This window comes from Furipterus horrens, unplaced genomic scaffold (assembly GCF_987537825.1).
Source record: "Furipterus horrens unplaced genomic scaffold, mFurHor1.1.pri manual_scaffold_4, whole genome shotgun sequence".
Classification (NCBI taxonomy): domain Eukaryota; kingdom Metazoa; phylum Chordata; class Mammalia; order Chiroptera; family Furipteridae; genus Furipterus; species Furipterus horrens.
In genome coordinates, this window is record NW_028327174.1 from 174,009,801 (window position 1) to 174,153,979 (window position 144,179).

The 144,179-nt window shown below is 38.8% G+C and overlaps 1 protein-coding gene and 1 pseudogene across 2 annotated transcripts; both read right to left on the reverse strand.

The window, feature by feature from the left end:
* Positions 1-2,537: 2,537 nt before the first annotated feature.
* On the reverse strand, positions 2,538-53,812 carry RNF38 (ring finger protein 38). 2 transcript variants are annotated; one of them, XM_090274424.1, is made up of 12 exons: positions 53,695-53,812; positions 46,506-46,655; positions 37,549-37,742; positions 30,358-30,571; positions 19,945-20,112; positions 18,460-18,630; positions 16,010-16,171; positions 15,607-15,713; positions 11,529-11,613; positions 7,240-7,361; positions 4,444-4,543; positions 2,538-2,673 (listed from the first exon to the last, which is right to left on the reverse strand). In XM_090274424.1, the coding sequence occupies exons 3-12, from the start codon at positions 37,653-37,655 to the stop codon at positions 2,611-2,613; spliced, it is 1,299 nt and encodes a 432-aa protein (XP_090130550.1). In that variant the 5' UTR covers positions 37,656-37,742; positions 46,506-46,655; positions 53,695-53,812; the 3' UTR covers positions 2,538-2,610. The 2 variants fall into 2 exon arrangements, with proteins under 2 accessions (XP_090130550.1, XP_090130551.1); XM_090274425.1 differs by lacking the exon at positions 46,506-46,655.
* A 36,964-nt stretch (positions 53,813-90,776) lies between these two features.
* On the reverse strand, positions 90,777-97,681 carry LOC150013395 (LYR motif-containing protein 4-like; annotated as a pseudogene).
* Positions 97,682-144,179: the final 46,498 nt, after the last annotated feature.

Below are 144,179 nucleotides of genomic sequence, written 5' to 3' on the forward strand. Positions count from 1 at the left end.
ATCAACTGTTCTGTCTCTTTTGCAGCCAGAAAGCTGCTCACTGTGGCTAGTCTGAGCTGGTTCAGGACACGTGCATGTATACTCTCAATATGTACTAACTACTTAATAAGCAAGTCTGCACACATCTCTTAAGAGCCCCATGCAAAGAAAGACATTTCCAAAGAGATAAGCCACAAGAGTGCAACAATTCTGGATTTTATCAAAACAGACCCTGCTGCCTCCTAAAATTGCCAACTGCCTCTCAAAATTTTACTGGAAAAGGGATATTATGACAAGACTTCATTGTCAGAGGGAAAGAAGAGCTACTTTTCCTAGTCATTAGTACAATGTGCCTTGTTAACTAGGTATCTATATAAATTAGAAAAAGTGCTTTACTTGCATGCTTCAATAAAATGAATACTGAGTGTAGTAGTGTTATGTTAGATCTGTACAGATATAAATTTTTTTGCAGCTATATAAAAGTCTATGTATAAGATGGGCTTCTGCCATTTTTAACATGATTTTTTAATAAAAAAAATAAAGATTAAACTATATGTGATTTGTAATGTAGCTGATTATTATGCCAATAATTTTGGTCTTTAACAAACTTTTTATTCATCAGGAATAGGTGGGGGATATCCTAATGATTTAAAAGTAACATGTGCATTTTACCACTGCCTAGATGTATTTCTGATGCACTGACAAATACAGGGGCAAACAGAAAGCATACAAAATCCTATTTGTATGACTAGATAGAGGCAACAGTGTCTGGAAAAGGGCAAAATTGTGCTTCTGTGTAAATTGACTTTACTGAACTCTAAGCTGTGATGAGCTTATAAGGACTTCAAGGGAAGGCAAGCAGCACGGCAGTATCAAGTAGCTAACACTGTCTGAGTAGGAAACCAACACGGAGCCAACTGTAAGTTGAGTGAGGCGGGCAGCAAGTCATCCCAGTCCCAACTGGGATCGCACAGCTTGTGCTCCTGCAAAGCAATGACATCAACTGCAGGGAAGAGGCAGACAATATTGAACACACAAAAAATGAGAGAGGAATCTAAACACTGCTGGAAAATTGAATATAACAATCTGCATTATACTCAATGAATCTATTTAAAAAATCCCACACAGCTATGTATTGAAATATTTCAGATAATCTAAATGAAGGTCAATTCCTGTATTACAGCATAATTTTTTATACAAAAATCAAATCTTCATTTATACTGCAAGTATTCTGGACACCTGTTATTATATTAAATTTTTCTCAAACGAAATAAAAAGAAAAGCAAAAAAACATCAAAGCACAACAGGGCTAAGGAACTTGAGCCGTCACAGCACTTGATCCATCCTGGAAATGAGGGTTTGGATGAGAAGCACATTTACTGAGAGAACAAGACAACTTTCAGAATTGCAGCTGGAAGATGAACTAACACTAACAGAACACAGTTTTCTTAAAAACAATTTAGTTGCCTACGGGAGCTTAAACAAAGAACACATATCAGAAATCAAGCTGAGTTAGCGAACAGATTTTGTTCTGGTGGAAGTCAAGGAAGTGAGACTTCATGGGACCAGTGGTATTCTTAGAAATATATTACTCAAATATCTTCAGAATAGACTACAAATCTAAACATCAAAAAAAAAAAAAATCACAAGTACTTCCTGTAAAAAGCTTACTGGAAATGTAAAGGAAAAAACAAGAAAGTATCAACATTCAAATCATTGATTGAAATGCTAATATTGCTAACTGATGATGTATGATATTGCACCTTTTTTTTGGAAACAGCAAGTTGGAGATTTAAAAACTTTTCACAACAGAATAAAAATCAGGTTCATGGAGTGAGAAATCTGTTACACTTTTTTTCTTAAGTGACCCACTTGGGACTACCAGCAAAGAGAAGGTGATGACAGCTGCCTGAAGCACAGGAAAAAGGCTTTTCTCATTCCATTCACTGGGAGCAAAGGGGATGGAGTATTCAATGCTTTTAATTGATGCACCCTTAGCAATCAGTGTGCAACAGCAAACACAAGGGGAAAAAACCAGTGTACAGTACTAGTGCTGTTTAAATAACACACCAGATTATACATTGCAGCATAATTAAAACTACACACACATTCTTGGTACATGCTGGTATATAGGATCTCATACACACATTAGCTACCATGCCCTCACACAAGTAGTTACACACTCTCTCACACAGACACATTTATCACCAACGATCATACGTTGCATTCATTTCCACTCACAGTTTCTGAAGGCTCTATATAAGGTAGATTGCTATATCATCTGTAGCTACCACTTTTTATAAAAGCACATGCTAAAAGATCACGTCCACTGTAATCTTGCAGCAACACTCGGAATGATCACACAAAAACCAGGGAATGTTAGTGCACACACAAAATTAAGCTAAAGAAAAAGTCTTTGGAGTTCCAATCACACGGTTAGTATAACAATCCCATAATTTTATGAAGACTAATTGTAAGCTTTTATAGTTGATTAAGTCACACAGTGCAAAGAAGGTCCATTGACCCTTTTGGTAAAGGGAGGGCTGGAAGCCACACAGATTAAGTTCCATGGGTAGTCCGTATATACATGTGATGAGGAACACCCAAACTAAATTTGTGCTCTTAGGTTGGTCATTCTGAATCCCGATGCACTTCTGAAGCATCAGCTCGGCAAATTGGGCAAGTACGATTTGCCTAAAACACAAAAGAGAATAACTGTCTGAATTGTGACTCACACAATGAAACAGTAAAAGCAATGGAACTCTTTTTACTTCCCATATAGTTTTTACATTCTCTATTCTTTTAAGAGGACACAAAGCAATCATTTAATGTCTTTTAAAAAACACCATTAAACACCCCAAACTTAATCGCCTATGATTGATTTCCTGGTTCTATTTATTTATTTGTGTATTTATAAAATTAAGCTGTGTTGTAAATGTAGCCATTTCCACAACACTGAACATTTTATTTTATTTTTTAAAGACTCATTTATTTTTAGAGAGAGGGAAAGGGAGGAAGAAAGAGGGAGAGAAACATCAGTTGGTTGCCTCTTGTACGCCCCCAACTGAGGACCTGGCCCACAACCCAGGCATGTGCTCTGAGTGGGAATCCAACCTGTGACCTTTTGTTTTGCAGGATGATGTCCAACCCACTGAGCCATCCTAGTCAGGGCTATCTTAAAATTTTGGATATATATTTTTTTAAAGGACCAGTTTCACCATACAGATAACATTATCCATCATCAGCTGATACAAATTTAACAACTGGCTTAAAAACTTCATTTCAACAAATGACACCACCATTTGCTGAGTTGCTAAAGCTAGCAACATAGGTATCACCTGCTCTTCCTTTCTACAACCCATTATTCATCAAATACTCTCATTTCTTTATTATGATAGCTTTCACATCAGTCCTTTTCTTTTCATTTAATTGCCACTATTCATTCTCCATGTGGCTCAGAACATCCTTATCCCATCTCCCTGTCTCTCAGAAATTATTTCATGTAGTTCATTCTCCAAATAGCGACAAGTGATCTTTCGAAAACACGACCTCAATCATATCCTTCCATATCACTTTCAAGATCAAGTCCAAACTTCCTCACACTTCATAGTGACTTCAAAATAAGCTGGTCACTGGTTATATCTCTGAACATCTGTCTCTTCTCTTGTCACTCTCTCTCATACTCTAGCTATCATCCATATGGAACCTGGGGTTTCTAACCATTCTCTCTTCTCAATGTCAGAGCTGAGCATATTTAATGCTTTCTTTTCCTAAAAAGTTCAGACTCTTCGCTTTCAGGATTCAGTTTGGGCTAAGCTGTACCCTTAATTTCGCTCACCTGTCTTCCTCACCCAACTGTAAAGTTATCTAACCCAGTACATTATCTCCTAATCAGAATACTTAAAAAAAAAAAAAAAACCCACACAACATAAAGTTGGCTATTTATTTTATTGCATTACATTTTTTTCTATTATTATAAAAAAAGGAAAATTAGAAGTGCCTGAAATCATTTCACCCTGGCATAAGAACTATTTGAACTTTTGTACTATGGGCTCCCCCTCCCCCATAACTATAAAAGGGAAAAGGGCCAGAACTAAATAAAAGCACTAGAGGTTAATTTCCCATGTAAATCTCTGACAAAGGAGCTCCAGTGAGGTCCCCTTCTAAACTTTTAGAGAAACCGGCTTAACAAGTCCAGGTCTTGCCCATGACAAAGTTAGGACATTCTGATTATTAAGGATAAATAACCAATTTTCAGGTTTTAAAAAATCACTCCCATGTTGATGACTACACTTAAATTTTGCTGCCCTTCTCTCTTCATTTTCGGAAATCATACTAAAAGCTGTGTTTCAAATTTACCTCCTTATCCATCCCCTCCACCAACTATGGACTTACTCTATGTAAACTATGTTCAATAAAAAAGAAAATTCAATGTTATTCTCTTCACAGATGCCATCACTTTACCTTAAGCCATTTGTCGACACACTTGGCATGGAACTCGTGGTTACAGGGTAAAACTCTAAGTAGCTGCCTTGACTCAAAATCACACATGCATACTACACACCTAAAAAAAGCAAAAAGACCATTTAACCAAAAATCCAAGTGGTTTTCTATTCTGTTATGACTGCTGAAGCCCACAAAACCACTTACCATTTCCCTTATCAAAATGTCATTTAAATTTTAAGCAAAATAATTTAAAAAATCATGATGCTAATTAAGACATTTAGTAAAAGTGCTTTTCTTTACTGAGATCATCAAGGAATTCCCTGGTTTAACATCCACACCAGTCTTAATACTGAAGGTACTAAAATATTCAATAGATGGTGCTAGAACGACTGGATAGTCTTAAAAAAAAGAAAAGTTGGACCCCTACCTCACAATATACAAAAATGAACTAAAATAATGGAAGAAAAGCCTAAATGTAAAAGCTAAAAACTATTAAATTCTTAGGAGTAAATATTTATGACCCCAAAATAGGCAATGATGTCTCTGAGATGATAATGAAAGCACAACAAACAACAAAAACAGGTAGATAAATGGCACTTCATCAAAATAAAAAACTGCTTCAAAAGACACCATCAAGAAAGTGAAAAAACAACTCACAGAATGGGAGTTATTTTTGAAAATTAGTAAGTGACTTGTATGTTTAATACATAAATAACTTCTACAACTCAAAAAAAAAAATTAAAAATGGACAAAGGATGTGAGCATTTTTCCAAAGAAGATATATAAACAGCCAATAAAGTACAGTAAAAGAGCTCAAAATCATTAGCCATCTGGAAAATGGAAATCAAAACAAGATACTACTTTATTCCACTAGGATGGCTAGAATCAAAGACAGACAATAATAAGCGTTGATGAGGATGTGGATAAATTAAAACTCTGTACACTGCTGGTGGGCATGCAAGATGGTGTAGCCACTTTAGAAACACTGGAAGTTCTCAAAAACATAGTTACCATATGATCCAGTACACCTAGACACCCAAGAGAAATGAGAAGATACCCAGAGAGAACTCTACACAGGTAGGCCCCACTTTCTGAAGGGTGGTTATGCAGCTTCACTTTATTTAATCGAGACCTACGTTAGTACCTGTTTTTGCTAATCGAAAGAATTCTGGGAATTTTTGCTTTTATGAAAGTGAAAAGCAAAATTAGCATTCAACATTTGTTTTACAGCAAACACCCAAAGGGCAAGAGTGGTCCTACCAATCTCTGCTCCCAGCATCTCAGCATCAAGCCATGGCTTTGAAATGTATCTGGGAGCATCTACACTTTATCTTAATTTATTTTGTACATCTGTTAGCAAGATGTGTCTTAAGTATCTAAAAAGCCTATGAGAGCTTATAAGGACGCTTTATTATAAAACTAGATGTAATTAAGCATTTAAATCAGGTGAACAAAATAAAGACATTGTATGTGCGTTAAACATATCAGTCAGCCACAGCACATGACAAACCTTGACCTCAACATTGAGGCAGGTGACATAGAGGGTGTAGTTGGTGACCTGCCTCCTATGATGAAATCAGAAAACAATGACATGTTAACAGATGACCCTCTGCCCCTCTCCTACACCCCAGTCTCCTGTACCTCCCTTTTTCCCTCCCTCTGATGACTCAGCCCAACACACTATCAGCACCACCTCTAAGCCAGTTCCAGTGTGCTCCCAGGCTTCCCAAGTTAAATTACATTGTACACTCATCATTTCTACTTTTACTGTATGTTAGTGCTATTTTAGGTTTTATGTTTTTTGATGTGATTTGGTAGGTTATTTTTTTGGAGCTGTGAACACACAATTTTTTTCATATAAATTAATAGTAGTTGCTTCTTCACTTTATGCCATTTGGACTTATGAAAGGTTTAACAGGAACACTCTATTTTCAGAGCAAAGGAAATCTGCATGTGAATGTTCACAACAGTATTATTAATACTAGTCAAAATGTGGAAACAACCCAAATGTCCATCAACTAAGGAAAAGATAAACAGTATCTAGTGTATCCATACAACTGAATATTATTTGGCAATAAAAAGGAAGTACTAATACAAGTTATAATATGATGAACCTTTAACACAAGCAAAGTGAAGGAAGCCAGACTCAAAAAAGCATATATTATATGATTCCATTCCTGTGAAATGTCCAGAATAGGCAAATCTATAGAGATAAAAGAAAATCAGTGTGGTTTTGTGACACAGTGAAGAGGGCTGGAGAGAAATGGGGGGTGGCTGCTAATGGGTAAGGAGTTTCTTTTTGGAGAGATGAAAACGATATAAATTTGCTTGTGAAGAAGGTTGCGAAACTCTGAATATACTAAGAACCACTATAAATATGAATTATATCTCAGTAGAGTTGCTATAAAGAAGATACTAAAATGAGCAGAATCTTTAGGTAAAAACCTCAAATTTTACATGTATGAGACTTTTTAATCATATATAATATACTGTAATTTGAATTAGAAACCATAAAACTTCTAGGCAACCTAAAAATGCAGAATAGCAGTGTCCAACAGAACTTTCTGAAGTGATAGAAATGTTCTATGTCTTCCAATATAGCATCAGTAGCTAGTGTTACTAAGAAATTTAACTTTTAATTTTATTTAATTTAAACAGCCGCATGTGACTAGCTGCTACCTAACTAGACAACAGATCTGGAGTATGAAACAGAGGTTACTTATCTTTTATCAAGTTACCTTTGACTCTCAAGTGTTTATTTCATAAAGGTAGCAAAGGAAATTTAACAGAGTGATGTAAGAAAAAGGTACTTACAAAGTCTGTTCTGACTGGTGGTTGTTAGGATTGAACCGATAAGAAGGAAGTTGTTCAATATCTGCTTTAGTCAGTCCTCGTGGCTTAGCCTCTCCAAGTCTCTCTGCCAGGTTTAAAAGGGCCTGTTGATGAAAAAGGAGACATATGAGCCCTGGCTGCTGTGGCTCAGTGGATTGAGCATCGGCCTGCGAGCCAAGTGTCACTGGTTCGATTCCCAGTCAGGGCACATGACTAGGTTGCACGTCAGGTCCCCCGTTAGGGGCATGAGTGAGAGGCAACCACACAGTGATGTTTCTCTCCCTCTCTTTCTCCTTTCTCCTCTCTCTAAAAAAAAAAAAAAAGTAAAATAAAAAAAACAAATAAATTATAAAAAGAAAAAAAGAAAAAGGAGACATATTTTAATTGTTCTTTACATTTTTCTATTATAATTTCTTAAAACACTTTTATTGTGGAACATTTTGAATATATACAAAAGAGGTGATACAGCATAATGAACTTCCAGATGTCCATTACCCAGGCTCAACAATTCATGATTAATTTTATTTCACTTAATACTATCTACTTCTAAGCAAAACTAAAACATGGTACTTCACTGGTAAATAGTTCTGTATGTACCTTTAAAACACTGTCAACTTCAGCATTTTTGACATTTTGGGTTGGATGAAATTTTATTATGGGGGGAGGGGCTTGCTGTGCCATGTAAAATGTTTAGCATTATCTCTGGTCCTTACCTGCTAAACCCAGTAACCAACCCCACCACCAGTTGTAATAAAAATGTCTCCAGATGTTGCTAAATATCCCCTTGGGGATAAAACTGTCCCCAGGTTGAGAACCACCAATCTAAAAAATGAAAGACTTTTAAAGGAATAAAACCATAACATCACCACACCTAAAATGTCTGACTGTTTCAATTACTTTCAAAACACAGTGGATTTGACCATTTCCACCACAGCTCATCACACCTAGTTGTTATGTTAGCCGTCACCCATGAAACACTGCCTAGAGCCATGAATTCATTAAAGATGGCAACATGATAATATTCTCATTCTTTCTTCATTTATTAGATGAAATACTTCTATACTGAGCAACTGCCCCACACCAAATTATACTCAGTAGTATAATTTACATACAAATTGCAGGATGAATAAGACCACTGAGGTTTTTGACTTTTTGACATATCACTATGAACTCACAAATTTTATCACAGATGTTTAAATATATTGCAGCTATTGTACTTATTGATTTCTTCCATTTTCAATGGCTCTAATTATACATTTGCTTTATTCTAATATCAGACAGCCCTTTGTGTGCTACTTCCCCCTTTACGGGCTGCCACAGGGTTAAGGGAATGGGTAACAAAGAAATAATGTGACAATGAGAGGAACAATTAATTTCTCAAAAAAATCTTGATAACTAATTCTGTTATTAGCTATGTTTTAACATGATGATGCCACAACACTGTTTTTGGTACAGCTTCATTTGGAGAACTGGGTCACCTAAAATACACTGTTCCTCCTCTGTGAACATGTATGGCCCTACATCCTTCCAAATGCTAAGACAGCACATTGTTAAATGTAATTGGTGCTGATTACAATTAGCACATAAAATTTAGATAAAATTTATGACATAGCTGATCCATACCTATTATATATCTATTATATATATACTATAGGACACTTAGGTCAACTAACGAAAGTAGTACAATTATATTCAATGAAATATGCTCATTAAGCCCGTACTGAATGGAAAATGTAATGGTAATCAAGCCCTCAATAAATTATATGATCCAGCAGGTGCGAAAATGAAGGCAGGACATGATTATTATGTGTGGTTTTATACGAAAAGAAGAGAGACACTCATTTAGATCTGATAACAAATTAGAAATGCCTTTCATAGAGATAGTTTGATGGCTATGTTTGAAAATGTGGAAGAAGCAGGGAAAGAAATTAGGCAGAAGGAACAAAGGGAGTAAAAGCACTTAGGCAAGAGTGTATAGGGTAGATTCAAAAAATGGTGAGTACTCTGGACTAGGGAGTGTTTTAGATGTGCACACTATGAGATAAAACCAGAAAAGCAAGTACCTTTCTTGATCGAATTAAAGTATGACTTTGCAGAAGATCAAACATATTCAACCCAAAATACAGTTTAGAAAGGAATTCCAATGCCAAAAACAAAATCTTTTTCTTACACTGGGATAGTATCACTGTTTTTTTTTCCATTGGTATGTATATAATCCATTTAACGAAGAGCTGTCCTTTCAACAACACAATTTAAGACTTAATTTTTGTACAGAATACCTAAAGGATAGAAAACCAACTCCTTTTCTAACTGCTCTGTACAAAAGTAACATAACAGTGTTCTAGAAGCAAAACCCGGAAATAATCACAGCCCCTTTTTCTCCAGAAATATGGAAATAGAAGCCAAACACAGGACATGGTAGTGTGATTATATTTGCAGGAAAAAAGTGACGTAAGAGCATTTTGAAAACTATAGAAGAATACAGTAGTCCCTCACTATATCACGGGATTAAAAAAAATTTTATATTTAATTACTTATTGTGGATTTTTCGCTATATCGCAGGATTTTGCAGTACTGTATACGTACGTTGTTAAAGTTATGTAGGTTTAAGAGTGTAGAATAAATGTAAGGTTCCTACTTCGCAGGGGGTTCTGGAACGTAATACCCGTGATAAATGAGAGAATACTGTATAGTATTTGTTCTGATCTCTTCCACATGCATTAAAAAACAAAAACAACCCTAGCTGGGTGTGGCTCTATGGATTGAGGACCGCAACCCAAAGGGTCATCAGTTTGATTCTCAGTCAGGGCCCATACCTGGGTTGTGGGCCAGGTCCTCAGTTGGGGGTGCTGGACAGACACCACACATTGATGATTCTCTCCCTCTTTCTCCCTCCCTTCCCCTCTTTCTAAAAATAAACAAACAACAAAACAAACAACAAACAAAAATAAATAAATAAAAGGTGCTTTTAAAAGTGTGTTTTGTGTGTATGGATCTCTCCTCCATGTCCCCAGATTCGATTAACCTAAAAAAAGTGTTCCAGCACAGATGTCCTGACTAATGATGGGTTGGTTTACGATTTTTCCACTGTACAATGATGTGAAAGTGACACACGTTCAGTAGAAATCAGGTAAGCTATGATGTTCAGTAGCTTAAATGCACGTCAATTTATAGTATTTTCAACTTGACGGATTTATCATGACATAACCTCACCATAAGCCAAGGAGCACCTGTATTCATACTGTATAAAGAAAGTCTAAATGAGGCTGGGATGAGAAAGACAGCAGATGGCATCCAAACCAAGTCATGTAGTCATTCATGTCCAACACATCCAAATTTGCCTTGTAGCCCCTAAACTGCACCTCTTATTCTAACTTCAAATAATATAACATCAACACTGTCTAAGTTAGATGATGTCATCTCCTGCCTTCTTTGTGGGATATGGGAATCTTTTCTTGTAGAGCGTTTTCTTTTGCACCCCTCCCACCCACACCCTTGACACTACCTTAAACAATTCAGTAACCAAATCCCGTTGATTCAAATATTCAAAATGTCTTTGAATGTACTCTTTTCTATTTGCAGTTCCCATAGTTCAGAACCTGGATGATTTTATAATACATTGCCTGACCTATATAGGTCTCCCCACCACCAACTTCTTAACCTCTCCCATCTATTTCCTTTATGCTACCAGCAGAACTTTGACTTAAAGGTAGAGATCTGATATCATTAGCACCAAAAAATTTAGTGGCTCCTTCACCTCATAGTTCAAAATTATGTCCATTCTCTAGCATGACACTCAAGAACAACCAGTAAAGCTGTCCTGTTAAATCTGAATTTTGTCCCTCACCTTAGCCATTGCCTGCATACCCTCAAGAATCTCCAGCACTTTCCTGCCTCAACCTTATGCATGAGAAAGTTTTCCCATCCTTCAAGAACTGGCTCAAATACTTCTGGGTTCCACAAAATATTTGAGAACATCTATTCATAATTCCCTGTTGTCTCCTTTACATTCTCTCACAAGAGATTTACATTCTCTTACAGGAGCTGTATGTAATTCTAATATTCAAGCACCAAAAGTCTGTCCTGTTATTGGAGCCATGTGGTACATGACAAAATATTCTTCAGGATGCTAAACACTTTAAAAAACATTTGTATCTTGAAATGTACAAAGAATTCACCTAATAATGTTTAATTAGATGAATGAATGGAGTAGAACAATACTATCTATGCACACGATACTCCCCAAATTAATTCAAAGTTTGCCTACTAACCTCGTAATTTTCTACTTCTCCATCTTCCACATCCAATTCAAAGCTGAAAGTTGGGCCTACTGCAGGTGGCACTGGAAGCATTGATCTGCAATGAAAATAACTAACACTAGCATTGACACATAATTACATTGCTTCAATGAACAGGAGGAAAGGTCAGCGCTACAGGGACAAAAAATGGTCAGGGTTAATCAGTGGCAACCTTGTAAAATAACTGCTTTCACTAACAATAAAACTGATACAAAAATGTTCATTCACAATAGCATAAAAACCACATAAAATATTAGGAATAAATTTAACAAAACATATACAAGACCTACGTAATAAAAATGGTAAAAATACTGCCAGGATAAACTTAAAAAGATGAGCAAGGGACTTCCAGCCAAGATGGTGGTATAGGTAAACAGGCTGCATCTCCCTCCACAACTAAGAAGGAATACAACTACCTCAAAACTGGAGACAACCAGAAGTTCCAGAAAATTGAACTGCATGGAAGTCCAACAAAGATATAAGGAAGAAATACTCATCCAGACAGGTAGGAGGGGTGGAGTGGAGAGGAGTCAGTGTGGTGGCAGCGGCAGGCCAGCGGAAAGCACAGTCATACATTAAAAAAGTAGGGAGGGACACTGGGGAGCGATCCCAGCATGAAACCAGACCACACAACTCACGGTTCTAGCACTGGGGAAAATAAAGCCTCATTGCTTCTGACTGTGAAAACCAGTGGGGAGTTGGGGCAGAGGAAGAAACTGCCAGTCTCTCAGCAGAGTCCGCTTGTTTAGAGGGCCCCCACGGTCCTAGATCATCTGCAAACCCACCCACACTGGGAAACACAGCCAGGGCAATAGCTAGAAAGGGTGCCAGTCCCATATGGGAAGTGGGAGAAGTGCCTGGAAAAGGGGTGAGTGCTGAACAAGCGGCATATTGCCTCTCAGACTCCTCTCCCACACACAGCGCCACAACGTGGTGACACAGTTCAATCTGTACTGACAAATACCTAAGGCTCCATTCCTTACAGTGTAACAGGTTTGCAGCTCTACCTAAGAAACAGAGGCAAACACAGGAGGCTGTCAAGTTGAGACAGAGAAGTATGGCCCAAAAGAGGGAACGGATCAAGGTTCCACTGGGAGAACTAAGCAACGAGGAGATAGCCAACCTAACAGACACAGAGTTCAAAATACTGGTGATAAAGATGCACATAGGCTTGACACATATGCTTATGTAAGGCAAACGCAGAAGGGAAGAAGTGAAGGTTATGCTAAATGAAACGAGGGAAAATCCATACAAAACCAATGGTGAAGGGAAGGAAACCCGGGTTCAAATCAGTGATTTGGAACATAAGGAAGAAAAAAAGTCAACCAGTACAGAATGAGGAAACAAGAATTTAAAAAAATGAGGAGAGGCTTAGGAACCTCTGGGACAACATCCGAATCATAGGGGTGCCAGAAGGAGAAGAGGAAGAGCAAGAAATTGAAAACTTTTGTGGAAAAAATAATGAAGGAAAACTTCCCAAATTTGGTGAAGGAAATAGACACAGAGAGTTCCACACAAGCTAGACCCAAAGAGGACCACACCAAGACATCATAATTAAAATGCCCAAGGTTCAAGATAAAGAGAATCTTTAAAGCAGCAAGAGAAAAGCAGAGGGTTACCTACAAAGGGGTGCCTATAAGACTATCAGCTGATTTCTCAAAAGAAATTTTGCAGGCAAGAAGGGACTGACAAGAAGTATTCAAAGTGGTGAAGACCAAGGACCTACAACCAAGATTACTCTATCCAGAAAAACTATCATTTAGAATGGAAAGGCAAATAAAGTGCTTCCCAGACAAGATAAAGCTAAAGGAGTTCATCATCACCAAGCCATTATTATATGAAATGTTAAAGGGACTTATTTAAGAAAAAGGGGATCAAAACTATGAACGGTAAAACGGCAACAAACTCACAACTATCAACAACTGAATCTAAAAAATAAAAACAAAAACAAACTAAGCAAATAACCAGAATAGGAACAGAATTATAGATATGGAGATCATTTAGAGGGTTATCAGCTGGGAGGTGGGTAAGGGGAAGGGGGAAAAATGAGGAAACGGTGCAGGGACTAAGAAGCATAATTGGTAGGCACAAAATAGACAGGGGGATGTTAAGAATAATATAGGAAAGGGTGGAGTCAAAGAACTTATATGCATGACCCATGGATATGAACCAAGGGGGACAGGACTGCTGGAAGGAAGGGGGGTACTGGGAAGAGGGAAGCAAAGGGAAAAGAAATTGGGACAACTGTAACAGCATAATCAATAAAATATACTTAAAAAAAAAGAACAGAGATATATACTGTGTAAGTTGACTAGAACAGTCAATATTAAGATGTTAATTTTCTTCTAACTGTGATCTACAGATTTCAAGCAATCCCTACCTAAACCTCAGCAAGCCTTTTTTAAAGTAGAAACTGAGCCCTGACTAGAGTGGCTAACTTGGTTGGGTGTCACCCTGCAAAGCGAAGTATCGCTGGTTTAATTCCTAGTTGGGCCACATGCCTGGGGTGCAGGTTCTGTCCCAGATGGGGTGTGTAGGAGAGGAAACTGATCGATGTTTCCCTCCTTCCCTCTCCCTCTCACTAAAAATAAATAAAATCTTTAAAGTAGAAATGGACTTGCTCATTTTAAAATTTATATGGCTCATGCAAAAGACATTAAAACCACTTTAAAAACTAAGTCAGGCCCTGGCTGGCGTGCCTTGGTGGATTGAGCACCAGCCTGCGAACCAAAGGGTCGCTGGTTTGGTTCCCAGTCAGGACACATGCCTGGGTTGCAGGCCGGGTCCCAAGTTGGGGGTGTGAGAGAGGCAACCACGCATTGATGTTTCTCTCCTTCTCTTTCTCTCTCCTTTCCCCTCTCTCTAAAAATAAGTAAAATAAAATCCTAAAAAATGTATTTAAAAAACATTTAAAAATTAAAAAAAAAAAATACTAAGTCAGGAGACTTATCCTATCTGATTATAAGGCTTACAGTAGAGCCACAATAACCAAAATAGATGTGCGTGTATTTTAATTTTTTAATTATTGATTTTTTAATAATTAAGGGGGTGGGGAGAGAGAGAAACATCAATTTGTTATTCCACTTACTTATGCATTCACTGGTTGCTTCTTGTATGTGCTCTATCTTGCATGAGATAGAACCCACAATCTTGGTGTAATGGGGACAATGCTCTAACCAACTGAGCTACCTGGCCAGGGCTATGCACACGACCTTACAAAGACAACATTTCCTAGCTTTCCTAACAGGTAGTTAAGAGACATGAGACTAAATTCTGGTCAACAGGATTTGGCAGGAGTAATACACACAACACCTAGGAAGTATCTCTGAGAGGAGGCAGGTAGGCAGGAAGATCCACTTTCATTTTTATTGGCTGTAATGCAGACATGATGGCTAGAACTTGAGGAGCCATTTTAGATCATGTAGAGCTGGGGGTGAGTGGAGGGCTAGTAAGTAAAGCTTCACTTACATTGCCACCTGAGCTCCGCCACCCTGGTCTGTGGAAAAAGTGTCTTCCACGGAACCAGTCCCTGGTGCCGAAAAGGTTGGGGATCACTGATGCTGAGGAAGCCATAGGATGGTAGAACCATTTCTCAGAATTATGGGCTAATCAAACTACACTTGAATTACCTACTTCTCGACTTTATTACATGAGAAAGAAATAAAGAACTATCATGTTTAACTCATGGGTGCTTCTGTCATAAATTTAATCCTAACATAGTATTTTTAAGGCACAGAAATTTCTTTCTTTGAGAGAAGCTGGATAATAGAAGAAAGTAGCAAGTGATGCCAGTTGTAAAAGTAGCAAAATTTTAAACTTTTCTACCTTTAGATTTGATAAACCTATTTTCTACCTCACAAATTTCTTCTTCCCGCACTTCTACCCTGTCCTTGGCTCTTTCTTTCACCCTTAAATGGTCTCATACTCCATCCCTTAACATTAAATAAAAATAACTAACACAGTCTAAATTATATACCACATAAAAGATAGTCATAAACGAAAGAGCAAGGATATCAAAATTCAGAACTTATTAAAATAAGAAATAACTTACAACACATATGGTAGTAAGCTGGGATGATAAGGGGGAGGTGGTATTGGCTGCTGGGATCGATATCTACTACGTCCTGCAAGCCTCCGAGGCATAAATGGAGGATAAGGCTGTAGGAGAAAAAAATGTGGAACAATTTAAAAATATTCTACCTATATAAATATTTAACCTGTCTCTTAAAAAAGACAAACCTGGAAAGTTCTTTACTGTTCAAGTGGTATTTAATATTTCTAAAATATTCACATAGATGTAATGACTAGTTTAAAACATAGATAATATTTTAAATACAATTTTCCAACCCAATGATTTCAATAATACATTTAAAATTCTAAATATGCAGTTACACTGAAACAGAAAAAAAAAGTTATGAAGGCAAATAAATTAATAAAAATGAATGAAAACTTACTACTCCAAAGGACACCTCTTGATGCAAAGGATCATGAGTTAAGAACTGCAGAGGAGCTGACGGAGGTAATGTTGGGGGATGGGCTGATGGAGGGTAAGTAAAACCTCCTACTGGAAGATGTTCTCCTAAAAGTTCCACTTCATTTTCTATCCTTTGCAGAGGCTGAGGAGGGGGGAAAAAGCAAACTAATGTATTTCCAGTGTTTTGACAGATTGTGCTATAATGATAAAAATCATACCTTTCCTCAAATATTTTTAAGGTCATGCATTTCTTGATGTTCACATCAACCTGAATTTATACATGTGGACATATAGACATAGTAAAATCTTCCTGCCTTTAATTGAATTTCAATAAGAAAGTCTCTGAAATATGTCATTAAACATTTCTTAAGATGAGAGGAGAGACAAAAAGTCATGTAGTAAGCCAATTATATGACTCAAATTACTTGTTAGTTGTGGCACACTGACCTACTCACAGGATTTTCAGACACTTAACCCTTACATTAAATTTAACATGGTGTATATTTATTTAGAAATCAAAACCAGGGCTTAATGGGATAAGATACAATAGACATTATGCTGTAGTAGAAAGCTTATGGGCTTTGGCATTAGACAGACTCTTTCTTGGTGCTGTTACTAATCAGCCATGTGATTTTATATAAATTATGTAATCTGAACCTCAACATTATCATCTATGAGACTGCCATGCTCACAGCCTATTTCAAAAGTGTGTTTTAAACACTGAGACAATGTACAAAGTAGCACATAGTACTATGTAAAGCACACAGTATGTGGAATTTTTAAAAAATAGCTTATTGAGCTATAATTCACATACTAGAAAATTCACCATTAAGGGGTTCAATTCATTTTTGTATATCAACAACAATCTAACTCTAGAACATGCCTCCATTCTCCCCTCTCAAAACTCCAAGCCCATTACTAGTCACGTCCACTACTCATTAACCTCAGTCCTCCCCAAGCCCTGGACAACCACTAATCTACCTGCCATTTCTACAGATTTGCCTATTCTGGACATTTCATATATTCAGAACCATGTAATATTGTGGCCCTTGTATCTAGCTTCTTTCAATTAGCATAATGTTTTCAAGGTTTATCCATCTTGTAGTCTGTGTATCAATACTTCATTCCTTTTTATGGTTGAATAATAATCCACTGTATAGATACACCATGCTTTCTTTATCTATTCATTAGCTGATAGACGTATGTACTGTTTCTACATTTTGGCTCTTAGGAATAATGCTCCTATGAATATCTGTGTACACATTTGTGTTGATGTTTTTGACATTTATTCTTAAATGTTAGCCCGACTTCCTCCTGCAGTTAAAGAATAGCAACACAGTATTCAAATATAAGTAATTACTAACACTTTAATTTGGAAGCTTATGTATGCCTGAGGGAAATCACAAGTGCTGACACTATGCAACGCAAGTGAACCTAAGTTCTCATTTGGCTATATGACTGGACCTTTTAAATAATTTCCAAACGATGGTCAAATTTTGTTGTAACTTTGAATTCCTAGATATGGAAACTAACATAACCTGACATAAATCCTATCCCAAATTTTAATGAAGATTCTCTTGTGTAAGCAGTCTTAGTTTTTTGGATTAGTTAACTTCTGTAATAATTGGCTTCTATAGTTTCAGGAGAGCAGCCAGGTAGGCTCACTCCTGCCTGTGGGCCAGCATGGTACAGAAACCCTTAGTCAAGGATGGTTTGTCTCTGCTAGAATAGACTGTCAAATTCCCTTCACAGGGATGAAATTTTCCACTCTAACCATTTCCATATATTCTCCTATTCTCTCTTAATGCCTAATGGTTCAGATGTTCAACTTGGCCTGTCCAAAAAGACTGAATTGTGCTCTTCCTTCCGCTTATCCAGTACTTACCTACTCCTGCCCCCTAAAATAACATGCTTATCAGCTATATTCCAGGCCCAGGACAGAATTAACAACTATGTTAACAGACTATCTCATATACCTTTCATGAGAATATAGTGAAAAAAAAAAAAAAGGCCTTCAAAAAAAGACAACTGAGGCTCAGAGGATTACTTTACTTGCCTAAATAAGTATAAGTATTATTCTAACAAGTATAAACAATATTTTCATTTGTATATTTTATATTATTTTCATTTTCCATTTTAGAAATACATAAAAGGAAAAAACAGAAAAATGACTTTTTCTTCACATTTACTTCCCAAAGGAGTAAATCAGACAAATGATGTAAAATAGCTAGAAAAATTTAAGAAATCAAGATAATTTTAGATAAATTTATCTATATTAATTTGTATGTCTGTGGATTCCTTCTATTAAGAACCAGAAGTATGTCCAAATTACAGTTTTGAAATGGTAACAACTTACATCTACTAAGTTAATCTGCCTTTTAGGTCTAAACAATCTGTGAAAATTAAAGATGTAAGAGTAGAAATACCTACCGATCGTGATTGCTGTGTTTGAAAAGGGACGAATTGGCCTGGTGGTGGCAAATGAGGAGGATGATGGGGAGAAAGGTGAGGAGGATGTAAAAGAAATGGATCACTAGAAATAAGGGGTGGGAACGCAGCATAGGGTACTGGTAAGTGCTGAACTGAACATGCTTGTAACATCTGTAAGAGAAATTGTTATTTTTTGTTAAAAGTATCAGAATATATAATTAATCTAAAAAAATTATACAGTGAGATAGAAATGTCATTGCCATATTCCCCCCAAATCAAGTCAAAATGTTTTAATAACCTATATTAACAATAAAATACTAGTGTATGTTTACATCTATTAGTAAAATACTGGTAACTAGTACTTATTCTGTATTTTATATAGCTCTTACAAATCAGTCAAAACACTTAACTTTTACTTTAACCTTATTAACACCTATGAAATGGGGAGGAAAGTAGAGGAATCTCTCTCTACTTGGTTTAACATGTTGCGTACTGGGGAATTTAAAAATGCCTTTTAGAAATGACGAGAATTCTCGCCACCCGTACGCAATGTGTTAAGATGTAGCAGATAAACTGCTTTCCAAGAAGCTCTCTTTTTCAATCTTGTAAACATTTTTTTTATTTCTAGCATTTTTTTTTTTTATAGGAACCCAATTCACAATTAAGTGCTTTATGATCTCTAGTATTTTAAGTCTGCAGATTTAGCACACTGGTTCCATAATCTAGTGCTGAGAAACTAAGTTAGGGCAAATTAATCTGATAAATTGGGTTGGTATTTGTATGTGTTGTGTTCATTTTAATCTCACATTCAAACAAAGGTGTTAAGGTTATACTAATAGACTTACTGAAGTGCTTTACTTTGAAAACATTATTGACCTTAGACAAATCTTTTAAATCTCTTGGATTTGTGAAATAAGGAGGCTGGACAGGAGGTTGATAGATTAAAAGGTATAACTTAAGTTTAAGAGGCAGAAGAAAGTAGGTGTGAATCCATGTTCTATCATACTGTCTGTATGACATTAAGCAAGTAATTTTCATTTCATGATTTAGAAAATGGGGAATACCATTTTCATCACAGGCTTCTTATTATGAGGAATACACAGACCAAGCACTCAAAGTGCCTGTTCAAACACAGGAAGTGCTGAAACTACTACCGCTGATCACTAACTAGACTTTACTACTAACTAGTCCAATAACCTGTGTTAAATACTCCAAGGCCAATCTAAATTAAGATTAATTATAAAGCATGCAGATATATGAGGGAACATGCTTTGACCTTCAGGATATTCAAATATGTATAATTTAATTAATGTAAAAATAAATCAAAGTATAAAGATAATTTTCTTAAACTGTTACTATAAGGACACTATTGAGAGAGCTGTTACAATATAATAGCCTTCTTTAGTGGGAAGTGAAAAGCTACAGAAGGCAATCGCTTAAGTTTTTATAACATAGATCTTCTAAATACGGGATGCACAGACTTACAGGAGGAGGCACACTACAGACAGGGAGGTGCTGCCCACTGAAAACCACAGAGCATCCTGGGACCTGTTGTGCACTGCATGCAGGGATGTGCTGGCCTGTGCAGAGTGGAATCCCATGTGGTGCCACTGTTGTTACTGTGTAAGAAACAGGGACGGTGCCTTGATGGAGCTATTAGGAAAGAAAAACAGAATGTCAGAATTTTAGCAATTTGGATAAAATATCAACAATTAAAAAATCAAAATCTGATCATTTATTGATTTTCCTCAGGTAAACAGATTTTCACAATGTACTACTCCAAGTTTCAACTAAATGCTGTCATTGGATAGAAAAGCTGTCTGTTTTAAGAGTAATATATGATGCCCACAGAACTGGGACTAAACTCTTTCCCCAAAAAGATTTCTTGAAAAGTCCAGGAAAATAATGAATTGCTATATTAACTCTTCTAGCCTGCTGAAAAGTTTTCTAACGAGAATAATTAGAAAAATGACAGCTTACATCTTTTAATACCTAACCACATCCAAAAGGAAAAAGTTTTCAATTGCAACTATAATATAGAGTAGTATTTTTAAAGTTAAATAGAAAATAAAAACAACAACGGAGAGACGTCTAGTTAAGATGGAGGCATAGGTAAACACGGCTCGCCTCCTCACACAACCATGTCAAAATTACAACTATAATATAGAATAGCTATCACTCAGAACTGTCAGAAATCAAGTTGAACAGAATTCTGACAACTATGGGATGAAGGAAACCACACCCATCCTGACCGGAAGGGGGAATGGATATGGGGAACAGGCTGGTCCCATATCCACATGCAGTGGATAAAAACTTGGGAGAGATATCTCAGAAGCGAGGAGTCCCAGTGCCAGGAAGGTATGTTCTCACAACTTCTGTCTGAAAAAACCAGGGGAAAAAACTGCTGGAGTTCTAAGCGTTTCTCCTTAAAGAACCCACACATGGACTTACTCAGACTCTCTCCCTCTGAGCTCCAGCACTGGAGTGGCAGCCTGAAAGGCACCAGTGGCATACAGGGAGGAAGTGAAGTGTCTGGCATCAAGGTGAGAGCTGGGGAATAGCTTTCTCCTGGACATAAAGACAAGCAGAGGCCACTGTCCCTCTTCTGAACCCTCCTACCACAGAGCCACAGAACCAGGAGGTGGGTGCCATATCTGTGACTCCATCAACCTGGCTAACACTGTTTTGCCCCACCCTGGAGATCCCCTCAGCTTCTGTCCCACTCAACTTATGAACCCACACCAGCTGTTAAGTGATTTTTCCATATGAATTGCTGGTCTTGGCTCATGCTTCACAACTTCCTAAATCCTCTCAAAAAAGCAACTGCTGGTCTCAGTGAGGCCCAAGCCCAGAATCTCTTGCTAATGACCCTAGGACCTGCAACTAGCAGCAGCCAGTCTGGATTCACAGCTTGGCTTCACCTGGGAACCTCCAAGCCCAGCACAAGTAGCAGCTACCTCAGGCTGCTTTATAGCTCATGCAGGGTGGCCCTGGGCATAACACAGGTCGGGGTTTATGGTGACCTGCACCACTGGGGAAACCTCAGAGCCTGCGCACCCAGTGGACAGCTACAAACCACATCAGAGCACCACCACCCTGCTCCCCGCACAGCTGATCCTCCATGAACAGTGAAGGCTGGTTGTCAGTGGTCACATCCAATCCATGAAGTTGACTGGCCTGGGTAAATCCCTCTCACTAACTTGCTAATAGCAATCAAGGCTCAACTACAAGAGGAGGGTGTACTTAGCTCACACAAAGGGTACCTAGCTTGGGTGATAAGGGAGGCTGTGCCACTGGAACCTACAGGACACCTACCAAGAGAGAGTACAGCAGCGCTACCTAATACATAGAAACAAATACAGTGAGGCTGCCAAAATGAGGAAATAAACATGGCCCAAATGAAAGAAGTCCAGACTACAGAAAAAGAACCAAAAAAAAAAAAAAAAAAAAAAAAGGAGATAAGCAATCTATCAGGTGCAGAGTTCAAAACACTGGTTATAAGGATGCTCAAAGATCTTAGTGAGGACCTCAACAGCATAAAAAAGACCCAGTTAGAAATGAAGGGTATGCTAACTGAAATGAAGAACAATTTACAGGGAAACAACCTAAGGAAGCAAAAAGCAAAAACAAAAACAAAAAAACAAAACAAAACCACCAATCAGGACAGGAAGAAAAAAGATTTAAAGAAAAAAATGATGATAATATAAACAGTCTCTGGAACAACTTCAAGAGGTTCAACATTTGCATCACAGGGGTGCCAGAAGGAGAAGAGCAAGAGCAAGAAATTGGAGTTCTATTTGAAAAAATAATAAAGGAAAACTTCCCTAATTTGGTAAAGGAAATAAGACAGGTAAGTCCAGGAAGCACAGAGAATCCAATAAGATGGATGCAAGAAGCCCACTCCAAGACACATCATAATTAAAATGCCAAAGGTTAATGATAAAGAGAGAATCTTAAAAGCAGCCAGAGAAAAGAAGTTAGTTACCTACAGGAGAGTTCACATAAGACTGTCTGCTGAAAACTCACAACTATGAACAACTGAATCTAAAAAATAAAAACAAAATCCAACTAAGCAAACCAGAACAGGAACAGAATCATAGGTATGGGGACCATTTGGAGGGTTATCAGCTGAGAGCAAGAAGGGGGAAGAAATGGGGAAATGGTTCAGGGATTAAGAAGTATAATTGGTAGGTACAAAATAGAGAGGGGGGTGTTAATGATAGTATAGGAAAGGGTGAAGCCAAAGAACTTATTTATATGCATGACATGAACTAAGTGGGGTGGAATTGCTGGAGGGAAGGGGGGTACTGGGTGGAGGGGAGCAAAAGGAAAAGAATTGGGACAACTCTAACAACATAAGCAATAAAACATACTTAAAAAATAAAATCTTAAGAAAAAAAAGAGAAGTAAAAAAAAAAAAAGCTGAGGGAGGAGCGGCGCAAGCGGAAAAAAAAAAAAAGCTGATTTCTCAAAAGAAACTTTGCAGGCTAGAAGGGACTGGCAAGAAATGTTCAAAGTCATGAAAAGCAGGGACCTATAGCCAAGAATGCCTGCTCTACCCAGTAAAGCTATCATTTAGCATCCAAGGACAGATAAAGAGCTTTCCAGACAAAAACAAAACAAAACACAAAGAAATCTAAAGGAGTTAATCACCATCAAACCATTATTATATGAAATGTTAATAGGATTTATTTAAGAAAAAGATCAAAACTGTGAATAAAATGGCAATAAATACATATCTATCAACAACTGAATCTAAAAAATAAATTAAGCAACAAGAAAACAGATGGAATCATGGCTATGGAGAGCATTTTGATGGTTGTCAGATGGGGAGGGTGGGAGAATGAGTGTAGAGGTAAGGAGTTTAAGAAGTACAAATAAGTAGTTACAGAACAGCCATGGGGATGTAAAGTACAGGATAGAAATGGGATAGCCAAGGAACTAACAGGTATGACCCATGACATGAACATGAACAATGGTGAGGGGGTAGGGGAAGCTGGGTGGAGTGGGGCCAAGAGGAAAAAATTAGGACACCTGTAATAGCATAATCAATAAAATATAATTAAAAAAATAAGAAGATAAAAAGTTAAATAATTTCCTTCTCTTTTGGTAAGTCTTATTCTCACCCATACCTATCCAAACAACGTTAATAACATCCTTCCACATCTTTCTCTATGAGCATACAACTAGGAGGATTACCCACAAATTGTAGTCATATTTATTTTTGTTTTATTAATAGAAATTAGATATTACCCTGCAACTTATTTTTCAATTAATATTATAGATAGCTCTTCAAGTGAGTTAAAGACAATCATTCTTTCTTCTTTTTCTTTTTTTCTCCTGTCACACATCTGCCTTTATTTTGAGTAGCAGTTGGGACCCTTCCAACAATAGTAAAAAAAATTAATTTATAAAAGCAAGGATTCAGTAAGCCTGGTTGGAACCCCTGGGAGATTATACACATGCAGAGCAGCAGGAAGAGGACCTGAAGCCCATGAAGAGTGAGGACACCAAGAAGATGAGGAGCTCTATGTATAGATGTCCTGAGTGTACTTGGTGGAGGTGACCCCATAAATGAAGAACCAGGTGGTGAAGAACATGCCAATGGCTAACACGGTACCATGGTCACATGGGAGGAAAGACAGCTGGGTTCACTGGGCTGGTGTATCTGTTCATGGCCTCAAGCCCCCTTTTGCCAGACACAGGGTAATGCACCACTCTGCCACTGGCAAAGCAATCATTCTTTTTGATACTAGCCAGATATTTCAAGTAAATGCACTTAACACAGTCCTATCATTTGCTTACTAATGGATGTTAGTTGTTTTCACTCTTATTTCAATACAAATACAACTGTAAAAAGTATTGTTGAATCTATGACTTTACATATGAGTAGTTTCATTTATTTCAGAGGTATTACTGGGTAAAATGATAAATGTATTTTAAACTTTTGCAAAAGGCTGGATGGAGTAAGTTACAATACCAATAGTAACAACAGGACTCATTTCACAGCACTTGCACTCAAGGTCGATACAACTGGGTTACAAGCGTGCTTACCTACCTGAAGAATGAAAAAACCAGTGTCAGCATGTTTGCTTTAAATTTGCATTTCTGACTAGAGAAGTTAAAACAATTTAAAATTTTTATTAACCATTTAGATTTTGTGGCAATATGGATGGAACTGGAAAGTATGATGCTTAGTGAAATAAGCCAGGCGGTGAAAGAAAAATACCATATGATCTCACCTAATACAGGTACCTGATGAACAAAACAAATGAGCAAAACAGACGCCCCCAGAGACATGGAAACAAGGAACAGACTGACATTGACCAGAGAGGTGGGGAGAGGGAGAAAAGGGGGGCAAAGAAGGGGAAGGGTCTGGTCAAGGAACGAATGTAAGTGACCCATGGACATGGACAACAGGGTGGGGACTGACTGTGGGAGAGCGGGAGGTGGGCAGGGCAGGGTAGAGCAAAGGGAAAGATGGTACAACTATAATAGAATAATAAATAAATAAATAACCAATCTATATGAGCGGTCCCCAACCTTTTTGGCACCAGGGACCAGTTTTATGGAAGATGGGGGCAGGGTGGCAGAGATGGTGGTGGATAGGAAGCAGAGCAAAGGCAAGCTTTGTTTGTGGCCCGGGTCTATGGCCCTAGCATTAGGGACCCCTGATCTATAGCCTTTGCTCACTGCCCATTTTCTATTATATTGTCTATATACTCGTTTAGTTTTAATTTGAAATAAGCACCTATTGCTTGTCATCTGTAAAAAAAAAAAAATGTTCCCAGTCTTTTACAAAAGCAAGTATTTATATTTTGACACTTTAATGAAAATTTTTCTTCCATGATCTTCTATTTATTGAATGTAGTCAAAAGTGTAGCTTTTATAGTTTCTTTTGTGAAGTTATACAAGATGGGGCAAAAGAAGGTTTACAGCTCTAAGTACAGAAAAGAGTTTATTCTTGTATTATTTTCCATATGAACTATAAACCATCTTTGCCCCACCCTGTACATGTATGCTCTTAAACTTTCTAATACTTTTATTTTTTTATTTTTTGTTTATGGTGTGAAGCTTTTCCTTGCAATTACACCTGTTCCATTTACTATTCTTTTCACTCTAAACTGAAATATCATTTTTCCATTCAATAATGTCCCATAAACACATGTATTTATTTCATGCCAAATTTGTGCTGTTTCAATTACTGTATAGCTTCTTACTAGAAAAATTAATATCTAGTAAGACAAATTCTTCTTGTTACCATCATTTCTTTTCATTTTATTTTTTGGCCATCTTCACACATTTATCCTTATGTAAATAAACTCAAATAATTTTCTTCAGTTTCAAAACCCACTAATATCCTAATCTGTATTAATTGAATTGTTAAGGGTCATGCTATTTTACAAAGAACACAATTTTATACAAAGGCTTTTTTCATTGAAACATTATGCCACCACATGCTTAATACTATGGTACTAGCCTTCAAGAAATTAAGTTTTCTTTATATTCCTCAAAGATTTCTTATAAGTCTGAGGGTTTTGTTATATTATCAACAGAGATTACTTTTCTCTATTTCAATTTCATTTAAGATCTTTTATTAGAAATGATGGCTGCCCTGGCTGTGTGGCTCAGTTGTTTAGAGCATCATCCCAATACATCAGGGTTGCAGGTTTGATCCCTGTCAGGGCACATAACAAGAATCAACTAATGAATGCATAAATAAGTGAAACAACAAGTAGATTTTTTTTTTAATCTCTCTCTAAAATCAATAAATACATTTTTAGGCTATCCTAATGTTAAACTTATCCTGCATTTCTAGAATAAACTTTAACAATAATTCTTTCAATAATTCTAATAGATTCTTTTACTACATCACTAGCAATGATTCACTATTTAAAACATATGCATCTGTATTTAGAATGGAAACTAGTTGACGGTTTTGTTGTATTGTCTATGAGATTTTATTATTAAGGTTATGCAAGCTTCATAAAATATATTTGAAAGCTTTCTTTTACTATGATCTGAAATACTTTAAATTGGAATAATTGGTTCTTTAGAGATTAGACAATTCAGATGTAATTTCTCAAGTTAGGTATTTTATTAGGCCTTAATTTCAGTCTGTTCAGGTTTTCTACATTTTGGGTTGTTCCGATATTTTCATATGTAATTGTTTCATTTCTCAATATACACGTATTCACCCAACACATAATTTATCTTAAATGGGATCTTACCCCTTCTGAAATGTAGTCTTTTCCTTTCCTTTCTTTGATTCCATCCTTAACCACCTTCCCATTCCCTTCACTTTAGGACACATACACACACCCCCAAGTCAAGTATATGTTTCTCCATATTTTCCTCCATGTTCATATAGTCTGCAATATACACATATTGGATTGGCCAAAAAGTCCATTTTGCTCGACAAAATGAGATATAACAGTCCTCAATTTTGCTTCTCTTGCACCATATCTTGCAGATATTGCTCACATTCCTGGCATAATTCTAATTTCTTGTAACATTATATTCTATGGTATGAAGAAATTATTTATCCTACTTTTTGACTAATAATAAGCAATCACTGTTTATTCTTACTTTCTATTTCTATAGGTTTGCCTATTATAGACATTTCATACAATGGAATCTATAATCTGTGGCCTTTCGTGACTGGCTTCTTTTACTTAGCATGTTTTCAACATTAACCCATAGTGTAGCATGAAGTAGTACTTTATTATTTTTTGAGTAATACTCCATAGTATAGATATAAAATATTGTATCTACTCATCAGTTGACAGTTGATCAAAGTAGTTTCTTCTTTCTGTACATTTCATTTGTATTTAGGCACCATATCAAATTATTTCCAACTAGAATCTGTGTTTTCTTCTACAATTATATAGTGAGGGTAAGAAAGATAAAATCATTTATTTCAATGTTTTCTTTTAATCCTCACCCAAGGACATATTTTCATTGCTTTTAGGGAAAGAAGAAGGCAGAAGGGAAACATTGATGTGAGGGGGGAAGCATCCATTAGTTGCCTCCTGTACATGCCTGGACTGGGGATGGAACCTGCAACCTAGGTACGTGTGCCAGCTGGGAATCAAACCCACAGCCTTTCGGTTACAGGATTATGCTCCAACCAACTGAGCCACACTCACCAGGGCTCTTTCAATTTTTCATATCCATTATTACATCATCATATTGCATTTGGTAGAACTTCTAACATAACATTAAATTAAAATGGACAGAGTAAACATCTCTGTAGTTGCTGATTTTGTCTTTCATCAATTAGAATACCAGCTGTTAGCTTTATTTATTATATCTAAGTAATTTCCTTCTTCTATTTTATTCAAGCTTTTATTAAATTTTAACTGACTTTTCAACATCTTTTGATATAATCATATGTGGTTTTCTTTCTATTATTTGATGTTATGAATACTTTCATATTAAACTATCCTCACTTGGGAATAAATCTAATTCGGACATGGTTTATTATTCTCTTGATACATTGCAAGACTTTTTTAATCTGTTGAGAAAATATTCCTATGTACTTGAGAGTTTTTCCTGGTTTGGGGGGATACTATCTTTATTTGCATTTAGTATTAAAATTATACTGGCTTCATAAAATAATTACAAAAACTAATTTAGTATTTTTTAAAGAGCCTGGAAACATAGAATGTTATTAAAATGAGCATTCCTTGAAGATTAGAAATAACAGCTGTGAAGCCACCTGGTCATTGTACCTTTTTAATGGTAATCTCTAATTAGCTTTCAGGCTTCTGTGGTAATTCCAATTTTCCTACTATCTTGGGTCAATTTTTGAACTTCAAGTTTTCTTTTTGTCCCCACAGGCTTATATATAGAATTTCATTATAACAGTTAATAATGAAGTAATATACTTCAGCACTTACTACTTGTACTAGTTGAAGTGCTCAAAATGGATTAACCCTTAATTCTCACAACATTTCTTATGGAACAGGTGCTCTAATTTAAAAACATATTCTATTCAATTTGGAAGTTTTTATAGCTGATGGGAAACTATAGCAATTAATACTCAAGCTTACCTTAGCATGAACTACTGATGGATGTAAAGAGACAATATAGAATCCTGATGCACCATAGCAATAAACATTATAATAACCTTCAAATTCTTTGAATGTTTTCATGTGTAGATATATATGTACCTTTTAATCACTCCTATTCTTTACATTTGTCATTTTCTCCTTAACCAAGCCTCACAAAAGGTTTGCCATTCTTTTCAATTTTTTAAAGCACTAGGATTGGGTTTTCTTAGAACTACTTCTCTTAAAAATAGATTTCCATATTATTAATTTTAGTTGATTTTCCTGGTAACTTATTCTTCTCAATTCCTTTTGGTTTACTCTATATTCCCCCCTAATTACTCAAGCAATCAGTTGAAATTTAAAATTTTCAATTTTTAAAATAAATAATGAATGGTTTATGAAATTTTCTCAAGAGAACAGCATTAGGCATATTCCACTGATTCTGCTATGAACATTTTTCCTTTTATTTATAAGCTTGCCTCAAATATTTCAGTGTCATTATTTTTAAAACAATTTTTTCAACTTATGATTTATAATGTTTCAGATTTTGACCATAAAGAATCCATGGTTGCGTGGGGGGAGAGGTTAGGGGTGGAGGGATTGAGCAAAAAGGAAAACAAAGGCTCATGGACATGGACAACAGTGTGGGGATTGCTGGGAGGAGGAGGGTACAGTGAACTAAATGGTAATGGAAAAAAATACAATAAAGAAAAAATAAAAAAAATAAATCTGCAAAAAGAAAGAATGTGGTGTGAAAAATCTTTCCTTTTTAGAACTTACTATTACGTGATCGATTGTTTAAGGTGTTTCATGAATATAAGGGGAGAACATGACAGAAAAATGGCATCTGGGAGAGATATTTTCTTTCAGCTGTCAGTACACAGTATTTTCATTGCTTTTATAATCCAGTGCAGTAGATGAAAAATTGGATGCTAGTCTGTTTTCTTCTTTGGTAATCTTTTCTGTCTATAAATTTGCAAGATTTTTTCCTTGTCCTTAAAATTTAGCAACTTTGTAAGAATACATCTAAATTTGTGTCTCTTCTTGACCTCAGAAACTCCATAGAAAGAAAATCCTACAATTTGGTCTTCACCTTCAGGCTCTGAAGACTGGCAAGCCCTCTATTCAGGTAGTTCTTCTCAAGTCCCAAAGAAATTAAGCCTTGTGCCTGTCATGTCTTTGAAGACCCATGGAAACTTGTAAGTAAAGGTGCACCCAACTGTCTTGCCTATTGAATCGCTCCAGAAGAAACTGGAAGGGAGAGGGAAATAAGGGTATGTATTCAAACCACCAGATGACTATGTCCTATTAATCCTCTGTCAGTCATTTGAAACCATCTACTATACAGTCACTTCAAGTTTTCATAACTTTGATCCTAATTTTTTAAAATTGATATATTTATTTATTTTTAAAATATTTTATTTATTTTTAGAGAGACAGGAAGGGTGGGAGAAAGAGAGAAACATTGATGTGCAAGATACATTGATCAGTTGCCTCTCACACAGCCCCAACTGGGGACCTGGCCTGAAACCCAGGCATGTGCCCTGACTGGGAATTGAACCGGTGACCTTATAGTTTGCAGGCTGGTGTTTAAGCTACTGAGCCACACCAGCCAGGGCTGATTCTAATTTTTTAAAAAGTTCAACTTTCTTCTAAGGAAACTGTATAAAATTTATATTTCAATCCTTATATAAAATGATGAACTTACTTAAAATTGCTTCATATTAGGTAAAATTGTTCCCTTTTAGGTAAAATTAAAAGAAATTTACAACAGAAACAAACAACCTCAATAAACTGCCACAACTTTTAGCATTTTTGTATCTTGCACATTCTGTTACTATACCTGATCATGTATGTCAACCATTACTGCATTCTGCTGGGGTGGATGAGCAGCGGGGTGTAACAGACGGGGGGATACATTCGGAGGGTGGAAGGCTCGAGGTTCCTCTATTGCTTGCTGCTGTGCATAAGGGAGATGGTGATAATTTTCATCTTGACTAATGGAATTATGTCGAGACAGACGATCCCTTCTTCCTCTCTGGCGTCTGACAGGAGGACTGTAACACAGCAAATGTCAAAAAGGTCATTATAATGTTTACTGCTGTGGTGTATCAGGATTCTATATTGTCTCTCTTTACAATCCATCAGTAGTTTATGTTAAGGTAAGCTTGAGTATTAAATAATTGCTGTAGTTCCCCATCAGCCATAAAAATTTACAAATTTGAATATATGTTTTTAAATTAAAATACAGCTAATATATAATATTATCTCAGTTTCAGGTGTACAACAGTTATTCAACATTTAAATACCCAAAGAAGTGATTACTGGAAGTCTAGTAACCATCTGACAATGTACAAGGGTATCACAATACTCTTGACTATATTTCCCATTGCTGCTATCTATACATCATGTCCCTGTGACTTACATAATTTGTATCTCTTATTCTCCTTACCTCTTTTGCTCTTCATCCTATTCCCTTTACCTCTGGTAAATATCAGCTTGTTACATTATATTACACATATGTTACAATGTGTGTGTATATAAATATTTTAATAACAAAACTAGTATTCAGCTCTGAGAGTATTTAGAAATCAATAGACAACCTCTGTCATCTTTTTTGGTTTAACTGTATGAAATTGCTCTGTCTATAAGACAAAAATGTCAAATGTCATCAAATTTATAGTTTAACCTATAATTTTTCTCCCTTTATTCTATAAACATTATATAACAAAATTTAATATCTCTTCCCATTATTCATACCACATATGCTAATGGGAATTTTATATTTGTCTATTTGGCTAAAACAGTAAGACATAGTTCCTATAAGCCCCAAATGACAATTTTAAAAAAGGAGTAGAAAAATAATGAAATAAAGAACATTTGTTGACAACTGCAAATAGTAACTGAATAAAAGCTGAGAATGGAAATGACTGCGAGATAGTGTCAGCATAAATATTCCATTAATATACAGAATTTTTAGTTAGAATCTGGTTACTGAAGCCCTTTTACTCTCTACACACTAGTTACCAACGTAGTATATCACAAATTTAACATTATTTTGAGTAAACTTCCATTTTGTATTTTCCTACAATTCCACAATTCATCTCCATTGCTTTTTACAAATGGCTCACCAATACAATTAGAAAAAGCAGCGCAGGCCTCATTAAAATGCACTCCACATTGGTAAAAGAAGCTAAATATCTCCTTTTTAGAAACAGCTGCACACAGCCACCTCAGCAATCTTTAGTGAGGTTAGGTCACCCTTCTCTCTACTTTTTACCCCTATATCTGTTTCTTCTCACTCCAAACTGCTCAATCTGAAATGGTACAAGAAACACTCCTTTGTGACATTAACTCCTCATTAATACCCTTGATACCATCCCCCAGCTTCTTGCTCCACTTACTACTTCTTCCATCTTTATTTTTAGCATAGCTTTTTGTATTTTTCCTTCAAAACCTACATATTGTATTGAGAGAGAGACACACACACACACACACACACACACACATTGATCAGCTGGCTTCCACATGTGCCCTGACTAGGGATCGAACCCGCAAACTAGGCATGTTCCCTGACCATGAATCAACTGGCCACCTATGGGATGACACTCCAACCAACTGAGCTACACTGGCCAGGGCTTAAACTCACTTTTAAAATGTTTTATTCTGAGACAATTTCAGTAGTTTTTGCAAACCCCTCAACCAGCTTTCCTTCCTTCATACTAATATATCTTCCATTAGCATAGAAAAATTATCAAAATTAGAAAATAAACCTCAGTATCACACTATCTATTAAACAACAGGATGTATTGAGATTTTACCAGCTTTCCACCAAAGGCTCCTCACTGTCTCAAAATTCAATGCAGATTTCATTATTCTTAGTCATCATGTCTCCTTAATCTGATTTCTCTAATCTGTGACATTTCCCCAGTCTTTCCTTGTCTTTCATGACCTTGAAACCTCTGAAAACACATACATTTACTCTTTAGAATGTCCCTCAACCTGGGCTTGTCATGATCTACCTCAGATTATGCATTACTGAACAGGATACAGAGGTGGTGACATGCCCTTTCATTGCATCAAGCACAACACATCAATATGCATCGCTGATCACCTGGCTCACCTGGTGTCTGCCAACACCCCCTACTACAAAACCATTCTTCCCTAATTACTAATCTGCTTCTACAGAAAGTTTGCCAATCATTTTAACATGCATGAATGGATTGTTAGCAATCATTACAATATTCTAATAGTGATTTTCTATTCCCTTCATTTCTTCTACATGTATTAATTGGAATTCTCTAAGGAACAGTTGTTGCTTCTATCACATTGATTTGTTTACTCAGTTATTCATAATCAGTATGTGCTCATGACAGATACCGTGTCACTCCCGAGTTGGACTGCACAGCCATTTTCGGCGGTGCAGATAAGACTCTTAAGAAGCTACACCATCGTCTCTCGAGACGGACGGCTGCCGACGGACGGATGTGCTCATGGATATTTATTGTTCTTTGGGTTATGATATACACCATTATTTTATTTCGTTGTTCAAATTATTTCAACTTTGCCAATGGGAGCACTTTCAATTTGGCTCCTGTGCACTTTCACTATGTGCCTATCCTTTTGAGTACTTCCTTAATATCTGAAATCACAATATGCTGTGATTTTACCTTATATTTTTCCTATACCAGTTCTGAAATTATCCAGTTCTCTTGCATTTTAGAACCTTTAATTGAAGAGTGGCTAATATTTTGAAGCCAAGTATGCTCATTGCTACACAGAAGCCATGTCACTGTTTCTAGTCTCTTTAAGGGAACAGAATAAGAAATTGTATCTATGCATACTAACTCATAATTGCCATGTTCTTATAACCATATGAATATTTTGTTTTACTTATTTGAGGAGCTAATTGGCTTTAATTAACTAATTCATGAAGCCAACAGCAAGCATCCCATGTAGTTAACTAGAAGACCACTACCTATAAAACTACTTTAAAGGACTTTTATGTATCACTAAAAAGGGAAAAAACTGCCAATTAAACTATGATATACCATCAATTTTAAGTCTTTACTTGATGTTAAGATATGAAATCATTTTTTAAAAATAATTTATTCATTTGTTTGTTTATTTATTTTTAGAGAGAGGAAAAAGGAGAAAGAGAGGGAGAGAAACATCACTCTGTGGTTGCTTCTCACTCGCGCCCCCAACTGGGGACCTGACATGCAACCTAGTCATGTGCCCTGACTGGGAATCGAACCAGCAACACTTGGCTCGCAGGCCAACGCTCAATCCACTGAGCCACAGCAGCCAGGGCTTAAGATATGAAATCTTAAAACCAAAATAGAATATATATGCTTACATTGCTCATCTCCTAAAAAAGCTCAACCTACCCACAAACTTTAAAGATCCCTTTTAAAATTGTTTTATTCTGTTGTTGACACTTGCTCTCACTTCCCTACTCAAAAATAATTTCAATAGCTCTCAAAACAAATATAAACTAAGATCCAAGTCCTCGTGTTGACATTAAGTCCCTTTATAATGTTGGTTGCTATCTTCCCTATATTGCTTCTCATAAAATCTGTTACGTATGCCTTCCAGGTAGAACATTTATGAAGAATTATCAGAAAATCTAGAAATAAGAAATAGTGATAAAAGATGGACAAATGTTTCTTTCAGTTGACTTTACACTGGTGGTACTTACTTCATCATTCTGTTTCACATGTATCAGTTGTAAATAGCACAAACCTGTTTCTTCCTGCCTTTTCATGGATTGAATTTTCCGTGCATGTTGTTTCACTGTGTGAAAGTTATACATTATAGCTCTATTCTTCCAGTGATTTACCCTTATATTTTTTTTCTAAAATTATTTTGCTGTCAATTTTATTTTATGTTTATTTAAAGATTTTATTTATTTAGAGAGAGGGGAAGGGAAGGAGAAAGAGAGGGAGAGAAACACCAATGTTGTGGCTGCCTCTGTGCACCCCCGACTGGGGACCTGGTCCACAACCCAGGCATATGCCCCGACTAGGAATCGAACTGGTGACCCTTCGGTTCACAGGCCGTTGCTCAATCCACTGAGCCACACCAGCCAAGGCTACCCTTAAAATTTTAAACACATACTTCCTTCTACTGTTCCAAAAAAATCTAGATTTACTCAGCATCAATGGGGGGGGGGGATTAAAATATACTTTTACTTCTCTCTGCTCTGCCTAATCCCCACTTTGTGTTATCATGAACGTAGAGCATGATGCTTCTCTTCAATTTGAAAACCCATAGCTAGCTACTACCATGTGGGAACAGTCACTTCTGACACCCCTTCTTTCTAATCCAGAGCATTTCCTATGACCTAGCAATTGTACTCCTAGGCTTATATCCTAATGAAATGTTTATGCATATACACCCAGAGATGTGTATATAAAGGTTCCCAACAGCACTCTTTATAATAAATGGTTACATAAATCATAGTATGTTAATAAAACAAAAGATTATATTACGATAAGAATAAATGGACTACTGCTACCCACATTAAAAACAGAATGTGTAGGTAGTTGTGGGAGGGAAGGAGGTATAAGGGGAATAGATGGTAATGGAAAAAAATACAATTAAAAAATAAATTAAACAAACAAACCAGAATGTTTAGTAAAGTCAAAGACTACATTTAACTAAAACTAAAACAGGCAAAACCCCAAATTCTATTATTTTAGAATATACTCATAGGTATTAATAAGTATAACAAGGATAGGACGACAAATCAGAGAAAGGGTTTATTCTCTAAGAAGGAAGGTGAGCTTTTTGAGGTATTACCAATATTCTATGAAAGCCTAGGTACTGGGTATACTTATGTGTGATGCTTTTAAGCGTACACTTGTTGCCACATGTTCTTTTGAATGTATGACACATTTCGCCATAAAATAGGGAAGATTACAGCAGGTGCCCAAGGCTGCAATCTTGAAACAAACAACCATATTTCCTCACACTTACCATATTAACAGCTATAAAATATTTTACCTGGTTTATATAACATTATTTTACTTAAACGTTCCCATAGAATTAGGTAATAACGCACTAGGTAATGTAAAAGTCTTAGTGTTTCAACAGAATATAGCTCAGAAACAGGTTTATTCTGTCTCATTTGGAACAAAGAATAGTGGTTGTTTTTTTTTTTTTTTTATTTAAGCATATTTTATTGATTATATTGTTACAATAGTTCCAATCTTTTCCCCCTTGATCCCCTCTGTCCAGCACCACCCCTTCCCCAGCAATCCCCCTCTCCAGTCCATGCCCATGGGTCGTAACTACACGCTCTCCAGCTTCACCCTTTCCTATATTATTCTTTTTAAAAAATAATTATTTAATTAATTTTTAAAGAAAATAAAAAATAACAATCCCTCCCTCTCAGACTTAAGACCCTTTATAATCTCATAAAGGACAATCGACAAAGGTCTTGAGCTCCTCTAGTTGCTTCAAGCTGGACATGGTCATCGTCCTACCTACCCTTGGGTCCAGAAATCCCTAATAAGAGTGGGGGTGTGGAGGGGAGGGTGCCCTTCACACATGGGGAAAGATCGTACAGACTCCTGGTCAGTTGGCTGTCTCCGGACATCAGTGTGCAATAATAGTGGTTTTAAGACCTTCAGTGTTGTTTCCTACAGCTGTCTTAACAAAATAGCACAGTGTGAGGTATAAACAACAGAAATTTATTTTTTCACAGTTCTGAAGACTAAAAGCTCAAGATCAAGGTGCCAGCATGGTTGGTTTCTGGCAAGAGTTCTCTTCTTGACTTGCAAGTGGCTACCTTCTTGCTGCATCCTTACATGCCAGAGAAGAATGAGTTCTCTGCTATCTCTTCTTATAAGCACACTGATCCTCTTGGTTGAAGGCCCCATACTTACAACCTTAATTAAACTTTAATTACTTCCTTAGAAGCTCTATCTCCAAATACAGCCACACTGGGAGTTAAGGCTTCAATGTATACATTTTGAGGAGACGCAAACATTCCATCCATAAATCCTAACTCAAGATTAACAATATTTCTTACACCCCCACTCTTACCAGGAATTTCTGGACCCAAGGGTAGGTAGGATGACGACCATGTTCAGCTTGAAGCAGTGAGAGGAGCATGAGACCTTCGCCCATTCTCCTTTATAAGATTATAAAGGGTCGTAAGTCTGAGAGGGGGGAATTGTTATAAAAAATTAGTTAAAAATAATATATAGGAAAGGGTGAAGCCAAGGAACTTATATGCATGACTCATGGGCATGAACTAAGGGGGGGTGGGATTGCTGATGGAAGGGGGGGTACTGGGCGGAGGAGAGCAAAAGGAAAAAAAATTGGAACTATTGTAACAACATAATTAATAAAATATACTTAAGATTATCAACAACCAGGACATGCACACAGTTGTCTCATCCCAAAGATGCAGTATTTCCCTGGAAGAAGAAATGTATAACCTCACACAACAACCAAAGAGGAAGAAACTCAGGAAGAAATATATTCCCCTAGGAAGGAAAAGCTAAAGCCAAGTTCCATGAAAGAGAAGAATGAGAGTTAAACTAAACCTCAATCACTCTTCATACCACAAAACCCACACTTTTATAAGAAACCTGATTATACTCCCAATTGCATTAGAAGACACAGAAGAAATAGGAACAGAGTGAAGAAGAGGTATGTCACTTCTAGGATCTCCTTATCTCTTTACTGTTGTGAATGATAAAATGCATTTTTCCATAATCAGTATTGCAGGCTAGCCTGTAAAACGTCTTACTCCATAAGGTAGTTGAATTCATATACAATGGTATGGATTGCTTTTAGGCAAGTCACCACTTTGAATTTCTTCATCTGTTAACCACAAGCTGAATGAACTCTCAGGATCTTATGCAGAACTCTAAACTTTTAATGCCATTGTGTGTGTGTGTGTGTGTGTGTGTGTGTTTGAGTATACATATACATAATGTTGATGTGTTTATAAAATGCCTACAGAAAAAAGACTCACAAATCTTTATAAGATTTAAGAAATAAATTGTAATCAACTAACCTTCTTCTGTTGCGTGCAGGTGTGTTGCATCGTTCCCCTGAGAAGTGATGTTGACTTGGTCGAACTGAAGGGGGCTGCCTATTTGATGTCATCTCCCATGGTCGCATTGGTGGTGAGGGAGCTGGTGATGCTGATGTATAATCAAAGACTGAATGAGAGAGGCGCTGTCTCTTGGGACTTGGACTATCTTCACTCTGCCAATGCAACAAAAATCAATAAACTGAATAAGATATTTTAAGGATTTCACATTACTGATTATGCATGGTGTTTAAATATATTTTACCCTGAAGTGTAAAGGAGGGAAAAAATATGCTATTAACCTAAATTAAATACCTTTAAAGAAAAAGACAGTGGAGGCAGAGAAGAAAGGGAGATGTCCAGTAATATCAAATGAAAAGTAAACTGTTTCTTAAAAATCATCATAAAATTCATCAGGTAACAACACACAAGGTACACAATATGGCAATAAGTAACTGTATGGTATTTGACCATCTCTTTTAAATCCCCATTCAACTGAGAAATTCCACTATGCTCTCCAATCAGTCAACGGTTACTCTTTTAGGAATCAATTCTTAGCTGAGAGAGCAATTTAGGAGGGAGCTATAATTTAAGTAGGCCCTTGACTTGATTCTAAACCACACTCCTCTGCATCCTTATTTCTATTGTTTAAGGCCACTGCATTTATTTTCTTTAATAAAAGTTACTTGAATAAAATAAATAAAATAAAATAAATAAAACAGATAAAAAGATACAGTCAACTGATCCGTCAGATCAGTGATCGTCAACCAGTGTGCTATAAGAGGCACACTGGTGTGCAACAAGAATTTTTAAAACATGCAATACCCGACTATTTAGTCAGGGGCACTGGCCTATTTTGACAACAGCCAACATAACAACAGCTGTCCAGTGTGAACGAACCAAAATTATACTTATTTTTTTTATACTAGCAAAAAATATATTTTTTTGGTGTGCCACAGAATTTTAGTAATTAGTTTATGTGTGCCATGAGATTAAAAAGGTAGAAAATCACTGATCTATATCATCACTTACTAACTAGAATGTCACAGCATGTTGGAAAAGACATGGAATTTCAGGTAGATCACCAGAATAATGGATACTTCAAAACTTACATATGTTACATGCTGGCACACAGTCTCAAGTTTTCAAGGGTCACAGCATTGCTTGCTAGCTATAAAATTGGTATGAATCACTTAATTGAACTATCAACTCTCCAGGAGTCCACACACAACTCATTTCCCAACTGAGCCTCACCAAAACTGTCAAAATCACAAATAAACTCAAAATCTGATGAGGGCTATGTGTTTCCTAAGAGAACCTCTCCTAGCTCCAATCTACTCCCAGCAAGTTCTTGTTATTTTGGGCATCACAGCACTTTTGATTGTAAAATAAGTAGTACCTGCTGCTAGTACAAAAATCATGTGAGAAGATTAGCTGAAGAGTACACGGTGCTACACACTACAATGATAGATTTTAAGAGATAACATAAAACAGAACAACTAATTAAACTGATAGGAAAGAAGCAAACTGCTAAATGGTTATTTTTGATTATTCCAAATTATTTTAACAGAAGTATTCCAAAACCCACATCATTTTCCTTCTATATTTAAGAATATTATTTCAATTTGTCATTATAACTAAAATAAAGGTTTTCAGAACCACATATAAATGATTTTGTAACTTCACCAAACTATCCTTTTCTTCCTAGATTTAATAGTGCCATTAAAAGTATAAACTTGTTTTGTCCTTGCCAGGTAGCTCAGTTGGTTAGAGATTCACCACCATATACCAAGGTTACACTTCCATCCCTGGTAAGGACATATATAAGAAGCAACCAATGAATGCATAAATAAGTGGAACAACAAATCAATCTTTCTCTCTCTAAAACCAATAAATATTTTTTTAAATGTTAAAAAACTATACTGGTCTTTACCTCTTGATTTTAGTAAGAAAATATGATGTCCTGATAATCTTAAAAAAAATGAAAAATAACCAATGAAATTTAGATATTATAATTAAAATGGCAGAATGACCAATATTTGACAAACTCACATATAAACGACACAAAGCACTAGAAAATAAGTGATCTCCAATTATTAAAACAGAATTCATTAACATGACTTTTAAAAGTACAAAACACTAGTAACCAATCATAAACATTAGCTTTCATATGCATGTACTATACTCTAAAGCTTAATACAAGCTAAGATATGGACCTCTGAATTCTAAAATTTCTCTGCCTAAAATGTAGGATGAAATGCTACAAATCCAAAAAAATGACCTGGAAAAAACACTTTACAACAAATGCACTGTTTTTAAGAGCAGAGGTAAGGAAAAGTGACCCAGAAAGCTCCCAATCTGTCCTCTTTGTGCTGTTATATGTTCATATTAGTTTCTTTTCTCAAAGTAACAGGAAACCACATTGGATACTTAAAGACAGTAAAGTATTAAAAAGTTAAGTTTTAGCATATGCAACATGGTTTCATCACATTCCTCATCAATTTTAGCACCCAAGGGAACTCCAAAAAAATAAAATAAAATAAAATAATCCTCAGTTTCCGACAAAGGGAAGAGGGAGTAACCTACAAAGAAACAAGAATTAGATTAGCATTAGACTTCCAACAGAAAACAAATGTGCTCTGGAAAAAAAAAAGTTCAATTTAGAATTTTATGCTCCAACTAAACTATTAATCTATTATGAGGGCAAAAACAAAGACCTTGCCAGATTCAAAGTTGCTCCTCATGTATTAGTTCAGAGGAATTGATTGATTTAATAAGTGTGTGAGTGAGCTCTTTCTCTTTCACGTGAAGAAATATATATAAATACAGGATCCAATAAACAGTAGAAGTGAAAAGAAATCATAGGATAATGGCAGGTCCAAGAAGTAATCATTACAAATTAGAACAAGAAGGACTCTGAGAAAAATACACTAATGTGGATTCAAAAACAGTATGATTAAGAACTTGGAAGTTCTTAATAAAGTATAAACATATGGCTCTCTTCTCAGAAGAAACATAAAAGGCAATCAGTCTAGAAAAAAACTAGTCCATATCATTTTGTAACCTAAAAGCATTCCTTGAGTTGAACCGTCAGAAGGTTACATCTCCGTCTCCATGGGTCAAACATGCTACTTGGTTCTGCAATGACTATACAGATATTCCTAATATTACAAAGGATGTTTAATGGTTTTCAATTATTATAAGTAACCAAGGACAAGGCAATAAAAGATCATTCTTGTAGTTATAGAATAGAACATAAGTATTATGAACTTTGATGATATAAAGACTTTTGTTGTGAAAATATGGACTAAATGTGAAAATTCTAATATAAACATCTAGAAATAATGGTTTAAATAACAAAAATACTTTTTAAATGTATTGAACTGAAAACAAAAACAAAAACAAAAAACCAAAAAGAAAAACGAATTTACCAAGGACCTGAAAGAGGATAACTAACAACCAGGTTTGTTTGTTTGTTTTGTTTTAAATGCTCCCAGAGGGGAGAGAAGACAAAATGTCCAAAGCAGTATACTTTCAATAAAAGGGAAGTCTAGGCCCTGGCTGGTGTGGCTCAGTGGATTGAGTGCTAGCCTACGAATCAGGTTTGATTCCCAGTCAGGGCACATGCCGAGGCTGCAGGCCAGGTTCCGGTTCAGGGTGTGTGAGAGGCAACCACATATTGATGTTTCTCTCTCTTTCTCTCCCCTTCCCCTCTCTCTAAAAACAAACAAACAAACAAATAAATAAATAAAATGTTTAAAAATTTTTTAAAATAAATAAAAAGGAAGTCTAGAAAAAGTCAGTCCACTGATACAGAGTCAACAAGGAGAGATATGTCTTCTCTGACTGCATTGGGAATTGGAAAAGTATTATTCCTCTAAGAATTCAAACCAGAATTAGCTCCTCACACCAAGTTTGGGGTTCTCATTTTTCACTGCCCATGATGTCTATGAACTTCTAAACTTAGAAATCAATATAAAACTGGTCCAAAACTATGCTATCACAAAGACTGTTGAAAAAATAAAAGCAAAACAGAATCTAAATGTATATTTCCACTTACCCAAGCTAGCAATTTTCAACAGGTGTCCCACAAGAGGCATTATTCTGCAAGAATTTTTAAAACATGCAATACCTATTTAATCAGCACTGACCTGTTTTCCCTTAAGACTGTCAAATCAAAAAATGACAACAGCCAACACAACAACAGATGTTCGGTATGAATGAGTCAAAATTATACATATACATATATATTGTGTGTGTCAGATTGGCAAAAAATGTTTTGGTGTGTCACAGAATATTAGTAATTAGTTTATGTGTGCCATAAGATGAAAAAGGCTGAAAATCGCTGACCTAAGCCAGTGGTTCTCAAACTTCTGCATGCATCAAAATACCATTTGTTGGGCCCATTCCCCAGTCTGATTCAGAAAGTTTGAACCGGGGACCAAGAAATTGCATTCCTAACATGACTGAGGTGATGCTTGCTACTGCTGGTGAGACTGCACTTTGAGAACCACTAATCTAAGAGATAAGGGGCTCTGTTGGGAAAAGTTCCTAAGAATAAACTCACCATGACAGAAAAATTTGTTTTGAATTCTCAGGAGTTCCTGCCTCTCCTTGTTGACTCTGTGCCAGTGGGCTGATTTTTAAAGAACCAGATGTTGACAACCTAAATCCCTAAGATGTTGATTTGAACCAGGAACAAGTACTGTCTCTACTGGTAGAGTACTGTAGACATATTACAATACAGAATTCTAGTGCAAGTTTAGGAATCAAGGGAGGGAAGAGAGGGATGAAGGACAGGAGAAAACTAGCTAGCTAGTTTTTAAACTTAGCATTTAGCACCTGATAAAATGAGTATAGGATTATACTTATTAATAAGAAATCATCAGTATTAAAAGTGAAAACCTTGGAGACACAGAATTCATCCCATGATTCCAAAAAAGCTATTCAGAAATCATTAAATACTAAATGCTATGGAGAAATATTTAAGCACATGTGTGAGTGCGCGCACGCACACACACACACACCTCTGAACCTTGAAGGAGGGGAACAGGGACACTGACCCACTGCAGTAAAAAAGCTACATATAACTTCCTCAGGCCCTCCACATACATAGATTCCCAGCTGCAGATGAAAAGGCACTTGACCTTTGAACAATATGGGTTTCACGTGTCTGACTGCATTTATACTAGGCTTTTTTTTTTTTTTTTTTTTTTTAATCCTCACCTAAGGACATTTTTTTTTCATTGCTTTTAGACAGGGAGGGAGAGAGAAACAATGATTGGCTAGTCTTATCCAGCTCACACCTGGACCAGAGATCAAACCCGCAACTCAGGTATGTTCCCTGACTGGAAATCAAACCTTTCAGTTATGGTACAGCTCTCCAACCAAGTCACATCAGCTGGGCTACTAGGCCTTTTTTTTTTTTTTTCTTTATTTTTCTTTTTAAAAAAACAAATACCTGTACTGCTTTTAAGAAGATTTTATTTATTTATTTTTAGAGAGAGGGGAAGGGAGGAGAAAGAGAGGAAGAGAAACAGCAATGTTCAAGGGAAGATCAGTTGCCTCACATACACCCCAAATGGGGACCTGGACTGCAACCCAGGCATGTGCCCTGACTTGGAATAGAACTGGTGACCTTTTAGTTCACAGGCCAGCACTCAACCCACTGAGCCACACCAGCCAGGGCTCCTGTACTGCTTTTGACCCATGGCTGGAAATCTGCAGATGCAAAGGGCTGACTGTGTGCACTGATCTATGACATTTTATACAGGAGCCATTAGCATCTGTTGAGAGTTTCAGAACCAATTCACTATGGACACTGAAGGAAAACTTAAGTTTTGGGGGAGTCAAAAGCTACACAAGAACTTTTGACTGTGATATTAGGTACCCCTAAACTGCCATGTTGTTCAAGGTTAAACTGTACATAGTTCTACTGAAACACTAGATTTTATGCATCCTAAATCTGTAACTATAATTTTGTTTTTAATATTTTATTTATTTATTTTTATTGAGAGGAGAAGAGAGAAAGAAAGGGAGGGAGATAGAGAGGGAGAGAAACATCACTGTGTGGTTGCCTTTTGTGTACCCACAACTGGGGATCCGGTCAGCAACTCAGGCATGTGCCCTGACTGGGAATTGAACCAACAACCCTTTGGTTTGCAGGCTGGCACTCAATCCACTGAGCCACACCAGCCAGGGCTGTAACTATAATTTTAAGCTGTAAGCATAGATCAATAAAATAAAAAACGTGAAGCACAAACATAAACCAATGAAAACAGAAAAGATATTAAGAACAACCTAAAATCAAGGGATTCCTCTGAGATAACTATGTGGAGTTATTCTGCCAACAGCTGGAAGCTTAGAGATTAGAAATATAAATTTAGGAGTTTTTGGTAAATAGTTGGTAGGTTAATGAAGCTGCAGGCATGGACGAGCAGGGACAAAGCTGTCCAAAACAGTTTATACAGTGACAAAGGCCCAATACTGAACACTTAAAGACTCCAACATTTTATGAAAGGAGAGTGCAATGTGGTGGTGGAAGCCAGTCAAATGGAGTTTCAAAGATTCAACTGAGGTGTCATATAAAATGAGGGCTGAAAAGCATCCTCTGTATTTAACAACAGTTAAAATTTCACCAACACGAAGCTACTTCTTTATATGCTTTAGTATCTCTATGGCACAGATCACCTTAAATAATTTTCAGAAAGCTTTCCCCCCTCTTTTATTTGAAAATTTTATGAATTTAAGGATAACTCCGTAAGTTCTAAAATAAAAAAAAAATTCTAATGTTTTGGCTAGAATTTTTATAAAGTCTATAAATTTACTGGTCAACAAATATTTTTAAAACAGTCTTCTCTTTCAGAAACTAGTATATTTCTGTGTATAAATCATCAAAATTCCAATCACCAAATAACTTTAGTAAATTTACAAAAAAATTATCACATAGCTGTCACAAACACCTGAAATCGAGGATTGTGCCAGATATAAAATTCAAGTTTCTCACAATGTATCTGACTATTTAATGGAAACATCCTATTTTTAATCATAATCACTAAATAGAATAGTAGTACAGAAACTACTAATTTTTACAACTATAAGGGGTTCATAGCAAAGAAACGAGGGAATTTTGGGGGATGTGATGAAAATGTCCTGTATCTTGATTGTAAGTGATTCCACAATCTGTATGCATTTGTTATAATCCATAGACCTCTACACTAAAAGGGTGGATTTTACTATATATCAATTATACTTCATTTTAAATTTTAAAAAAATTATAGAAGGCACTTTTATTCTAATTCTAAGTATGGCTTATTTTTATAGTATGGCTTTATTTTTATTTTACAAATGCACTACTTTTATAAGAACACTGAGCAATAAGGATAAAGCTATCGCTTTTAGAGAAATATTAAAATACCAACTAAATGTACATCAAGAAACATAACAAGCATATTATTCATGGCAGCATTGCTTGTAGTAACAGTGAAAAACTGGAAACGACCACATGTCCATCTAGTTGAAAGGGAATAAACTACAGTATGGAATACTAAAAGAAGGAAACTGATTCATCCACATGCATCATTATAAATGAATCTCAAAATGACAAAAATACACAAAGTATGATACCACTTATATTAAGTTCAGAAACTAAACAGTATAGTGTTGAGTGATCGTCGGCAGCCGTCCGTCTCGAGAGACGATGGTGTAGCTTCTTAAGAGTCTATCTGCACCGCCGAGAATGGCTGTGCAGTCCGATTCGGGAGTGACACTGTATCTGTCTCCTCCCGTGTTGAATCGACATCTTGCGATGACGCTGGAGTGTCCTCTCCAGTGAAGCTGAAACTACAGAGCCTGGGCAGGGTGATATGGAGGGTCTGCTGTTGCCCATGCAGCAGACCCCCCCTCTCTTCGCAGCTGAAGGATCCAAGGGAAAGACGGAGTCAATACAGCTTGGCTTCAGGTGCGCCGCAGGAGTTGCCGGTGTTGACTACAACGTCAAACCGCCTTAGGGACTCCGGCTCCGGATTTTCTGTCGGGGTTTACTCCCTTAGCCTTTCCCCTGAAGAGGTATGCCGCAAGGCAGCGGAGGTTTTTTGGAGTCAGAGTTTTCCTTCTCTGATGTGCCCTGACTGGAAGATCGAACCAGCGACACTTAGCTCGCAGGCCGACGCTCAATCCACTGAGCCAAACCAGCCAGGGCGTCTCAGGTTTATATACACATGTACAAATACATAAAGTGGGCAAAGCATCCAAGAAGCAATTCTGTAATTTAGTTTCTTTTGTGGTAACTGGATTAAGGGAGTAAAAGTTTAGTAATGATTTATGTGAGCATATCCTAGTAATCTTAACTGTTAATAATATAATGATATTTCAATCCATTCACATCTCATTTTCAATTAATATGTAACAAAAATTTTAATCACCCTTACCCAGATATCAAAAGTCATTAAAGGCAAGTAAGCTTGTTTTCTCTCTGAAATATGCATTACTATATAAATCTGGGCTCTAAGCAAATAAATAGTGATAACTTTAAAAAATATCTTACATGCTTCATGCTTCCCTTTTTCCTTTCCTACACAATTTACCATAATCTGTAATACTTTTTACTTTCCTACACAATTTACCATAATCTGTAATACATTTTACTTTCCTACAGAACTTGGCCTATTAGGACAAGCGATTAAGACCAAAAGATCAAAACAAGAATATTAAGTGGTCAACAACTAAATAGCAGCTCAAGAGAAGACAAACATTCTTCAGAAAAGCAGGCTGAAAAAGTTTTACTAAAGAAGTTCTCTAAGAAGAATACTTATTCCCACATACAACAGAAAAGAAGAAGGAAGATATTGAGAATTTTGTTTCAAGCCTTCCTAGAAACAACCAAGAATGTTATCTGTGACTTTCAGCCCTGTGTAGGGAAAGGGTAAATATATAAGAACCTGGAAGAAAGCTTTGAAGTGAGCATCCTCTTGAATGGTAGTGTTCTTATCACTTGGGAGGAGAGGGAACAGGCTCTGAAGTCTCACCCTTTCACAAATCACCTTGTTAGGATGGCCAGGTAGAGGTGCTGAATTGGCCCCGGGAGATATCTGGGAAAAAGAGGGAGAAGAAAAGGATAGTTCATGGCTAGCTGCACCAAAGTGGAGAATCATGCCTATGAAGGACAGTCTGGATTTTCTAGGTATTTGATTTAGCAGACTGGAAAGAAATTAAAAATTAATCTTAAACATCAAAACAAAGGTAAGGATGGCAAAGGCTGCCCCTGGCAATGGATCTCACAAAAACTTTTACGGCAAAATAGCACTGCTCAAGAACACAAACTCTTTCCTATTTTTCCCATATAATTTCTAAACTTCTATAGAGATCATAGGCATAAAAAAAAAAAACAAAAAACAAAAAACAAGACCATGGTGATCTCACCTCTATTCAACACAAAACCTAGAAACTTTCCTAAAGAATAAAAGACCAGATCATAAGCTCTGAAGTACATAAATGACTGCCTGTTTTGAATGCATGACTTGGTTGCAGGTTAATCTCCTTGAACTCTTATGTAAATATACTTAATCTGTAGCATTTTAAATCATGGACATCATAAGCATCACTGTTCCACTGTGCTGTGTCGTGAACTGCCTTTGAGGGTGAGGGTTCTTGCCTTCCTGTCCCTGCACTGAAGGCCATGTACTTTACGGCTGTCTTGTCTCTAGGGCTTCATTCCCTTACATAAGTATTAACTCTGTGACAGGTACTACACCAAAAAAAGTCATGGCTTCCTACCTTCAAGAAGTGTATGCTATAAAAAAGAAATAAAAGCACATCACTGTACAATAGAGAGCATCATCTTTCTTTGTTAATGATAAGGTACCGGATGCTATGGAGTGATAACTGGCAAGAGAGAGCAGTCTAGTCAGGAAACTAAAAGCGTTCAGTATGGCTGGTCAGTAAGGAAGTAGCCAGAGAGCAAGGCAGAAACAGATTATGAAGTGGCATGCTATATAATAATAATCCTGCTATTTATAAATTTGTTTCTGGTTTGCTCTAAGCCTGGTAAACAGACAACCATGTCGGTTGGGAAGAATGCAACTATTTCCAAAGATCTTTCGAGAAGTAAAAGCGAAACACTCAAGGGCAGTACCTTTAGAATTAGTTCTGCTACACAAAATGTTTTGAACATGAACTTAAAAGCTTATCTCTGCACTACAAACATGAATGTGCTAATATCCTTTACCACTATGATGAAGTATGAATTGCTGAATCAAAGAATATTTACGGACTCCCTCCTATAAGCGAAGAGTTATGTTAAGAAGGAAAACAAAACAAATCCCGCCCGCAAAAAGCTTATTCTAGTGTGTGTGTGGGATGATGCAAGCAGCCAACTATAGGGTAATGTCTTAAACGTCATAATATAGAAAAAAATTAGATAGAGGTAGGAGCTTTGAGTTTATTTGAGGATAAGAGTAAGAAAAAATTTCATAGGAAAATGTTTACTTCACATTCCTGACTCCTCAATCTAAAGATTACTTTTTTAAAACCACTTAAGCAATTCTCTCCTCTCTCAAAACTATTTGTTCCTTTACGTTGGTTTCATATTCTTTTTGCAATCTTCTTAAGCTTATAATTTGCACAGTAAGTACTTGAAGAGTTTTTTAAATATGGCCATTTGCCTTCAACTATCATACCTATAAGCAGTCTGTTTGAGTAGCACTCTTACAAACTGCTCGTTCAAGTAGCTGGCTGGGAAAACAGAATCAGAAGGTCAGTTTTCCTCTCCTTAATTCTGTTCTTTTGAAAATTTAAGGAACTGGCAAACTCTGGCCACTATGGCCACAGTTAATTAATTTTGAAGCATATTCCTCTCCTACCCATAATTTCCTTTGGCCATTTGTCTATAAAAAGGAAGGACAAACAATACAATGGAGAAAAGCTATATTCAATTCCTGTAGTTAATACAGATCTGGGACAAAAATGATAGATGGGTTTCATCAAAACCAGATGCCCCCACTGGATAAGATAAAATCATATACAATCATTGTGTGTGGGCGCGGGTGACAGAATTCTAAGACGACCACCAAGATTCCCATCGCTGGTATAACATCTGTATAATCCATCCCTCCCTGGTATATGTATGGGTAGGACTAGAAATACAGTCAATTTTATTTCCATGAGTCGGTTAATCACAGGACCTAAATTATATAAATCCTTTCACTTCTGTAAAGGGATTTTCAGATGTAATTAAAATTCCAAGTTGGTATGAGTTAATCACAAAGGGGAGATTATCCTGGGTAGGCCTGACTTAATCAAAGAAAGCTCTCAAGAGGAAGAGAACCCTTCCCAAAGAAATTCTGTCAAACCTGCTTGCTGCTATGCTGTGAGAAGATACATTAAGGGGCCATGTGGGAGAGACCTGATGGCACTTGCTAAGAGCTGAGAGCGGTCAACAGACAGCTTAAGAAAACGGGGGACCCTCAGTCCTACAATCACAAGAATCATATTATACCAACAACCTCTGATGAAATCACAGCCCCCGCCAGGTAAGACCTTAAACTGAGCCCTCCAGCCATACCAGGACTCCTGATGCATGGAAACCGTGAGATAACAGATTGTGTTTTAAGCTACTAAATTTGTGGCAAGTTTAACATAATAGAAAACTAACACACTATATGTGTATGTATAATAAAAATTGTTGTACCATACTCAAAGGAAAGTCTCTTCTCCAGAATTTTAGCTATACTAATTTGATTATGAGAGATAAATTAAGACATCTTTACGCAATGCAGCAGCTTTTAAAATATCAATTTCCAAATAGCTAACTTCACACCAGGAACTGAACTGGGCTCTCTGATCTTTACCCACTGCAACTCAGGACTGACTGACTTAAAACCACACATCTCAAACACCAGAGCCATTACTTCAAGCCAAGCCTAGGCCTCTAAGGTTTATCCTGAGCCCACTAAAGAAATCACTTTGTAGCTTAAGAATTTTAAAAGTAACATTCTTCTTTATAATGTAGTTGGATTAGTAACTAACAACTATTCCACACGCCTACTTAAAAGCTATATTAAGTATATTAAAACATATTTGTTTCTTTTTCAATTGTTTGACATAAATTTCCACTACTGCCCTAATTTTCCCTCAGTTAAAATTAGAGGTTACACTATGTCTGAAAATTGAAACAATTATATTTTTCTTTAACATGGCAACTGTTGAACATTACACAGACATGGCAACTTCAGTCTTCTCTCAGAATGCAAATATTAAAGAATTCATGCCAAAGGAACATCCCTGATAGGATTAAACATGCAATTCACACACTTCTCATTTTTTAATATTTATTTATATATAATTGTATGACTAATCTACCAGCATAACTAAGAAAAGCAATGTTTCACAAAACTAAAGTTATATAAAACAATTTAACCTTTTGAGCACAACACAGTACTATTTTAGGATACCTTTTGTTTAATGTGGCCTTTCCCTGTCTTGGTAACCATAACATAACCAAGAATTTAACCTTTTGTTTTGGAGAGTGTAGTAATTATTATCAGTTATTGTGCTAAAAATAACATAGGACTTAGGTCGAGATATTGTGCCAGAACTTGTTTCCTCCAAAAATAGCTTCTGATCACAGATTCCTTCTTCATTCATTTACATTTTTTCTCACAGAGGTGAGGCACAGGATGAGCAGGTGTATGCCATCTAGGCCAGTATTAAATAATGTGCTTTCTACAAAATAAACTGCTTAAAGTCCTGAACAGCCTTCTCCAAAATAGCCACATTACTCTCCAGAAAAAGAAAAAAAATGTAAACCGTTACTTGCTATAACACCAACTGGTCAGCAGCACTCAAACCATAGCCTAATAGAAGGGAAAGACAAAAGATGGGTCAGATGCTTAGGGTTGACTCCAAGTCCCTTACACTTGTAGGTCTAAGTCAGGATACCTAAAAATGAAGAGGTCAAATCCAAATTATCTAAAATTCCAAATAGCCTCACTGCTTTTGTGATGGCAAATATTAATCACCTAGAAAGTAATCAGGTAGGTTTAATTAACGATTTAAAATTTTGAAATCAGTAATCTTTTCTCTGATAAATTCTCAGGTTATACTCCAAAATATTGGAAAAATTGTTTGTCAAATGTGTCCATCATAGCACATTAATAGCAACAATTTAGAACTAGAAGTAACCTAAATGTTTAACAAACAAGTATTTACTAAGTAAGATTATGGTAACTGTGCTTGGTGAACTATTATGCATCATTAAATTATTCAAGGACTGATCCCACCTACCGGGGGAAGATCGTTACTGTCCAGCACTGGGACAATCATTTTAAAAAACAAACTACTATTGCCATTCTTGAGTTAAGGGCCCATGACTTTCTGGAAGCAAATAAGAGCCAGGCTTGGTGAAAGCAGCCAAAAGGCTCCACTCTAGCCCCTCCCCCACACTACAGTACCGAAATAAATGAGGTGAGAAAGGAAGCACATGCAACTAAGGTCTCTAACCACTACTTGTATTGAGAAGGTGGACATAAAGATTAAGAAAATAAATTACACATTCTTTTAATAAATTGTTTCTTTCCTCCCACAAGCCAGATTTGCCTTCACAAAGATTATCACACACACCCCCCCCCCCAAGCAACTGTATCTAAAATCATTTTATGTAGGCTGGTAACTTCTTAGTAAACTGTTCTAAAATATCTCTCTTCTAGATTTAGCTCTAAGAATTATATAGGTCTGGAAAACATCCAGTCCGAATGGATACAAAAATTAGTTGCGTGTGTATTTGAAAAGATAAAGTGTGACTGAGCTCTCTCTGATTCTTACTAAATAAAAATCATAATTAATCCAAATATTTATTCATGTCTACCACATGCTACATGCTGTGAATACAGTGGGAAAAAAGAAATAGCCATTGCCCTCAGAGATTCAGTATAGTGAGGAAATTTGACAAGAACTAATAATGAAGACAACAGGGTCCCCTAACAAAGGGAATTAGGTGTAATATGTTCAAACAGGAGGGAGAAGGTAAAGTGTTTAAATACTTAAAAGAAGAACAAGAAAGGATATTGAGGGGGAATGAAGAGCTACAGTCTTCATCTATCTATTTGCTCAAATTTCTCACCAGTTAATTTACTATATAGAGTTCAAACAGTTGCTTGATCTCCTCCAGATAGACAATGTCACATTAGGAATTTAACATTTGCTGAATAAACTAGAACTACAGGGTTCAAATGTGTTTACAATCTGTACACTCTCAAATAAAGCAAGCCATGAATTAATCAAAGTAGAACAAGTGAAAATGCACAAAGGTGATTAATAGGAAAACAACCAGAAAATCAGTAACTCTCTATATAAAAGCAGACACTATAGAACAATCATGGGACTAATCAAGAACTACCTTTCCAACAAAACGAATTACAGAATGGTGGCAGCCTAAACAAAACTGGGCAGCACAGAGAGAAACAGATGGAACAGACTGGAAGTAGAAGATAATCTTGACCAATAACCTTTCCATGTTGATCAATAATTTCAGATTTTTATCTAAGGATATTTTTATACTCATGCTTCCCACCCACAGCCTGGGGGGAAAAGTAAAAAATGAGCACAAATAAAATGTGAATAAAAGCCTGACCCCCAGCTGTTGGCAGAGGGACAATAGAATTACACTCTACATTATGATGCTAACAGACTCAGTTATATCTAACTATGCCATCCTCTGTCCACCCTTCATCAAAAATCAGGCTGCTTTAGTAAATTCCCAGTATTTAATCAGATTAGATTAACACTTGCCAACTTAATTTAGCTTTAAAAAACAGGTGGGTAAATTTCAACAAGTACAGAAAACACAAACTACTTTCTAGAATCACAAAAGATGTCAAAAGTGGAGAAACCACAAAAGTCATTTAAATCCAACTCTCATATTTTACAGATGAGGACCTGAGGCCCACATAGTTAGGCCTGTGGCAAAATTGATTCAATAAAGCTTCTAAAAGGCCACAAATTCTTAGAAAAAAGTATTCCAGAAAATAATAGAAATCAATTTAAAACTGAACCCCTGTAACAGATTTAAGTTTTAATAGGTTTTCAAAAAGTGAAATATATTATGCCATTAAATTTATTAAGCCAGCAAACACTGGAGAAAAGGGTAGATGAAGTAATAAAATTCCCACTTGAAAATCCAGTAACAAATTGCATCTTTGGATTGCAGGTACACTCTAGCTTCACTGCAACTGATCTGATACTTATATTTGTTTTTGTATTGTTATTTCCATAAGTCCAATTTCTATTAGACCATGTTCTCCAAAAACTGGAACAATTTTTACCTTGACTCCAACTGTCGCTAGATCTCTATTGTTTTGATTTCTTAAAAACTGTGTGAATGGATTTTTTTAAAAAATTTAAGCCGTTATCAGCTGCTTGCTATGTAAAGGAATTCTGTGATAAATGTATTAACCATACTGCAATCAAGGCCAGATAGAACCTTTAAAAGAACATACTTAAATTTTCGTCCACTGAATGCACCTCGTTAAGGGAAAAACGCAAATCATATGCTGTAACTATTTGTGTTTCTATTTATGATAGAAGAACCAGCATATCCAACTTTTACTTAATAACAGTATACATCATTTTTGAAGCACAAAGAAAAAGCGAAGTCCCTTCTAAGTCCTACAAAGGGAAATGAAACTTTAGCACTCAATAATTTTAAACTCCCGGTTCAAAACCAACCTCTCTCATTCTTCAGCCCAGAGAGGAAGAACTTTCATTCCCTGTGAATAAAACTCAGCCTGTCCAGAAACCCGCGGCGGCAGAAGGAGACGAGAGAGGACCCTTTCGACTGGTTCCGCGTTCTCCCGGGTGACATCATTTCACCTGCGCCTTGGCAAAAGGGGAGGGAGCCAGAGAGCGAGGCCATCTGCCAGGCGGCAGTCCGCCGGCACTCCTGCTGGCTCTGCCTGCTCCTCCTTGCCACCGCCTGGGAAACAAAGACCGCCTGGTGATCCGGCCGCACCCCGCTGAACACAGGACAATCACACCTCCGCCTGCTGCAGGGTGAGGCCCCGCAGCCTCCCAGAGGCCTGGGGGCTCGGCCCATCCCGCCCTAGCGCGGGAACCAACGGCTGCTGCTTCCAGTACCTGCGAGGAAAGGCTCCGCCCTGCGGGGCTGCTCCCGCAGCTTCTTGCTGGCACGTCGCCTGCTATTGTGACCGCTTGCCCAGCCAGCGGCCAGCTCGCCAGCTCCCTCGTCCCTGGGCCTCCTCACCCCCGGAACCAGGGATCCGACCGAGGCGCTGTCAAGACGCTTCCTTCCTCCCGGTACCATCACACGGGCCGCGCCAGGAAACGACAGCTACACGCCCAGAACAGATACAGTGGCTAGCGCCTTGGGGGCTCCATACTCTGCGCCCCTGCGCCCTAACTGCCCGGGCCACCGCCCCGCCCCGCACCACTGCACGAGGGACCCCGCCCCGGTGCACCCAGCCACGGTGCTGGGGTACCCGGCTCACTGCGCGCCGGCGCACTCCTCTGTGCTGCGTGCGCAGGCGACGCCCCTAGACCGTGTGATGCGCGAGCACACGGCCCTCCCACTTCTTGGTTCTGGTCCGCCCTGGTCCCGCCCCCTTGCCGGCACAAACCTAGCACGCTCAACGCTCGGCCTCTTTACCCCTCCACGCCCAGTACCCTTTGTTTCCTCCCCGCAGTGGGCAGGGGAGGGGGCGGGCCGGAGCGGGGCGGGGCTGCGAACGGCTAGGTAGTTCCGTCAACAGAGCCAGGTCTCTGCGAACGCCCTGGCTCAGCCCCGCCCTTGCCTGCCTCTTGAGCCCCCACGCGGGACAGCCGGAGGACTGCGCTTCTCAATTCTCTTTCCCTAAATCGTTGCTGCTGGTCTGTGCCTCCCAGTTAACTGACCTCACTCAGATGCACAATACGAATTCATGTGGCCTGAGCGATTTTTACTGATGTAGAGGCAAAGTGTCCCACAACAGAGGCAAGCAGGTTCAAACCCAACTTGTCCAACTGTAAGGCTTGATTTTAAGAAGTGACAGTTAATCAGACCGTGATGAAGATGGGAAATGAGATAAGTACGAAGACAGAAGCCGACTTGGTGATCTGATCATGTTCAAGATCTAAAAAACAGGAAGACCTTCCATAAAAAGCACAATACAAGGAAAAGATAGTTAAGTGGTATTGGAGGAAAGGAGGGCAGTCAAGGGGACATTATGGAAGAAGTACGCTTTAAGCAGACAGGAATTTCATGATGTCTTTAAGATGGTGATCATATTTTACAATGGTCCAATGAGGGAAGAGGGAACAGGTTCTAGTTCTTTTGGCCTTACTAAAACCAATCTCGTGTTCGCTTTAGGCCTCAGCTGTTTCTGGTACAAAATTAGGGAATCAGACTAAAATGATGTTCCGGACAGGAGCCTCTGAACCTCTAAGTATGAATAACACTACACAGTAATTATTTCTATACATTTGTCTCCCATATTAGACTCAGCACTAAGATGTTTTGACTCTGTAACCCAAAGTCCAAACCTACGGCCTGAAACACAACAGCAGGTACTTAGCAACTGATGCATCAAAGTTCCAGGAGTAATATTACAGGCTTTTACAATTCCTGGACAAAGAAAAGCTAAAATGAGACAACGGCCCTGATGAACACAACCCCTCCCCTGGCCCCAACCACCATTATGCAGTCCAGTTACATAGCTGATTCTTTCCCCAAAGCTCTTTCTGCCAGTCTACAAAGCAGCCAATTTGGGGATGATTACATCCAATTTTTTACGTTTTTATTTTCCATTTCATGGTACAGAGTCACAAGTCCCAACCACACCTTTAGATGCAGCTAATGTAATCTATTTCTAACATCTGAATTCCTCACAACTCCCCCTCTACTGCTGTGGATTGACCTAGAATTATAGATCTTCCACCAGAATCTCAGCCACACAAGCTTCCTTACACAATACCACCCTGAGACAGTTTTTCTTGTATATTTGGATACAGGCTATGTGATGAGAGGGAAAGTGGGGGGGAAAATTAGCAAAGGGGAAAGAAATGACCATTTAGGAGTTGTTCAATCATAAGAATCAGATTTCTTAAGTGTTGAATTTCAGCAGCAAAAATCTATTACAGTCCTCCAGGGTTCCTAACCCTTCAGGTTATCTGAATTCCACTTTGTGAGGCAAACTGCTTCTCAAATGGTTAAGATATCAGCTATGTGGGCACTAAGGGCTTAACCCAAGAAGTGTGCCTAGATGTAAACAATGCTCTCTCCCCTCAAGGTTGGATAGTTTGAAAGTTGTACTTCAATTTCTTCTCTAATTGACTTTAACCAAAAAATCTGGTACCCTGCTAATAAACACCCAATGACAAGCTTTAAGGTGGGCCAATTATATCAGAGCAGTTGCTCAACTCCACCTATAATTTTATTTGGTGTCTGACCAAAAAAATGGGAAACCTTGTTAGAGGTGTCAAATAAAACTTTCTGCGATGATAGAAATGTTTGATATCTGCACCATCCAAAAGTGACCACAAGCTATATATGGCTACTGAGCATTTGAAACAGGGCTAGTGCAAGTAATGAACTGACCAGGATCAGTTTAAATTGCCACATGTGCTAGGGGACAGCACAATACTTGTAGAATAGTTGCTTGTGAAAAGAACTTCTTGAGAATTCTGACTCTAAGACTGCCCTTTAAAATTGGTTTTCACAACAGAAGTGAAAACTGTGAATGGAGTATTTGAGATCTTGCTCCTTTGCATATGTTGTCAGTTTGGCTCAAATAAACTCTTATAAAAAGTTCAAAAACAAAACAAAACTGTGAACGACTACTAAAAATACTTCTTCCTAGGGCCCTGGCTGGGTAGCTCAGTTGGTTAGAGCAACGTCCGGATGTGCCAAGGCTGCAGGTTCGATCCCTGGTCAGGCACATATGAGACCCAACCAATGAATGAGTAAATAAGTGGAACAACAACAAAAAACTTCTTCCTGAAGTATCCCAAGTCCTCTCCTAAAATAAAAATACAGGTATCCCCCACTTTCAAAAAAGCCTGCTTTATATCACTTCGCTTTCACAATAGACCTACATTAGGGTCTGTTTCACTAACTACAAGGGATCTGAAGAGGATTTAGTAAAAACAGGGTTCATCATTTGTTTTGCTGTAAGCTGTTATGGAAGCAGCGTGCACCTGAGCAGCAAGAGTGGCACCAGTGAGCGCATTCCCCGGCAGCTATGCTCAGGATCTCAGCCACAAGCTGTCTTTGCTCTGAACTGTATCTGTGCACATCGGTGTTTCATCTCAATTTATTTTGTGCATCCATTAGCAAGATGTGTGCTAAGGTAACTGCTTCTTCACTTTACTCTATTTTGACTTACAAAAGGTTTCATAGCAATGCTCTACTTTAAGATAGTGGAAGAACCCTGTATACCAATACACTGCTTACCAAAAAGGAAAATACTAAAGTTCTTTCAAATGTGTCTGGTCACTGAGGTGGTCTACCCTGCTGTCCTACCATTCATATACGTGTCAATAACAGCTGAAATCTTCATTGGGCTGCACTCAATCTAGAGATGAATTAAAGGGTGCTGATATCTTTACGATATTGAATCTTCAATCTATGAGCAGATGCATCCTTATATTGTCTCAGTCACTAATATTTTCCATAATGCTTCACAGTTTCCTGTAGAGGTCTTGCAGATATCTGTTCTTAGGTTTATTCTAGGTTTTATATATAATTATTAATTATAATAGTTTATCTTAATTCTTCTGAATTTCCTATGCCTATAATCCTGTTAGCAGAAAATAATGACTGTTCATTTCTTTCTTTCCAACACATTTTCCTTTTTTAATTTGGTCTTGATTTACTGCCATCTGGTACAGTGCTAAATAGATAGAACAGACATTTCTTTCTTATTTCAAAACTGGAAAACTTTCAGTGGCACACCCCCGCCCCTCTCCCTTTCCCGCACCTCTCTCCTCTCCTTCCCCTAGGCATGTATATCCTTGCTTTCTTCTAAGTTTCAAGGGCCCTTCTTTTGCCTCTGCAGCTTGTTTCCTGAGCCCATGTAGCCCAGCTGGCTCACTTCTATCTCTGTGACTTTGTAAATAAACTTTTGTTTGTATTTGGAAAAAAAAAAAGGAGAAGGGGGACTTTCAAGATTTCACATTTAAGTATGTTTGCAGTAGTTTTTTTTTTTTTGTAGACTTCTCTAGCAAATAAAAGTAGTTCTCTTTTATTTCTACTTTGTTAAAAGTTTATCATAAATGGATGTTTAATTTTACCATTGTTTTGGTATCTGTGAGCTAATGATGATTTTTCTGTTATGTGTGAATTACAGTGGTTGGTTTGGGGACGTTTTAACTTCACATTTCTAATAAAACCATGTCTTATTGTATTACCCTTTTTATATACTGTTGGATTTGGTTTGCCAATATTTTGTTTAGAATTTTTCCATCTGTATTCTTGAGTGAGATGAGCTGTTATTTTATATTTTGTAATGTCCTTCTTAAGTTTTGTTACAAAGATTTTGCTAGCCTCAGAAAATGAAATCAAGGAGTGTTCTCTCTTTTTCTATTCTCTAGAGAAGTTTCCAGAAGATGGGTGTTATGCTTTCTTGAAATGTTTGATAGAATTCGCTGGTTAGTCAACTGAACTTGGAATTAAATTTCCTTAGCAATTATGGATTTCTTGTTAAGATTTTTTCTTCATTCTCAAACTCACAATCAACTTCTAGTAAACTAACTCACATTCTGTCAATCTGAAGGGCACTACTGCTGGAAGTCCATTGTCACATACACTTCCCCACGCCCTCACCCAAGGACATTTTTTCATTGCTTTTAGAGAGAAAGGAAGGAAGAAAAAGAAACATCCATTTGAGAGCGTAACATCGATTGGTTGCCTTCCTTACATGCCTAGACCAGGGAACAAACACACAACCTTCGGTTACGGGACGATGCTCCAACCAACTGAGCCACACTGGCCAGAGCTCAAATACACTTTATAAACAGTAATTACAAACAAATTTTATGTAATAGTAGTCTGCAAAATATTAAATATAAAATTCAGTTTTGTGCTCCATTTTGCATTTGTAGACATCGAGGAATATCTAATAGTTTTCTGAAGGACCTTATACAAGATATGATTATGAGACTATAGGCTTTCTTGGCCCTCTACACACTTCTATCACAACATCTTACAGTATTTACTAAATGTCTATTTCTCCCAATTAAACTGTAACAAGCTCCTCTGGGGCAGGTCCCATTTCTCCTTGTTTGTATATTACTGAAGTCCACATTGGGAGAATCTTTGCTGACAGAGAAAAACAAAAAAGGAAGGAGGGATATCTAGTTTAACAGACTGAAAGACATGGTTGAACAGCTACAGATAAAGACTCACTTGTCCAGATACTGAAGAACCATGCATATCAAGGAAAAATATCAGGAAAAGAAAAGCTCACACTTTGGGGCCCTGCTCTGTCAAAGGAAGGTGCTGGGTAGGGAATGGCCTTCCTGCCAGAAGGCTGCAACCTCTGTAATGAGGAGGCAGCTTCCCACTGTTAACAGTGTCAGTAACAGACACTGTGCTGCCATAATATTCACTGCCAAGTCTCCTGACTATAACCTCATTCCGACCCAAACCACTACTGCTGAGTTAGTGGCCTCTGCTCTGTGTTCTAAAATAGCATTAATCCCCTACCTTGCAAATACGTATTTGCTTAACTCTCTTGTTCATTAGACAGTAAACTTCTTCAAGCTATAGACTCAATCTCACTGATTCTGGCAAGGGGTCTAACATATGGCAAGATCTCAAGAAATAGTTTAATTAATGATATGTAAATACTTCACATCAGTGTTATGCCTAATGTTTTTCTCAATAGGTAAATTCACAAGAAATGGGGTACAGAAACAGAGTGGGCAGTAAAAGAGAGGAACAAGGAAACACAAAAAAAATTTCAAAATTTCCTCAAGAGAGTTCTGCTCACCCTCCTCCCCTAAAATTTCCTCTTCTTCCACCAAAGCCAGCTGAAAGAACCTAATAAGATGAAACTGCTCAGAAGAAAGGTGTATTGGCCTAGCACTGAGCAGTCAGTCTATGCCTGACCTACAAGCATGACAAGACTTGATCTAATGCAAAAAAGCAGCATAAATACTTTCACCCATGTTATCCTGTCAGAATGAAATGGTTAATTATCAGCAGCTACCAGTTATAGTTGCAAAAGTGCACCCAAACCCAAACCCACTGAAAACCTCCTATAATACAGCCATACAGGCTTTGGGATGGGAGTGGTCAGACCCACAGTTCAGGTGGCAGATGCCAGGAAGAAACTAAAGCAGACCCAGGGTGACAAGTCGTCAGCCAGGAAGGAGTTCAAGGGGGGTGAGTGAATAAACCTGAGTGCCTAGGATAAACCGAGTGAGAAACAGAAAAATAAGAAGACCTACACCAAACCAGGAACGGAGTGGCAAGGGTACAAATAAAGCATGCACCGTACATCATAGTATACGCCGTCTCTGGAGCAGGGTGAATGGGAAAGAGCTGACTCTGAGGCATGACCTGCCTTAACATGTACCTTTGAAGCACGGATCTCAAAGTCTCCTTGCTCAGTCTGTTCTGGTGAAAAAGATACATCTTAGGAGAAATTCTAGTGCCTATGTCTCTCATTCTAAATTGCTCCAGCAGCTTAATCTCAGGGAATATCACACCCTGAGAGTATAGTTTCACAAAATCCACTGAATAGCCACAGGCAAAGAAGGCACTGAAGGAAAATATGATCTGAAGTCACTGAACATGGACTATACTTACTGTGTAAGGGCTTCAAGAATATAATTGATGGGATAAGCACTGATTAAGGAACAGAGAAGCACAGACAACTAGCTCCTTCACTTTGGGCAGAACAATGAAAAAACACTGCTGAAAAATGACATGGGAATGAGAGGAAGTCTTACAATGTTTGAGATGAAGAAACATGAGAATGTTCTTTAAGTGGATCAGAGCACATCCCCCATGTGTGATGAGGGACAGACTTCCTCTAGGGAATCCTGGTGGACTTCATGTGACTACATAGTTGATAACTCATTCTAGATGATCCCTGCTATAGAATTCTAACATCTTGTGTTGAAATGTGATCAGACCACTGAAGCAGCCAGTGTCCTAGTCACTTCTACTGAGGACCCACTTTTAGGATCCTGACTAACCTGAGTGGTTTTGCGCAGATATTGTGATACATGGCACATCTCTAAAAACCCTGAATCATCCTACCCATGCCAAATTCAACAGGCCTTTCTAACTTTACCTAAGTTAAAGAAAGAAGTGTGTTACCTGAGCAGAACTCCAATTTACACCACTAAACAGAAATGATAACCCTAAATAAAAACCCTTAAAGCAGAGCAACTCTTTGTAAAGCAAATATAACATTTAAGCTATCATAGAAGTTTATATATCCATGTTTCGCGTGCTTGTTCCTGTTACAACAGTGTTTTATAAATGAAAACAAAAGAAGCTTAGCAGGCAACGGCACTTCAAAGGCAAAAAAGAAAGAATGCCAAATGACATTCTCAGAATACTTATCATTATATGGCGTTTCTAGTCACCTCAGATATTTCACAATAAGGCAAAGAGAATCTATTTAAAAACACATCGGATCACGTGATACTATAGCTCAGAAAGTATAAAATCCGGAGCCGGAGTCCCTAAGGCGGTTTGACGTTGTAGTCAACACCGGCAACTCCTGCGGCGCACCTGAACCCAAGCTGTATCGACTCCGTCTTTCCCTTGGACCCTTCAGCTGCGAAGAGAGGGGGGGTCTGCTGCATGGGCAACAGCAGACCCTCCATATTACCCTGCCTAGGCTCTGTAGCTTCAGCGTCATCACAAGATGTCGATTCAACACGGGAGGAGACAGATACCATGTCACTCCCGAGTCGGACTGCACAGCCATTCTCGGCGGTGCAGATAGACTCTTAAGAAGCTACACCATCGTCTCTCGAGACGGACGGCTGCCGACGACGACGAGATAAAATGTAGGTAAATATCTGGAGACAGTCTCTAAACATAAAAGCAATAAAATATGTTTCAAAGAACTATACCAATATCCTTGCTCCCAAAATAATTTTAAATTTCTGTATGAAAAATAATTTATTAAAAATTAAAAGCTGAGAAATTTTTTGTAAATATGAGGAATGATTAATGACCCCATAACCAAGTGATAGGAATATAGGAATATCCCAAGAAGAGAAAAATATGCAAAAGACAATTTTTAAAGCAATACAAATGACTAGAACCAAAAGCTATAGACGTCTACAACCTCAGTAGCTATCAAATAAACATTAAAACAATCATATACCGTTTGTCATCAATCATATTCACAAAGACTCCTTCATGATACTCAAATTCTTTGAGTCACTTCTATTAGCAATCTAGGCTCTAGATATAGATTATTCAAAACTTACTATAAATCTACAGTAATCAAAACACCATGGTCCTGGCATAAAGACAAACATTATAGACCAAGGGAATACAACAGAGAACCCAGAAACACACCCTTACATATATGATCAAATGACACAGACAAAGGTGTCAAGATCTTTTGTGGGGGAAAAACAGTTCTTGCAGCAATGATGTTGGGAAAACTGGATATCCATACACAAAGCAATAAGGACAGAAGACCCTTCCCTTCCTTACCTTTTGCAATATACAAAAATGAGTAAAAAATCTAAACATAAAAGTTAAAACTATAGAACTTTTAGGAAAAAATATAGGGAAAAACCTACATAACATTGGATCTGGCAATGATTTCTTGGATATAACATTAAAAGGACAGGCAACAAAAGAAAAAAAATAGATAAAATGGATTCAAAATAAAAACTACGTATATGCAAAGGACAATCAACAGAGTGGAAAGGCAACCTATGGAATGGGAGAAATATTTACAAGTCTTATGTCTGATAGGGGTTAATACTAAAATATATAAAAAACTCTTACAACTGAACCAAAAAAAACCCTAATTTTATTTTAAAATTTTTTTTATTAATTTTCAGAGAAGGGAAGGGAGGGAGAGAAACATCAGTGTGAGAGAGAAACATCAGTTGGCTGCCTCTTGCACACCCTCTACCAGGAACCTGGCCTGCAACCCAGGCATGTGCGCTGATTGGGAATCGAACCAGCAATCGTTCAGTTCACAGGCTGGCTCTCAATCCACTGAGCCACACCAGCCAGGGCAAAACCTGATTTCAAAAAGGGCAAAGGAGCCCTGGCCGAGCAGCTCAGTTGGTTAGAGGGTCATCCTGACACACAAAGGTTGTGGGATTGATCCCCAGTTAGGGCACATACAAGAATCAACCAAAGGGATCCAGCCAAGATGGAGGCATAGGTAAACATGCTTTGGCTCCTCACACAACTACAGAAAGAATTTCAACTAGACCTCAAAACAAGTAACACCAAGAACCATCAGAAAATCAAGCTGTATAAAGTCAAAAGTCTGACAACCAAGGAGTTAAAGGAGAGGCGGAGACATGGAGACATGCCCAGAGGAGCTGAGACCTGGTGTGACATGGAGAAGTGGCTGAAGGGATGGTCCCACATTCACATGTGGTGGATAAAAATTGGGAGGGATCCCTTGGGAGGGAGGGGTACCACAGGAGGGAGGAGTCCCAGTCCCAGGCCAGAATGCAGAGTCCAGGGTTCCAGTACCAGGAAGATAAATCCCCATAACTTCTAGCTATAAAAACCAGTGGGGGATGGGGTGGTGAAAGAAACTGCTAGATGTTCAGGAGACTTTCCTTAAAGGGCCCGCATGGACTTAGAACTTACATAGACCCACCCCCTCTGGAATTCAGCACCAGAGCACCAGCTGGAAGGGCACCAGTCACATAAGTGGAGAACTGAAGTGACTGGAAACAGGGTGAGTGCTGGGCAAACCTCCAGAAGTCAGGAAGCAGCACTGCCCCTCTCTGAGCTGTCCCCCGCACAAAGCAGTGAAGCGAGGTGCCCTGCCCTGGAGATTACCTAAGGCTCTGCCCCACACAATTTACAGGTACCTTTTCTACAACAGGCCACTCTCCTAAGACCGGGAGTCAAAGCAGCTCTACCCAATATAAAGAAACAAACACAGGGAGGCTGCCAAATTGAGGAGACAAAGAAATATGGCCCAAATGAAAGAAAAGAAAAAAGAAAACAGAAGAGCTAAACAAAATGCAGATAGCCAACCTATCATCTGAAAAGTTCAAAACACTGGCGATTAGGATACTCAAAGAACTCACTGGGTATGGCAACTGCATAAAAAAGACCTAGGCAGAAATAAAAGTTATATTGAGTGAAATAAAGAAAAACCTACAAGGAACCAACAGTGGAGGGGATGAAGCCGAGATTCAAATAAACGATTTGAAACATTAGGAAGAAATAAGCATTCAACCAAAACAGCAAGAAAAAAAAAATTCAAAAAAATGAGGAAAGTATAAGGAGCCTCTGGGACATTTCTAAATGTACCAACATCTGAATCACAGGGAAGCCAAAAGGAGAAGAGGAAGAGCAAGAAACTGAACACTTATTTGAAAAAATAATGAAAGAAAACTTCCCTAATTTGGTGAAGGAAGTAGACCTACAAGTCCAAGAAGCAAAGAGAGTCCCAAACAAGTTGGACCCAAAGAGGACCACACCAAGACACATCATAATTAAAATGCCAAAAGTTAAAGAGAGATGTTAAAAGCAGCAAGAGAAAAGCAGAGAGTTACCTACAAAGCAGTTTCCATAAGACTAACAGCTGATTTCTCAAAAGAAACTTTGAAGGCTAGAAGGGACTGGCAAGAAGTATTGAAAGTGATCAAAAGCAAGGACCTGCAATCAAGATGACTCTATCCAGCAAAGCTATCATTTGGAATGGAAGGGCAGATAAAGTGCTTCCCAGACAAGGTAAAGCTAAAGGAGTTAATCATCACCAAGTCATTATTACATGAATTGTTAAAAGGACTTATTTAAGAAAAAGAAGATCAAAACTATGAACATTAAAATGGCAACAAATCTGCAACTATCAACAACTGAATCTAAAAAAGCAAACTAAGCAAACAACCAGAAAGGAATGGAATCATAGATATGGAGATCATTTAGAGAGTTATCAGCTGGGAGGGGGGAGAGGGGAGAACTGGGGAAATGGTGCAGGGACTAAGAAGCATAATCGGTTGGTACAAAATAAACAGGTGGGTGTTAAGAATAATATAGGAAATGGAGAAGCCAAAGAACCTATATGCACAACCCATGGACATGATCCAAGATCGGGAGGATTGCTGGAGAAAATCAGGGTACCAGGTGGAGAGGGACCAAGGAGGAAAAATCAGGACGACTGTAATAGCATAATCAACAGAATATATAAATTTTTAAAAGAATCAACCAAAGAATGCAAAAACAAGTGGGACAACAAATCAATATTTCTTTTTTTTTTCTCTCTCTCTCTCAAAAAAAAAAATCAATAAATAAAACTTATTTTTTAAAAAAAGAGGCAAAGACTTGAATAGACATTTCTCCAAAGATACACAAATAAACAAACAAAAAAAAAAAAAACCACATGAATAGATGCTCAACATTACTAATCAATAGGGGAATGAAAATCAAAAACCATAATGAGATATTACCTTGTATCCATTAAGATGGCTAGTATTAAAAAAAAAAAACAAAAAATAAAACAGAAAATAACAAGTGTTGTCAAGGATGTGGAAAAATTGGAATCCTTGTGCACTTCTTGTGGGAATATAAAATGGTGCAACTGCTATAGAAAACAATAGTGGTTCCTCAAAATATTAAAAACACAAATGGTTCCTCAAAATATTAAAAACACAAATGACCCAGCAATTCCACTTCTGGGTATATACCGCAAAGAATTAAAAGCAGGGTCTCGAAGAGATATTTGTATACCATGTTCCTAGCAGCATTATTCACAATAGCCAGAAGATGAAAAAAGAAAGAAAAAAAGAAAACAAAAAACCGAGTTCATGAATGAATGAGTAAACAAAGTATGTTATAAACACACAAAGGAATATTATCCAACCATAAAAAGGAAGATCATTCTTAAGGGGAGTGAGGGCTGGGAAGAGGGAGGCAAGGGTGGGGAACGGGGACATCTGCAATAGTGGAAATGATAACAATTTAAAAAGGAAGGACATTCTGACACATGCTGCAACATGGATGGACCTTGACAACATGATGCTAAGTGGAATGAGCCAATCACAAGAAAACAAATATTGTACGACCCCACTTAGACAGCATACATAGAGCACTCAATTCCATACAAACAGAAGGTAGAATGGTAGTTGCCAGTGGCTGGGAGGAGGGACAAATGAGTTATTGTCTAATGGATATGGAGTTTACATTTTGAGGGATGAAAAGAGCTATGGAGATTTACTGCACACAATGTGAATGTACTTAACACCACTGAACTGTAAATTTAAAAATAGTTAAGATGCTAAATTTTATGTTAGGTGTATTTTACCACAAATATAAAAGGAAATCTTATCACAGCACCAAAAGAGGTGTTTTAAAAATACAAGTCAGATCATGTCACTCCTTTGCTTAAAACCTTTCAAATGCTTCCTAATAGGACGCAAACACCTTTCTCAGGGCCTCTTTACCAGAGCTAGCTGGACCCCATAAAGCATGATTAACCCTAACTGCTCTATGAGACTTTATCCTCAGGACTAGAAAATTACTGGAAGCGCCCTGAAGGCGCAGAGGCTCTGAGAACTTAGGAAACAGGACAGGAAGAGCCCAACAATAACATTAAAACAAGCTGCAGCCTATGCAAGACCAACTGAAACATGCTGCTCTACAACCAGCCCAGCCACCTAATAAAAGCTCAAAGCCCCCTCCCCTCAAGGCTGGTGCATCTCTCCACAGCAGGCCTTTCCCTCTCTTGGGAAAGTAAAATAAAAACTTTACTCTCTGCACTTTCTTCCCTTTGTGAATTCTTTCACAGCCTGTGTCACCGACCACCCTAACACTTCCCATAACCAGCAGAATAAAACCTAAAGTTCTTTCCCTGGTCTTACCAGGATCCACATGATCTGGCCTGTGCCTGCCTCTTCTCATACCACTCGCACCCTTGTCCACCTTGCTTGTGCACACCAGCCTTCTTTCTGTTTGCACAATCTTTCTAGTGTTAGGGCCTTTGCACAGCTGTTTACTCTCCCTAAAATGTGTTCACTCTTATCATTCAGATCTTAGCCTGTCACTCTCCTAAAGGCCTTCCCAAAACTTAATCTAGAAGAGCCAACTGCCCAGTTACTTAAACAGCACTTTTGAGTATGATTCTTTACTGGTTTACATACACAGTTCATTTTCCGCCTCTTCCACAAAAAAATAAGCACCAAAAAACAAGCATCCTCCTTGTCAGTCTTTTCACTGCTGTATCCTGGTGACTCAACAGTGCCTGGCACATAATAGGCACTTAATAAATATTTGCTGAATAAATAAATGCACAAGAGTTTTTTTTTTAACTATCTCTAAAGCTTCACAATTAAAGACATTCAATAAATTACCATGGTGCCTTAAGATGGAGCATTATATAGCCACTTTAACTGCTGTTTCAGGTACATAAAGTGTGCAGAAAGTATTTTCCAAGATGGCCGTAATAAGTTCTCCTGTCTTTCATCCTCTTTATGTTGACATTCCTGCCCAGTGATAGGATTGATGTTCCCTCCTCTTAACTTTGGCAGGCTTGTGATACTTTGTGACTTCTGAAGGTAGGTCATAAAAGGTCATTTAGCCTCTGCCTGATCCCCTTGGGACACTCACTCTTGGAATCAAGCCACCATGCTGCGAGAAGTCCAAGCTCAGGCTGAGTGCCCCATCTGAAATCACAGCACCCACCATCAAACATGTGAGTCAATACTTTAAGATGACTCTATCCATAGCCACCATTTGATGGTAACTGAATGAGAAACTGCACAAGAGCAACCTCGCTGAGCACAGAAAACCCCAAGCCATGAAAGATACTAAAAGATACGACTCTTAACCACTGAGTTTTAGGGTAACCAATTACACAAAGATAATTAGCGCAATTTACGTTTATTTTAACCATGCAGAGGACACAGAGGAAAAACTGAAGGAAAAATGCTATGTTGAGTAGAAATGGTGAGTCTGCTTATGACATAAGGTTGTTTGTAAATATTTCCCCAAATTTTTATAATGGACACTTGTAACTATATTACTGGAGATGTGGGGAGATACAATGTTTTTTTAAGCACAGGTGGCAAGAACAATCAAAGATCCTTAGCTGACTTTTCTTTAACTGACCACAGAAGATTTAGGAATGGCTAGTAGGCATGTAAAAAGATGCTCAGCATCATTAGTCACTAAAGAAATGCAAATCAAAACCACAATGAGATGTCACTTAACACTCACTACAATAGGTATAACTTAAAAGAATCAAAAAGTGTTGGCAAGGATGAGTAGAAACTGGAACCCTCATGCATTTTCTGGCGTGCAAAATGGTGCAATCATTTTGGAAGAAAGTTTGGCAGTTCTCGAAACATTAAAAAAAAAAATCTATTGTGTGACCAAACAAAAGCATGCATGTAAATATTCATAGCAGCATTATTCACAATAAACAAAATAGGAAAACAGTTATCCATCAACTAGTGAATACACAAAATGTGTTAGATCCATACAATGAAATATTATTCACCCATAAAAAAGAATGGAGTCCTGGTTCATGCTACAACATAGATGAGCCTTGAAATCATCATGCTAGAGAAGCCTGTCACAAACAGGCCACATATTGTGATTCCATTTATATGAAATGTGCAGAATAGGCAAATCCAAAGAGAAAGGTTAGTAATTACCAGGATGGGGAATGGGGGGCAGGAGGAATAATTAAAATTGAGGCAATTTTAAGAAAAATCACCTTTTATTCCCAAATCTGAGATATGGGCCATGCCTGAAAGTTAAGTGAGGATAATAAGCAAAAGCAACAACATGTGTTTTGATGATGTGTTCAGAATAGCTAGGGAATTATTTTACCTGACTTGTATCAGGGATAGAAGATCTGGTCTAGCCCCAGCACTGTAGGTAACTCTTGAACAAGTCATTTCTCCCCCAGAGGACTGAATTAGCTGTGCTCCACAATCCCTTCAATTCTGAGAGGGAGAGCAGGAGGGAGGGAAATGGAGAGATTGTTGGGGAGGGGGGGTAGAAGAGCAGAGGGGGAGAAAGGGAGAAAAGGAGAAAGAGAACATGCACATATCCAAGCTGTATATATTGGGAAGCAGGTTAATTTTTGGTTTTGCAAAACCAATACTTGTTTGTTATACAAAGAAATGTCAGAAGCTGTTTTAAAACATGCTATCCACCACTCTACTCCCCAGAATGATGCCTAATGATCCCATTCAAAGCAATGGGTACCATCCTGGTGGTCCTCATCCTATTTATTGTGCTTTACATTTTTTTCAATCCACTGCGTTTGTTATAACATATGATTCATCCACTATGTTTATTTTATTGTCTGCCTCCCCCAGATAGACTGTACACTCATGAAAACAAGACCAATTTTTGTTTACTATCATGATACATTGCCTAAGTACTTAAGACACATAGCTGCCAATCAATATTCTTTATTGACTAAATCAGTTAAATAAATTATAAATACAGTAGTCCCTCGCTATATCGTGGTTCACGTAGCATGACCTCACTGTATCGTGGGATTTTTAAAAATATTATATTTAATTATTTATCGCAGATTTTTTGCCATATCACGGGATTTTGAGGTACTGTATACGTATGTTGGTAAAGTTACGTAGGTTTAAGTGTGTAGAATATGTTTAAGAACATAAGTAGTGTTTATAAAAGTGTAGAAAAGGTTAATAAGGGAGTGGGAAAGGTTAATAAGGGACTGGGAACGGTTTATAAGTGTATGGGAAGGGTTTATAAAGCCTTAAAAATATATAAATACTAAAATAAATGTAAGGTTCCTACTTCATGGATTTTCACCTATCATGGTGGTGTCTAGAACATAATACCCGCAATAAGTGAGGGAATACTGTATAGTCAAGCGATCCTAATCCATTCTCTCCATTTCCCAAGTATACACATGGTAGGCAAGAGAGAAAGGACAGCATCTCTGAAAGTTCTTTGATCTGCTGATTAAGTGACAAACCCTTAAACTACTCTTCCCCTGCCCCATGTATTTCAGAAAAAATCCCATCACCTAAAAGCACAAAATCAGTCATACAAAGATTCAGAAATTAGGAGAAAAACCTTTTTAAAGTAAAAAGTATCCGGCAGAGGTGGGCAGAAATCTCATCTCCAGACTCTAATGCAGGATACAGAATTTGACTTTCCCACCATAAATGAACAAATGGATAGAGACATATTATACTTAGTAGGGGAAAGAAAACTTAACCCCCAAATATTGTAATGTTACTGACCTAAAGCGATTTTGCCTTTTTCCTCTATCATCACTCTTATTTTTAAATGCTTATTTCTAAAATCTGTGGTATACTGAAGTTTATGTAGCCAACTACACATAGTCGAGAGGTTTCTTTCAGTGGTTTGATTTTATTAAAAAAGAAGTTAAAAGTTAAACTCATGCCTCTGGATTACTGTAATAAAAGTGACTCTGGAATGCTAAAACCATACCACTCTCTTTGAAAGCAGAATGAAATCCGAGCAAAGCTTACAAAGATAGGGAGGTCAACACACAAAACCAAGAAAGCTATTTGGAAAATCCCAATGATGATCCAACTTCTTGACTGAGCTCCAACAGGATGAGGGAGGAGGATCTTGATTAAAGCAGCAGAGAAAAGGATCACTGGGACTGGTCAGTCTGGGAAACTACCAAAGGAGTGATACATTCCTGCATACAAGACACAGGAAATGGGAGGGAAGCCACCAGAAACTGATGGTGGAAAAGACTAAATTTAAGCCAACCCAGCATCAGCAGGCAGATGTTTAAAACACCAAACCCATACTAGCATCTACTGCAAGGACTAGGCCATCCAGGGTGCTAATGAGTATTGCAAAGCCCCCAAATACCAAGTTTCTTAGGGATAAAAAGAACAGAAGCAAAACACCAAAATGAAACAAAACAAACCTGATTTAAAAAACAAAACAGGTCTAAAGCAGGGGTGGTGATGGTGATGGTGGTGGTGGTGGTGGTGGTGGTGTGTGCGTGTGTGCATGTGGTGGGCGTGTGTGTGAGGGGATGTGCATACGCGCGCACGCATGATTCAGACAGGTTTCATTCTCAAACCTCAAAATTAAAATTGGGTTTTGGAAACAGCCAAAAAAAAAAAAAAAGTAAATATGAGAAGAAATCCTAATCTAACACAATCAACTACAAAAATGAACCAAATTGGAATGTCTAAGATATGTCAAATTGGAAACAGATACAAATTGCTGATAAAGTTATCAGCTTTGGGAGCACTTGTTAGTAGGTTAAGATAATCCATTCAGGCTGTGAAAGAAAAGAGGTAGTATGGTGTTGGGGACAGGGATGGGGTAAGGAAATGGAGGGTCTGCCAAGAGTCCAGCCATATCCTAGGAATTACCAAATATTCTGGAGCAGTTTAATCATCTGACACACAAACCAGCAAGGCTCTCTCTTCTCAACACTGCTCCCCGAACCACACTCTCCTGGCCCTAAGTGGCTCCAGCGATATAAGGGCAGCATGCATTTTCACCATGGTAAACATCAACACGGACCTCACCTTGTCACTGTCATCATGACAAATGTGGTCGTGATGGATGGACTGGCACTGAAAAGAAGCACCAACACTACCTACAAGAGAAAGGGAGGAAAAGTTAAGATGCAATAATTCCTTACATTTAAACTGCTTTCCCTATTAAGTGATTTTAAGTCCATTATCCCATCTAACCCTCAACAATACTCGGAAGTAGGCAGGATAAAGATTATTCCTGTAGTTTAATTCAGCAAAACAAAACACATAGAGGCTGACCTGCACAAAGTAGCAGTAAGTGAAGTGGCAAGTCTACAACTAGAACCCTGTTAGACAAACCTCTAACTTGCCACTTTCAACTATATACTGAGTGGTTAGCTTTCGAAGTACTGTAAGTCCACCTAAATAAGCACAACAGCCCTCAATAAGGCAAACTTCTTTTTAGGAAAAAAGTATAGTCCTTTTCAGACTATACATACACTGAGGGGGGAAAAAAAAGGACCCTATAAACACTCAGTATATAATTAACACAATATACAATCATATGATTATAAATAAATTTTATTACTTTTAAAATATCTATTTTTTAAAAATATTTTATTTACTTATTTTTAGAGAGAGAGGAGGGGAGGGAGACAAAGGAGAGAAACACTGTTGCATGACAGATCAGTTGCCTCTCCCATGCCCCAAACCAGGGATCTGGTCTGCAACCCGGGCATGTGCCCTGGCTGGGAATCGAACCAGTGAGTTTTCAGTTCACAGGCTGGTGCTCAATCCACTGAGCCACACCAGCCAGGGTTAAAGTATCTATTTTTGATATACCCAACCATCTGTTAACTTGAGCAACTACCTCTAATAATAACTTCTCTATGATAACAGTGACATTTCTAACCAATAGAAAAACAAATGATTATTCAATAAATGATTGGAACTGATCAGTCATTTGAAAAAGGTTTTGATTCCTCACACCATACAGAAAAACGGTGGCTCAAAGATCTACTGTCTTACGGACAAGTTACAGTTGCTATCCTGCACCTTTCTGAATGAAGTGGTGCCAAGTGAAACCTATGGTAGTTTTACCAGTCTGAAACCAATTTTAAAAGAAACTGTAGACTCTTAAATACAATCTTGGAGTAAGAAAAACTTGAAAGAAGATATTAAAATAAGAAGCCATAGGTGGAAAGTCAACACGCATGACTGTGGACCAAAACCTCTTCTTATGTGTGAGAATTTGACCTTGGGCTAATTGCTGTTAACCTGATTAAGACAGCATGCCAACTATGTTATTTGGCAATGTTGCTTATGATAGAAATTACCAAATTAGTAAATTTTATCTGGACTGGAAGGAATTAGACACAGTAGAAAACCATGTTTTTGAGCTTCTCTTTGAGTGTAGTAACATGTAATTAGGTATGTCCCTTGCAGAGAATCCTGGAAACTATGCCTATCAACCATCCAATGTGGGTATCATCTCTTTGAACCTGAGTTATGAGAAGAGTGTTTCAGAAAATATGAACTGCTACACAGACAGCTGCAAGGACCCCCACTGTCTTACTGACAAGTTCTAGTTTCTGTCCTATATCCTTCTGAATAAAGTGAGGCCAAGTGAGACCTCTGGTGTTTTCATCAATCTGAATGTGTAAATGTTTAGATGAACCTAAGGACATCCCACTGTCACCCTTGTGGATGTTACATTGACCAATACCATATTTTGTAAAATTTATGATGCCATCAATTCAGGTGTCCAATTATTTTATATGCCATTGAGAAAGAATGCTGTCAACTAAACTTTGACACCTTTCTTCTTAATATTAAATTTTTTTATTTCATACATATTGAAATTACTTTTTTAGAGTTATTTGAAGGTTGATTTTTATCACATATTACTCTTATGCATTCATTTAAAAAATGAGAAAAATAATTAAGTTGGCAATAGCAGAGAAATGAGAAAACTATTTTTAAAACTACAAAGGATAAAAACCTACCCAGTATAAGTTGTTGTCTCTGAACTCACTCTATATGGCATTGATTATAAAATATAAAAAGGATTAAAATAAGAAAAATTAATCTCACTCAAATACAGGAATAAAAATACTAAAAAAAACTATAACAAAGTGTATGTATAGCATAGTGACAACATACATAATAAAGTGTTACTATAACCTACTCAGTGTTTACCTGGGGAAAGCCTGATTCCTTAACCTGAGACAATAAAAGAAAATATATCAACAAAGTACAATAACTGAAGAAGAAAACTATTAAAAGAGATTGATCACATAAAAAGATGCTGAAAAAACATTTGTTAACATTTATTATCAGTTTCTATTTCTCAGAAGTAACCTTACTAATAAGCTTAACAAGTTTTTGCCAATGGATAACAATTCTGGGAAGGATGAGGTGGCATGGAGGTAGTACAGGGGCCAAAAAGGTACAATTATGGATAAGAATATTAAAACAAGAGTTCCCTCTGGTACTGGTATGAGTTAACATTACACACATTCCAAAAAACATGATTTGGGAAATATAATATATAATAATGTTCCCCAATATTAAAATCTTCTGGGATAGTAGAATGACAAATCAAATCACAGCATAAACTATTGTGTCAAAAATATGGTAGATGTGTTTCAAGGAGGCATTAGTAAAATTTTTACTTTTAGTCTCCTATTAATCCAGTATTACATAATATGCAAGTTATACTGATGAAAAGAACCCTAAGAACTCATGATTATATGTATGCAATATCTACAAAGAGGTATCAAAATAGGCATTATTTTATTCTTCCACAGAATCCTTGTATTTAAGCTATCATGTCATGTGTGTTTTTATTGGACACAGTTTAAGAGAGATGTAATTGTGCTGGCAACAGTTCACATAATACCATCAAATAATGACTGTGGGGAAGAACATTACTTGGGACCATCACCAAAAGCTTAAGACTCCACAAGAACTGGAAAGATGAAGGTTAGTATATATTATTTAGCAACTTAAAAATCTCTTGTGAAAGAGTATCAAACATAAATGAAAAGACATCCACACACACACAAAAGTGAACCTAGACACTGACCTTACACTTTTCACAAGAATTAACTCAAAATAGATCATAGACCTAAATGTAAAACACAAAACTACACAACTTTTAGAAGACAACACAGAAAAATCTAAGTGACCTTGGGTTTGACAATGAGTTTTTAAATTTTTCTCATTTATATTTTAGAAAGAGAAAGGGAGGGAGGGAGAGAGAAGGAGACAAAGCAGCACACCGATTTGTTGTTCCACTTATCTATGCATTCATTGGTTGCTTCTTGTATGTGCCCTGACTGGAGACTGAATCCATAACCTTGGCATACTGGGACAGTGCTCTAACTGAGCTACCCAGCCAGGGCCGACAATGAGTTTTTAGATGCAACACCAAAAGCGTGATCCATAAAAGAAAAAAACCAGTAAGATAAGACTTCATTAAAATTTAAAATGTCTGCTCTGTGACACTCTTACAAGAATGGAAAGACAAATCCACAGATCGACAGAAAATATCTACAAAATGCATATCTGATAAAGGACTGGTATCCAAAAGTATTCAAAGAACTCTTGAAGCCCAACAGTAAGAAAACATACAACCCAATGTAAAAATAAGCAGGGTTTCTCCTTGACCTTTTGCCCTGAATATCAGAACTCACTCCTTCGCCTTTAATGGAAAAGGGCCTTTTGCAGAAGCATCCTACAGTGAATGAATGCACACAAGCGCCAGCCTCCCTCTCCAGCGGTCCTTGTCCCTTCTAAGACAAAGGATGCGGACAGCTCAAACAGAACTTCTGAAGAATGAAATACAGATTTTATGGCAGCTTTGGATAAGATAATCAGAGAATGAAGTACCCAGCAACAAAAGAAACCTTCTATACTAGAACAAAGAGGTCAATTTTTGAAAACTTCAAAGAATCTATGAGAGAACAGCCAAACATATTACATTAAATGACAGTGTTTACCAAAAGTGTTCAGATGTTTTTTCAAATACATTTTATAAAGTTACTATTCCTGCTGAAGAATCTAATTCTGCACTCTACTCAAGGCATAAAGTTCATGTCTGAATCCTCTCCCTATGACAATTGTTGCCTGGTAGGTGCCAGGGGGCAAAAGTGGCAGTATACTTCCCTGCAGACAAGGCCTGTTCTTCCACCTCGTGACCCATTCAGTGGCCTGTTCACATCCCTATTACAGTTCTCACTCTACGTTCTTAACTTGGGGCACAAGACTTACATGGGAATAAAACTATATCTTTATTTTCCTTAACTTGAAACTGAAATATAAAAATTCTCTATAATGAATATAGCAACAAACCACATTAGTATTATATGATTTACACTTATCACTACTATGAATTTACAGTATTAGGACCACTGCTAGAATATTTTATATAATGCATAAAGATGCAAATATATATTTATCATTGCAGTATAATTGGTTTCCTTTGTACTCTGATGTATTTTACTTTAAGCAATTAAAAATGTTCTCCTGGAAAGGGGCCTATAAACTTCATCCGAGTACCAAAGGAATCCATGATATACACCAAAAATGGTTATAAACCCACGTTAGCAAGCAGAAGATGCTGGGACCAAAGTAACAAACTAGAGCGGAAGCATTGTAAGGGAAGAGATACACAACGTCCTGGAAAGAGTCTAAAAGATGTGTGAAACTGAGGGAAGAGCAAATATCGTAAGTGAGGACTATAAAGACAGAGTACAGAGCCCAAAGCTTAAAACTAAGGAACACAAAGAGGTCACAACTGAAACAGAACAACTGCCAAGAATATCAGCTAATGTTTTTGGTCCACAGAGGCCAAGTAGTGGTGATGTAAAGCAGAGACACCATTTGTGAAGTTCCCAGAGACAAGCCCACTGCAAATCCCCTAGTCAACCCTGAACCCTTATCTTTCTTGATCTAATGGCAGCATTAGACCCAGGTGACTCCACTCTTCTTGAAACCCTTTTATCCCCTAGGCCTCAGAGAAATCTCCTGCATCACTGACTGCAACTTCTCAGTCCCATTTACTGGATTCTTCTAACATCCCCAATTTCTAAAGGCTGTTATGTACCAAGGATCAATCCTTAGCTTCTCTTTTCTGTCTTTATTTATTTCTTCCTTTAGTGATCCCAATTAGTTCCATGGCTGATGACTCCAAAATGTCTATCTCCATGTCTGACTCCCCCACCTCCCACCCCAAAGAAATCTGTATTTCTATATACTGCTACATGACCAGTAATAGTTAGATATCTAGCCAGAATCCTAAACATAACGTCCAGAACTGAGCTCTTGATCTCCTCCAAATCCACCCCCTCCTCCAGTTTCAGTAAATGGCAGAACTATTCACCAGCTCCTCTTGCCAAATCCCTTGGAATCATCCTCAACTCCTCTCTCTCACTTACATTCCACATTTGATGAGTTAGCAAATCCTGTTGCCCTTACTTTCAAAATATACCTGAAATATAATTACTTAGCATCATCTCCACTGCAAAGCCTGGACTAATGCAACAGTTTCCTAACTAGTCTCCTTAGTCCCACTCTCCTGTGAACTTGCCCTAGGTCCTCCCCAGTCTGCTCTCCACATTGTAGCATGAATGACCCTTTTAAAGGTTCAGATGGATCACATCACTCCTCTTCTGAAACCCTGGTTTTGTCTCTCACTCAAAATAAAATCCAAAGTCCTCACACCTTGATCCACAAGGCCTCACATGACCTGGCTATCTTAGACCTTTCTGATCACATCTCTGACACTTCTCCTTTCCTGAAAGGAAACTAAAACATGGTAAACACACTCACAGCAAATTATCATGCCAGTAAGTAATAAATTTTAAACACTGCCAAACAATATCCTTAACAGTTTTTTGTACTGTAGTAATATGGCCTCTTAATGCCAGACCCATCCAGAACTCACATTCGCCTTTGTTGACATGCAGCTTAATTTTCCAAATGACATATTCTATCAGAGACAGCTGAAATGTAACTAAGACTCTTCTGTACATTGCTATGTAAAAAAAAAGTTGTATTGGGTTTGAGAAACATAAACATACAGTCTTCTTATATAAACATCAGCAGAAAAACATTGTTGAGATCTATGCATATTCCTTGAACTCTGAGTACAAAAAACAAGAAGCATTAAACTATGAAACTGAACTGCAGAGATGTGGACAGAGTGTGAACATCTTTAAAGATGGTTAGCTTGTTGTCATAAAAATGTGGCTTTTTGAGCACTGTTAGAATCATTCCTCAATGTGCATATCTGAGATGGGGATTTATATTGTAATAATAATCTGTCAACCTAAAAATAGGAAGTGGGTCTCTCTTAAGCATTTCCTAGATGGAATAGCCAGCTGCCTGTCACCTAAGAAACAACGAATTGAGGGTTTAAAAGTGAAGGTTTGAAACTACAAAACTGGACAATGAGGACAGCAATAGCACCAACCTAAGCACCACATGCTAAGATCTATTCCACAAGACAGAAGCAGCAGCTCCCACTGGTCAAAGTTTTACCAATTTAAGCATTAAAAACAACAAAAGACTGTAATGCCCTGGCTGGTGTGGCTCAGTGGATTGAGTGCTGGCCTGCGAACTGAAGGGTCGCTGGTTCGATACCTGGTAAGGGCACATGCCAGGGTTACGGGCCAGCTCCATGTTTCTCTCCTTTCTCCCTCCCTCCCTCTAAAAATAAATAAAAAAATAAAAATAAAATAAAAGGCTGTAGCAGCGACAGTGTAGCTCACCAAAACATATCATCTCAATGAAAATCTGTGAGTTCCTAAGAGCTTCAGAAAGGGGTGGGGAGACGTAAAACCTCAACTGTCACTTCTTAAGGTGTCTATTAAAATAGCTTCTCACTTCCAAAATTGGCAATTAAAACAAAAAATATTAAGCAGTTATCATAATTTTTAGAGTAACCAAATAGCTCTCGTTCTACTTAGTTCTTCATTACAAAAGGATGCTAGCTAATATATGTAGAAGGAATTCCAAAATTAGAACACGTTTTGCAAACCCCACAAAACTGCTGATTCAGTTAAAAGTAATCAATGTTAAACTAATTAGGCGAATGGCAATGCCGATTTGTAAAGTGCCAAAGTAACACTATACAGGTTACTCACAAGTTGCAAGAAGAACCTAACTACACAAAGGAGATCAACTCCCATCATCTCAATCCAATGGACAATCTTAGCATTACTAACAGTGGTCCAAATATGATTTCTGATGTGATAGACTATGAAATTCAGGCATAACCTCTGTTTGGCATTTAAGCAAAAAATACTTCACTTGGATCCATCAAACTATTGGATACAATTTCCAGTTTAGAATATGGGAGATAGATGAACAAATGACATCACCAGACATCAATTACCTCATCCAAAAGTTGTTTTGCAGATCAAATGGCTCAGATTTTCAATAAGTCTGTTATTATTCTTTTAAATGAAAAAAGAAAAGCTAGGAACTGCTACATTAAAAGAAGTTTAGGGAAAATAATCAGATACAATATCTTATATAGCATTATTGGCCAATGCTGCCCCAATAAATTTAATTAAAATAAATAAATAAGATATCATACAATGTGTACACCAGATTGTATATTAGTTTATATAAACCAGTTGAAAAAAGATATTTGGGAATGAATAGAGAAATCTGAATACAGTAAAATTAGATGAGATGAAATCTACTAAAAAGAAATATTAAGTTAAAAAATCAGGTATAGAAGAATATGAATAGTATGATTTCATGATGGTTAAAATATACACATGTCCCTTTCTGGTGGTGACAACCACCATACAACACGTTTGTCTCCAGAAGAAGAGAAGAGGAAACACAAGAAGAAGCACCTGGTGCAGAGCCCCAATTCCCATTTCATGGACGTGAAATGCCCAGGATGCTATAAAATCACCACCGTCTTCAGCCATGCACAAACAGTAGCTTTGTGTGTTGGCTGTTCCACTGTTCTCTGTCAGTGTACAGGAGGAAAAGCAAGGCTTAACTGAATCAAGAGAAGTGGGGAACCATCCCAATAAACACATTTTGGATTAAAACACACACACATATATGCACAGAAGGCATGCATAGGAAACTTTCAAAAGAATATACACTAAGATATTAATAATTGTACAATAATTTCTGGGTGATAGGAAGAAATAATTTTTCTTATTTTTGCTCATCTATATTTGCTGATTTTCCATGATGGCCATGGAAATAAATGGCCAGATTCCCAGGCTCGCTCCTAGTATTCACAGGAATAAATACTGAACCAGCTGGGACAACCAGACTCAAGGAAAAAAGACAGAGGACTCCAAGGGCACCCCCATGAGCATTAGCAGGAATCTTGAAGCAAATTGTCCATTACCTTCTCTCTGTCCTTTGAGACCCTATCCCCCAAATGACCTTGGTGGCAACCATGAAGATACTCTGCTCTGCTAAGATGCAACTGTTAGTCTATGTGTAGGCAGGGATATTTTGACTCCCTTCATTTTAAGTTCCAGTCCAACTTCCTAGTGGCTTCCAACAAAAATACCTCGGAGAAGGCAGTTACGACCACCCTATGAGTACTTGCCTGTTGGTACACGAAACACCTCAAAGGCAATGTCTCCTCTCCACCTCATCCTCTCTCAAACACATGCAGAAAATAGGGCATAGAAACAAAGAATCACGGACCTAGGCTGGCTTGAGGACAGCAGCAGGAGGTCAAGGACTGAACCTCATGCCTCAGTGATCTAACCAGGGATTTTTATACACCAAGCTAACGATCAAGGCTTGGAATAACCATTGTCCATATATCCCAGAGAGGCCAAGTGGTTAACTTGAGGTCACATGTGGGCCAAGGTAGAAGTCATATCTCAGAGAGTATGTCCTTGATAATCCAAAGACAGGCTAGGAAAGTAGAATTCAATCATATATTGTTGGCACATGGATTTATAAGTTTCCCAAAGGAAACTGTAAGATTTAGACCAAAAAAAAAGGCCGATTCTTTTATTAGAACCTTTAACTCCTTTAGGACACTGGTAGAGGCCTTTGCACATAGTAGGTATTCTATATATATATATTTTTCATTTTGTTTTTATTGTTTTTCTATTACAGTTGTCCCACTTTCCCCCTCATTGCTCCACCCACACCCAGCCCACCCCTTCTCCCACAGTCAATCCCTACCCCGTTGTCCATGTCCATGGGTTATTTATACTAGTTCCTTTACTTATATGTTTTTAACTGATTGTTTTGAAATCTGGTTCTGTTTTGTAAGGTATGAACAAAGCTTCCAAATCAATCTTCTGAAAACTTAATTAGCCTATGGACCACCACAATTCAAATAATTGATACAGATGTTAAAAAGCATTTGAACTCAATAATACAAAAAAATATTAAACAGCTACATTTTTTTCAGAGAAAGAGAGAGAGAGAGAGAAATATCAATGTGAGAGAGAAACATGGACTGATTGTCTCCCATACGCACTCTGACTTGGGATTGAACCGTAACCTCTTGGTGAATGGGATGACACTCCAACCAACCAAGACACCTGGCCAGGACTAAACAGCTACATTTGTGTGCATTCCATACTAAGAGCAACAGGTAGACTTTTTTTTTAAACTCAGCTCCAGGAACTTTGCCTGTACTTTTTAAGTAACTGTCACTGCAATTACTGTCTAAGAAAGACACTCAGCACTCTAATTTTTTGGCTCTGCTCCCATGCATTGTTCTTTCAGGGCTCCATTCCTTTCGCTCCAGCAGAAAGAATTTTTTTAAGTGTTTTATTTTACAGTAGGCCATGAAAACATATTGAGCCTTATTCAATGCTGGACCCAGAGGTTTCTAAATTCTTGAATATGCTCTCTCTGGGTTTTAATCACATCACTTGCAGCAGTAGCCTTCACAACCGCTTCTGGGATACCAGAATCTATGGCATGGCTGCCAAGAAATGTGCTAACATAGTTCTGAGTCTTAACAACCAACTAACAATTTCCATATTTCTGCTCCAAAGATTCAAGTATCATCCAATTGGTAAAAGACAATGTTATTTACTCATCTATTCTCCAAGTTTTCGCTTTCTCCAAAGAATTTACAACAAAATAGACTGCACTGTTTTTAGAAATCTTACTTAAAATTTAAAAGAGAACTTACTGGCTTTATTAGATAATACACTTTAAGCCATTATTAATGTTTTTTTTTTTAATTACTTGATTTTATTTTACAGTAGGTGGTGGGCACAAAGCAATCCACCTTAAAGTTGACAATTAATGTCACTCAGAACATTTTTAATAATGCACATTTTTAAAAAAGTATTCTTACAAATTATTCTGCAATCCAAATACACAATAGCTTGGAAAACAATGTTTAGAAAGCAAAACTCAATGTAAAAGACAGATTAAAACAACTAGAACAGTATAAATTTTATATGATTCAGATTTCACAGTTTTCTTACTGCATCATCAATGTCAGAAATCTGTTCCTTCCGCTGGCTCCACTGCTTGGGATTTAAAGAAATATCTTTTTTTCCTGGTTTCATTTCACCTTCAGGATCCATCCAATAGTCCCTAATATCAATTAGTACTTTTCCTTTGAAGTCCCAAATGCTGCAGTACCTCATTTTCCCAATCTGAAACATGTTATCATCTCTGCTGCTGCTGCGCTGCTTAGAAAATCACAGGGCCCTTTAAGTTTCACTAGTCTTGCTTCTTCACAGGTTTTCCTGAAGTAACTTGCTTTTTCCTCTTTAACTTTTTGTCATCTTCACTGTCAGACATAACAATTCAAGGAATTATATTTAAAACAAAAAACAAAAAAACCAGCCCTGGCTAGTGTGGCTTGTGGATTGAGCACCGGCCTGTGAACCAAAGGGTCGCCCGTTCGATTCCCAGTCAGGGCACGTGCCTGGGTCGTAGGCCAAGAGTCTGGTTGGGGGTGCATGAGAGGCAACCACACATTGATGTTTCCTTCCCTTCCCCTCTCTCTAAAAAAATAAATTAAATTAAATTTTTGAAAAAAGAAATTATATAATTAACACTTCTAATCAAACCAAGGCTGCTGATTTGCCTATGAGACACTAACTCCTTAATTTTTTGTTAGAACTCTTTCATTGCATTCATCCTACTGTAATTTTGTGGTAACATGTCTGTCTCTCCAACCAGACCATGAGCTCCTTAATTTATCTTTTCATATTCTAACATGGAGCACATTTCCTGGTTCATGACTAAGGGCAGAAACAAAGGAAGGCAGAAAGGAAATAAGAGTGAAAGAGAGAAAAGGCGGGGAGGGAAAGAGTAGGAGAAAAAAAAGGAAAGGAAAGTTTCCTGCTTCAGCCCCTCATCTCTGCACTTCAGTCCCTTCCACCCCCAGTGGGATTTACTTAGGGGGTCCTCCTTTCTCCCACACAAACTGCTGAGACCTCACATGTCTTATATATAATAGTTAAATACAGATAAATTCCATTTCCTCCCACTGGACTACCTTTTCTTTCAAGTCAGAGACTGAGCCTTATTCATCTTTATAACCTATGTAGAACCTAATACTAAGCTTTGTTCACAAAAGGCCCTACAAAAAAAGTTTACTGAATACATAAGGACTTTGTGCAACTGTGTAACTGAGTTTATGTCTAACAAAGAAATCAACCAAGTGAGGCTAGAAGTATACTACAACTGGACAGATGCAACACGACACAGCTGGGGGAAGTATCCTTTCTTTTCACACTCAGGGCTGTCATTCTTCAACAGTCTACTCTCAAGATAGCCCTGAACATTTACTGGGTGCCTACTCTGTACCAGACACCTTTGTACAAGACACAACAATAAGCAAGCAAGGCTCATTTCTCTATGGAGCTTACAGCTCAGTAAAGAATAGTCAGTTTTCTATCTTGAAGATTTCAATCTCATTCCTAGTCCAAAAATTTCATCTCTACAACTACTTCATTCATTCCTTAAATACTTATCAAACCCCCACTATGTATCAAGTCTATCCTAGGCACCAGGGACATGGCTATAAATAAATAAGACAAGGTCTCATTTACATTTTAATCAATTCTATAACGATGCATTTCTTGGTCAGTAATTCTATAAAATACCAGCATGTCAGAGTAACACATGTATGTAAGGTTTTTAAAAAGTAAAAAAAGAAAGAAGAAATGGTGATGAAAAATAAAAAATCCATTCCAGTACCCCCTTCCTAGTCCCCAGTCTCCCTTCCCAAAGGCAAGTATCCTTAAATCATCTAGGTATTGCTTCCAGTATTGACTGTAATTTTTCTAAGTCATATGCTTATATGACTATTTCTTGGTTATCAAATTTTATGATTTAATGGATTTCTGCCATGCTACTTAATCAAATCCCCTCTCATCTAGTCCTGCAACATAACTGTTATTGATACATTTTGTGTTTGTATCAAAATGATGGTCATTGAAATTTCAGAAACAATTAAGATCTAAGAAGTTGTAATCAAAGAAAAGCTCATAGCCAAGAGCTAAATGTTTTGGATTTTAGTTTTAGAAGTGGGGCAGGGGGCAGTTAATAAAGGAGATAAAGAAAGAGGAGAAGACAACAGGAAATAAAGACAAGGTAATATGTTTGGGGACTATAGGAGGAGCAAAAAGGAAGTGGCTGATTTAATCTATTTTCTTGAGTATTAGTAGTAAAGGGTGTCACCGGGCACGTATATAAATCTCAGCCAAACTTATAAAAATACAACAAAAATCAGAAATCGTTACTTTCGAAAAAAATGCTCATCTACATGAAAGGACACCTTTAAATTGAAAAAGATAGGAAGAGGAAAGACGCAGAAAACTTCACCTTTTTCATGGAAAGGAGATAAATTCAGACACCGGTAGATCTAGACCTGGATGCCCGTTTAACTCTGTCTCCAGGCACCAGATCGAGACAGCGCTAAGTCTGCACAGGCAGGTGCGCGCCCGGTGACGAGAGGTTGGTAGGGAGCGGGTAGGCAGACACTGTAAGTCTAGACAGATCTACATCTCGGTGTTGCTGGTGCTGCGGTTCTGGGGTCCACACGACAGAAATCAAGAGGCGACGCCAGAGCAACTTCCGGACAGATTTGAGCAGGTGCGTGCAGGGCGCTAGGAGGCTGCAGAGGCCGGGAGAGTCCTCCGCACGAGCCCGGGCGCGGCTCTGCGCGTGGCTTCTGTGAGCTGGGGCGAGGGGCTTGTGAAACGTGGGGTCGTGGGGAATGGGCCACCCCTCTTCTGTGGGGTGCACCTGTGCCGTGATGAGCCCCCGCTCGCCGCCTCCACCCCCGAAGGCCCTGGAGCCACAAAGCGGATCCGTTGCCCCTGCAGGTCAGCAGTTCCGCACCTGCAGGAAGATGCGGGGTGAAGGGCGTGTTTCTGGGGGGGTGGAGGCGCGTGTGTTACTTTCCTGGACATATTTCTCATCCTGTATAAAACGGCCCGAGCTACCTACTGTGGAACGGAAATGAACTCCCAACACAGTTCTGCTCGTTCTAATCCAGCTCCTTCCCCGCTGCCCAAGGTCTCACGGATCACGGTACATGCAATCTACATATTATACGCAATGTTTCGATGTAAACAAGGACCACAAAACAAAACCTTTGTATGTATCTAGTGTGGTAGAAGGTTTGGACTCCTGTGGAAATCAGGGTAGGTTCTTTTATAAGCTATTTGCCTCTTGTCCTTACATTAATCGATTACCATCTTAAAGGATATTGGAGTGTGAACCAAGGGGAGCGTAGGGATGATGAAGAACTGCCTTTCCCCTGTCACGGCCTCTCCGCACGTTGTAACTGACCGATAATTATAATAATTACAGTTGTAATGTTTTTCTGGCTCAGTGGATTGAGCGTCGGCCTGCGAGCTAAGTGTCGCTGGTTCGATCTTCCAGTCAGGGCACATCAGAGAAGGAAAACTCTGACTCCAAAAAACCTCCGCTGCCTTGCGGCATACCTCTTCAGGGGAAAGGCTAAGGGAGTAAACCCCGACAGAAAATCCGGAGCCGGAGTCCCTAAGGCGGTTTGACGTTGTAGTCAACACCGGCAACTCCTGCGGCGCACCTGAAGCCAAGCTGTATTGACTCCGTCTTTCCCTTGGACCCTTCAGCTGCGAAGAGAGGGGGGGTCTGCTGCATGGGCAACAGCAGACCCTCCATATCACCCTGCCCAGGCTCTGTAGCTTCAGCTTCACTGGAGAGGACACTCCAGCGTCATCGCAAGATGTCGATTCAACACGGGAGGAGACAGATACCGTGTCACTCCCGAGTTGGACTGCACAGCCATTCTCGGCGGTGCAGATAGACTCTTAAGAAGCTACACCATCGTCTCTCGAGACGGACGGCTGCCGACGACGACAACTATTAAGGGGATTCCCCTCTTGGCTTCCCAATGTCCCATCTCCACCTGTCTCACCATGGAAAAAGTCCAATCTCGTCTAATAGGGCCAGGATGAAGGCCACTGCCCAGTGTTTATGCTTCTTGTTAAAGTATAGTCCAGTCCAGCATCCGGCTAGCTTAGCGTGTGTTTCCAGCTGTGGTGCATTGCTGTGCTTTGGCATTCCAGCACCCTTCTGGAGGCCATGAAGAGAACAGGTGCGTGCACTGTGCTAGTGCGGGTCATAAGCACTATGACCTGTGGTTATAGCCAGAAATTTGGGTTTGGGACAGACCAGGTGCTTTCTCAAAACGACCAATCAACTTCCCAAGTTTTCTGCAGGTTTGGACAGGGTCCATCCCCAAGTTAGACTGACAGGCCTCTATGGTCCAGCACCACCCCCTGCTCCCACCAACAATCTGATACCAGTATTGGAGGTGGGAAGGGAGGAGTGTTAACCCCCTTGGCTGGAGCAGTGCTATGATACTCTGGAATATGAAAAGCCGGAGCTGCTTGGTGAACAAACATGCTCCTGCTTCCTGGTTTATTAAGCTCAATGTCTAGTCTCTTCTGCTCTCCTTTTCAATAGCTAGCTAAACACCAACAGCAACAAAGTAACAGCCTAGGAAAAGATGTACGAAATTCTCATTTCAACTCTTATCCAGGCTTGAAACACTTCACCTTGAGGTGGAACACAAGAACCAATCCACCTAGTGCAACATTTAGGACGTGAATTGTCTAGTTCTCCCACACTGGTTCTGCTTACGTCTAGTCCTTGCATTCCTTCTTCACCTTCTCCCAAAGTCTTGGCTCTTGCACAGGAAAGCCTACCAATCTTTATGGTGCGCTTAAAACTCAGGCCACTCACTCTCTCTGGTCCACATTCAGATCTGGACCTCTGCTCATGTCAGCGAGTTCGTGGGTTAGCCCTGTCAAAGTTCTCACTATGCTATCAACCTCCAGGCAGCACTTCTGGCCCTTCAAGTATAGACTCTAGCAATGTTACACTAATTTTTATCATATAGAGAGTTATTTTCTGTTCCTGGGGAGTTCAAGGGCAAAGAATTAATATAAAGGGCTTATATACACAGTGAGGATTCGCCTAACAATCTCTAAAAGTTAAGGACAATATGAATTCATACAGCAGTTCACATGAATTGTTTTTCTCCCTTGTAATTCATGGAAAGAAAATTTGGGATAAGTAAACAGTTTGGAAACAAATGTTTCTTTGTATTAAAACAGAAATGAAGGCCCTGGCTGGGTAGCTCAGTTAGTTACAGTGTCATCCCGATATGGCAAGATTGCAGGTTTGATCCTCAGTCAGGGTATATACAAGAATCAGCCAATAAATGCATAAATAAGTGGAATAACAAATCAATGTTTTTCTCTCTCTCTCCAAAATCAATCAATAAAAAAATTTTAAATAAAATGAACACCAAAAACTAGCTGTTTACTAAGTTTAAATACACATCAAGTTAGACACATTAAGCTCTTATCATTAAGTGTGGCTAGAAATGTTGACTCCAGAGTCTCATCACTGTGACTAAACAGCACAGTTTAGACACTTTTCCTTTGTGCTGCCACAGCACTCTCCATAACACGTCATGTCATGCAGTGCTTTGCTTCTCCTTCTAGATCAAGAGCTGCTTCACAGCAGAAGCCACAACTTACATGTTTTGATATACCAAGCCCAGCACAGTGCTAGGCACATAGTAGGGGTTAAAAAAATACTTCTAAAGGGAAAGACATGACAGTCATTATGAACTTCTAACTGAAAATGTCCTACCTCTGAAGGATTACAAATTAACAGTAAATAGCTACACTCCTCAAATCCTAGATGTGTAGGCATTTGGTATGTGAAGTTGAAGTTAGTAAATGTTTAGCAACAAATGACCTGCTAAAATAAATAACTAAGGAAAGGAATAAGCCTCCAAAGAAAAAAAAGAAAGTTTTTTACAGACTCAGAATTCTCGAGCCCTCTTAGTATACTTAGTATTCAAAATAACTACTGAATAAGTTACAGAAATATAAACACAGAAAGGAAATGGTCTTGCCAACTACCATTTGCTTTCTATTTTCTTTTCAAATCCAAATGACCTTAGGATCCAGGCCAAAAGGAAGCTTGAGATTTCAACACTCAAAAATGTATTAACTGTACTGAGACCTAAATAAAAATTTACTCATGTGAACTCTATATTTGTGTTAGTTTTCACTGTGTGCATAACTACTGTCATGGGCAACCAAGAGCAGCAACTTCTACCTGATGAATTCTTTTTACTTAAAAGCATGGAAGAGGGTGAATATTCACTGCAATACTGAAGTCTATATACAGCTCAACAGCTCTGGATGGCAGTGTTGAAATGAACCCTTAAAACTCATCAAATCTACCTCTTCAGTTATAATGAGCATAAAACTAAAGTCCATTGAGACCCTGGCTGGGTAGCTTAGTTGGTTAGAGTGCTGACTCGATATACTAAGACTGGGAGTTTGATCTCTGGTCAAGGCATACAAGAATCAACCAACAAATACATTAATAAATGTAGTAACAAATCGATGTTTCTCTCTCCCTCACCCCCATCTCTAAAATAAAAAAAAATAAAAAAACAAACTGAGGTGCACTGAATGGAAGTGACTTGCCCTGGGGTATAAAGAAAGTTAATGGCAGCCCTGGCTGGTATGGCTCAGTTGGTTGGGCATCATCCAGCTAACCAAAAGGTCACAAGTTTGACTCCCGGTCAGGGAACATGCCCAGGTTGCAGGTTTGGTCCCCAGTCAGGGCGCGTGCAAGAGGCAACCAATTGATGTTTCTCTCCTCTCTTTCTCCCTCCCTTCTCCTCTCTCTGGAATCAATAAAAGAAAAAATTCTTTTAAAGGAAGTTAATGGCACAGCAAAGGCCAAAGCCAGTGACCTATTACCCCAAACCATCTCCCTGCCAACTATTAAATTTGTGTTCATTATAATAAACCATATTAAAGTATTGTGCAAGTGCAAATTGAAATGATCAAATATAGCAAAACCTTTTCAAGCACACTTCTCTGAACAATTGCATATTCTAAGTTGATTTACTTTTCTGGTCTCCAAAGGCTGGTTTAGCTAACTGAACCTCACAATTATCAGGTGAAGCAGAATGAATACTATTCCTGTCTCAAGGCATATGCAGAGAGCCATTTTCTTTCTTGATAGGTCTCTGCTCTACATAAAGTAGTGGTGGTAAGTACAGAGAGCACAGCCCTATCACTGACTGACTGGCTGTGTGGCATTGCTCAAGCTAAATTTCTCCAGAACTCAGTTTTCACATCTTTAAAAAGATAAACTAAATAATGTAAGATCCCTTCCAGCTCTGAACTCATAGCATCTAGAAACTAAGCAATGTTCTCTAGAAAGTGCCTACACCCCTCCCCCCCCCCACAAAAAAAAATTCTGAGTATATTATCTCAGGTTAAAACAGACTTGAACGATAAATGAATTATAATACCCAACTGATGCCTGGATCTCCTCTATAACTGTGTGTAACGCAGTTATAATGGCCTTTTGGTTTATGAAGGAACTCCTGAAATATTTGCCGTAGTTTAAAACATTTAGGGGTCTTACTATGGGGTGGAAGCAGGGGAGGTTGCTCAACAGATGGAAGAAGCTTTCTAGACCCCTGACTACATCCAAGGAGTTCCAACTTAATATTTTATGTATCATTGTTTTGCTGTTCAAAGTAATTTTTGAAGCTCACTAATTTAAAGACTGATCTAGGTCACCCTCCTCACCCCCCAAAAAACAGTATAAAAATATATATATTAGTTCTTTTCACAAGAACAATACTACTGAATCTCCACATGTAGTTCATATACTGTCATCGGTTGTCCCTTTTTTCTATTCTTTTATTGTGGAAAAATATGCAGCACATAAAATTTACCATTTTTGCCATTTTTAAGTGTATAATTTAGTGGAATTAATTATGTTCACAATGTTGTACAACCATCACCACTATCTATTTTCTAATACTTTCTCATTATCCCCAAACAGAAACCCTATAACCAGTAAGCAGTAACTCCCCATTTCTCCTTTATTTTTAATTATATTCTCAAGGGCCTTAATAACTTTCAAACTATGATTTGCTGCCACCAGGTGGCATGAGAGTGTCATGGATACCCAAGATTGGGAATTGTTTCAAAAATATCCAGGGTAGGTAAGGGAAAAACAAGTGAAAATGTAGATGAAATAAAATTGTCATAGTCTGGTAACTTTTGAACCCGGGTGATAGGTACACAGGTGTTCATTATTCCAGTCTCGCTATATCTGTACATGTTTAAAATTTTCCAGAACAAGTATTAAAATTGTGCCTATAATGTTATAAACACTGTATATAGATTTTATACATTTTTAAACCCTAGAAAAGATTTTATACATCAGTATTGCACAAATATTGTGTTTCTTCGGTTATTTTTAAAATGTGAGAAAATATTTTATGCATAATAAAAATATCAAGTACACATTAATTTAAATCCTGTAATTAGATAGCAGCTTTCAAAGATTACATATTTGTGTTGTATCCAACTAAATGTCATTAGTTACAAATTTGAAAAATCAGTATTCAAATGTATTAGTATTCAACTTCCACATGTATACAGAAATAAATTCATAGAATAACTGCAATGCAGCATTGTACTTTATTTCAATTTAAGATTTTGTTTCCTTAATATTATGCACAACTGTACAAAGGAGTCAACTCTCAACTACTTCCAGTAGAAGGAAGCTAAGGAGAAAAGAAGTCAGTTTAAAACTGCACTTGTTTTCCTTAATCCTTTTTTTTTCTTTTGTAAATTGCCATTTGACCAGAACACAGAAAGTTTAGCACAGTAATTTTTAACTTTTCTAGCATCAGTAGGGAATAGAAGCTCCACCTGATTTATTTTTATTTTTATTTTTTAGGAAGACAATTCTGTTTGTCCATGACGGACCAAGAAACAAAGTCTGGAGTTGCTCTACCCAAGTGGTAATGAGCTACTAAAGAGGGGTGGGGTGGAGAGGAGACAAAGTGATACACAGCATTATTTTGAGTGAACGCCAGCCCCTAATTCTAACACTTGATCCATGGAGAAAGAGCCACACTTTTTTCACTATGGCTGCAGAAGAATGGAAACCTCACCCAATTTCTCAGTCCCTACATGGCAGGCTGAGCAAGAGGCTATTCTAAGCTGATTCAAGAGGCCACTCGTTGTTTGTTAGGAACCCCCGTTCCAAGCACAGAACGATGCTGCAGGTAGTCCACAGCTGTTGCTGATGGCAGGTGGAGATGGTCCTGAGATCTTGGGTTTCTCTTGATTTTCAGTGATATGCTAGTCAGTTAAACACAGCTGGCCAATGTGGACCTGCCAACAAATCATTCCCAGGTCTCTTTTGGCTTTATTCAGTAATTCCACAGGCTCTTTTACATTCTTATTTTCTCTGAAGGCTTCTCTTATCCCGCACCGCCCCCCCCCCCCCCCCCCCTCCCATAGCCTAAGTTCTATAACTGTAGGTGCTGAAATGCTTCCTTTTTCTCAGCATCACCAGGTATATATCTAACATTTGTGCATGGCTAGAGGCTATTTTGGAAATAAAAAATAAGTGAGTCCTCTTCATGGAGGTCCTGAGCCTAACCCAAACACGAGAAGTTCAGACTACACAAAATCACGCACAAAATAAAATGCAGTGGGGTTTGGTCTTGCTAATGAGCTGGGCCTCAGGCCGCTGCTGGATGAATTTTCCTGGTAACAGCTGATTCAACAAGTAATTTTTATTTCAACCATGTTTACTGATATTATTCCAAAATATGCATTTCCCTGCTTTATAAAATATTCAACACAAAGTAATTTTAAAAATTTCATGATAATCATTATTAACATCAGTTTTCAAACTCTAATGGCTTCTTGCTGAATACTAGTTTCTTGGTTTTTCTCATCAATAATCTAAGGTCTGACTTTGCCAATAAAACTGCCTCCCCTCCTGGGCTGAGGGTCTCCTTGGACTCTTCCTGCAATTCAGCTTTCAGCCTACTGGACTCACTGAGTATAATGAATGCCCAATGCCTGGCTAGCTCAAATGGCCCACCCCGTGGGATCCAAAATTGCTATACCCCACATTATGCCAGGTGTGAAGACCAACACACTGGGTTATGTTGACCACTGTGCTGACCTATTTAATGGCAGATGTGTTTTAGAATTATAAAGAACCTAAATGAGAGGTCAACTTCCCTGTTTTAGAGATAAGTAAAGCCTAGGACGATTAAGGTCATAGAGCTATTCAGTGGCAGAAAAGATATTAATAGTCAAAACTGTTGGTTTCTAGTCCAAATGCTTTTTTGCACTACTTATATTAACACTCACATCCCGCAAAATTATCATACAGTAAGAGACCAGTTGAGGAAACCATTAAGCCAATTTTCTCCAAATTCTTTAAATTCATGGACACTGGTCCTTCCAGAAATAAAGACAATGAAATCTGATTTCAACTAGAGGAACTTGTGTTAATGTAGGACTAGTTTTATCACAGGTGCTGGCTTTCCTCCAGAACATGAAGGCAATGGAATTAATTGAATTTAAACCAAATGTAGATAAATCTATGTTGCAGAACCACACATAGCAGGGAACAGTTTACATTAGGAGATGCTTTATTTTATTAAAAGACTTTATGTATTTATGTCTAGAGAGAGGGGAAGGGAGGGAAAAAGAAAGGGAGAGAAACATTGATCGGTTGCTTCTTGTACACCCCCAACCAGGGACCTGGCCCGCAACCCAGGCTGTGTGCCCTGATCGGGAATTGAACCAGTGACCATTTGCTTTGCAGGATAACTCCCAACCCACTGAGCCACACTGGTCAGGGCAGGACATGCTTTTATCAGACTCTCTCTGATTGAACATAAACCATTTAATTGCCAACTGATCTATTAATTTTTAACTCTTTTCTACTGTGCTATATGTCAATGACAGGCATCTATCCTTTCAAAAGAGCTCTGCTCACACCATGAGATTTTGGAAGTCTGCAAATGGGCAGGCATTATTTATTAAGATAGTTTAAAAGTCTTTGCTCAGAACACCTTTAAAGCCTTTATGTACAAATTTTATGGTAAGACTTGTTGATGTCAATCTTTAAGGCACAAGTCCTCAAACTACAGTCCATAGGCCCTAAAAAACATTTATCAATAGACTTCAGGAGATCTGCAAGCTCGTTAAACTGTACACAATATTCTGCATGCATGTGCATACATGCGTTAGGAGAGAAGATCTATGGCTTTATCAGATCAGTATCACTGCTTTTAGTAAAACAGGGTTTTCAGGCAAGGCAGCTCACTGCTGGCTGCAGCATGCTCAACAACAAAGGTTATGGGATTGCTCTCTTCACACAAACCAAGCCTTCTTGAATGCAGAACATCAAAACAGTGATAATCCTAAGAGACCAGAAGTTCCCTGGTTCCAAGACCGGGAGATAAGTCCCCTATATACACTGAGTCCACTATACCTTCAGATCAACGTATCACCACATTTGATCTCCTAACCAGAGAGCATCAAGAAAGCAAGATTGCCTTCCATCTAAAATAAAAAGATAGGGGAAGGGATAGAGACACGATAGGGGAATCTATAAAATCAAGGGTCTTCCAGCATCCATGAACCAGCAATAACCCTCCTTTAAAGTACTTTAATTAGTACTGTACTACCATCTCTTATGCCCTGGCTGGTTTAGCTCAGTGGATTGAGCGTCGGCCTGCGAGCTAAGTGTCGCTGGTTCGATCTTCCAGTCAGGGTACATCAGAGAAGGAAAACTCTGACTCCAAAAAACCTCCGCTGCCTTGCGGCATACCTCTTCAGGGGAAAGGCTAAGGGAGTAAACCCTGACAGAAAATCCGGAGCCGGAGTCCCTAAGGCGGTTTGACGTTGTAGTCAACACCGGCAACTCCTGCGGCGCACCTGAAGCCAAGCTGTATTGACTCCGTCTTTCCCTTGGATCCTTCAGCTGCGAAGAGAGGGGGGGTCTGCTGCATGGGCAACAGCAGACCCTCCATATTACCCTGCCCAGGCTCTGTAGCTTCAGCGTCATCACAAGATGTCGATTCAACATGGGAGGAGACAGATACCATGTCACTCCCGAGTCGGACTGCACAGCCATTCTCGGCGGTGCAGATAAGACTCTTAAGAAGCTACACCATCGTCTCTCGAGACGGACGGCTGCCGACGACGACGACCATCTCTTAGGGTTAAATTTACTACCCTGTATTCAGATATTAACTCCTTTTATTTGTAAACAAACAAAAAAATCCTCTCAAACTATTTAGTATTTTGAGAAGAAACCCGCTGTCATGGCTTTATAAGCTTTGATCACAAATCCCCTTAGTGTTTTCCAAAAAAAAAAAAAAAAAAAAAAAAAAAAGAGTTCCTTTATATTTAACACCCTGGATACATGAGAGAGAAGGAGAGTGTGAGAGTGAATGAGAGAATGAGAGAGTGAGTGAGAGACAGAAAGAACATACTTCATCATATACAGGTCACAGAAAACATTAACTCTAAATACTGTATGTTGCTTACACAGAAATCCTTCTTTCCTTCCACCACCACTAAACACTGTTCACTTTAGAAATTTGTGGAGTTAAGAAATTTTTATTTTTGTATTCATCACCTACCATGTACAATGCTAAGAATAAATTTTAACTGTTTTCCCCTCAAGATAGAGAAAGGGATATTTAGTTAGGAAACCTGGGAACACACATTCTCCATAGTAATTGGTAACATCAGCACAAATGCTGTTTTACACCTATGTATTTTTAGGTTATTGCTATCTGACACTTAAGGGGAAAAGTTTGAACTTAATGCAAAAAAAAAAACAAAAAAAACAAAAAACACCAAAAGCCACCCCACCCCCACCCCTTTAGATCTCAAAAGGCAGAGAATTAAATCCATTCACCAAAACCACACCTCTTTATAACTGAAAACTATACTCAGGGCCAAAAGCAGTGCTTCTAGTTAAGAGACTACAAATATAATTTAAAATTTTTTCCTGTGGTTTCTTTTTCTATTTTTAATTTCTATTCATTGATTTTAGTGAGAGAGGGGAAGGGAGGGAGGGACAGGGAAGCTGAGGGAAAGGGACAGAGGACGAGAGAGAAGAGAAAATGAATTTGTTGCTCCACTTATTGATGCATCCATTGGTTAATTCTTGTATGTTCCCTGACCAGCGACTGAACCCACAACTTTGACATATCAGGAGGACGCTTTATACAACTTAGCTACCTGGCCAGGGCTTATTGTGGTTTCTTCAAATCATGATCAGGTAACTACAAGATGACACTGGAGAATAAAAACAGTAATGACCAATAAATACACTAGAAATTCCAATTCTCCCATTTGCAGACACAGCAGAATTGTGTGATATAAACACACAGAGTTAATTATCCACACATCTTCTTCACAACTCCATATAGGTGTCTAAGCAAACAAAAAATGGTAGTACAGTATTAAAAATAAATTGTTCTCAGTTTGCAAAACTGATGGTTTACCTCCCTAGCATAAGTGACCATAGAAAGAAACTAACCTAATCCAAAGTTTAAGCAACCAAACAGGAAATTCAGAGGCAGGTAGAAAAAGAACTTTTACCTAAACTGGTTTAGTGAAGCCATTACACACATGTACCTATTAGAATAAATGGAGTGACAATACTGTGTGTGTGTGTGCAAGTGCCTGGTGCACATCACCCCACTCCCCACCCCAAGAACAGGGTTAATCTGCAGTGAAGTAAATGAAAACACACTGGTAGGGAATGGGCTTTTTCTAGGCCTGGGAACACTTACTGGACTGGGAGAAGCAATAAGCTTAATCAGTGACATGAGCACATATTAAAGAAGCTAAGAACCACCTGAAGGTTTCAATCAGCAACTAGAAACAGTTGCTGAGCCCAAACTTTGGTCATGTCTAGCTATACCCAGAGGAGAGACAATGGGGAGAAGAGGGAAAAATATACACACAAATATTCTGGATACTAGCCAAAAGGAAGAGATTTTTCATCAAGCCCACCCCCTGCTACCACTTGGATGAAATCGTCCAATGTGCTCCATCCAATTCCATTCCATGCATATGTACTGAGCAGCTACTAAGTGCCAGGCACTATATAAGTGCCAGGTAAATCATGGCGGCGAGAACACAGGAAACAGACTATTACCTCATGCTGCTTGCAGGCTGCTAAAGAAGACAATTTAAAAGGAAGGGAGGCAGGGCAGGTGACCTCCTGTCCCTTTCACTCTCTCTATCCTTCCCAATGCCAATCTTTATCAGAAGAAGGTATGTTAGGATAACATCAAAGTTATATTAGAAGAAATGCCCAAATAAAAGAGAGGTCTTAGTGTGTCCTATAAATAAATATTCAGTTTTGAAGAATATGATGATTAAAAACTACCTTACTGAATGGAGCCAGGAACAAGTAAGCCCAGGCTTGAACATAACCTGTCAAAGATCTTCCCAAGTCTTGGGCAAAAGGAAGGTTATCAGAATCAAAACAGAAGGGATAAAGAAAAAGAAGAAGAAAGATCAAAGGAGGATGGGCTACTGGGAACTCACCCAAAACAAAGTAAAAATTATTTGCAGCCTCTTCTGAGTGCACTTTAAAAAAAAAAAGTTTATTTATTTATTCTTAAGAGAGAGGGGAAGGGAGGGAGAAAGAAAGGGAGATAAACATCAGTGTGTGAGAGAAATATCAATCGGTTGTCTCTCCCACCCTCCCCAACCAGGGACCAGGCCTGCAACCCAGGCATGAGCCCTGACTGAGAATCAAATCAGCCACCTTTCATTTTGCCAGACAACGCCCAACCCACTGAGCCACATGGCTCAGGACTGACTGTACTTTCTTTGAGATCAATTACAGTCAAGACCAAACTTTTCTGGCAAAGGACAGACTCATCTGTCCTTCCAGACCTAGAGGGACAATGTCTGGGCCACATATGTAAATCTATGAGTGAGTAATTGGGAACTGTAGTAAGTTCTACAAAGGAAAAAAGCAGGGTGCAATGAGAGCGCAGATACAAATTCCTTTAGAAACATAAGCCAAGAAAAGCCTCAGAGGAAAGTTGAGAGTTAATGGAGGAATAGGAGCTGAGCACTCAGAGGGCACAGTGAGTAGTCTACGTATTTATGTAGGGAAAACAGAATGAAGGGGGAAAAAGCTAGGTAAGCACAAGTGCAACAGAAAGTCAATGAATGGTTTTAAGTAGTTATGTGACCCATTGTTTTAAAAGCTCTCTCACTGCTGTGCACAGAAACAAGGAGGGAAGCCAGAGAAGTGAGAGGACCAGCTGAAAGGACAGAGTGATAGTTCAAGGGGACAGATGGGATGGAAAGACGTGGAATGGAAGGATACAAGATGCATCTTGGAGCCAAGCTGAAAAGGACTTGGTGAAGGATGTGGGGGAGAAGGGTGTGGGGAAAAAAACACAGGTGTCAACAACAACTCCTAGGTTCCCAGACTAAGCAACTGGATGTCATTACCTAATGGGAAAAACTAAGAAGAGGAAGTGAATGGGACAATTATGACCAGTTTGGGCTGTGTAAACATTTTAGTTTTTAACATGTAAATATGAACTCCCTGTAAAATATAAAATTGGGAGTTCTCAGCATATAAATGGTATTTGTTCCTTGGGAACAAATGATACCAAGAAAGAGAACACAGAAGAGAGATGGGTACCAGGGCCAAGCCCCGAGCAACTCAAACCTGTAGTGATGGGGGATGGGGCTAACAAACAAAAAGTACACACGAAAGTGAAAGGAAAACCAGCATTATGAGATTACAAAAGCCAAGAGATACAGGGATTCAAGAAAGAGGGTAAATTCTATGGAGAACTGTGCTAAGACCTGCAGTGATATGTGGTCTGAGCGTCCCTTGGTTTGGAAATTCACTGCCACTGATGATCTTGGTTTAGAGCAGTCTCAGGAAGCAAAAAGGGTCAAGCTGATGAGGGCTGATGGGGGACTGACTGTCCACCAAACAGCTCGTTTCTGACTTTGCTCTGATCTGTTTCTTCTCACCTCATCTCCTACCAAAACAGCCTCATAACCACTTTTCTTACTTCAACGCTTATCCTCCTACAGCCCATTCTCAGTGTAGCAGCCATAGTGATCCTGCTGTGGGAATGGAAGTTATTACATCATACCATCACTTCTCTACTCAGTGATCTCATCTCAGAGCAAAAGTCAAAAAGAATATCTTATAACAGCCTAGAAGGTCACCACCCTACTTCCTGCTGCAATACTCTAACTACTCCAGATTCCATCCTGCTCCCTGAATACAGCAAGCACACTTCTGCACCTACATAGTGCTTCTGGTCTCAGCTCAATCATCATAACAGCAAAGAGGTCTTCTTTGACCAATGGATTTAAATAGAACCAACTCCTTTCATTCTTTGCTTATCTTTCCTTACTCTACTCTATATTATTAGCATTTGCATTTTTATGACACATTACGTATTTATTAGTTATCTATCTCACATCACCAGAATACACAAGAACAGAGGTTTTACCAGTTTTTGTTACTTCTGTATACCCAGTAGGTACACAGTAAACACACACAATCACTGCATTTAAGTCACTAAAAAGGCCCTTTCAGCCCTGGCTGGGTGGCTCAGTTGGTTGGAGTGTAGTCCTGTACACCAAAAGGTTGAGGGTTTGATCCTCCATCAGGGCACATACTTGGGTTGCAGGTTAGATACCCGGTTAAAGTGCATATGGGAGGCAACCTATGGTTCTCTCCAACAGCCTCCCCCCTCCACCTCCCTCTCTCTCTCTCCCCCTTCCCCTCTCTCTAAAATCAATAAACATATCCTCAGGTTAGGATTAAAAAATAAAATAAGGCCCTTTCACATTACAAATTATTAGGTTGGTCCTTTCAGTTTGGATACAAGTCTTCTGTTTTTTAGACAGCGTAAGTCTGATCACCCACAGTCAGGCAAGAAAAGCCCAGTTCCTGGGCCCATGAAATTACGCACTAGCCCCTAGGCCTTGGAAACTCAGAATAATATCATCCTGTGAGCCATCCCCTACAGACACCTCAAGGAGTATTTTCACTCAGTTTTCAATATAAACTGTTTACCTTTTGGGTAAAGCAAAGTCCACTGAACAAAAATCATTATAATAACTCAGAGAAGGAGTCATGGAGGGAACAGTTTACATATGAAGATATGTACCTATTATATTTGCACAAAGGCTAGTAGGCATGTTGCTTCAGAATTTAGTGATTCTTCCAAACGATGGAACCATGCTCTCCAGTCTACACACCTGATTTTCCTATTCATCTCTCTGGTCTGGTAACAAAGAAACAACCTCAGGCTGTTCTCCCAGGAAGGGTACCTGGAAACTCCTGATGAGTTTAAAGCAAACAAAGCTCTAGATTATGTCAATGAAATACAAACTTTAATCATACCTTTGAAATGTCTGAGTCAGGTTTATCAATCACATAGATCCTCTACTCATGTACTTCTGTAACAGTGAAATGATCAGTCTCTGACTCCATCTTGCTCAAGCCTGTGTTGTTTCCTTCAGGCTAACAGTTTCTGCTTTAGACATACTAATCATTAGAGCAAGTCTGCTTGCGGCTTGAGTTTTTACAAAAACAGCCCCTCCCATTTTCCCTTCCCTTGATGTAAAAGAAGCCTGAACTCTGTACTTTCTTAAGATGGATTTGAGGAACCAGTAGGACTCGCATCTTCTCAATTGGTGCCTCCTCAATCATACTCCAAATTCTGGCGTTTTAGTTTTGGCCCTTCAAAGCATCAGGCACACAGACTTTGGACTGGTAACACTCCTATACAGAATCTGTGGAAACATGTCCTAAAAATTGCAGTACTCAACCAATGAATTGATTTACATTAATTGTATTGCTAAGAATGGAAGGCAACAGCAAAACAAAATACAAATAAATCTATCTAACTTGTAAATTTGGCTACATAACTGCATGATAACATTTAAAAAAATCATCTTCAAAAGAAAATACGTAATTTATAAAAATAACAAATAAATAAAACTCCATATTACATTTACAGAGAAAAAAGTAAAGAAAGGAGAGAAATACAGATGTATTCAAATGTTAAGTCTAAAAATTATGAGGACATAAAAGATACTATTTAGTTCTGCCTCTATTACAGAAACTTTAAAAGTTTTCTTAAAATCTACATGGACCAATAACACATGAAAAGATGTTCAATATCATTAGCCATTAGGGAAATGCAAATCAAAACCACAATGAACTACCAATGCATCCCCAGTAGGATGGCTATAATCAAAAAGATAGATAATAAGTATTAATAAGAATGTGGAGAAATTAGGACTCTCATACATTGCTGGTAGAAATGTAAAATGAAATGGTACAGCCACCTTAGAAAAGTTTGGCAATTCCTCAATAATTCCACTCGTGTGTGTGTGTGTGTGTGTGTAAGAGAAATGTATACATAAGTCCATGCAAAGTCTAGTATACAAATGCCCATTGCATTATTCATAATAGTCCAATAGTGGATGAGATGCAAGTGTCCACTAATTAATGGGTGGGTAAATAAAATGTAGTATACCAATAAATGAATATTATTTGACCATAAAAAGGAATGAAGTACTAATATGTGTTACAACATAGAGGAACCTGAAAACATCATGCTAAATAAAACCCAGTTGTAAAAAGACTGTATATGATATGATTCTACTTTTATAAAGGGTCCAGAATAAGTAAATCTGTAGTGACAGAAATTAAATCACTGATGTGTAGAATTGGGGTAGAAGGGAATGAGTGACCACAAATGAGTACAAGGGTTCTTTGTGGGGCGATAAAAAGATTCTGGAATTAAACAGTTGTGATGGTTACACAACTGTGAATATACCAGGATGTCAAAAACTATTAAAATGTACACATTCTATGTGTAAATTGTACGAAATTTGAGTTATAGCTCAATAAAGCTATTAATTTTTAAAAAAGAATGAGGTAGGGAGCATAATGGGAGGTTTCTGGGGTACTTGTAATATTATTATTTCTCAATCTATTGGTTACACTGTATGTTCACATTCTAATATTAACTGAACTGCAGACTTACAAAGATGTACATAATTCTATATATATATTTTACCTCAAATAAAGGTTTTTAAAAAGAATAACTAGATCTATAAATACTGACTTAGAAAGAGACCCAGCTACAAAGTGGAAAAAAAGCAATTTTCAAAACAATATGTAGTATAGTATGGGCCCACTTGTTATAAATTTATGCACGTATATATATATATGTGCAGAGTAGAAAAAAACCCACATGAGTATACATAGTAACCTGTTCTCACTAATCTCTTAAGAATTCCAATAAAGGAACTTTTATTTTCTCTGATACATATTTCTGTAATGTTTGAATTTTTTGTAATGAGAATAATTGTATACAGTTTCTTAAAAAATTTAAGGTATAAAGAATTTAATTTTCTTAAAAAAATCCAATTCACCTGCCCCCCCCAATGAAGAAAACTGAAGAGAATGGACTAAAAACAAAATAGAAATAAATGGTTACTACTCCCCCCCACAAAGATGATTTTTCCATGATACCAAAGTCCTGTTATCACGGATGGCAAAACAAAATAAAATTACAGGTCTTCTCACATGAAATACACCAAAGCCCTGAATACTAACAAATCAATCCTATACTATGAAGTTTCTTTCAGGAATTTATGGATAATTCTTTACTGAAAATTGATTAACATAATTCAGCACATAAACAGGTCAAAAGAAAGCATCTCTACGGGTAGGTAACCATGTTTAAAGGCATCTGACAAACATCCTTTCTTAAAAAGGGCTAAATAAATAAATAAATAAATAAAAATACTTCTTTAACTTGATAGGTTCGAGACCCATAGTCAACCCTACAACAATGAAGTGTGCCTGAGGCAGCCTCATCAGACATAAGTTGAGTATATGGCATTTTTCTGAATGTTATTGTCTAGCCAATGAAAGACCAAAGAAAAAATACTAAAAAGGAGTCTAAATTAGCAAAATTTGTCCAACTGGAATACCCACCCCCAAAGAAATCTATGTAAAATTATTTAAATGACAGAGCTCAGGAAATAGGCAAGTTTGTAAATATATAAAAATCAATAGCTTTTCCTGACATTGACAAAACTCAAAAAGTATGATTTAAAAAAAAAAAAAAAAATCCCGTCGCCCTGGCTGGTGTGGCTCAGTCTGCTGAACACCTGCCCGTGAACCATAAGGTCACCGGTTCAATTCCTGCTCAGGGCACATGCCTTGGTTACAGGCCAGATCCTTGGTTGGGGGTATGCGAGAGGCAACTGAAAAGGCAATCAGTCAATGTTTCTATCGAACATCGACATTTCTCTCCCTCTCTTTCTCACTCCCTCCCCCTCTCTAAAAAATAAATAAAATCTTGAAAAAGAATTTAGTTAAAAAAACAAACAAACAAAAAACACCCCACTGCCAGAAACAAGAATGTAAAATACCATGGAATTAACAAATGTTAACTAAACCACCAAACTGCACTAAGGCATATACTACGGCACATAAAAAGAGAGTAAGTAGGAAGAAGTCATACTGATATGTGAAAAGACAGTATGAACAGATAAACTTAATAAATTTAATGCATTTTCAATCAGTGTTGCAATAATTTGTGTGTGTGTGTGTGTGTTTATCTATTTGTTTGTAATTCAGACAAAAACTTTTAAAAGTTTTATCTACAATGGCAGAAAAAGTATGTAATAAAAGCCAAGTCTTTTTCAAAATAAAACTACAAGGATTTGTCCTACCAAGCATTTGTCTGTATAAAACTACAATAAGTAAAACGTAATGTTAATGCCAGAATAGACAGATCAATGAAACAAAACAGAATATACTAACAGATCTAAGTACTAATGGAAATTCAGTATATAATTTAAAACGTCATGTTAAATACATAAGGAATTGGTTAAATTGTGGTAAGTCAGTATCACATACAATGGAATACTGCACAGCTATTAAGAATGAGGAAGATTATATTGATATAGAAAGGCAGTACGAATATGACAAAAAATTACAGAAAGTACAATATGTTCCCTTTGTATGTTAAATACATACATTTATTTGAGAGCCACTCTATAGAGAGAAAGTATCTGGAAGGATGTACCATACCAAAATAGTACTGTCACTACCTCTAGGATTATAGCAGAGAGGAATAAGAATGAGAGTTCATGAGCCAGGGTCCCCATAATAAAGAAAGAGATGGCAAACTCAAATTAGAATAACCTAAAGGAAGACTATTTATAAACAAAATAATTACAAAGTTGGGAGGTGAGGTCTACAGATACCGCAGGGAATGGAAGAGAAGAAACTAGGACTAGCAATAGCAGAACAACTATCACTCTGGCCCCCCAAAAGACAGGAGACAAAGATACCTGAAACCAGGTAATAGACAGGAGGCTCCCCTGAGAGGAGAGGGGATAACAATCCTCTCCTCAATCTCCTCCTTCCCTTCAATCTCCTCAGGAGGCTGAACACAAGAAGTCAGTGGACCTGGGAGCACTTTCCCTGGGGGCAAAGAGCCAGGCAGAACAGGGTGGAAGATAGATCTGGAGAAGTACACGGAGGATATCTGGCACAGCTTTCTTTAACCTTTTCGATTTTTTTAAAAAATTGTTCCATTTAGGGGAAAAGTTTTAATTTATTTTTTAATTGTTATTTATTGATTTTAGAGAGAGGAAGGCAGAGAGGGAGAGAAACACTGATTTGTTATACATTTATTTATGCATTCATTTCATTAGTTGATTCTTGCATGTGCCCTGACTGGGGATTGAACACAAAACCCTGGAGTATAGGGATGCTGCTCTAACCAACTAAGCTACCCAGCCAGGGCCTCTTTTACAATTTTTCAATGCAAATACAATCTCTTCATTAAAACTTCACATGGAAAACTAAAACCCCACCCTTCATAACCCTGGATCTTTCTCCAGAAGCAATCGTCTTTATTATCACCATTTTTTGGTGAGGCTTGTTGATTTTCTTTTAGACAGAAACACATACTAACCACAATAAAACACACAATTGTTTTATGAGTTATCATTTGCTTAACAGGAACAGCACTAGTTACTTTCTGCAAACCTTTTTTTTTTTTTGCCATTTTCAGTTTAGTTATAAATTAATGCTTAAGCCCTGGCTGGTGTGGCTCAGTGGACTAAGTGCCAGCCTGGCGAACCAAAGGGTCACCGGTTCAATTCCCAGTTGGAGCACAGGCCTGGGTTGCGGGCCAGGTCCTCAGTTGGGGGTGTGTGAGTGGCAACCACACATTGATGTTCCTCTCCTTCTTTCTCCCTCTCTTCTCCTCTCTCTAAAAATAAATAAAATCTTTAAATAATAATAATAATAATAATAATGCTGAAGAAGCTGAGATGGATGGTTAGATTCTCCTCAGTGTTATTTACACGGTATCCCAGTGGCTCTCAAAATATGGTATCTCCCCCTCCCCAAAGCTGCATAAGCATCACCTAGGAAGTTGTTTAAAGCACAAAATATCAAGCTCCACCCTACAGAGGGGAATCAAAAGCTCAGGAAGTGAAGCCCAGTAATCTTCTTTTAACCAGCCCTCAAGACCTGACAATTATGAGAGCCACTACGCCACCAATACCAGTGCAGTGCCCCTGCTAGGAATCTGCATTTTAACGAGATCCCTAGGTGATGCATATGTAAATTGAAGTGTGAGTGGTGCTGGTAGACCTCAGAACCATAAACCTAACTCTAATCCATATAACCCGCACCTATCCACACACAGTATCTCTGAGTGGTTTCTGGGGCTAAGAAGGGAAGAGTCCAGCAGAAAGACCAGTGGTTTTTAATCTCTTTGAATTTGAATCTATCACTCCCATGGGAAAAACGTCAGAACTGCATGCCGTAGTTAGGCAGAACATGTTACCAGTGACAGAGCACATAACTACCATTAAGCCACCCCGGGAAATTCATTGCTCTTAGATGTCAATATCATATTCTAAGTTCTCATTTTTCCTTTAAAATAAGTGAATTTCAATTTTAACCCCAGGCATAATAAAGTTACATACAACTAGCTAGCTTTTGTTTGTATCACTAATATTGTAGTGGGGACCTATCCTTTTTAAAATTTATTTTGCATTGAATTTATTGGGGCAACATTGGTTAATAAAGCCTTAGAGGTTTCAACTCTACAACACATCGTCTGCACTGCGCCATGGGTTTACCACCCAAAGTCAAGTCTCTTTCTGCCACCAATTATTCCCCCTTTCTCTCTGGCAATCACTATCATTTTAAAACAACGGGTACATACCTTTCCTGTTCAAGAATACCTTTAGCAACACGTACAAGTGTATCTACCCTCCATTTTCATGCTGCAGCATAAGGATCCACACAGCTTGTTGGAAGGGGAAAATGCCATCAGAATTCCACCGTTAACTTCCTGCTCCCTCCCCCAAAGGCTCAAATATAATCTTATATTTTTTAAAAAATATTTTTAAATTTATTTTTAGAGCGATGGGAATAGAGAAAAGAGGGAGCAAAACATCTTCGGCTGTCTCTCGTACGCACCCCCGACCAGGGACCAAACCTGCAACCCAGGGATATGCCCTGACTGGGAATCAAACTGGCGACCTCTCACTTTGCAGGACAAAGCCCAACCAACTGGGCCACACCAGTCAGGACTAGGAAATTTTCTTTTAAAATCTGCAACCTAAGGCACCGGTCTCAGCCTCTCCCTTTTGCTCTCCTCTCATTTTTCTCCACTCAGTCTCAGGTCTGTCCTAAATCAAATGCAAACATGTTGAACTTTATCAGGAAATCTGCCATGGGAACAACATACACATTTGTGCCTGAGAATCATACAGTCTCACTGCTCGATCCAACGTGACTCAGCCTAATACAACAATCTGCTTTTATAAGGCACTTCCAGTTTCATTTCTAGTTCCTACCAGGCTTACGCCATGTCCCAATGCAACACAGCATCCCCTCTCTGAGCTTTCCTGACCCAGGAAGTAGGACAGCCAAATCTATGGGGCCCATACCCAATTTGACTTGCCTCTCCCTTCTTAAAGCAATGTTGCAATAAAAATTTCTAAAGCTGCTTTTCAATGTGATAACCAGTCTTACATAGAAACAAAGAGTATTTTAATCAAGCCTTAAATTTGAGCCCTGGGTTTTTAATAACATAGCATCAGGAAAAATAATTCTATCAAACCATTTTATTTTTATTTTTTAAGTGTATTTATTGATTATATTGTTACAATAGTTCCAATTTTTTCCCCTTTACTCCCTTCCACCCAGCACCCCCCTCCCCCAGCAATCCCCCCCCCAAGCCCATTCCCCTGGTTCGTACATACAAGCTCTCCCGCTTCACCCTTTCATATATTCTTCTTCTTTTTTTTAAATAAATAAGTGATTACTTAATTATTTTAACAATAAAAAATAACAATCCCTCCCTCTCAGATATTAAGACCCTTTATAATCTTATAAAGGACAATGGGCGAAGGTCTCAAGCTCTTCTAGCTGCTTCAAGCTGGACATGGTCATCGTCCTACCTACCCTTGGGTCCAGAACCATTTTATTTTGAAAGGAAACATGTTTGCATTTCAAATGTGCTATTAAAAAATTTCAGTACCATAAAACTCATTTGATTTCTATCCCTACCTCATAGAATTATGTTAAAATATTTTGTCAATTGAGATATTTCACTTTTTAATTATTTTTTTGTTTTAGAGAGAATGGGATTGAGGGAGAAAAAGAGGGAGAGCAACATCAATGTGTGGTTGCCTCTCACATGCACTCAACTGGGGACTTGGTCCACAACCCAGGCATGTGCCAGGATTGGGAATTGAACTGGGAGACAGTTCATTTTTTTTAAAGATTTCGTTCTACTAAAAGATTCATAGTATGTATAATATTATCTAAACCTTTCAGACTCAAATTCTGACTTTAGCTTTGACCTCACCATAGAAATTTACTTCAGGAGTTGCACAAAACTTAATTTTAATATGGCAAATCTTTTGATTTGTCTGTTGCCTTTGTTGGTTTTTGAGTTAATTTTTTAAGCACAGTGGTAGCTTTTATTTAAAGTTAAAGCTCAAAAATATCATGAAATAGTTACTTCTGTTTTCAACATTTTTAAATAGAAACATTAAATAATTAGATCACAAGAGTACATGACTTGCCCTGGCTGGTGTGGCTCTCAGTGCACTGAGTGCTAGCCTGAGAACCTAGAGGTTGCCAGTTCGATTCTCAGTCAGGGTCCATGTCTGGGTTGTGGGCCAGGTCCCCAGTTGGGGGCGAGCAAGAGACAACTGACCCACGTATCTCTAGCACATTGATGATCCTCTCCCTACCGTCTCCTCTTTCTAAAAGTAAATCAACAAAATCTTTAAAATAAATAAAACTTTAAGAGCTCATGACTCATATTGTTGATATAAAGCAAAGACAGTTAACAATAATGTCTTCCATCAGAGCCCCAAAACATATTCTAACTACAGGTATGTTCTGAGGCTAAGGTTCTTAAACAGGCAGAAATTCCTCAATTATCTAAATTAATTAGATTTTTAAGCTTTTATCTATTTTTAGAGAGAGGGGAAGGGAGGGAAAAAGAGAAGGAGAGAAATATTGATGTGTGACAGATAGAGTGATCAGCAGCCTCTCACACACCCCCACCCAGGGACCTGCCCTGTAACCCAGGCATGTGCCCTGATTGGGAATCAAACCGACAACCTTTCAGTTCAAAGGCTGGTGCTCAATCCACTGAATCACATCGGTAAGGGCTAAATTAATCAGTTTTTATCCTGCATGAATAAAAAAGAATATCTCCCTCCTACGAATTAATTCCATATTGCTTAGTAATTTGAAAGATGGAGAATTCCTTTTTCCTTTCCAGATATCCATAAACAAAATAGGAGAAAAAGATTAAATTGGCAGACTCAACTCAAAAACAGGCTATGTTCTGCCCTGGCTGGTATGGCTCAGTGGATTGAGCGCCAGCCTGAGATCTGAAAGGCCGCTGGTTTGATTCCAGGTCAGGGCACATGCCTGGGTTGCAGGCCAGGTTCCCAGTTGGGGGCATGTGAGAGGTAACCAATCAATGTATCTCTTGCACATCGATGTTTCTCTCCCTTTCTTTCTCCCTCCCTTCCCCTCCTTCTAAAAGTAAATAAATAAAATCTTTAGGAAAAATAAACATGTTATGTTCCAAAAGTCTATAAATATGGTTTTAACCTTAGAATCCCATTTTGATACAGAACATTTTTTAAATGGATGGCCCACCAATGCCTATAAAGCCCATAATAAAGATGAAATAATATTAGAAACGCCATCTATAATTTCTTATGAGAAAATTTACTCAATCTCATGATTCCAACCTTAGGCCACCTAAAGAGAAAATTTTTAACGAGCATTCCAACCAGTTTTGAAGTACAAAGTTCATTTGGGAACCACTATACTATACATTATTTTCCTCAAATAATCCACTGTCTCACAACATCAACTCAACACCAGGCTATTCAGCTGAAGCCTGAAATGTTCACATTCCGTGCTACTGAATAAAGGGATATGTTTATGCTTTAGCTTGTGACAAATCAGTTTACTATGGAAATTAAGGCTAAAAAGAAGTCTAACATACATTCTTGTACTGGTTTGGGAGTGGCGGAGGTATGCATATCCACAAAAAGGAAGGATTCAGAAGTTCCTCTGAGAAGTGTCAAATTTTTCCTTGAGAAGTTCTACATCTTCACAAGTGCCCAACACAAGCACTCAGTTAAGACCCTCATGTTCAGAATCATAGAACATGGAAGATTTTCTAAGAAGGAATTTAAATATGCCTGATCTAAAGGGAACCCACTTCAGTACAAGTACTCCTACTCCCTTTGTGAAAAAGTAATGAATGACTTTTAAAAAATCAATTAAATAATCCTAGCAGAATAATTCAGAACTTAAAAAAAAAAAAAGAGCATATTTCACGGGAGGAACAAAGGTAAAAAAACTAAAGACTGAAAATTCTCTTCAGTGGCTAAACCACTGCTCACTTGTATATTCAATCTTTGGTTACCAAAATTAACTGTTAAGTTTGCTTGGACTATCTAAAGCGAAATGTAGTAAAGCGTGATGGCTAAAAATACAGATTCTGGAACAAGACAGCTTGGGTTCACATCCCAGATAACACTCTTAATAGTTGCATCATCTTTAGCAAGTGTTTTAACCTCTCTGTGCTCCAGTTTCTTCACTTGCACAATAAGGATAATAGCATCAACCATAGAGCACTGTGAAAATTAAGTGAATTAATCTAGGTAAAGCACCTGGAACAGAACTTTGCACACAGTAAGTACACAATAAGTGACTACTATTTTCGACATAGTAAAAAATAAATAGGATTTGGAAAAACTGCAGTATGGAAGGCATTCCAAACTGAAGCAACAAGCAAAGGAGCATAGGTGAAAAAGTGATACCATTTGGACAACAGGAAATTTCATTTCCCTGGAGAATAATATTCATGAAGAAGAACAGTAGAGATTAGAATAATGAAGACCCAGTTGTGTGGGCCTTGAATGCCAGACAAGATGTTTCTTCTATTTAGAAGGCAGCCACTTAAATTTTTGATATGATTAGATCTGTGCTTTAGAAACATTATCAAGATTATATAATATCACTACCATTAATGCAATTGTGACATCCTCTGTCCTCTTATGAAGGGTTCGCAGACTCCAAATTACATCTGTTCCGCTACCACACTGTCCGAATCTATCACTGAACTGTTGCATATGTGAATCATACCTGAAATTCTCACTGTACATGGTACCTAGTTGGCACTCAATGTTTTATCATTTAGTGGCCACCAGAGAGCAGTGAAGTAAAAAAAGTCACAGGTTAATCTCCAAAGGAAATATGTATTATAAATGAAGCAAATGAAATAGCCAAGTAACAGTTTTCTTATTAAGCTAAAATATAAGTCACAGCTGATCAACATACTTGCCTAAAACATTGAGGGTGGGTTGGTGGGGATCAACTTTACTTTTCATTTAAAGCAGATAAAATAGATCCTTGTGCATTTTTTTCCATATAATACAATAGTTTACTCCTGATTATGTCAACTTGCGCTATAAATAAAAAAAAAAGTAAAAACTGGCCAGGTCAATTTTTAAGCTGATTCTCATATATTTTTATATCTCATAAAATTTAGCTGTGAAATTGGTAGTCTTTTCAAAGGATTACCTGGGCAATATCTTTGTAATAAACCACCCAGTAGTCTTATGTTAAGATAAATTTAAAATAGATTTTCTCAAGATATCTGCATTCCCATGTTTACCGCAGGATTATTCACAATGGCTAAGACAGGGCAACAGCCTAAGTGTCTGACAGATGAATGAATAAAAAAGATGTGGTATATACATACCATGAAATATTATTCAGCCATGAGAAATAAGAAAATTCTGCCATCTGCAACAACATGGATGAAACTGGAGGACAAAATGCCAAGGAAAATAAGCCAAACAGAGAAAGACAAATACCGTATGATCTCACTTACATGTGGAAGCTAAAAAAAATTTCAATTAACTCAAAAGGCAACTCATAGAAACAGAATGGTGATTACTGGAAGCTGGGGAATGAGAGACAATGAGGAAATGTTGATCAAAGGATATAGCCTTCAGTTACAAGTTGAGAAAGTTCTGAGGATCTAATGTATAGCATGTTTACTGCAGTTAATAATACTGTCTTGTTTACTTGAAATTTCCTATAAGAGAACAGATCTTAAGCATTCTCACAAAAAAAAATAATAACATAACTATGTGAGGTGATGGATGTAGTAACATCATTTCACAAACATACACATATAACAAATCATCACTTTAAATATATACTATTTTATTCGTCAACAAAAAGGGTCAATTTCCTCAAAATCATGCTACACAGTAAAAATAAAGGTCCAACTCCTGACCTGATTCCAACAAGTAATAAGTAATTAGAGGAAAGGACAGTTCACAGTAGCTGTAGGTTTCCATGGAAGACACACACTCTACCTGGCTGCTTCACTCACCACAGATGTCAGTGCTATTTACAACAAAAAGGACCTCTTTCTCTTCACCTTGAGTAAGGGGGAATGGAGTCTGCTATCATACAATTTAAATATAACCTTTGCAGTAAATTGTTTGGTGCATTTCTTTAAAAAAAAAAAAAAAAATTGAGCCCTGGCGGTGTGGTTCAGTGGATCAAGCACCAACCTGTGAACCAGCGGGTCACTGGTTTGATTCCCAGTCAGGGCACATGCCTGGGTTGTGGGCTGGGTCCCCAGTTGGGGGTGCATGAGAGGCAGTCATACACTGATGTTTTTCTCCGTCTCTTTCTCCCTCCCTTCCCCTCTCTCTAAAAATAAATTTAAAAAATTTTAAATATTAAAATTAAAATTTTAAAAATTTAAAAATGTTTGAGACACTCGTTAGAGTAATATTCTAAGTTAATTTTAACACAGTAAGAAAAGAAGTGTTCATTAAAAGAATACCAACAAAGCTGGGAAGCACATGATGACACAGGATGATTGATATGAGTTTATATCCCCAAGATGATCTGATTTTTTTCTAGTGGTAGTACCAAATATATCAGTGCTTACTTGGAGAAACTTAAAACACATACACACAAACACAAAGATTAGTAACAGCACCCATGGATAATAAGCAAGTTATATATATGGCTTTCTTGGGTAATCATTCTGGCAACACAATCAGAAACCAAAGTAGGCCCAGATTTCTACATACCTTCTTTTAATGTACTTTTAAAGTAACTGTACAATTTTAGATTGAAAAAGAAAAAAGTTCCAGCTGTCTGTGCTTTTTAAAGCTTGCAAGTATTAGAATTTAAAACCCTGAAATGTATTCACTTAAACATGTTCCCTTCAGCATTAGCAACAACGCTCCATTATCCATTTTGGTACTGTCTCCGCATGATTTTTAATCCCTGCCTGACTTCTCTCTACCAACAAGTACTTGGATACCATCTCTACCCTGCCTGCCCCCATTACTTAGTTGTGCTTAGGGAATTATAATTACAGTGAGTGATCCTGCCTTTAGAACATCCTCAGAGCACAAAGCCTCTTTGTATGATTGGGGGTGAGGGGGGCGCCTTCCAGGCTCCACAGCAAAGGGTGGGTGGTGGCAACACATGCAGCAATGAAGGAAGGGGAGACAGAACCACTATGGTGGCCCTCAGGTCTGGTTCAGTATTGTTTGAGAGGTTTTATTGTTGGGTGCCCAGCCAAAAGGTTCTGCAAAACCTCTGTACCCCTCCCATTGGGGCAGCAGGGGATGGGGCCTGTCCTGACGGATGGGTAGATCACCACCAAGCCCAGAAGGCCAGGAAGCAGAAGGAAGCACTTTAAAAAAAAAAAGGAAGAAAAACTAACAATAAGATTACGCCGCTGTACTGTTCTAAGGACCTCAGGTAATGAAGTCTCTGCCAATGAAGTTCATCATTCCAGCGAATTAGTGGTTAGTATTGGTATTACTGGTATCCAGTAGGTGCTCAAATACGTATGTATTGAAATGGTGACAAAAATATACGTAGAAAAACAAATCTATTCTTTAAAAAATTTTAAATCCTCTTTTGAGGATTATGTGATTTAAGGGAGAAGGGCGGGGGGCCGGGGTGGAGGGTGAGGAACAACATTGATCAGCTGCCTCGCCTACCCACTTAGATGGGGGAGCCACATACCTAGATTGCAGCTCACCCAGGGATCGTGTGCCCTGGCCAAGGATCAATCAGCAACCTTTTGATGTCCAGGATGACAATCCAACCAACTTAGCCACCCAGGCAGGGCTCTATTAAAATTTTTTAAAGATAATTTATCCCCAAAGTCAAATAAAAAATACTTTTTGTTAATTATGAAAGTCCCAACTCCTATTTACAAAAGTGATTATGAAATGAATATTTGTTTTATTTAGCTTACCCTACTACTTCTAGTCTTCAAAATTGCTCATTTTCTGGCTATTGACAGTAAAACAAGTATCAACTAAGAGAGCATCATCTGCAGTCACTGAAATCAAAGGTGCTGAAGCAGAACTGATAGACAGGTAACTTTCAACTCAAGGAACATCCACAAAGCACTACAAAACATTTACTGCTTAATTGCTTGCTACTCTCTCTTCCATATATGTATTTCTTCCTCTTAGCACTTCCCTCTTTTTTTTTTTCTTTCAAGAGGGTCAAATGATTATATATCAAAACTCACAATCTCTCCCTTATTTCTACACAATTTTTTTTTCACAAAAGCAGACAAACTTTCCATGACTGGAGGGAACTATGATAAACCTTAGTATAATCCCATCGTCTCCTCCTCCACCTGCCCAACATCACTCCAGTTAACTATTCTAAGTAGTCCCAAGAAGAGCACTAATATCCATTTAAGCAGAACAGAAAAAAAACTAAAACTGCTTTTGGTAAGGCCTATAGGTGAGAACTATTAATTCTCCTTCTATGGGCATAAGACTATTTTGTTAAGCCTTTTTTATTGTTTTATTTACATACATTTTTCTTTTAAAAATTCCCTTCAACAGCCCTGGTTGGTGTGGCTGAGTGGAATGAGTGCTGACCTGCAAACCGAAAGGTCACTGGTTTGATTCCCAGTCAGGGCACATGCCTGGGTTGTGGGCCAGGTCCCCAGTTGGGGGCACGAGAGGCAGCCATTCAATGTTTCTCTCCTCTCTCCCTCCCTTCTCCTCTCTCTAAAAATAAATAAATAAAATATTTAAAAATAAAAATTCCCTCAAGACAGCAGCAAAAATCACATTGAAACTCTCAATCCATCATCCTCAATCATGTTTTAAAATAATAAAAATAAAAGACAACAGAAATCACTTCAAATGTACCTCTCCCTCGAGCCTGCAGAACAGCACTGTTCCATGACAACTGTTCTGAAAAACACACTGCCATTATTTGCAAAAGCAGTAGGAAGTCCAGTCTTGTCCTTGGTTCAGCACTCCCCCCTCCTCTTGCTCCAAGAAAAAAATGAAACAGCAGGAAGCATAAACAACCACTTAATGGAAAATACAAATGGGTAAATATTTTTTAAATGGGCTAAAAAGCCCCAGGTCTTAAGAACTTCAGAAATGTTAGTGTAGGGTGAAAGAGGAAAAGCAAAATAAAATTGTATTTCTCCCTCAAAGTGAGCACTGTAAGAATGCAAGAGCAAATGTGGTACACAGCTACTTCACTTTACTTACCAGATGCTCTGTCTTTTTAATGATTTCTCTCTCATTCTGTCTTTCCATAAATAATGGTGTTTTCTAAACAGTTTATTCTGTATATATTTCTCCAGCCCTGTAACAACTTTTACAGCGTTAAGCTGAGCTCTTTGGCTCAACTGAGAATGGTGATTGGAAAGCCTGGGGTGGTGGGTCCCTTCCCATGAAAAGTTCATATGGAGAACTTTCAGCCCCAGGCCCAGCACCAACTGGCCCTCACTGCAGAGCCCACAGTAAGTATGGATGGCATAGTTAGTTACAGTGGGATCAACAGCTCCAAAGCCACAGGACCATGCTACATCTTAAAGGACCTCTGTGAGAATTAGAAAAGAGTACCCCCTCTTTGAAGGGACACAGTTGCATACGAGGTGTTCATAAGGGTCAGTGGAACACAGACTGGATTTTCACACCCACTTGCCACCCAGAACAGGTGCCCTGGTGCTGGGCAAAATCTATATAACCCTGCACAGCAGCCCTGCAAAAGTGTACCTGGGTTTTCAGAAAGAAGAACCTCATCAAAGACAAATAAGCATTTCTCATATTTCATTAGCAGAAATCCTCACACTTGTTAAAGAAATTAATTCCTAAACGTGTATTAGTACTAGAGCAAAAAGGGTCTAGCAGAGAAGGAAAACTAGCAAATGTGGGAGAAAGGAAACTCTTCCCTCTTGAGGGATAATCAGTTGTTTCCTAAAGCTCTGAATATTTGACTATAGGTTCAAATAGCTCAACTTCAGCTGCATATCATAAACAAAAACATTCAAACCATTGCTATCATCTGCAGAGAAAGGCATAATGACAAACATTTACCTTTGGGGGTTTACTTTTGCTAAATCTGCCAGTTTTCCTTCTCCATTTAGACCCCTTTTTGGTCCTCCTATCCTAACAATAAAACCACATATTGTGATACATGTGGTTAAAGTTTGTAAAACCTGCTAAATAGCCCTGGTGAGTGGTTGGCCCCTTAGCTACATGAAAATAAGAGAAAGAGACAACCTGGATTATGAAGGGCTTAACATTCAACGGCTTCCATCCCTATCATTATTTTATCCTCTACAAAAAAACAAAGTATCACATGAGTCCAAATTAGTCCCAGTCATAGAGGAGGAGCAATAGAGGTCAGCCTGGGGGCTAGGCTAGGACAAAGCTTGATAAAGTACGATTCAAAATCAAAAGGAGCCTAAGGCAGTAGATCTCAAACTTTGGCATCAAATCTGCTAGAACCTTTCAGACTCAGATGCCTGCCTCCCTCTCTCACATTTGATAAATCAGAAGGTCCTGGACCACTTATACTTTGACAAAGCTCAAACTGCTGATGTGGGTACACCAGAAAGTTTAGAAACAGTGGGAAATCCTGTGCACCTATCAATCAGCAGCTCCAAAATAAAAGTCATCCATCGCAAAACTTGGCTTTACAGGTCAGAAGTGGGTGACAAAAGAATCACCTGCATGCATGCCTAATATGCTGTGCAGGGCTGGAGCCTGTGGTTAGTTTCATTATTATGGTACAAAACCCTTGTGCTCTATAAACAAGAACATTTTCTGCAAGTAAAAAAATATTTCAAGCATCTGAAAACATTTAAAATATAATGAACATCTCTGTTCCCTATACCCAAGATAAGCAAATATTAATTTGCCATTATCTCATTTAGATATTTTTAGTAATAGAACATTACAGATATAAAGCCCTCTGTGTACCCCTGTCCAATCCCATTCCCCATCTTCTTTTCCCAAAGGTAATTACTACTCTGAATTCAGTGTTAGTTATTACCATGCATGTTTTTATACTTTTACTTAACACATGTACCCAGCCCCAAACAATGTTACTTTGCATGTTTTCAGATTGTATACAGGTGGAACAATTTTCTGTTACTTGTTTCCTCCACCTGATGTTTGTGAGTTTCAACCATTTTAATGCAGTTTATTTTTCACAGTGCTATAATATTCAATTGTGTGGGGCTAGCAATCAATTTATGTGTTCTGTTGGTGGATATTTAAGCTACAATGAGTATTCCTGTAGTTCTTTTGTACAAGGGTGCAAGGACTTAAGAGTACATACCAGAAAGGAAATGGACATTTTCAGTAAATAGATATGTTTGTCTTCCTTCAACTAGACTTCACTATGTTACTCTCCAAGGTGGTTGTATCTATTTACATTCCCACTAGTAGTATTAAAAGTCGATGTTCCCACAACCTTAGTAACATTTTGTTACCATCGCATTTAAATTTTGCCAATCTGATGGCCTTAAAAGGGCATCTCACTGTTGTTTTAATTTGCATTTCCCTGATTGCAGGTCTTGATGAGTAAGTTTTCATAATTTTATACACACACACACAAATATATATATATATATATATATATATATATCTGCCAAATATGTGCTTCTCAAGAGTTTTTAAGAAAAATCTAACTCAGCTTATCTGAATCGGGACAGTTCCTCCCAAAGCACCCTGCCAAGAGCCACCACAGCTGGAAACCTGAGGTGCTGGAGCGCAGCAAGAAAACAGCTGCTTAAACAAGGCATCTTCTCGGACAAAGGGCCCTAATGAATGCATTTTCTAATTAGCCTTCCCTTCCCTCTCTTGTTAAGCTTTATTTCCAAGACACTGCTATGGGCCTGCGACCTTAGAATGGGAGAGAATGGAGGTGGGGAGTGTGAAAGCTAAAGCATTTACATGAAAGTACAACAGTCTTTACTTAAAGAAATGAAAGACTGCACACCCATACATACCTATCACTCAACCTTGTAAGACACCACTAGCCTCTAACAGACGTCTATCAAACTCATCACTTTTGGCTCCCTCTTTGAAACATCCCAATCTATTTCTCTAGACTAGACAGTTGTCTGTCCCTTCAGCCACCCTTTCTCGTCCCTTTCCCCACAAGGACTAAATATTGTCTCCTTTTTCCCCATTCTACAGCTATTTTCTGGCTCCTCAGGACCCTCTTCATTGCCTGTAACACGTTGCACGCTCTCTCTCTCCCACTCCTCCAAACTCCAAGTCCTTTTTCCTCCTTCCCTTTCCAAGATGCATCCGCAGTGAAAACAACCCACCTAATCACCCACCCCAGAGAAAAACGGGACTCCTATAAAATCCATGGCCCCGAGTTACATGCTAGGCAAGCGGGTGACTTTTCCCAATCCTCCCAGCTTCCTCCCCCTTCAGGCCCGGAAGCTTTCTTTCCCTGGGGGTTGTACAAGTTGGACAATTCATACCACCGTAGAAAAACTCATTCGGACTTCAGCGGCAAAATGCCTTCACTTAGGCCATATACGCACGTCTGCTTGGGGCATGAACGAAACTCAGGCTATTTCGTGGAAAAGACACCTTACAGGCGTCTCCACAAAAGGAGGCAGGCCTCCCTCCTATACGTAAAGTCCAGCTGGATTGGTTTAGTCCGAGCAGTGGTGGTTAGGTGGCCTCGCAGAGACCAAACGGTCCCCGCGTTAAGAAGTTTCCGAAGCTCTGACCCACGAACTCAAGAAGCCCTCTTCCCCGAAAGCAAACCAATCACTGGAGTCCCTGCCTCCGCGGTTCCCCAGATCCGCTCCCCAGGGCACCCCCAAGCCCCCAAAGCGGCCCCTGCTGCTCCATCCCACCCCGCAAAAGATCCCTTCCCCTAAACCAGCCAAAAAGCGCTGGGTGGGCGTGCCTGAGACCAGGGCCTAGCGCCCTCTCGTCCGGGATCAATCTCCCTCGGTTCTCGGAAGCCGGGGGCTCTCCGTCTCCCAGCTCCCCCACCCCCGCTCGGGGCCCGCACCGGCCCAGGGTAGCCCTGGGTCCCAGCCAGGATACGACTCTCAGCGGCTACGTGACCTTGGGCAAGTCACTTCCCTCTGGAAGCCTCAGTTTCCTCCTCCGCCTACCGGAGACCAGAGAGGTCCTGCCCTGGCCCCCAAAGGGGTGGGGGCTTCTACCCACCGGGTGGGAAAACGCTTTGTGAGCCGCTCCGCGCGGCGGGGACGCAGGGCTCCCAGGGGCTCCGGGGCCGGACAAAGCTGAACCGGACCACGCTCCACCCACTCCGTGGGGCTGACGGGCTGGACCACACGCTTCTGCGCCCCCAACCCTGGGGACCAACCCACGCCCCTCCCCGCCTGGCCCGCTCCTGGACCCCGTACCTGCTCCCGGCGCTCGGCCGCAGGCGCCGGCACCCTGGGCATTCGCCCGGAGAGGCCCGTGGCCCGGGGGGCTGAGACGGCCGGCGGCAGCGGGCTCGGGCCGGGGCGGCGGCGGTGGGGGACGCGGGCGGCACGGGGGCCCGAGGTCCGCGGGGCCCGGCCTGGGAGACGACGACGGAGGCTGGAAGTGCGCGGTGGCCGCAGCTGCCGAGGCGGCGGCCACCGCGGCACCGGCGCTTCCGCTCATGGCGGGGCCGCGGGCAGCGGCTCCGGCTGCGAATGGACTCCGGCGCGGCGGGCGCTGGCTGGGCCCCGGCCGGTGGCAGCAACGACGGCGGCGGCGACGGAGGCGGCTCCCGGCGAGGAGGAGGCGGAGCCGGGAAGCGGCGGCAGCTGCGGAGGGGGCGGGGACACGGAGGGGGCGGGGACGCCGCGCAGCTGCGGCCAATGGGTGGCGTGCTCCTCGGCAGTGGCTCCCGGGCTGGTCTCGAGGCGCCTAGGGGCATCCTCCGCAGCTGCTGCTCGCGGAGGCGGGGAAGCCGACCGCCGCGGGCATGCAGAGCCCGGCTTCGGAGACCTTGCTGCCGCTGGCCCGCCCCCGGGGCGCGGCAGCGGGCCTCCCAGAGCAGGCGTCTGGGGGCCCAGGCCCAGCTCTGCTGCGCCGCTGCCCCGACGCCGGGATTCGCGCCGCGACTTTGCAAGGGCTTCTGGCTAGTTGGTACTAGCCGGCGCGCCCGCCCGCCGGCCTCGCAGTCCACGAATCGTGCTGCCTCGGCCTCCCTCCTCCGCCTCCTCCTCCTCCTCCTGTTCCCCACACCGTAGCCACAGTCTCCTCTTCGTCTCTTGCCTGTTTCTTCAAAGTTTTCCCCTTTCAGACACTCAGGAGAGGAACGCTCTCTTCCCTTCTTAGGCTGTGCCTCAGTGAGAAATCAGTCCCTGCGGATCCAGAGGCTGGAGCAGAGGCAGAAACGACCAAATGGAGATGCCCTGCCTTCTCTGCGTATGGAGACCATTCTGGGTTATCAGCAGAGGCCAGCCTGGATCAGCCCTGGCCGCTCGGACCCTTCTCTGACTTTCTCTTCCTTTTCCTTACTTTAAACGCCCTTGTTGTTAAGACATACAGGAAACCACCCAACCCAGCTGGGCCTACTCTCAAAAGGAGAGGCTCTGAGGTGAGGAAAGGCTTTTGAGCTGTGCTGACAGTTTTCCTATGAAAGAATTCTGCAGATTCATGACCCCCTTGGCAGCCCTCTTCTTGGATGTGATGTTGGTCACTGAACCCATTTCCTTTTTATGTTACTCTGACTCTCATATCAAAGCCATAGAGGAGACAGAAAAGAAAAATATAACTCAACCATGTGCTAGGAGTGCCTGTAAGTACAGCCACGTGGGTGAGGGTGCAGCTAAACTGCTGACTAGATCATTTCAATAAAGGATTATCCTCAGCCTTTCCCTACATGCGGCCACCAGCCGGGGACTGAGCAGAGAGAGTGAGCTACAAGTTGACACGGCAAAGTGCTAAAGCGGTAGACTGGCCTCATGAGAGAGAAGTGTGGATGAATCTTTGGCAACAGACATTTCAAATTCCGCCCTCACACCAGGTGCATGAACTTCCCTTTTACTCATACAGTCATCAGCAATGCTAGGCTGTGGGGGATTCAGTGATGAGGGTATATAGTTCAGGCCTTCAAAGAGTTTACCATCTCCTTGGAGGATGGTGAGATATATTCTTAGAAGATAAGAAAGAAGAGTAAGAGTTTACCAGGTAGAGCAGCTTGGGTAAAGTGGGCTGGGAAGACATTAAGATTATAATTGGCCAGGAAACCTAGTATTTCCTGAATTTCATCCTTGACTTTCTGGTCGCAGACAAGGCAGGTAACATCATATTACTAGTTGGGGCTTCGGTCCCAGTGCCCACGGTAGAATGCCCATAAACAGTGGCATTTTTGTCTCTCTTTTGATAGGTGCCAGCGGCCTTAAACAAAATCTGTTCTATTTTCCACTCCAAAGCTCAAACTTCACTCTCAGCTCTTAACAACTCCAGTTTGGTCAGATGTCTTGCCCACCAGCCCTAGACAAAAAGGGGCAGGCAAGCAGTTTTATTTAGTAGCCAAAGGAGCCCTCTGAAGCTGCCTTGCATGCCAGGAAGAAATAAGGGAGAGAGTCAGACCAGGCCTGGGCCACCTCATCTTGCCAATTAAGGGGTACAAAAGAAAAGAATGGACCACATCCATGTGGGCTGAGACCTTTAGTTCTGAAAATGTCCATCCTCCAGCAGTGATCAGGAAGAGAAATGGGCATGATATGTTTAGGAAACCACATGTTCAACAGGGCTGGAGCACAGCCTGGGAGATGAGTGGAGAGAAGAGATCAGACTAGAGAGTTGAGAGGAGACCAGAAGACCATGAAGATTCATAAATGTCACATTGAGGCATTTGAACTTAACCCAAGTAACTAAAGGGAGCTGTTAAAGGATTTAGTGAGAGAATGACATGATCAGATTGGATTTTGAAACACTCTGGCTGCTGTGTAGAAAATAGATTGAAGGGGAACAAGAAGAGAAGCAATAAAACCAGTTAAAAATCTGTTAGGCAAGGGATGAAAGGGACCCAAACTGAGGCAAAGATGGTAGGAATGGAAGAATATTAAGGTGGTAGAATCACCAAGACATGTAACTGTCTAGTAAGATGAGAGAGAATAAAAAATGACCAAGATTTGGAGGTCAGGCAACTGGGTGATAGTGGTACCATTCCTACAGAGAGGGAATACAGGATGAGGAACAGAGAACTATGATCTAGTTAAATCAGTTCATTTCTGTGACCCTTGCTCTCCTTATCCGTATAAGGCAGAGAGATACGGAAATTGGACCAGAGTCACTACTGTACAATTACTAATGCCCTCCTGAGACTGGCATCCAGAGATTTGCAAAGGAGAGGCAAGGTAGCAGAATTGCCTGTTTCACATTTTGTTTTCATTCTAATTGTGGTAAAATATACATAATAATTTTATCATTTTAACCATTTGCAAGTATGTATTTCAGTGGCATTAACTACTGTCTTAGCTCCGGCTGCCGTAACAAAATACCATAGGCTGGCGTTAAACAAGAGAATTTTATTTTCTCATAGTTCTGGAAGCTAGAAGTCCAAGATCAACATGGTGACAGCATGGTTGATTTCTGGTGAGAGGTCCCTTCCTGGCTGGGATGGTAGATGGCCAAATTCTCACTGAGTATTCACATGGTAGGGAGAGAAAGAGAGCAAACTCAATGGTGTCCCTTCTTATAGGGGCACTAATCTCATCTTGAGGACCCCACCTTCATGACATCAAAATCTAATTATCTTCCAAAGGCTTTATCACCAAATATTATCATACTAGGAAGTAGGACTTCAACATGTGAATGGGGGAGTGGAAGGGACACACAATTTCATCTGTAGCAACCACATTTACAATGTGATTCAACCATTGCCACAATCTGTTTCCAGAACTTTTTCATCATCCCAGACAAAAACTGTGTGCGTATTAATTCTCTCATTCTCCCCTCTCCCAGCCCCTGGTACCTCTATTCCACTTTGTCTCTCTAGGAATTTGCCTATTATAGGTACCTTATACAAACAGAATCATACGATATCTGTCTTTTTGTGTCTGGCTTATTTCATTTAGGGTAATGTCATAGCATGTATCAGAATTTAGTTCTTTTTAAAAGATGAATAACATTCCATTGTATTTATATACCACATTTTGTTTATCCATCCATCCATCAATGGACTTTTACGTTGCTTCCACCTTTTGGCTATTGTGAATAATATTGCTATGAACATTGGTGTACAAGTATCTTTTTGAGTCCCTGCTTTTAATTCTTTTGAATTCCACCAAGTGGAATTGCTGCATCATATGCTAATTCCAGCTTAACTTTTAGAGGAACCACCAGTTTTTCATAGTGACTGCACCATTTCCCATTCCCACCTGGCAATGCACAAGAGTTTCAATTTCTCCACATCCTCATCAACTTCTTTTTCTTTTTCTATCAGCCATCCTAATGGGTGTGATGTGGTATTACATTGTGGTTTTGATTTCCCATTTTACTTTCAAGCCCAACATATCTATTTGTCTTCCAGCTTGGTTTGCAAATTTTGAGAGGTAAAGAGGAAGGAAGGGAGTTTATAAGAAAATACTGAAATACTTATTTCCTGAAAATTGTAAAACAATGATAGATTTCAAATAAGATATAAAACCAAAAGACAGTCTGTTATGCCACAGAATAACATTCTGCAACTTGAGCAACTGAAGGACCCCAGATGAGGTAGAACTCAATGACAGCCAAGCCATACTCAACCATGTCTGGCAATGGAAATAGCAGCGGCAAATGGAAGGGGCTGGAGCAGATGAATTTAACCATCAATACCACGTGACTACACTTGTTCATACCAACATCATGAAGACCTATGAAATACCTGAGGTTTCCCTGAAACAACTGTCCATGTATATTGCAGGATGTGGGCAAGGGTGAAAGAATACATGCTGTTATAATGCTGTTAAACAAGAGATCGATTTCTAAAAATTGGATGACTAGGTCAATGTTTTTAGAGGTTTGGGTTTTTTAAAAGATCGTATTTATTTATTTTAGAGAGAGGGGAAAGAAGGGAGAAAGGGAGAGAAACATCAATATGAGAGAGAAACATCAACTGGGGACTGAACCCAAATCTAGGCATGTGCCCTGAGGACCAGGGATGAAACTGGCAACCTTTGGCTTTGCGGGACTACGCCCAACCAAGAGGGCCACACCAGTCAGAGCTGTTTTTAAAAGTTTTAATTTCCAGAAATATTGTAGCAGTTTATTTATTTATTTATTTTTACGTAAGTATTTGGGATTGACTTGATCCTATTCCTATTCCTCACTTGCAAAGCCTCTGGCATTAGTTTTATTTATTTATTTAATATTCTCTTGTATTCATATTCTCCCATCTCATTCCCCTTTCCTACCACAAGAAATCATCCCAGTGTGTTTTGTGAGTATACTTTTGTTTGTAGGTATTTATTTAAAATTTGTATGAATACAATGAAATAAAATTTGTATTATTATTTTAGATGCATATATTTTTTTCTTATGTAAGTAGTATTATAAGATAGATTTTTTTCCTTTCTTGCAGCAACATGTTTTTAAGATTTGGCCCATTACTTCTAACAACTGCATAGTACTTCATCTGCTACCTTTAGACTCCCTCAATTATGAGTGCACAAATTATCTCCAGATCCCCACAACCAAAACAACACTGCTGGTACTGTCTCCATACACTTCTTCTCTAGGACCTGTGTGAGACTTCCTTTGGGTTATACATCTAGTAGTGGAATATAGATGCTTTATAGTTTTTTTCTCTCTTAAATAGTCTTGATTTTCACTTTTTGATTACCTAGAAGGATAAATATGTGTGTTTCTTCAAGTACCATATTCTTACAGGAATTTCCTGATCACATCTTTAACCCTACCCTCCAGTGCTTCTTTAAAGACTAATTTAGTCTGTAATTGATTGTAACTCATTGAATAAAAGTGATACATGAATCCACATATGAGTCCATAATGATACTCAAAGAGAGAAAGAGAGAGAGAAGAAGGGAAAAAAACCTCATTTGCTACTAATGGGAATACTATGACACTGACTTTTTTGTCAGGAAATTGGTTATTAAACAGAAAGAATGAGGCATTTAACTTGCCATTTTAGGAAGAAATTAGGTTCATCCATAATTAATAAGAGAAAACTCTTCTTTACTGAAGAATGTGAGCTAATAAATGTAGACAGACTAATAGAAAATCACCATTTTGCCATCCCCAATGAGATAACTGATTCAAGCAACGATCATCAGTGAATGTTAAACTATTTTTTTAAAAAAAAAGAAAGAAAGAAAAAAGACCAAGACACCATTGTATCTATTTCCTACTTACTTGCCCTGTGAACACTTCCAATTTGCCTTTTGCTCCCACCATTCTATTGAAACTGCAATGCTTAAAGGACAATGGTAGCTTCTCAATTGAATAATGCCCTTTTTTTCATCCTCCATGATCTCTTTATGGTATTTGACATTAGAGACCACCTCCCTTTTCTTGTAATTCACCCCTTTCACCCAGAAAAGACTTGTTATCTGTTGCAGTATTACAAACTAACCTAACATTAAGTAGCTTAAAACAATAATTTATTATTATTTCTGATGGTTCTGTGGGTGGACTGCGCTGACTCATTTGGGTGGCTCTCACACAGAGTCTCTGTAAGGTTGCAGTCAGGTGGTGGCTGGGGCTGCAGTCCTCTGAAAGCCCAACTGGGCTGGATATCCAAGACGATTTCATCACTCCCTTGTCTGGTACCTAAGCTGAGATGACTGGAATAGCTAGTGGTTAGCAGGGCATCTCTCTCTCTCTCTCTTATCTCTCTCTCCCTTCTCTCCCTTCTCTCCTCTCCCCCCTCTTTTCCTTCTCTCCCTTCCCTTCCTCTCTCTCTCTCTCTCTCTCTGTCTCCCTCTCTCTCTCCAGCTAGCTTGGGCTTCCTAACAGCATGGTAGTCAGTCTCAGGATAGATAAACTTCTTACCTAGTGCCAGGCTTCCCACAAAGCAAATGCTCCAGATGTGTTAGATGGAAGCTGCAAGGCTTCTTATGAAACAATTAATGGTTTATTTCTCACCCAATATGAATCATCAACTATTTCTAGCATTGGTTTCCTTAGAGGCAAAAAGAAGTTAAAATTTTTTCCAAAGCTGAGTGTAAAACCCATCCATGTTTTTATTGCTTCATTTTTAACTATGTATGCATCTACATCTAACCCAAAAGCAATTCTGAAGTACTTACTTTTTATCAAGTCTTTCTAAGACATTTAACTTAGTTTTCATAGAACCAGGAACTATGTTTCCTTTTGTACTTGTGTTTTTGCAGTTTACTTAATATTTAATCAAATAACATAATTATAATAATAAATACAACCAATATAAAGAGGTTTGGGAACAAAGTACCAGAAAGCAGCCTATTGCCTGTGAGTGTTCAGTATACGAAGGTATAAATCAGTATATTTTACATAGGGAATGGAAAGCTTTGGTTATCAGTTGAAAGAGTTTCTAATATATCATTTACTGAACCTTTGGAATTAGAAGTAACATAAGTCACTTTAAGAAACATAGAAAAAAAAAAAAGAAACATAGAATTTATTGGTTCCTATAACCCAAAGTCCAAGGTGATCTGGCATAAGTTGCTTCAGAGGCTCAAATGAAATCCTCAGCTCCCAGTCTTCCTTCTTCTCTCAGCTGTGCTCACCCCCATGTTGACTTCATAAGAAATTCCATGTGGTGACAGTTCCTGGCACTGAAGAGAAAAAATGTGTCCCTCTCAGCAATCTTAGCAAAAGACTCACTACTCTTCATTGGCTAAGATTAGATATAAGCCCACCTCTATACAGATCTGAGGACTGAGCCCCCACGCCCCTCCTGAAGCCCTACCCAACCCTATGGAATGAGAAGAATTGCCTTGGAGTGCTCCAGCGTGCTATTATAGAAGTCTATTCCTTCAGTAATGATTGAAGTGAGGACTCTACTGCTTGAGGACAAGTGTATCATTCTGCTTTTCCCTGTACCTCTCCCCCCAACACACACACAGTACGCCTCATGTTTCCCTGCACACAGGAGGCATTGCTAATTATGAACTAAAAGTCACAAGCATCTTTCTCCTCATTTACTGTGCACCTTAAGGCAATTTATAGGAGACTTGCCCTTAGTGTGCAAAATACCAGTCCCCATTTGTTGAATTTTGTTCTCTTTTGATCTCTCGAGCTGTCAAAAGGCCTCAAAGCATAGGATTGAATGGGGTTTGGACTCAAAGAAACACACAGTGCTGAACTCCACATAGAATCCTCTAGTAAAAAGTCTTTCCTCTCGCTCTCAAGCCTCACATGTTGCTTTATAATGCTGGTCATGCGAGGCTGTCGTTTTAATTTCACCTCTTGGGTTTGTACTAGAGCCACTTTAAGGACTCTCCTTGGGTCTTTCTCCTAGTCTTTCTCACAACCTCCCCCCTTCTCTTGGTTCCTCCCTTCCCTGCAGCCACAGCTGCCTGGCTCCAGGGCACTCAGACAGCACTGTCGCCTTGGCAACCCAGAAGGGGGCTTCAATCTACTGTCTCCCCAGAGGGGCTGGGTTGGCCCTGAGCCAGGAGGAGGCAGGGGGCAGGGGACCTGACACATGCAATGCAGGGTGTGCCAGGAAGTAAACAGACCACTGGTGTGCTGCTTGCCTGAAGAGACTGAGAATGTCATGGGTGTTATTGTCTGAGTGTTGTAAAAGCAAACTGCCAAGGATGCTATGGCCAGCTAAGAGAACAGGAATGGAACAGGAGAAAGAAGGCCTGATGCATCTTGGGCTCAGATGTGCAGTGCCTGGTTAAATGGCTGAGGCTCTATTCATTTCCTTTTTATTATTTTTTATTTTTAGAGAGATGGAGAGAAACATCAATATTTCAGAGAAACATCGATTGGTTGCCTCTTGCACGTGCCCCAACCGGGGACCAGCCTGCAACCCAGGCATGTGCACCTACCAGAAATCAAACTGGTGACCTTTCGCTTTGCGGGACAACGCTCAACTGAGCCACACCAGTCAGGGTACATCTCTATTAGTTTCCTGGGACTGTAGTAACAAAGTACGATGAACTGAGTGACTTATAATAACAGAAATTTATTGTCTCACAGTTCCAGAGGGTAGAGTCCCAAACCAAGGTGTTGGCAGGACCACCCTATCTCTGAAGGAAAATCCTTCCTTGCCTCCTCTTAGCTCTTGGTGGAGTCCTGGTGCTATTTGGTCTCACTTGGCCTGCAGTTGCATAATTTCAATCTCTGCCTTAATGGTCACATGGCATTCTCCCCTTTGGTCTCTTCATGTGGCCATCTTCTTATAGAAGCACCAGTCACCCTACTCCAGGATGACTTCATCACAACTGATTACATCTGCAATGATCCTATTTCCAAACAAGGTCGTGTTCTCAGGTACTGGGGGTTAGGACTTAAGCATTTTCTTTTTTAAGGGGACACAATTCAACCCAGAACAGCTTCCCAGATAACTGTGAAATGATGGGAAGATAGTTTTAGAAGTTCCTGGAGTACAAAGGTCTAGAAAAATTATTTGACAGGACTAAGGAAAGCCTGAAATACCAGGCTGAGAAGTTTGACTTTTATTTAGCAGAATGGCGTCATGAAGGATTTTGAAGCAGGTAGCAATGTGACTACCTGTGATTACCTATGAGACTCAGGATAGTTGTCATTGGTTGCTTTTTATTTTTTAGTACTACTGAAAAGTCACTTCTTTTTCCAACTGTATGTTTAAGCCACAGGACAACCACATAGTTGAAGCATGGCATAAACCTCCAAACTGAACAGCACAGAGCTTGGTGCAGTTCAGAGGTATTACCTCCCCTTGACAACAATGTCAGTCTTAGTTGCCTTATCAGTCAAGTGAGAATAATCAGAGTACCTATATCATAGAGTTGTTGGAAGTATTAAATGAAGATTTCATATAAACTTGAAAAATACTAAAAATAAACTTAGAGTAAATAGCTAAAAAAAAAGAGTCTCATTTATCTTAGAAGAATCTCTGCCAAAGTAGGAACTCAACAAATGTTCACAATTATTATGCAGAGATGAACAGTTCATTTGACTAAGAAGGGCGTGAAAAGCAATTATTATTAGTGCTGGTTGTTAGACTTTAGACCCCTCCAGGAATTACAGTCTCTCACATTTGCACAGCACTTTTCAGTTTTCAAAGTACTCTGGCTCTGGCCCAGGTAGTTCAATTCATTAGAACATCATCCTGATATGCCAAGGTTGTGGGCTCATCCCCGTTCAGGGCACGTACAAGAAGCAACCAGTGAATACATAAGTGAAACAACAAATCTCTCTCTCTCTCTCTCCTCCTCTTCCCAACCTTCCTTGCTCTCTAAAATCAATACATTAAAAAAATTTTTTTTATTTGCCTTAGTCGGGTAGCTCATTTGTTTAAAGTGTCACCCCAACACACCAAGGTTGTGGGTTTGATCCCCTGTCAAGGCACATACAAGAACCAATGAATGCATAAATAAGTGCAACAACAGAATTGATGTTTCTTTCTCTCTCACCTTTCCCCTCTCTCTCTCTAAAAAATAAATAAATAAATAAAGCAATAGAAACAAAGTATTCTGTTATCCATTCTTCTTTCTATGTAATTCTCATGATAATCTTGTTAATAGGACTCTCATTATTGTCTCCATTTTATAGATGAAAAACTGAGACCCAGATGGTTTAAATCAGTGGCTTTCAATATTTTTCCTTTTGGGACACATAATGACAGATGTTGCTTTCAGGTGGACACACTCTCATGTGTAATTTCTGCCACATCTTCATCCCTTTTTCTCCCATTGGAAAGTATTTGATGCTATGCAGCCATTAAGAAGGGTAAGTAAAGCTATAGGTAATTAATGTGGAAAGATATCACTGATATATTAGAATCAGAGTGCAAATTTACTATTTATAGTAACAGTCTATGTATGATATGTTTACACAAGTATAAATTATCAGAAAAGCCACACAGGAAACTGGTAACAGTGGTTAACTCTGGAACTGAGCAGTTAGAGGTAGTTGAGTGGGTGGGGGCAGCTTTCACTTCTACATACACAATTTTTAAATACGCATGTATTATTTTTATAATGAATACTTAATTCCATTTTGGAAATAAAATAAAGCATTCATTATGCAAGCAACATTATTATAAGCATACCTTGAATCTGCTCTAATTTTCTTAAAGGAAATCATTCATGAATATGCATAGACTGTCTCTGTAAGGGTATTTAAAGATGCTGATGACAGTGGTTGCCTCTCAAGAGGGATACTGGGGGACTGGTGTTTGGAGTCAGGGATGGCAGGGAAGTGAACTATTCACTCTATACTCTTTTATGTGATTTAATTTGTTTTCAACCAAATGCATGTATTATGAATTCAAATGAATTAAGAGAAAATTATTAAAAGCTTCAGTGATTTATAATTACCAATGAATAATTTGTTACTCACCTCATGACTGATCACAACACACTAGTGCTTCCCTCTGGATTAGATACTAAGCAGAGTGCTGAGATCCAAATTTAGGACTTCTGATTCCAAATCTGTGGCTCTTTACAATACATCATTGCCCAGTGTGTTTGCTTCAAGGGCTGCACCCTCCCACCCCCAACATCCCCAAGGTCCACCCTGCTGAGGCTCAACAAATCCTATATGTTCCATCTCAATGGTCATGGCATAAAAATCATGACTATGGAATTAACTCTGTGACCAATCTTTAGCCAGCCACAAATCTATATTGTTTACCTACTTTCTTTTTTTCTCATTGAGATACAACTTATGTGTGGTAAAATATACAAATATTAGATGTTCATCTCAATGAATTTTTATGTATGTTCACCGGTATAACCACCATCCAGTTCAAAATAGACCATACCATCTTTCCAGAGGCTCCTTCATGCCCTCTCCAGTCTACACCACCTCCTACATGTAACCCCTATTCTGACTCCTATTATCATAGACTAATTTTGCCTGTTTTTGAATTTTTCATAAATAGAATAATAAAGTATCTACTCTATGGTGTCTGGCTTCATTTGCTTAACACTATTTCATGAGATTCATCCATGTCAGGGGTAGCAGTTGTTTGTTCATTCCAAGAGTGAAGGTGCTGAACCATAGGGTATGCATATACTTAGCCTTATGTATACACTGCCAAACAGTTGCCAATGTAGTTGCACAATCTATACTCCTACCAGAAATATAAGTTTTAGGTGCTCCAAATCCTCACCCACACTTGATATTGTCAGTCCTTTTAATGTATGCTGTTTTGATGGGGGTCACCAGCTCTGTTTTGAGCCCATCTATCTTGGTTCTCTGGCTCCCTATCTGCTCAGTCTTGTGACAGTCCCTCAGTAGACTCTTTGGACTTCCTGCACTTTTTTCCTTTCATAGCCCCATTCTTCTATGACCCCAGAAACTGACTGAATCCTAGTGCTCACAGCGAACAAATCTGATCCCAGCACAAACTGATCCCTAATGCTAACCAGAAACAGGTCTCTACCCTAATGACAGACCATCCTCATAGCCCAGCACAGACTGATAATGCTTTCAAGTCTTGATTTAGATTTCAAATGTTATTATAGGCTTGTGATTTACATAATTAAAAAATATATGATCATCGTGAAACTCCAATCTTCAAATGGTAACAGTTGCTTTGCATATTTGCACATGCCATATTTTAAAATTAATGTAAAGTTGAATATACATCAGAGCCTTATTCACAGCTACAGGGTAAACCCTGATCCCAACCATAGTCTGAGCCATGATCCCAGTGGCAGACTGAGCTCTACTCCTAATAGAGGCTCAGCCCTGACCCTACTCACAAACTGACCTGATTCAAACTCAGACCAATAAATACAAATGGGCCGAGCACAATGTTAGAAATTATTAGAGAATGTGAAATTGCAAGAATAAAAAGTATTGTTAAGCCAGCTACTATGTATAGTCCCTCCTTAATTTACTTCAAATCTTAATTGTAATTGAATTTTGCTAAGTTAAGGAAAGAGGCTATAATCAACCCCACCCAGAAATGCTGTAAAGAACAGGCTGGAGGCGGGGGAGTGTGGTTCAAGGATGCCTGAAGCTGAGCTAGCCCTGCAGATGGTGGTGGAAAGATGGGTAACCTTCTTTCTGTCCTGACAAGATGGCAGGTTTATTTTAAGGGTGTTTTTTAACAGCTTTAAAAAAATGGACTCAAAGAACACTGGGGGAAACCTCTGATTTCTGGGCTTCTGCCCATGGTGCCTGTTTTTTAACAATGGTATTTGACTCCTGGTGAGATTTGTTCCTTCCTTACATTTTGATCATATTGCTTTTCCTATCCCCCTCCCTGTAGAGGCTGTTGTAAAGGAAAAAGGGACCAGAGCCTTCAAGGATGAATGCTTACCAGAGGGAAAAGGTGGTGGGGGAAGATAGAAGAGGGTAAAGCAGGGATAAATGGTGATGGACAGACTTGACTTTGAGTTGTGAACACACAATACAATATACAGATGATGTAGTATAGAATTGTACACCTGAAACATGTACAATTTTATTAACCAATGTCACCCCAATACGTTCAATTATAAAAGAAAAGAATAAATACTTAGAGGTTCTGTTTGTCCTTCATCTGTGCAAATCAGCAGCAAGCTGAGATCATAATTTTTACTTTTTCTTATACCCTTGAGAGAAATCTTGAATTCACCCTTAACACTAGAAGAAGTGAGCCTGAAGGGACTCTGTCCTGTCAAGGCTGGGGGAGAAGTCTACATTGCAAAGTAGACTGTCACAAAAGTTTTCTCTCTTGAACAAAATCCTGACTGGTTTGAGATTTCTGATTTCTTAAACATTAATTGGGTAAGACAACTTGTGTGAAGGAGCCACATGGTATTGTGGACAAGGCCTGGGCTAGGAGTCAGGAGACTTGGAGAGTTCTGCCACCATATGTGACTTGGTACAAATCCCATTCTCTCTCTAGGCTTCTCTCCATCTATAATAAAGTTTAAGTGTAGCTGTTTGTAATATTGTCTACATACATTATCTCATTTAGTCCTTACAACAATCCCAATGCAATGGAAATTTATTCCTATCTCACAGAAAAGGTAGCAGGGATTTAGAGTAATTAAGACTTGCCCAAGATAACATAGCATTCAAGTAATTTTGTTTCATTTTGTTTTAGTCGAATATATCCTTTTAATATTGTTATTTACCATTAATTTTCTCATTGAAAAACATTTATTAATCATCTTCATATGCCAAATACTGTTTTTGGCTCAAGGAATAGGAACATTTTCAGACATAATCTTGTTGGTTAATTATTTTATAAAGGTCAGTGTGTCATCTGAAAGTGGTATGAATAAAGGCTTTTCCTTTTCTCCTTCTCTTAGGACAAAATTGGGTTAATTTTATATCTCTTTCCCCCGGGAAGTCTAATAAAGGTGCAATGTCAGCTATGGTATTAGGCAGCATTGCTTATGGTAAAAATAACTCCTGGTTGGTAAAGTTCACCTGGGCCAGGATATAGTGATACCTGGTGGGAAGCATGGCTTTGGGCCTCGCTAAGTGCAGTGACTCTTGTAACTAAGCTCATCTCCCACAGGGAACCCAAAAGCTATGCCTATGGGACACAAGGTATTGATTCCTATTGGGGACAGGGCGTTTCTAAACTAAAATTGTCACCACATTCACTAATGTGATCTTGTCTCCTTGTACCTGAGCTGTCACCTAAAGGGACCAAGAAGACTAGTCAGTAAATTACTACAGTAACTCCTGCAGAAGAGAAGTACTAGGTGCGGTCCTGCTGGTGTGCTGTTTCTTATCTTGGACCCTTGTGAGTCAACGTGATGCCAAGTGAGGCCTTTGGCAACTGAATGAGGCTAAATTTCTACTTGAACCCAAAGACAACCTGATGGTGAACAATTTAGGGACAAATCCAGGTCAAGTAGTTTTGAAGAAAGGATTCCAGCACTGTTTTTAATTACTCTTAGAGCTATGGTTCTCAATCTTGGTCACACACTGGACTCAAATTGAAATGATGTTGGAATCACTTGCCACAATGGACATAGCAATGGAAAAAAGAAAAAAACTACTGCTACACACAACATGGATAAATCTGTCTGATGTAATGATGAAGGAAAGAAGCCAGACACAAAGAATACATACAGGGTAATTCCATTCATCTGAAGTTCAAAAACAGGCAAAACTAACTTGAATAGTAGCTACTCTTGAGGGGTGGCTATTGATTAAAAGGAGGTACAGAGGAGCCTTCTAGGGAACTATAAATATTGTATATCTTGATTTATGTGGTGGCTGCATAGGTGAGTATATTTATAAAATATGAGGGCAGAGTTAATTAGAGAATCCAGAAATGTAGGCTGGACCCTAGTGTGAATGGGGTGCTTAACAGAAAGGAGATCAGGTAAATTTGAGGCCTTGGGCTGGAAGCTGCATCTTCTGAAAAAGCTCCCATGGACTCTGCAGGGTAGAGAGTGAGAACCTTATGATATGCTGTGAATAGTGTTTCTTTCTTTCTTTTTTTAAACGATTTTTGAAAGGCAAGGGCAGTTTATTTTATTTACTTGTGTATTCGTTCATTTACTTATTTATTTTAGAGAGAGGGGAAGGGAGGGAGAAAGAGAGGGAGAGAAACATCAATGTGTGGTTGCCTCTCACATGCCCCCAACTGAGGACCTGGCCCACAACATAGACATATGCCCTAACTGGGAATTGAACCAGTGACCTTTCAGATTACAGGTCGGTGCTTAGTCAACTGAGCCACACCATCCAGGGAGGTATCTAAATAGTGTTTCAATTGGAGAGACCAAAGGCTTTGAGGAGAAGAGAAATAGGGATAGAAAACCAGAATGTTCAACTCTTAAGGGAAGTCGGGAAGCAGAGCCTGGGGCTGCGGCCAAAGGGCAACCTCACTATGCCAGGGGCTATTACTATAGAACACTGGGAGGTAATATTTTGTGAATATCAAATGAAAGCACTTGAGATGGCATTTTATTTTTCACATATCTCTTTCCCCCCATTTATTCTGTTAGAGGTTTAACATCAAAGGAATTTAATAAAATAATTTATAAGGCCTTATTTTGGTCAGTTTGGAGCCCAGACAGCAGATGAAATCATGCCCTGCCTATGGTTGAAATGGTTGCATTCATTCCTAGCTTCAGGCTGGGACACAACTTTTGTCATAAAATCAAACTGAAAGGAAAAATTGAGGAGTCATATCTTATGAGAAATGGTTGAGAAAATGAAGACTATGGCCCTGGAGAAGCAACAATCTAGAGCAAAAAGAAAGGACACAAGAAATGTCGCCAGATAGCTTAATATTCGCTGTATAAGAAAGAGGCAGACTTGGACTTCTGGCCAAGATGGAGGCATAGACAGACATGCTGCATCTCCCTCCACAACTAAGAAGGAATACAACTACCTCAAAACTAGAAACAACCAGAAATTCCAGAAAATCAAACTGCATGGAAGTCCAGCAAACAAAGATATAAAGAAGAAATACTCATCCAGACAGGTAGGAGGGGCGGAGCTGTGGTGGAGAGGACGTGGTGTGATGGTGGCAGCATCAGTGGTGGCAGCAGCAGGCTAGCAGAAAGCACAGTCACCTGTTTTAAAAAGTCAGCAGGGACACCTGGGGAGCATTCCCAGCTCCTCACTGGACCTCTCAGCTCACAGTGCCAGCACCAGGGAAAATCAAGCCTCATTGTTTCTGACTGTGCAGACCAGTGGGAGTTGGAGTAGAGGCAGAAACTGCTGGTCTCTCAGCCGAGTCCACTTGTTTAAAGGGCCCCCATGGTCCTAGAACGTCCGCAGACCCACTCACTCTGAAAACAATGGCCAGGACAGCAGCTAGAGGGCCACCAGTTCAGTGCAGAAGTGGGAGAGGTGCCTGGAAAAGGGGCAAATGCTGGGCAGGCGGCATTATTCCCTCTCAAACCCCTCCTCCACAAACAGTGCCACAACATGGCAAAACAGGTCTCCCTGTACTGAAGAATCCCTAAAGCTCCACCCCTTGCAGTGTAACAGGAGAGACAGCTCTGCCTGGGACACAGAGGCAAAGAAACACAGGAGCCTGTCAGAATGAGAAGACAGAAAAGTATGCCCCAAAAGGGGGAATGGATCAAGGTTCCAGTGGGAGAACTAAGCGATGAGGAGATAGCCAACCTAACAGATGAGAAGATAGACAACCTAACAGATGCAGAATTCAAAACACTGGTGATAAAGATGCTCACAGGATTGACAGATATGCTTGAGTACGGTAAATGCATAAGAGAAGTGAAGGCCATGCTAAGTGAAACAAAGGAAAATCCATGCAAAAACAATGGTGAAGGGAAGAAAACCGGGGTTCAAATCAATGGTTTGGAACATAAGGAAGAAAAAAACAGTCAACCAGTGCAGAATGAGGAACCGAAAGTTGAAAAAAATGAGGAAAACTTCCCAAATTTTGTGAAGGAGATGGACATACAGGTCCGGGAAACACAGAGGGTCCCAGGTGGGCTGGACCCAGAGCGGACCACACCAGGACACATCATTATTGAGATGCCAAAGGTGAAAGACAAAGACAGAGTCCTGGGGACAGCAAGAGAGAGGTGGAGAGCTTCCTACAGGGGGATGCCTATAGGACTATCAGCTGATTTCTCAGAGGACACTTTGCAGGCAGGAAGGGACTGGCAAGCAGTATTCAATGTGATGAAAGGCAACCTGCAACCAGGATTACTCTATCCAGCAAAGCTATCATTTGGAATGGAAAGGCCGATGAAGTGCTTCCCAGACAAGGTGAAGCTAAAGGAGTTCATCATCACCAAGCCATTATTATATTAAATGTCAAAGGGACTTACTTAAGAAATAGAAGATCAAAACTATGAACAGTAAAATGACAAGAAACTCACAACTATCAACAACTGAACCTAAAAAATAAAAACAAAATCCAACTAAGCAAACCAGAATAGGAACAGAATCATAGGTATGGGGATCATTTGGAGGGTTATCAGCTGGGAGGGGGGAGGGAGAGAAATGGGGAAATGGTGCAGAGATTATCAAGCATAATCGGTTGGTACAAAATAGACAGGGGAAATTAAGAATAATATAGGAAAATATAAGGCCAAAGGCCTTATATGTATGACCAATGGACATGAACTAAGGGGGGGTGAGATTGCTGGAGGGTAGGGGGGTACTGGGCAGAGGGGAGCAAAGGGAAAAAAATTGGAACTAGTGTAAAAACATAGTAAATAAAATATACTAAAAACAAACAAACAAACAAAAAGAAAGAGGTAGACTTGACTGAAATTGTGGCCAAGAATAAGGAAGAGGAAAGAGAGAGAGAGAGAGAGAGAGAGAGAGAGAGAGAGAGAGAGAGAGAGAGAGAGAGAGAGAGAGAGAGAGAAGGAAGGAAGGAAGGAAGGAAGGAAGAAGAGGCAGACATGCTCAGGGTGACTTTGGAATTTCCAGTGAGTGGAAATTCTGGGAAATAGGGTGAAATAAAGAGAATTCTTCACAAGAGATTAGAGATTTCACAATTTTCCTAAAATTCAGTTTATTCACGCATGACTTCATTTGCTGTGCTATGCTCTGTGATGCAGAGAACATGAGATACACAGAGACCCAGAAGGTCCCTTACGAAGGTTATTAAGTGTGGCAGAGACTGTAGGTTGCTTACTTAATATTTATTCTCCTTTTCTTTTATGCTGACAAATTTGTGATTTTTTAATGGGCTATAGTGTGTCCAGCTAAAATATGATATTGCCCATCCTCTCTTGTAGCTGGGGATGACCAGTGAGATGTGATTAAAAGTTGTAGTCTGAGACCCAGGACATCTCTTTAAAAGAAATTGACTTAGATTATAGAGCTACGATTATTGCTCTCTCCTGATTTCTGACTAGAATACAGATGTAATGGCTAAAGTTTGAGCTGCCATTTTGGACTGTGAGCTGCCTTTCAGAATTTAGTTCACTAAGGATAGTGGAAGAGAAAGTTATAAGGAACTTGGGTCTCTAATGACTTCGAAGTCTCCACATAAGCTCAAAATGGACTATTTCTGGACTTTTAGGTGAGAGAAACCTCTACTTTGTTTTTAAGTTATTTATTTAGGATTTTTGTTATATGCAGCCAATTATAATCCTGATACACTAAGAAAAACTTTTTTAAAACTGAAATTGTATAAAATGACAACTGAGACCCCTTTCAGGTCAAACAGCTCAATACTGTGACTATTATTCTCTGCAGTCCTGGTATAGTGTCATCTTCTGCATGAAACTTTCCCAGATTCTTTGGAAAGATTCAATCTCTCCCTCCTTGGTTCTCCTGCAGCACTTTGTTTATTCTGCTTAGGTAACACTCAACAAATTGAGTCTTAAGACAGCCCCCCCCCCCCCCCCATTTATGATTGCTGCTCATTATTGGCTTTATACTGGTAGCATAATGAATGTTTAAAGGGGGAGGGCACATGTTTGCTGTCCAAGGTTCTGAACCTTTAAGCGTACTAAGATACAGTTGTTTTCTCCAGCTTCTGAGACACGAATTTCACCTGACCAATCTCACCAAACAATTTTGTTGAGGCAAAGAAGAAAGAGCTGAAAGAGAGAGACAAGCAAACAAAGAAAAAAGGTGCTCAGAACATCGCCACTAAAAAGGAGGTCAGGGAGTAAAAATGAAAAAGTTTTCTTTTGACAATTTCAAATAATGCCATCAGACTTAACAAAGATTGACAGCTAAAAACAAGTCATAAATTTGTGTTATAAGTGATGCAAAGCTGTGCAAGTGTTGATATGAATAACCATATTTGTGCAAAGAGTGTGATCATCAAAGGATTTACATCAGTCTGCTCATGCTGCTTCTTTCTAATATTTTTTAACTTATTGGTAAACATTTTTTATTTACTTATTTTTAGAGAGAGGGGGAGGGAAGGAGAAAGAGAGGGAGAGAAACATCAATGTGTGATTGCCTTTCACATGCCCACAACTGGAGACCTGGCCCACAACCCAGGCATGTGCCCTGACTGGGAATTGAACTGTCAACCCTTCTTTCTACAATTTTGATAAATATTTTGTGATTTTGGAAAAATAGTGCTACACAATAACTTGAACTGTGACTTATATTTTATAACTTAGACAGCAAATTACATGTATTTTTTTATGGCCTACCCTATTTTTATTGCTTATAGGAAATGTTTTTCCTCCTCCAAATTTGGAAAATAGGATATTCTGTTCATATTTCCCTCCTTCTTGCAACTCATCCAAGTTGCTCACTCTGTTTGGCTTGGCTAGCCAAGTGAGTCCCTCCTGTGTTCTTGATTCAGATTCATGGTAAGTGTTTAAAAATGCATCATCTCAGTTAATACCCTCAACAGCCCATAGTATCAGTATAATTATTCTCATTACAATTAAATTCATGTCATGGATCTTTGAGGCTGTTTGTGAATTGAGTAGCTGAAACAATGAATAAGTAATTCACAAATGCCAAGGGTCTATTCCAATTTACCTGTCTCCCAAAATAGCCTGTGAAAACTCCAAAGTCATGAACCATATCTATTCATCATAATATATTCAACAATATCTAGCATGGTTCGTGACACATAGTAGGGGGCCTCAAAAGTATTCTTGGAATAAATTAATTAATTAATGGAAATATATAACAATTAGCATTGCATTTAAGTCATTTAAATAGGATGCATTTATGAATAATAAATCAAAGATACATAAGGGAAATTTCAAACTACTCTTAACTGTGGTGAAAGGATTAGAAAAACATTTTACATGCTATTTCTACTACATGAAATAATTAAGAGAGGGAGCATAAAATTAAGACAGGGAGCAAAAATAGTGAAATAATCCCCATTCACATCTAGGTGTCACTCGTGTAATGAGCCAAAATGATTTAGCTTATTCTGAGGAATAGAAGGGTAAGCCCTCCAGTCTCATCTCTTTCCCTTCCCTTCCTTTTCTCCATTTGCTTCTTCTCTTTTCCCTTCTGGTCCCATTTTCAAACATTAACTGAGATCCTAGTGCATTAATAAACTACGAGGTTTTCAGCCGCTGCCTTCACAAGTTTACTCTCTGGTCCAAAGGGGTGGGGAGTTCACAAATATCAATATCTATAACCATGGTGATAACATCTGACTTTGTACCATAGCATCAAACTCACAACTTTGCCTAGAGCTGCCCTCTTGCCCAACATGAACCCCATTTTGGGAAACTTGCCTGACTTTATCTCCTAAGCAAAGAAAATGTTTTCTTAGTCTACAAGTGCCCATTGTAGCTGGCTGAACTTCAGTAAGAGTAAAGCTTTCCCCCAGGGTAAAAGCCGGGGGAAGCCTCAGAATGATATCTCAGATAACTAGAGCTGTTCAAAAGAAGGATTGTAACAATTGAAGGGGGGGCTTTAGAACTCTTCCAATCCAACCCCCTCATTTTTCAGATACAGATGCTGGGGAGCAGATAGGTAGAAGCATTTGTTTGTGGTCACAAGCAAATCAGTGGCAGTGCCAGGGCTAGGGCACAGGTTTACAGGCCTCCACTAAGTACCCTTTCTATTTCTTAAAGTTCCCAACATTTAGTCAGGGCTAACGTGTACACCTTACGCTCTGCCCTCAATAGTTCGGCAGTCAGCACAATGCAAACAGCACCCTTAGAGTTTTGCATGGGGCAGCCCTGGTTTCACTGTTGTTCTTCTGATATTATTTTTAAGTAGTTCCAGGCAAATGTTTAAAGATACTAGTAATTATGCACTTATTTTAGTGTTTAAGAAACATATAAAAAGCACACTGCACTTTAATTGTATGGATAGGGACATTATATAGTGATCTAAAGTTCCTTTTAAATTTTAAGTTAAAAAGTAAATGAACAAAAATTAAAATATTTTTTAAAGTAGGGTGACTGGTACAAAAAGTGTAGTAAAATATCATAGAAATTGTATGCAAATCATTGACGTTTAAGAAATATAGTGTTTATTATATTTTGCTACATCTCTCCAAGATAAAGGGCTGACAAGTTTAGCTACTCAGGACATTATGAGAAGACAACTGTTTGATGTGAAAGTGCCAATGAATACAGTAGTCCCTCTCTATATCGTGCTTCACTTATCGCGGCCTCACTGTATCGCGGGATTTAAAAAATATATATTTAATTATTTATCGCAGATTTTTCGCTATATCGTGGGATTTTGCGGTACTGTATATGTATGCTGTTAAAGTTACGTAGGTTTAAGAGTGTAGAATATGTTTAAGAACATAAGTAGTGTTTATAAAAGTGCGGAAAAGGTTAATAAGGGAGTGGGAAAGGTTAATAAGGGACTGGGAACAGTTTATAAGTGTGTGGGAAGGGTTTATAAAGCCTTAAAATATATATAAATACTAAAATAAATGTAAGTTTCCTACTTCGTGGAATTTCACCTATCGCGGGGGTGTGTGTGTCTAGAACGTAATACCTGCGATAAGTGAGAGAATACTGTAGTTGGATATATGTACATTTAGCAGAAACACGTTAAAAGCTGTTAGGAGAGCTCATTTTATTCAGGAAGGATAGAGGCACCTAGATGGGAGAGTTAGGCCTGATGTGTCATGAAAATGATTATGTTTTCAAATATACACTCTTGGATTAGCAAAGGGTCAGGTAGAAATCCTGTAACCTCTTTTCCTGTAATTGAATGTGAATATTTATTAGAAGAGCCAGGTTCAAATCCTGCTCCTGCCACTTCCCAGCTTGTTCCCTCTGCCAAGTTCATTAACCCATTTTAATTTATATATTAAAAAAAAAAAAGCTTCGTTGTGACGAATAACTATGAGAATGTAAAAATGCCTTGAGAGGGAGGATGAGAGAAAGACTGAAAGAAGAAAAAGAGAAGACGATGAAAAAGAAGCCAGGTTGGAGGAACTATAAGAAGAATGGGAACTGGTGAAATTATCTCAGACTGCATGTGCTGAAATAGTCATTCTTGTCACAAGCTGCTAGATTTTCTTCTTATAAAAACATTTCTAAGGTGGCAGATGAATATATTTTTAAAAGTTTTCCTGAAACATAACACTCCAATGGGAGTGTTAGAGAAATGCCAAGAAAAGAAGGCAGTATGAGGTAAAGTCCTTGGATGAAGAGGAAGATAAACTGATTTATGGAAAAAGTCTCACCTCCTCCAAGAAGCCTTCCTGACCCCCTGAGTGAAAAATGGACTATCTTTGACTCCCCCTATACTTAAACTCCTTCCACTAGTGTTGGTGCAATGATTTAGGAGCTTCTGTTTGTCTGTCATTCTGATTCAATAATAAACCCCTTGAGCATTGGGACTGGGTCTTACTCACCTTCTGTATTCCCAGTTACTCCCACAGAACCTGGCATGTGATATGTTTGGTTGCTGTTTGTTGAGTGAATAAGCTTGAGTCAAGGGACTAGAAGCCACGTCATCTGAGGGATGAATAGCAGTCCAGAGGACATTTAGCCTGGAGAAGAGATAATTCTGGGGAGATACAGTCACTATTTCTATTATTTGAAGAACTATCTTGGGGAAGTATATTTGAAATGGGCTCTGTGGTCCCCTTGGCACAGCTAGGACTAATAGAGCAAGCCTGGACTCGGTATAAGGAATTCTAATAATCAGAACTGGCCAACAATGTCATGGCCTGTCTCAAGGAGGCAAAGGTTCATTCCAGCAGAGACCAGACGTCACTTTTCAGTGTTTCATACACTGTATTAAGTGCTCTCTGTAGCCTGCCTATCTTCTATTCTTCATCTGAGTCGCTTCTCATTTGTTTGTTAGGTTTCTGACTAATTTTATTTATTTATTTATTTGTTTATTTATTTATATTAAAACAATATGTTCATTGATTTTAAAGAAAGAGGCGGGAAGAGAGAGAGAGAGATGTTGATGTAAGAGAGAAACATTGACGGGCTGCCTCTCACATGCGCCCATACCATGGATCAAACCACCAACCCAGGCACACTCACAGACCTCGAATCCAATCCCCATCCCTCGACCCTTCGGTGTATGGGAAGATGCTTCAACCAACTGAGCCACACCCAGGGCGGTTTCTAGCTGATTTTAAAACATCTCCCCACTGGGCACCTCTGTCCATTCTTAGAACCATAGACCTCAGAGCTGAAAGGAACCTCAGAATTCATTTGGTCCAATCTTTCCTTGTGCCACTCTACAAATAAGAAAACTAAAACCCAAGTCAAGTAGCTAGATTATGGTGCAGTACAGCCCTAGAATCCAGATTTCCAAGGCTCTCTTCATTGCTGACCAGGATACAGTGTCTTGTTTCCAAGTCTTACAGTACCTCAGCAGGTACTGTATCTCTATTCCCCATTCTTACCTCAGAATAAAAATGGAAAAATAATTTGTAGAATTACTACACACTTACCATAATGAAAATAACGTCATATATTTTTAAAAAGATTTTATTTATTTACTTTTAGAGAGAGGGGAAGGGAGGAAAAAAGAGGGAGAGAAACATCAGTGTGTGGTTGCTTCTCTCATGCCCCCAACTGGGGACCTGACCCGCAACCCAGGAATGTGCTCTGACTGGGAATCAAACTGGAGACCCTTTGGTTCACAGACCGGTGCTCAATCCACTGAGCCACACCATCCAGGACAATAACATCATAGTTCTATAAACCATATTGCATCGTTGTTAAGGGCCATGAGCTTGGAGCAGAAAGCATAGCCAATGAACAGCAGAAGGTACCCCCATGTCATGAGCCCTGGTGCAGTTTCATGTGCTCAGAGGCAGAGGTACCTATTTTTAATTTACACAGGTGCTGTATAGGGTTGAAACTTCAGGATCAGACACACCCAGGTTCTAGGTACTCTGCTTTACTAACAATGTGACATGAAGCAAGTTAATTACTCCTCTGGTCCTCAGTTTCCTTAGTTCTGACAATAGAATAACCATACCTACCTCCCAAGGGGGTGGTAAGGCTTACATAAAGAAGAAAAAGCACATAAAACTCTAAGTACAGTACCATAATGACCCTTCAATATATAGACTTAAAGACAGACCTAGTCTTTTTGTTCTTCTTCCTGGTGCCTTCTCAGATATAAAAATGGGTAATTGAATAAACTTTCTCCTCAACATTCCAGCCTCTTTTCTTTCTATGGGAAACAATCCTGTTCAATCCCAGTGTCTGTCTCCAGGAAAGCTTCCCTTGAATTCTAACTAGGTGACATTGTGTAGTCGCTTCCCTCGATGACCATGTTTCTCCATCTGTAAATGAAGGCAGAAGAGGAAGGAATGTCTATTTTCTATTTATAAGCAATCCGTTACCACAAGTATATCTTAATTTTGTAATGTAAAGAAATAAAGGATTTTAAAAAATGGATGAGAATGCTTAAGGTCCCTCTTTGCTCTGACATTATTTGAGCCTGAAGATATAGAAAGAACCCTCCTTGCTCCTCCCCACTCCCATTCTCTTCCTTCATCTCCACCCTCTCTCTGGCTTAGGAAACAACACAGCAAGAGGATACAATGCAGGTGAAAGGATTGTAAGACATGGATTTCTCTGGATCCCCAGTAGGGACCAGCCCCAGAAATGATTACAGCTAGAAATGTGGAGAGAAGCCGAGAACAGATCTGGTTGCCTCACTTGGCTGGAGCACAGTTTGTATTTTAAATTTAAGCACTTTTCTTTATGATTTCACTGTGTCATTCCCATCCAGCACCCACTTTTCTTTAGGGAAATCAAGCAGCTGAGTTAGAGAAATGCAGATCTCAAAGTGTGCAAACTAATAAAGAAACCAAGTTTCTACAAAAATCCTGCAACAAACCCTGTCCTCATTCTAGTCTCTCTCTCTCTCTCTCTCTCTCTCTCTCTCTCAAGAACCAAGTAACTTAAGCTTTTCTGACCAAATGACTTAATTTTAATTTTATCTTTTTTTCTTTGGCCTATTTTAATAGAGAAAGGCCACAAGCTAGTTACCCAAAAGACTTATATTCAACAATTTTCAAAGAGAACACAAAATTTAAGAATTAGAAATATACAGAAGAGCATTTCTGACTTCTCTTGGAAAAATTACAGAAGACCCAGTAATAATGAGGTCACATTTTCTCAGGGCAAAAATTGGCTGGGACTAAGCAACAGCTGCCTCTGTGGGGCATGAACTCTGCAGTTGACCAGTTTCTATTCCTCTCTTATATCACCTGACCCCCACGGTCAGTATCAATTTTACACTGTTAATTATATCCCATCCCATTTCACTAGAGCCTGATCCCTGTAGTCAAATGAGTTTATGATTTCAGGAATAGATTTTAAATGCAATCATCTATGAATTCCCAATTGTATGAAATTATTTGCAGTTCATTAGAAAATTTTTATTTTTTATTTTTGAACTCATATTTTTGTTTAAAGGAACACTAGTGAACAAAACATAAGTGTCATAAAATGAGAATATGAGGTGATAAGAACTATAATAAGAGATAAAATGTTCCTATTGTGATGAGACTTATCACATATGGCACCAAATGTGCTGTGCACAGGATCTTAGGATTCACAGCCTTATCATCAACTTAGAGACAGGTCAAGCACTCTGCCAGCCTCACAAGGCTGTTTAAGGTGGCTGCCAACCTTATATTTGAAGGGCAGTTTCAGGATTTCAAACCAATGAGTGAAATGCAAAGTTTCACCCTCAAGTTCACACACAAGAGCAAGGATTTGAACTCAGGTCATCTGACTTCAAAGCACA

Bases quoted from the DNA above. Each gene is read 5' to 3' on its own strand.
- RNF38 (XM_090274425.1), bottom strand. From the start codon at position 37,655: ATGCGACCATGGGAGATGACATCAAATAGGCAGCCCCCTTCAGTTCGA. The intron at 30,572-37,548 runs GTTAGTTGATTA...GCTGTGTTACAG, and splicing joins CCTGCACGCAACAGAAGAAG to TCCTCCTGTCAGACGCCAGA. The intron at 4,544-7,239 runs GTAAGTACCTTT...TGCTTTTTTTAG, and splicing joins CACCAGTCAGAACAGACTTT to GTGTGTAGTATGCATGTGTG.